This window comes from Rattus norvegicus, chromosome 9 (assembly GCF_036323735.1).
Source record: "Rattus norvegicus strain BN/NHsdMcwi chromosome 9, GRCr8, whole genome shotgun sequence".
Lineage (NCBI taxonomy): Eukaryota > Metazoa > Chordata > Mammalia > Rodentia > Muridae > Rattus > Rattus norvegicus.
In genome coordinates, this window is record NC_086027.1 from 9,495,499 (window position 1) to 9,639,677 (window position 144,179).

Genomic DNA, 144,179 nt, shown 5'->3' on the forward strand with positions numbered 1-144,179 from the left:
TTCACAAAAGGATGAGTACATGTTATGTACTCACTGATAAGTAGATATTAGGAAAAAAGCTTAAAATGCCCATGATACAACTCACAGACCATATGAAGGTCAAGAAAATGGAAGACCAAAGTATGGGTTCCTCAGTCCTCCTTACAAGGAGGAATAATGTAATCATGGAAGGTTGAGGGTGGGGAGGACATGGGAGGAGGAGGAAGGGGAGAGGAAGAACAGGGGCAGGATTAGGTGTAGAAGGAAATGGGTGAAATGTACAGAGAGTCAGGAAATTGAACAATGGTGTGTAGCAATGGGGGATGGGGAACTAGGAGTAGCCACCAGAAAGTCCCAGATGCCAGAAATGCAAGAGGCTCCCAGGATCCACCTAGGATGACATTACCTGAAATACCCAACAAAGGGGAGAGAGAACATGTAGAAACCATATCCAGAAGTTAGACCTGGCCCCCAGCTGAGGGATAGGGCCACCCAAACTTCACAAAATTCTAACCCAGAATTGCTTCTATCTAAAGGAAATACAGGGACAAAGAATGAAGCAGAGACTGACGGAAAGGCCATCCAAAGACTGCCCCACCTGGGGATACATCCCATATGCAGCCACCCAACCCAGACACTTGTTGATGCCAAGAAGAGTTTGCTGACAGGATCATAATATGGATGTATCCTGAGAGGTTTTGTCAAGGCCTTACTGATACAGATATGGACTTGCAGCTAACTATCAGACTGAGTACTGGGACCACAATGGAGGAGTTAGGGTAAGAAATGAAGGAACTGAAGGGGTTTCCAACCCCATAGAAAGAACAACAATGTCAACCAACCAGATCCTCTTGAGCTCCCAGGGACTAAACCACCAACCAGAGAATACACATGGAGGGACCCATGGTTCCAGCTGCATATGTAGCAGAGAATGGCCTTGTCTGACATCAATGGGAGGGGAAGCCCTTTGTCCTGTGAAAGTTTGATGCCTCAGTGAGGGGGAATGCTAGGGCAGTGGGGCAGGAGTGGGTGGGTGGGTGAACATGTTCAAGGAGGCAGGGAAAGGAGGTGGAATGGGGTTTTTTGTAGGGGAAACCAGGAAATTCAATAACATTTGAAATGTAAATAAACAAAATAACCAATAAAAAATGGCATGAACAAAAGCAACTGAATGGACAAAAGACAATGGAGTAAAGTCACAGCAGCCACTCAAGAAGTAACCTCCAGGCAATAGTTGAGACAGAGACTATGGAGGAGTGCTGCTTGCTGGCTTTATTCCTATCCTTTGCTTAGGGACATTCCTTATACAACCTGATACCAATTGCTTAGGGTGGCACCTTCCACAGAGCTAAGCCGTCCTGCATCGTTAACCAATGAAGAAAGTGCCCCCCACCCAGATATGTCCACAGGCCAGTATGGAAGCAGTTCCTCAACTGAAATTCTCTTTTAGCAGTTACCCTAGTTTGGGTCAAGTTGCCAAAAACTACACAACGCAGGCACTGTTTTAAAGTACTTAACTTTTATTTGGAAGGTAACAGGGAGGGGTTTTTTTTCCTTTAAAATATTTTCATGGGTTCTTTAGGAACTTCACCTCATACACTTTTATCACAATCACTTCCTAGTCATTCCTTGTCCTCCCTACACCCTGCCCTTACAACTTTCCCATCCACCAAAAACAGCAACAAAATAACAAAATTCAGTTAGTGTTGTCTATACACTTACTAGAGCATTGTTAAACTCTCCATGGCCTATGCCCGAAAGTCTTTATACACCTGCAGAGCTCCTTACCACTTCTACCCATTGCCAGAAGCTATCTATTGCGGAAAGCTACACTTCAGTAACCTTATCACAATATTTTAAGAATTCTATTTGATGGCTTCCTCTTTAGGTTATTATCACAGAAGCCTTCACAGAGGCCTTCTATGTTCTTTCTCAATTGTGAATCTGCAGTCATCAATACTACTACCAAAGTAGCTCCCTTGCTCTCTACAATGAGCTGGAGCTCAGCTCATGGGCTTCCTCATGGTTTTTGGTCACATCACAGACCTCAATTATCACTGCAAGCTGAAGTAGGGCTATGGACCCAAACAAGGTCAACTGGTCTCAGGTGGCAGCATAGGCCACTCACTTCAACATGACTTCTTGTGGCAGCACAATGTAGTTTTAAGTTAACATGGGCCAGACCCCAGCTGAATCAGTACCACTGACTTACACATGATCCTCAGCAGCATAACATACCACCACCATCCTTAAAGAAAGTCCAATCCAGAAAGTGAACCATTCTTCTTCTCAGCCTCCATAGTTGCTCAGAGACAGGCAATCCTAATGCTGTGGCTGTGAGGCATATTCAAGAGGAAAGTCTGAGGAACTCCACCCCATCAATATCACCAGGCATGACACTTTCTAGTGTTGTTTTCATCCTGTTCTCAAACCTGGTATTGCCATCACCTCTACACAAAGAAAGGACTGCTCTACTTTTCCATTTTTCCCATCTCTTGATTACACATTTGGTCATCGTAGTAGAGCTTCCTGCCTGTAATCTGAAAAAGGCAGGAAGCAGGAGTCACCTCTGGCTAGTCCAGCATTTATTAATTGGACTTTCAAAGAGAAAAATTGGCAATGTGGTATGTTTACACAAGATGTTAAGTATAACTATAAATAGAAACACATAACTAGATCATGTTTGCGCAGGATTATTTTTAGGAGACCAATCTGGTCATCAAGGAGAGTGGAAGGAAAAGTAGTGGTAAGGCGGTAAGGATATACAGCATAAGATAAGAATCTCAAACTAAATCAAAGTAGAAGGAGGAAAGGTGTCTGTTTGTTTGTTTGTTTGTTTTTAGTTGTGTTAATTAAAGGCTTGAGGGCAGAATGGTGTTAGGAAGGAAGGATTGTACCTATTCTTTAGATTTGGTTTCCCAGTTCATATACCTTGATGGAAGCAAAACAGTTTGCCAAGCTCCCATGAGTCACCTGTAGGACCCTTTTCATGCCTACTAGCTAAGAAGGGAAACTTAAACCCCAATTTCTATCTGAGCCAACTACTCTTAAGCATCTCTCCCTTAAACTCTGCTGATGTTCATGTTTGATTTCTGGTTCTGTTCAGTGCTAACCCATATGTGTCACTAATAACTTCTTTCTCTGCTCCTCTTAGAGTGCTAAGGACCCAAGTTTGTCTGTTCTATGCTTTTTGTCAGATCTTTCCATTTAACATTCTTGAAATCAAACACATTGCCTCATGCTAAACATATCTGGCAAAATTTCTAAGGTGACTACACAGAATAATTGTTACAGTGTTTCTTCCCTCAGCATTACAGTACTACCCATTCAAGACACACATAGGAACTCTGCGGAAGCATCAAGTTGGGCCAAGACTTTGATTCCAGTTAAAATTCAAGGATCTTTAAAGTTAACAACAGGCACAAGTCCTCAGGCATGTGGCTTGGGGATAGGTCATCTTAGAAAGTCTTGGTTGGTGTCTTGTTGATGGGTGTTAGGACAAACTCACATTGAGAGGACTTTCCTCTTATATAATGAATTGCCGAAAACATTGCTATAAAGAAAGCAGATGAAGAAAGCTAGCATTTACCAGCAGAGCCAGTTGAAGCAAGCGACTGTGTGCCTGGTTGGAAAGTACATGGTCCATGAGAAGCATAGTACATAGTGATAATTTTGTCACTGGCAGGTAGGCATCTTCACCTCTATTGATGCTAGCAAAAAAAAAAAAAAATAGAGGCCAAAGTCTGTGTGTCCGTATACTTTAGAGATATAGATTTCTAGGCCTGGGAATCTAGAGATGGTTTAGTGGTTAAGAGTGCTGCTGCTCTTGAACAGGACCTGATTTTGCTTCCCAGAACTCACACTGACTGGATCACTCCCTCCTGTTTCTCCAGTTCCAGGAGATTCAAGAGCAATGCACTTGTGTACAAATCCATAGAGATACACATATTTGAACAAAATTAAAAATTAAATCTTTTTAAAAAAGTATTCCTTCCCTTAAAATGCTTAATACCAATGAGAGTCTATTCTCAATGCCTCTTGCAGCTTCCTCCCTTCTGGTGTCCTGTGACCAGCTACAGTGCGTTTTGCTCTATTATCTTCCATCTTCTGTGGTCCATCTTTAAAAGTAAAGCCACATGTCCACTACAAATACTACTAACTCCTCCTAATATGTTTGTTTTTCCTATGGCTGTTATTCCAACTGACTTGCCATATAATTTATGTGTAGTTAATTATTCTATGTCACCCATATCCTCAAACTCACACACACACACACACACACATGCACACACGCACGCACACACACACATACACACACACACACACACACACACACACACACACACACACACACACACACACGACCATTAGATCACCAGGATCTGCAGATTTCTGATTACATTTTCATCATTTTAGATGATTATATATTTTCACCTAGAGCAAGTCCTAGCATAGAAAAACATTCAATTACATATTTAGTTGCACTTACCTAGTATCTGTAAAACCATGAGTATAATCTTCAGTACCATAAAAGATAATACAAATACTATGAGCATTCTATACTAGCTCCAAACATTTTTAAATGAAAATTATATGTTTTAGAACTTTAACCACATGAATTATGCCACTTTATATTTTTGACAGTCATCTTCATAACTATATTTTAGAGTAGACTCTAATGGCTGTTTTTGCAACCAGTGTGCTAAAATATCATATGTCACAAAATATCCTTAAAGTTCCACTGGGCACTCATGAAAAAAATGAAAACATTTAATACCATGTAGTATTACCATTGCATCTTTTACCTTCATAGACCCTTCTCCAAGGTATTGAATACATCCCTAAAACCACACATAGTACCAAACCCTATATATTCAGTTTATTCTAAGCAATACATACCCATGGTAAGTTTGCACAATAAATTCATCACAATAATTAACAATAACCAAAATAAAATAGGACAATTATAATAATACCCTGCACTAAAAGTTAAAAATTACTTATTACTGCAAATATTCAGTTAATATTTTCTGACTTAAGAATGGCTACAGTTCACTGGAAACACAGCATCTGAAGCCCCAGATGAGAGAGTTTTTTATGCGACAAGAATAATACTAGTGCCTTTTGGGACTCTGTAAGTGGAAGCAGAGGACCTGTGGATGCTGAGCCACAGTTCAGGGCAGTGGTTCTTAACCTGTGGGTTGTTACTCCTTTTAAAAGGGTTGCCTAGCACCATAAAAACCCACAGATATTTACATTACAGTTCATAGTAAAATTACTGCCCTGAAGTAGCAAAGATAATGATTTTATGGTGGGGGGGTCACCACAGCATGAGGAACAGTCACAATATTTAGGAAGGTTGCGAACCACTGCCTTAGTGTCTTCTGTTGCATTTGAGAATATGCCTGGAGAAATCCACCTATCTGTGGCAGTAGCACAGGACAACACCATTTCCTTCATGTAAATATGGTCCTGCATGAGGAATTTTTAAAAGGCAAACCATGGGTGTGTCATCCTTTTACTGCTTCTCAGTGATACAGTAGGTAGGAGCATCCTTTACAATCCATTTAAACTAGAAATAGAGACTCAAAATGCTAACCTTTTCAGTATGAATTATACCACGTGCCTTGACAATGTTGCCACCAGAAGCTAGAGTTGAGTCAAAAGTAAGAAACTGATTCTTCTCCAGTTATTCTAATCTTACCTGCCACGTGACAATTCAGTCCCTTTATACAAGTCATTAAAATTTTGCACACTATATCCCATGTGTCATGCAAGTACCATTTAGGGTACTAGCTTTTGTTGATTTGTTTTTGTTTTTACTTTTTGAGACAGGTTGTCACTCTATAGACTAAGCTGTCTGCATTCCTGAAAATTTATATACTTTAGCTGTTCTAATATTGTTATTATGGGTAAGCCACACTGATGACTCTTTATAAAGTTTGTGATATTTGGATGAAGAAAGACATAGACTGAGGTACATTGTCCTGTGTATAACTTACCATAAATCTCAACCATGGAGGAAACCTTTCAGGAACCTGAGTTGATTCTGAAATCCTTAGCTGAGAACTGGAACAGCAGAGGAGAATAACTTGAGCTAAAAGAGGCATATTACGCAGCTCAGTATTTCTCTTTTAAAAGTATGTAAGTTGTTTAAAAATTGGTCCAAAGCTTTCACTTTGTGTTCATGCCTCTGAAGTCTTAAATTAGTGCCATTATTTTCCATTAGTTTCTATAATGAAAGCTATTTTGTATCATTTCTGCCAGTGACTGAACAAAATTTAAATTGCTGTAGAATTTAGACTTCTGAAATGGCATCATGTTTTCAGTTCCATAGTAATCAGGTGTCAGAATAGGTCACTTCAACTCAGAATGATTAGTGTTTTGTAAGGGATGGATGAGAAAATGCTGGGCTAATCAAGGGAAAATTAACCAGCAGTCAAAGTGGGTTTTAATTAATTGCAGTGCTTGCTCATTAAAGAGGGGCCTCTGAGAAAGTAATCAAAGGAGCATCACATATAGAGTGTTTATTCTCTTAAGATAATTTTCAAATGGAAATGTCTCCACTGGCTTTCAGATATCAAGACAGTTTTGAGATGTAATTCCATCAATTTTCTATTTATAACCCATTCTGTTGCATGAGAGTCCCCAAAATCCACCCATCAAAGAACAACTAAAGTCTAGATATACATCTTATGTGTTGCAGAGGCTTAAAACTAAGAGAGAGGTTAGTTCAAAGTGGAAGGCATGGGAGGCATTGATTAGGGGCTGGTGACAGTCTGCTGGCATGGGAACTTCAAAGTTATGGCTAGAAGTGAGTGCCTCATGTAACTGTTGTGGTGCATATATTTGCCTGTCTCTTACCCGGATGAATGAAATAATTGGCCCACTCTTCTACATTTCTAGATATTGCTGTGAGCCCACTACAGCACTGACATCTGACAAGCAGCTGCTAGAGTGGGTTAGGAATAGAAGACCCAGCAAGCATCCTTCTCACCTTCTCACCTTCTCACTGTATTTCTGTATTTGTAGACTAGGCTTCCTCCCAGCCTCCTAACAATTCTTCAGTTTGTTGGATGTTACAAGATTATGCACCGAAGTAGGCACTTCAGCATCATCTTATCAAATCCTCTAAACAGCCTGAAGGTATGATATTATTCTGACTTTACAAATGGGGAAATTGCTTCAGAGTTAGCTGTCATGTCTGAGTTACTTGTATTAAGAGGATATGTGAAGAAGGAAAACTTACTTTCTATGCTCAAGCTGGTTGACAAAGACAAAAATCTTTTTTCCCAGGCATGTTATAAACAGAAAAGAAAAAACCTTTTCTTTTAGGTGGGCTGGAAAGGGAACTAAAATTAGAGAGTGGACTAAAGAGGCAACCTCAAATTCAACCCACATAAAGTACCATTTAACCAGAAAGGAGTGAAGAACGCTTTGTGGCAGCGAGAGGAGATAGAGACTTATCTTATTGACCAAACAGGCAAGTTAACATTATTCAGTGTTGGGGAAAATAAGGACAGGAACATTTTAAGATGTGCTGAGAGGAAGTGATTCTCAGAGTTTATGGCCCTAAAGTAAAAGAAAAAATGCTGTAAATAGATCTGTGCCTAAACTGTGGGGAAAGAAACTCAAACTGGGGGTCACTTAGAAATTGGTTTGAATTTTTTTAATATTTTAAGGTTATGGAACAGGTACACTGACACTTACACGAGAGAGAGGAAAGAGACAGGACACCTAGCTATGAAGATGTCTCCAGTGATAAATTCATGAGAAATGGAAATTCTAATGATCTTGTCTGAACATTGCTCATCACTATTGGATTATCACACCGAGCTTCACACATATTGGCAATGATATAGCTCTTTCTACTTGTGTAGGGAGAAACTCTTAAGAAATTCTAAATAATGTCTTTGAGGCAAAGGGACATGATATATACTTCCAACATTGTAAAGATCAAGGGAAACTTTAAATAGAGGTCTAACTATAATAAACCACATTATGAAAGTATCGATATTTTGGGAAATATGGGATACATTTTTTATTAATGTAGTTTTATTTGAGTAAAAATAATTTGTTTGAACACTCCAGGTCTTCTTAAAAACCCCTTCATTTTTCCCCACAAGTACCATTATTGTTGCCATATAGTTAATAAATGACAGGGCCATCTCTGTTTGTCCATGGAACCTGTCCTTATCCCTAATCCTCTCTATACCTTCACTGCATCTTTCAGAGTTTTTAAAATTCAGTGAGATAATTGATGGGTATGTTTATATGAAGACTGAAATATCAAGCCTTGAATGATAGTAAGCTTGTGATTGATCTCAGCTATTTCTGCAAAACTTGTCAATTTTATGTTCATCCAGACCACTCAGTGAGTTGCTGAAGCTCAGAAAATCATACTCAGATATCAAAGGTCCGAGACAAATTCCACCTTCCAGTCTTCAGCTCTATTTGCTGTCCATGGAGGTGCAGAAGAGTTTGGTCTCTTTCTTTCTGTTATGTTTTTTCATGCCTGTTTCGTGATGATTCTTGTTGAGGTTGAATTGTGACCCTACAATTCTGTTGGTGGTTCCCTTCTGAAGGCAAGAGCTGACTGAATACTGGCAATCCTAAAGACCAGCAATTGCATTTCTGTGTCATCTCTCCCACAACTAATGTTGTAGATGGCAACTCTCTTGTGTCTGATGAGAAATTTTCTTTTAGTTCCTTCCTGAAATACAGAAAGGAAGGAGGGTAAGGGCCTCAGGTAGTCCGGGACATTGGTTCCCATATACACCTATATTCAGCCTCCCAGTCCTCCCAGTCTCTCTATTTGCTTATTAAAATATATAAGGGTTTTGTTTTATTTTTTAAATTAAAATATTTTTACATAATTCCCTCTTCCGTTTCTTCCTCTCCACTGTTCCCATGTAGCTTTTCTCTCAGATTCATGGCCTTTATATTTTTTATTTCTCTCTCTCTCTCTCTCTCTCTCTCTCCCTCTCTCTCTCTCTCTCTCTCTCATACACACACACACACACACACACACACACACACACAGCCCATGTCTGTATAATCTAAAATATATGAATACAACCTACACAGATAATATAATGCTACTTGTATATATACAATAATTTCAGGACTTGTTATTGGATAATCAATTTAGGAGTTCTTTCTTGGGTATGACTGTTTCTCTTGCTCTTGGCATTACTCAGTTGTGTCTTTCTTTCATCAAGGATTGAGGCTTTAAAAGATTTTGTCCTTCTTATTCAACCCTTGTTTAGGTAGCCATGTTGGTAAGACTTCATGGATTCAACTTCTCTAATATTTCTGGAAGAAACAATCTCACAGCAAACTTCTTGTGTCTCTGGTTCTCAAATCTTCTGCCCTCTTCTTCTGCAATGATCCCTGAGTCTTAGGTACAGGAGTTGTGGTGTAGATGTACCAGTTGGTGATTTGTGACATATAGTCTCTACATTTGGATAGGTTCCTGTTTTCTGTAATGGTCTTTTTCTTTGATGAGGGGTTAAAAACTGTACTTCTCTGTTGATATAGGGATAAATATTTGGAACGTAGTTGGAGGTCATGCTGGTTTAGTAAGGAGTAGTTGTAGGTTTACCTCTAAGATTCAGAGCACCACTTGCCCCTTGCAGTCAGTTCTGTTTCCAGTACTAGGCATGGTTTCACTCTAAGTGGCTTTACCTTTTCCCACTTTCCCTTCCTCCTTCCTCTCTCCTTCCTTCCTTCCTTCCCTTCCTTCCTTCCTTCCTTCCTTCCTTCCTTCCTTTTTGTGGAGGCTTACACACTGAGGAAAGACATTTAAAATGCTACTTAAATTGGAAAGATTTCCCATGCTCAGGGATTGTTAGAGTTAATATTATGAAAATGACTCATTTACCAAAATCAATCTTGTTGTAAAAATATAAAAATAATAAAGAGTAATGGTGTCTTTTACCCCTCTGGGTCTATACCTCAGTGCCCCAAGATATCTGCTAGATATCTTGGCAGAAACACATCCCAGCTGCACACTTTCCTACACCAAACCCTCACATAAAAGAACACACAACACAATAATCTTTGACCCAATTGGTAAGATATAATTGCCCACTTAAACATACAAAGCCCGGTACCATCCATTCCTTGAGAACATTAATAACAACCTGTAAATACACAGAGCAGAATCTTAACATCACGTGCCAACTTGTCCTGCCATGGCTTCTCAGCCCCTCTCCTCTGCCCTGTCTCCTCCTCTCTCCCCTAGTCTCCTCCTCTTCCTTCAAACTTCTCTTCTGCCCATCCTTCCTTTTCCTCCAATGACAGGCCTCCTTCTATCCTGTACCTGCCTCACCTGTGACATCATCCTACACAATCTAATAATTCAATACAATTCCTATTAAAACCCCAATGCGGTTCTTCACAGAAATTGAAGATATAATCTTAAACTCAAATGAAATACAAAAGACCCTGAGTAGGCAAACAATCCCAAACACACTGGTGAAAGTATTACCATCCCAAATTCAAAGTTACCATAATGAAAGCAGCATTGTAGAGGCAAAAAACTGACACCTTGATCAAGGAATACAATTAAGGACCTACATATAAGCCTAGACTCACACAACAACCTGGTTTTAAACAAAGAGTCTGTCAATTCACACTAGAAAAAAGGAAGCATCTTCAACAAATGGGACCCATCAAACAAGATGGCTACAGGGAGAAGAAGGAAACAAGATCCTTATTCTTTACCCTCACAGATTTCCACACCTCAGGGATCAATGACCTCAATATCAGAGCAGATATTCTGAATCTAATAGAAGAGAAAGTAGAAAAACTACGTGAAATTATTGGCACAAGAAAGGACTCTCTGAACAGGACCTGAATGAAACTAAAACGCTCTGATCAGCAAAGAATTCCATTTCCCCAGAGAAGCAGGACCCTAAAGAATGTTTACTAACTATGCAATTTATAAGCACTGTCTACAATACACAAAGAACTAAAAAGATTAAATATCAACAAAGCAAACAACCCAATTAAAATTTGGACATGGAACTAAACAGAGTTCGCAGAAGATGGAAAACAAAGGGTAGAAAACAGTTTTTTTTTAAGTGTTCAACATCCCTATCTATCAGAGAACTGCAAGTTAGAAATGCTTTTAAATTTCATTTTATTTCATTTAGAATGGCTAAGGTAAAAAAAATTGATAACAGATGCTGGTGTGTATATGGAAAAAATGGAAACAGTAGTCAGTAGTGGTGGGAGTACAACTCAGTATAACCGCTAAGGAGCTCAGTGTGTAGCTTCATCAAGAAAGTAGCACTCTGCCACATGATCTTGTTACACCACTCTTGGGCACACATTCTAAAGACTGACTATGCTGCTAAGAAGGGAGTTCACTGCTGCTCTATTCACAACAGCCAGGAAATACGAACAGCTTAACTATCCATCAATTGATGAATGGATAATTAGAATATGGTACATTTATACAATAGAATATTATTCAGCTGTTAAGAAAATGAAGTTAAGAAATCACAGGAAAATGGATGGAGCTCACAAAATCTTCTCAGAAGACAAATGTTGCCTGCTTTCCCTCACGTGTGGATGTTAGCTTTAACTCTTTAGATATATGTGCTTTATTTGAATTATCTACAGTATTTGAATTATCCACAGAAGTCAGAGAATTTGTAAAGGGTTCTAAGGCTTGGAGGAAGGTAGTCAACAGAAAGAAGAAAGAACACGTTGATATACATCAGAATAAAGGAACAGGAAGGATTACATGGGGTAGGCATGGGAGGGTAGTTTAGAGGAAGGAACATGGGGAGGGATAATTAACACTATGGGCCTCATTTAATAAAAAACACTTCTTCAATTTAAACATACATGTAGATAAAAGGAGCTTAAGTTGAGTTACACTGTAATGGGGCCACAGTGCTCCTACTACATTTCACCAAATAATAAGTAAAAAGTTTTGTGCCAGGAATGGGTTTCCTTTTTAGGAGTTCTTGGACAGGGGGTTCCCTCAACTCCCCTTGGTTCTACTCCAGAACTTGATGCCAAGACCCTATGGACAAAGGCACCATACACAAAAGTCGCTGAATGTGCACAAATCCAGCTGATATTGAGTGATGCTTTGAGAACACATCAGCAGCATGGCTATGGGTTATTACAAGGATGATGGAGAAAGCCTAACCCTAACCCTAACCCTAAACAGAAGTGCAAGATAATATGAGCACATACAGAAAAATGGATTTGTAAATGCTTCCTGGATTTTTAAAAACGTTCGCTTGAAATTGAAAGGAATATTATAGAGTCAGCAGAGCTCTTCAGTTTTCAGGAAAAACTCTGTCTACTCTTGTTTAGGCTTCCTCCGAGCAGACCAGCTAGAGCATGTGAAAATATCTCATTTACTATTATCTTCTGACAGAAACCAGCAGGACATACAGCTTTCCACATCTAAATTGCCTTTATGATTTGCTTGGGAAGCAACAGATTGCCAGGTTGGCTCCATTTATTTCCTTCCTAGACCATAAATAGTAAATTAAGTTCACTTAAATTTCTATGACAGCAATTTATTTTAAGCTGGGTAAGTTTTTTATAGGAACAAAGTCCATTGTTATGTTGTAACATTTAGTGTTTTTTTCTTTTTCTTTAAGGTAGTTATGAAGGCACTTTGAAGCATTTTTGTTAAAACAGCAAGATGGGGGTTAAAAAAAAACATTCACAGTCTATGAGAAATGTTAGAAATTGAGAATTTTTACTTTCCAGTGAAATAGTGTAATAATGCTACTATGGTTTCTAGTACATGAATGGATTTGTTGTCAAATTTAAGGACTGGAGAGTGTATAATGCACTTTTAGCACATTGTGCAGCATACTTGTTGGTATTTGCAAATGTACCCATTAGACAGGAGATGAAGCCTAGGGCCACAGTTTACATCACCTCAGTGACTGGCAGAGTCTGTTGTTTGAACTGTGGGGAGGGGCAGAGCACAGAATTAGCCATATCATATATATTTCACATATGTAAGAAGCAGTAATTAATGAGTGACAGATACCCTTTCAGGCAGTTCTTAGAAATTCCAAGTGTCAGAAATAGTTTAATAGAACTGGGGAAACCTGAGAAAGCATCTCTCAGGTAGACTTGATCACACAAGCGAATTTTCCTCTGTGGGTTTTAGTTTAATTCCTGATTGTTAAATGTCTGTAAACTTCTGGATTGAGTTTTGCTCATCTATCATGGTGCTCTTGTCCTTTTCTAACTCTGGGAGAAAGCTTGAAGGTAACACTGGCATCCAAGGGTCCAAGGGGGCAAAGTTCAGAGAAGCATGTTTACCCACAACCAGGGACAGCTGCGGATGCCTTTGAAAAATAGGAGGGTTGTGACAAATGGGCATAGCACACTTGAACACGCACACGCACACACACACACACACACACACACACACACACACACACACACACTCAAAATGCGGCTCCTGCAGCACAGCACTTGGTCACCCCTACGCCCAGCGGGTAGTCCCGGGAGTCTCAGAAGGGAGAATTTGATCACCCTTCCTAGGGTTGGATGGACCTATGGAGGTTGGCAAGTGGGGAGCTCCAAAAGCCGCACGTCCCAGAGTGCGTCCCTGCACAGTCGAGCGCTTCTCAGTAGCAGCAGCCAGAGTGAGGATGTAGGCGGCTTGAGTCCGCCAGAGTCTGAACAAAGGGAGCCGTGGCCCAGAGGATGCTGAGCTCCTCACGCTCCACCCAGCTGCCTGGCGCGCAGGTAGCTCTGCTTTTGCTCTGCAGAGGGCTGTGTGTTCGAGGCCAGCACACAAAGACTCACTTCCTCCGGTCCAGCTTCCCAGACCGCCTTGTCCCACTGGCGGCCGGTAGCATTCCAGAGGCCACCACTGGGACCCTCGTGTGCTTGTATGCCAGGTATTTGGGAGCAGAGGCAGTTCAGGGAGCCCTTGGAGCCGCTCAGCTGTGAAGGCGGCGGCTGGGATTAGCTCGCCTTTTTAGGCAGCCGCGCCGCCCCACGCAGCAGAGTCTGCAATCGCTCTACGAGAGGCAGGCTCTGCGTCGCTAAAGCGTCCCCGCCTGCGCTGCCGCGGTGCAAGCTACGGGCCGGGGCGCGCTAGGGAGGCCGATCAACTCTCCAGTGCCTAGCGGCTAGGTAAGCTCGGGTGGAAGATTGATACCGGGAGGGCGGGGGTTTGTAAAGGGCTCTGGGCGGACAGCCTCCGATCGCCTGTCCTCGAGGCCACCCGCAGCTGTGCCACCGCGGATTGGAACAATGAGCCACGCACTGCTAAAAGGCCAAGCTGCAGCCCGCGGTGACACGGTCATGCCTTGTTGGAGAGGAGACCAAGCCAGCACGGGGTCGCCTGAGCCCCTAGCGAGGCCGAGCTTCCCAAGGCATCCGAGTGAGAGTAGGAGCTCTTGGTGAGCACGCACGCCCGCCCGCCCGCCAGCTCGCCCTCCCGCTCACCCTCCCTCCTGCTTGGCTGCCGGGTGAATAAAATGTGACCCTCATGAATCCTACTTGGGCACCGAGCATGGCTTTGGGGCACAGGTGTCGGAACAGGCTGAATGAGTAGTAGCACGCGGGTGTGCGAGGTCTGCGACCCGCTTTATCCTGCAGGAATCTCCTTGGCTAGTTGCACAGAGTTAGATGAGCTCAGCTAACAGAAGCCAGCGCTGTGTGGGGAGAAACAAGACATTTCAAAGAGGGTGAGCCAAAGGAGAGCTTGCACTTGGACAAGTGGATATAGTTAACTCTGGGGATGAGGGACTTTGCTTTTGATTTGACCTGATTGCCTGTGAAAGGAATTGGGGTTTTTTTTTTAAATCAAATTCCCAGACCCATCTTCATGCAAATTAGCGCTTACAGCTTAGAGAGCATCCTGATTTCTCTCTCTCTCTCTCTCTCTCTCTCTCTCTCTCTCTCTCTCTCTCTCTCTCTCTCTCTTTCTTCTCTTTGTTCCTATAATGTTCAGGTGCAGAGGGCTTTTCGGGAGTCTCCTAAAATCAGTGTTTATTTTTATGAACTAATCTGGCGAAAACTCTGTTTGGGTTGTTTTACTTCCCAGCGTTGAGAGTGGTTATGTGATGAATTCTTTTTAATTTGGAATATGGCATCTATCTCCTTTGGACTTGATGTCAATGTGTTGTGGGGCCAGTGGAGTTAAACTCTTGGTTCAATGCAAATTAGGCTTTCCAAAGAGAGATGAATAGTGTGTTTGGAGAAGCTGTGCTTTCCAGGAATTTAAATGAGACTTTTGTGATTGTCTTCTAGCTTCTACTTATGTGTTTCCTGGGACATAACTTATAAGGTAGAGTTATAGAATTCCAAAAGCTCTGTGGGATGGGGAGTTTTGTGTACCTGGATTTTGGTCAACTTTGGGGGACAGTGGGAGGTCCTGCTGAAAATTTGAAGATAATTAAGTCATTTGGGGTGGAAATCATTGTCTCTTGGACTACTGAAAAGTCTGCTATGTAGGAGCATACTGTAGTCCTCCTGTCCACTGCCTTTTTTGGGTCAGAGACACCTCAGCTCACTTAAACACTTTGCTTTTTGCATATTAAAACAAAACAAAACAAGAGCTAACAGGAATGACCTTTTCAATCTTCATTTTTCATGAGTGTTTGGGTGGCAAATTTGGGCTAACTCTTCTTTTCGAAGGAGAAGCAATAACGTGTGATCCTTAGCTGCTTTTTCCATCACTATTTTTTTCTGAAACTGACAACCATTTTTTTTCTCATTTTGGTCTAATGTGTTAAAATAACTGGCAGCAATGGTGGCTGAGCATGGTAACAGAAGAAAAGACAACATTAAAAGATAGGTTCTTAATTTCACAAATCATGAGGATGCTCAGACAAGCAAAGAAACTGTCTGCTTCTTGCTCATGACTGATAGGAATTGGGGCATGCTCCATCCCTTTGTGCTTAGTGAAGATGATGCTTCCTGAGTTGTGAGCTGAGTCCTTTAGGGAATTTTGATGTAAGTCTCCTCTTTTCATAGAGCTAAGAGCTCCACACTTTATGGTGCTGGTGGTATGCACAATTTAGAAAGTGAAGGTGAGGATGACAGCACACATCTGGAAGAGTAAGGCTGAGCCATGTTAATATCTGGAAATGTGTGAATGATGCAGTACCAGAAAAGGGCAGTCATTTGGGCTTAGTCCTGACAATGAGTACCAAGAAGGAACAGATTTGAATATCTGAGTACAGTCAAGCCAGATCTGATCGAGACTGGTAAGGTTAGTGGAAGTTGCAGAGAAATGTTGTCCATATGTCCTGTTTCTAGGGCTTTTATTTTTATCCTCATCTTCCTCTGAGTTTCGTTCTCTTTATGAGCAGATCTCTTGCTAATATTCTAACTGAACTCTTATCCTCTAGTGTAGAAAGTACCCAATCATTTTTTGTAAGTGCTTGTTCTTGGACTGGTGCAGCTCCTGCTTAGATTAATAAACCACAGGAAAGCTTGAAGACCTGCATTGCATGGGAAGCTTAATTAATCTGCAGGTCTGTTGCCTCATTTCTGATAATCTAAATAAAAATATCTCATGCATGATAATAGGATATAGATTTCTCTTAGAGTATACTGTACTATACTATTCCCACTACATTGTGCTTTTCCTTCTTTGGAATATTCTGGAGTCTGACCTTAAAATTTAATTGCTTTAATTAATTAATGTTCAATTCAACTTGCTCTAATGTCTAAGCAAAATAAGAGTTTTGGTCACTACATGTTAAGTTTTAAACATTTTTAAGCCTTAAAAAACTCATTCTTCACCAAAGATGAGAATCATATATAACTATAAAAAAAACAATTTTATGAGACGAGATGGTAGTTTTGTAATCATTTAAGAAGAAGTGCACATTAACACAAATTTTCAGTGTTTTTAGCACCAACTATTGATGACAGTGCCAAAGACTAAATGGGTTGTGGATAATGACCAGATACTATCAGTAGATTAACATTCCTGCAGTTTAATAATGCACCCCCTCTCTTGAAAACCCTCCACTGTACCACTTTTGAGAAATGTGTTTTGTTTGTAAAGGTTAGCATACCTTCAGCACAAAAACTACATAAAACACTGCGGAGAGATGATTTATTAGGTCTCTCTTCAAATATGATGTATGTTATGATTCCAAAATCTCAGCACCTCTTTTAGCAGATAGTGAACAACTGCATTGTAAAGTATATACCTTGTCGGCATGCAGAGTGCATTAAAATAGGGACTAGGCTGTCTTCAAGCTTTGCAGGGGCGGCTGATCTGGTCCAGCACTGCTGTTTATCCTAACCTGGCCACGTAGCAAAAGCTAGGTCTCAGCAGTGTCAGCCACTCCGGTGTCCTGATGCAGGCTTAGTGGGAAAAAATGGATCTGTGATAGGAAGTGACACCTGGAGGCTTGCTGCCACTCTCGAGCATATTGTCTCTGCACAACTTCTATAAGCCTGCTCTGCCTCCTGCTGCCACACAAACGGCAGCTTGTGTTTCTCTTTCATAAAGAATTCCAAATTCAAGGTACAGTTTGGGCCAGGAGAGATGGAATCATGTGAAGATTGAGTTTACAGTTTTGCAGTTACCTTTTTTGAAGAACAAAGTGATCAAGAAAGCTGACAGCCAGTGTCCTTGCAGTGACTTATCCCGGAGGAAGTCTCCCTGCACTAGAAGTTCAGTTTCCAGAGCTGTAAAGAGAAAACAACAGAGACCAAATCTACTCCAAATTGACTTCTGTTGCTGGATTCTTAAGATCAATAATTTAATGCTCTGGTGTACTTAAAATCGATTTTTCCGGCAGCCCCGGGAGATAGTAGCAATCCAAAGAATAATAATAGCAATCGATTTGCAGGTACTGTGTACCACACCCTGCTGTCTGCTTTGCATAGCATGAGAACTCTTTTCCACAAACTGAGGATGTATCATTACCCTGTTTTAACAGTGAGAAGACTGGGCCTCAGAAAAGTGAAATGTCTTGACAGAGCTGGCAGATTTGCCCAAACCTTATGCTTCTAGGCTGTGCTCTGTGCTACGGACGAACACGAATGACCATTGTCAAAATTGTGTCCAGCCAGAGATTGCTGCAACTGTGAGTTATCTCTTCCTTCATCAGGCTTGAGCTGCTGGGTGAGGCAGGTGCACGGGGTGAAGAGGAAGGCAGGAGCCCTCAGAGACCCTGCAAGCAGAAAGACATTTTTGAGTGGAAAGTTTGTAAATAGGTTATGGCATCTTGAGAATTCAGATAAGCAGTGTTAGAATGAAACTCTACCTGATATTAAGGAAGGCATACTGAATGAAATTCTCAGGCAAAGATTGTGTTGAAATTTGAGAAAATTATGCATTTGCTTTGTATTATTAGGTAGTGTAGAGAGGGTGATTCTTTTTTTTTTCCTTTTATTGGACTTTTTTTAAATTTACAACAGAGAGTAGTCTTTTGGGGGCATGTTGTATTTTGGCTAAAGCATCAGTGAGTTCGTGGTGGCAGACCCTACAATGTTGATTATCAGACTGTTTTCAGAACGTTATACTTCACATGCTGAGTTCTGCTCAGTGCTGCTTCTAGTTTGAGCTCAAAAGGAAAATGTTTTATTAAATTTCAAACAATTGGTTTTGCCTGTTTGAATTATACAATTTTTTCAAGTAGAGGTTCTTTTTGTTTCTAGAATGACTTGGCTTTTAATTAAATTCTGGTAACATAAACCTCTTACATAATCCAATTAGTTTATTACTCAGAAATAAATCAAACCAGTAGCTTCCTGGAAAGCCTGCTGGTGAGGATTTTTTGAATTGTTATATATGACTGTGGATGGAAACTTAGATAACATGGAATTTGTTCAGGGTGGCTCACTCAGATGTAAAATGGATCTGTGGTGTATGATTAAATGAATGAACTTAGCTTTGCTATTGAGGAGGGAGCTAATTGTGTGTTTTAAATCTTCTAAAAATTCCTGAAGCTGGGCATGGTAGTAAATACTTGAAATCCCAAACAATCTGAGAAAAGTATCAAAAATCAGTATTTAAATTTGTCCCTTCTCACTGAGAGAACATTCCTTTTATTATATAAATTATCCCTGACAGAATGATATGCTCTAAATTACATATGGTTTACAGAAAGTTAACCAAATGTGTCGGGTTTAGAGAACCTTTAGTTTCTTATCAATAGGACTTGTGTGGAAATGTATGTGTTAACTTATGCATGTGTATATTTATGGGGTGTGGACCTGTGACTATTCTTAATAGCAAGCAGCATCTTCTGTGTGCATTTGCTTCTTTGCATACAGTTTTGGGACTGAGGAGACTGATTCTGGAGAGGAGCATCCAATGGAGTGACCTGATAGACTGAGGACTGGATCACTGGTCCACGTAGGCTATTTTGCCAGGTTCCAGGCTGAGGCACTTATTTCAAATCAACATGAACTTGGTCAAGGAATGTAGGTGATTCATCCTCTCTCCCAGGAACAAAATATTATTTGAGTTGTCCTAAATCTCAGTTTCTTCTAGCTTACTGTAGATAGTATCAGATTAATGAACTTAAACAATAACCCAAAGACTTTTGCTTTTTAAATACTACACTTCCTAATTCTCAAAGGAAATTCTTGAGTACACAAATGTACGAGTAAATGAAAGTGGTTAAGTGTGAAAGTTTTTTTAACTATCTGTAATATGGATGCGATTATATAATTTCCACTTTTGAAAGAGAACCTCTAACTTGACTCACGGTATAGTTAAGAGTTATTCTGTTCTGCATGTAGAAAATTAGTAGAGAGAAGACTTGAATTCATTAAATAATTTGTGTAGTTTACTAAGGTTTTCCCTCTCCATCTGTGAATCTTACACAAACAATTTGACCAACAGCTGTCTGTTTGGAAATAATCTCACAAAATTGTGTTTATCCTGGCCATATGTGGACTTTTTCTTGACACTATTTATAAACAACTCACCAGAACACATGTATCATCTAGAGAAGATTGAATTAAGAGGATGTATGTATTTTTTGTGAATATGCTGTCATTTGACATGAGGGATTTGAGTAGCCAGGTGGTCTAGGAGCAGTGATTCTCAACCTTTCCAATGCTGTGACACTTTAGTACAGCTCCCATGTTGTGGTCATCCCCAGCCACGTAAGTATTTTTGCTTCTACTTCATAACAATATTTTGCTACTATTATGGATTGTAATGTAAATAAATATCTGGATTTCCTCATAGTGTAAGGTAACCCCTGTGACAGAATCATTTGAATCCAAAGCAGTCCTGAACCATAGGCTAAGAAACACTGTCTTAAAGCAAATCTCGTGGTTCATACACCACAATATCAGTCTGGATATCATTAAATAAAGTATTTTATTTATCATTTGAGGTGAGGGAGTTTCAAAAACTGGTTTAACCATGTAGAAAACAGATATCTCTATGTATCCTTTACATAACATCATTTCGCAGAAGGGAAATCCCAGAGTTTTCTTATATACTTCAATCTACTCTCTGAGTCACAAAGTTGAAGTATATTGTACTATATTATAAGCTTATCCTAACAATACACCATCTATTAGAAGAGAAGATTTAGTACATATTACATATTATTTTCCTTATGGAACAGTTAAAGGAATCCTGCACCAAGCTATCTGTGTTGTTTCTAGGGTGTGCTTAACTTAGTTTTCTTGCAGAACTGGCTAAGCTTAATCAGGTGTGTGCTGTACCTATTATATTGGCAAGCATAACTTACCTTACCCTAAATTTCTCTGTATAGACTTCATCATCTGGACTGAATCTACATTGTACTTAGCATGACAGATATTGAATATGGCAGGTGAGTGAATGATATTGAAAGCTATAAAATGAACATGGGACTCACACTATGAGCCCAAAACCTGGCTGTCCAGTGTAGCAGCAGCACAGAGCCAGCACCTCTTGTGTTGATGCCCATCATTACTTAAGAAAATTCACGCACATCTTTTGTTATTTGCTTTCGTTTTCCTAGTATTACAAGTGCACAAGGACTGGCAATTTCAATATGGTATTAAAACACACCTCTTGTTGTAGGAGACCTTACAACAATGAAGGATCAATGAAGACGTTAGTAGGTACATAGTGCTCATATCCTTTCTAAAATACAGCATAATATTAGCAAAACAATCTACATACATTAACCAGGTAGCCTTCACATTGTTTGTGAATGGCAAGCACCTAATAAGATACTTGTAATGCATATTTCGGGAAATAATGTTAGAAAAACAATCTGTTTGGGTTTGATATAGACGCAACATTTTGTGTAGGAAGGGCATGGATATTTTTTATCCATTATTGACTGCGTCTGTAGCTCTAGGACCCTTGATTGTACCTCTATGATCAAGTTCTTATTGAACTGTCTAGTCTTTCTCAGAGTTGTTATTTAGTGACTGATAATGAATGGTATATGCTTGTAGAAAACATGGAGAAACAGACTTTATTGTCCCTGTTTAGTTTCTAATAGGACAGATGCATGTTTCCTTCCAACCTACATCAGGTTTAATCAACATGATCAACAGTTTATCATATTTTCTTATAGAATTAAGGCAAAGTTAAATAGGAATAGAAGTATTGGCTATGCATTAAAAAGTTGAAAACTTCTGTAGTAGTTCATTGTGAAAATTTCATAGTGAGTGTTACCAACTCTAGAATTGTTGTTTTTAATCATAATAACTTAGTTTTGTCACTAAGTAAACACCATAGGCTTTTTCTTTTTGTTGTCTACAACCAGATGTAAATTTTAAAGTGTTTTAAAACTACCATGTTATACTTTAATTATGAAGACAAAGTGCAGAACAAAAATAACCAGTGAAATTTGTATTTCCAACCGAATTTGTCTCATAGGAATTGTTAATTTGACATAATTTAATATTGGCAAATGGACATTAATACACAAATAGTTGTAGGAGGTATTTTGCAGAGTCTAGCTAGAGTCTCCTAGGAAATATGGCAGAGAAGGTAGAAGCTAGCATGGTGTGGATTCAAGTCAGACTGATTCTTTACCACTTGTCTCCTTAGAGAAGTTTTCTCTTATATTGTGGAAATTAGTAGGGTTTCTAAAAACCAATTCAGACTGTTCATGACATTAGCTTACTAGCTTGTGCTAGAGTATGAGGAACAATTTTGAGCGACCTGTCTTTTTTACTGAAAGTGAGAGTGCAAAGGCATTTTTTCCTCAAAGGTAGAAAGATGTCTTAAAATTTAATAGAGTAAGAAAACAAGAAAAGAGGTGCAGGGCTGGAGAGATGGCTCAGTAGTTAAGAGTTCTTGCAGATGACCTGAGTTTGGTTAGGAGCATTTACATAATAAGGCTCGAAACTTCCTGTAACTCCAACCCCAGAGGATCTCATGAAGTCTTCTGGCCCCCTTAGCACTTGCACATATGTAATGCACATGTATACACTCAGGTACACACACACACACACACACACACACACACAGAGGAAAATAGAAAATCATGAAAAAATAAAAAGGAAATGTAATTTAGGTAATAAGGATAATGGTGGATTGCTTAATGAAGGTTAGCTGTAGTCAGATAAAGTTGTATGAATCTGGGATTCCTCTAAAGCCAAAACAGGCTTACATTCCACTATAGCTGCAGATGTCCCTTGTAGAACTTTACTGCAGGCAGAAAAGCCTATATGCAGGAAGGATTTATGTCTGCCTCCTGAAGAGGAATCTGTGTCCGCTACCTGCTCTATGCAAATCTAGCTTCTCCACAGCATGCCCTGGGGCAAGAGCTATTTAAGGGTTTGAAAACAAGTAATTATATGCCCCCCCCCCACACTTGTAGATCCCTTTTCTTCTTCTAGGCATTGACGTTTATGGTTTCTGGAGGGATATTATTTCTTGGACTTCAGTCTCAGGTTCTCATATACTTTTAGAAAAATAGTGTGGAGAAATGGCTCCAATTTATGCCATTTATTTTTATTTCTACATGCTAATGGGGCACAGTGGTGAATGCTGATACATGTATACATGTAATGTTTTCCTCTTTTTTTGGTTTTGTATTCTTTCCCTGTCCCCTTTACATCTATCTATATAGTCTGTTTGACATAGTCCTCTTATAATGTCCACCTTAGATGTCCCAGCCATTCTCAGTAGCATACAAGGCTAAGCCTCTGATATAGAGCATCAGTGGGATGTGTTTCAGTGTTGGACCAGGCCATGGTCTCCACTTCCTTGCTATTCTAGCCCATTCTTCTTTCAGGCTATCTTGTCTCCTTTGTAATTCCAAATAATTCTGGTTATTTCATGCTTCCTCTCCCTAACACCAACCACCAATTCTTACTAATTTTTCCAACAGGTCTTAACACACACACACACACACACACACACACACACACACACACACACAGAGAGAGAGAGAGAGAGAGAGAGAGAGAGAGAGAGAGAGAGAAACACACACACAGAGCGAGAGAGATAAACACAGAGAGAGAGATATCCAGACAGAGACAGAGAGAGACAGAGAGACAGAGAGATAGAGAGACATAGATAGAGACAGAGAGATAGAAACACAGATAGAGATATACAGAGAAAGACAAAGACAGTGAGATAGAGAGATGTAGACAGAAACAGAGAGATAGAGAGAGACACAGACAGATATAGAGAAAGACAAAGAGAGACAGACATGGTAGGGGGCTAGCTAATGGTCTTTCTGTTGATGCATTAACCACTACCTTCTTTCAAGGACCTTTACCCCTTTCTCCCTGTCTTGGCTATAAGGATCTGTGTTCTAGCTACACAGCTCATGATACTCAAGTCAGTAGGTGCTTCAAAAAGGATTTTAGTATACTGAAATGAGGGCTGTCCATTCCTTAAATGTGAGCTTTAAAAATGGAAGAGAGTGGGCAAGATATAGGCCCCTTATTTCTAGTCAAATCTCCATGGAGACAGCTCCCCACTTAGAACCAGAGTAAAGACAATGGGCTTAAGACAAGGTAGATCCTTTGGAATGTATATTAATTTGTGCTTAAGAGTTTCTATTAATCATTTTGAAGAAACACCTTTATTAGCAGTATTGTGAAAACATTAAACCACTCAACTTTAAAAATTTTGGGGCAATGTAAACCTCAAAGAGGACCCTGAAATGCACATTTATTTCCATAACTGTTACAGATAAGATTGGATGACTTTGTTTCATTCTTCAGCAACTCATTCAGAACTAAAGGATATGAGAAACTGGTAAATAATTAGAGCATAAATTGGGTAAAGTCGGTCCATGGAGGACTTATAAAGGCACATCTTGTATTCATGAATACTGTATTAAAACCTAACAATTAGAACTGCACACAGTATCAGCACTTGACAAAGATAATAAGGCAACATTAGTGTGAATGAGTTCAGCAGTGCTTTGCTATTCGATTGCATATTTAATTCTCCATGGCCCTATTAGAATATGGGAAATTACCTTAAAGGCCCTGAAAAATTCTAGAGAGAGGGCCTTGACCCTCAGTTCAGTCTAAGCCCAGATCAGAAATATGACACCTTTAGTCTTCAGCCTGAGGATATGCTGTGATGTCCCCTGAACCACATCCCCTGCACACCGTGTGTTCAATGCACAGTTCTGACCTTATTCTGCCAGTGCTCCCTGTGAGAGTCAGATACATTGATGAGAGACTGAGTCAAGGGTCAGTGTGCATTAGAAGGGGTCAGTCTTCACCACCACAGCGTGTCAGAGTGTGTCAGGAGCTCTCTGTCCAATTATCTTCCTGGACTCCTACATCTCTGAGTCCTAAGCAGTCTGCATTTCCCTCCTTAGTATCTGTGTAGTTCAAAAGGTCAAGTTTCAACTGAGAGACTGCCTGAGACTTTCGAGTTCATTAAAAGGGATATGTTGGTCACTCTCAGTCTACAGTGTTGAAAATTGGAGACACTGAATGACCGTGAGTGGGAAATGATACATTTACTAAATCACACAGGTGGGATTAGAAACAAAGAAAAATGTATAGAGCTTTTCTATAAACTCTTTCACTATTTATGATGGACTAGATAGGTTTACTAGGAATGAAGAGGAGAACTGAGGTGGACTCATCCAACTGTGGAAATCATTTCAGTGGCATTCATAGTCACATGAAGTGCTAATGGCATTGTGTGATTTAGCTATTAACTGTTATCCTGCAGGATGTCACAGTATGGCAGTGCTGTTGTTGTCTGATGGCCCTACCAGCACCTGGGCTGTACCCTATGTACCCTATGTTCACATCATAAAACAATCTCAACTGGCTTTGAATTAACACAGAAAAAAAACCCCGATGTTTTAAAGTTAAGAAAAGCAGTTCTTCTATGAGGAGTTTGGGTGGGTCCCAGAGCATCTTTGTGTTGCTGTTATTCACAATAATGTGTGAAATGTGAAACTCTGGAAAAATTATTTCCTGTTTCGTAATAATCTTAGATCTCTGTGTATCCCAAACACTTTTCTTTTTCCTTCTGAGTCATGCTATGCCAGCTTAATAGAGCTTGCATGGCCAGCTGGTTTCTGTGTACTTTTAATTATGTTGTTGTCGTTAACAAGGATTTGATAAGAAGATGTGGTTAGAAAAGTCTGATACTTTTGTTCTGCAATATTGGTGCCAGCTAATAAAGCCTCATCCTACACTAAAGCCAACTCATCAACCAGAGAACAGTATAGGAAAGCAATGAGCATAGACACTGACAGAGCCTTTGAAACGATGCCAGGCATGGGGGAAAGAGGATGACTTGCCTTGACAGCTCCCGACTGACAGGTTGGTGGGTGCTTTGCCCATCTATTTGCTGGATTTTCTTTTTCTTCTTTTCAACTGTATTGCAGTCCTGGGGGCAGTGAAACCATTAATTTCACATACTATAAAAGTGGCCTTTGTTTGGGGGAAATAAAAGTCTTTTCTTTGAAAGCTTAGAATGATGTGTATTGTGGAGTTAGTTTCCTCTCTGTCTGTCTGTCTGTCTGTCTGTCTGTCTCTGTCTCTCTGTCTCTCTGTCTCTGTCTCTGTCTCTGTCTCTCTCTCTCTCTCTCTCTCTGTGTGTGTGTGTGTGTGTGTGTGTGTGTGTGTGTGTGTGTGTGTGTGTGTTATCCTACCACTATCTCCTCCCACTTTTACCCAGAGGAATATCTATATAGAAGAGTTCTGGGCAAAGTGCAAGGACTCCTAGGTGACAGTTGTGTAGACCTGGCCTGGCATCTTTTGCCAGTGTTCTGTAGAGGAACCAGAAGTAAGCTGTGTCCTTCAGCCACCTCAGGAGCAGTGCCAAAATGTTACCATTCTTCACAAATAGAGGATTGCGTGTACTGGCCCTGAGGTTAGGGATCTCTGGTGTTCTGTTCCATGCTTCTTCCAACCTGTGATGGAGGATATCATAAGCCCCAAATCTACTGACAGATTAAATCTTAGTTGGGCCCTGCTGGGTCAAGTACAGAGCTTAGCTGTAGAGTTGATGAGAAAGCTCTAAAAGCAAGCAAATGCCCTGTTTTTCCCAGGCTCTTTGATGTTCAGGAAAGACTTAACTGGTAGCTTTGAGGACCATATGCCTATTGCCTAGAGGCTAGATAATGGGAGGGGGGTTTAGAAACATTTTAAATCATCAGTAGGTTTTCTTAGTATCAAGAATGTACTGGAAATCATGGAGCTCCTCTTCTCCCACCTCAGTTTGGAAGCTTTCTAGGGCAGGAAGCTTACACACAATTTAAGAAGCCAAGGGAGTGATATTTCCTCCTGGGAGGAAATGGTGAGACAAAGTGTAGTTTCTGCCTATTGTGAAAAAGTTGTCACTTTGGCATCAACTTGGTTTTCTCAGTGTACCTCAATGATAAGCCCTGCACATAGAAGCTACCTGGTCCAGCTGTTACCCTTCGTGGTGGGTTACAGATTTGAAAGGTACCGTTGCCTTCCATATGTGGAATTCTAGGGCTCTTCAGCTTCTTCCTGTCCTCCCTGTTCGTATTTCATGGATGTTACCACCTCCTAAATCCCTGCAATATATCTCCATTCAAAGCCCTTCAATCATGAGAACTTGTTTAACTAGCTCTTTTTATTAGTACCTATTCAGTGTTCTTCACAGATATGTGTCATGTGCTGATTGGAATTTTGGTTTGTTTGTTTGCTTAATTGCTTGTTTGTTTTTCCCCAACTAGGCACAAGCTGAGCTAATGTGGTTAGTGGGGGTAACCTCAATTGAGGATACGTTTTGATCCAATTTGTTCTGTAAGTAAGTCTATGGGACAATCTTTTTGATTAATGATTGATATGGAAAAGCTTGACCTATTTGGAGATGTGCTACCCTTGGGCAGGTGACTCTGGTGTGTGTAAAAAAGCAAACTGAACAATCCAGGAGGAACCAGCCAGTAAGCAGCATTCCTCTGTTGGCTCTGCTTCAGTTTAGAACCCTGCCTTTGGCTTTCTACTTTGAGTTCCTGCCTGACTTCCCTTCAAGACAGTCTATAAAATGTAACCTGAAACCAACCCCTTCCTCCCCAATTTCTTTGGTTATCATGCTTTATCACAGAAAATGTCATAGTCACAGTGGGTTCCTTAACACCTACACTCTTTTACATGTATTATTGTTTTGCCACATCTATGCCTGGTGCCTGTGAAGGTCAGAAGAGGCCATTAGATCTCTTGGGACTCATGTTACAGATAGTTCTCAGCTTCCATTTGGATGCTTGAAACCAAGCTTGGGTTCTGTGTAAGAGCAGCCAGTGTTCTTACATGCTGACCCATCTCTCTCTAGCCCCTACGTTCTTTAAACTTACTACCAGTAAGTAGAAAGCACAACAGAAGGTAATGCCCTCCATTACTTTGTTTTTCTTCTTGAAATATCATCCACCAATTCATACTTTTCAGCCATAAGTAATGCATTTGGGAGCAAGAAGGTTGGAAATTTCTCTCCTAAGAGCAGAGATAAGTTGTGTCTTCAGCCAACTCTTTGTGGATGGGAGGATGGCGTTTCCTTATATTAGGTTTCTTCCCACAAGTTTAAAGTCACCCTTCTCCCTCCCCTGGAAATTTTTGCTGCTCTACCGTTTTTCTCCAATCCACCACAGGAGTACTTCAGGCATGGCAGTACTAACCTCCTGGAAAGTCAGCAACTAGGGGTACTATTGCTTTGGGACCTGCACATAGATATTTAGTTTCTTATGACCAGTTTTAAACAAAAAACCTATGAAGTTTTATTTTCAGTGTAGCTGAGGTCAGAATGAAACATTTCATCAGAAACCTTTGTCTCTGAGTTCTCCCACCTGTGAAAGTGCTTTGAAAGCTCTAGAGAGAAGCCATGAAAGAGGTCCAGGCTCTACTTAGCAGGTTTGGGTTCAAGTCCTAGGGCACTGCCTTGAAGAAATTTGTGAATCCCCCTCCCCTAATGTGGTATATTGTTGTTGCTTCTCTTCATCATTTTTCTCCTATTTTTCCTCTTCTTTCTTCTTTTAAAGTAAATGAAAACAAAGCCAACAAAGCAAAATAGAATAAGTACCTCTGTAACATAAGACTTTTGTGACATGCAGTATTTGGAGGGGTTAGCCATAATACCTACACAGGATTCAAGATCAGCATCCTTGATCCCATTTGGAATACAGCAAAATAGTCCATATAGCTTCAGCAGGCTTGGTTACGCCACATGTAATTTTTGTTCCCCATTAATTCTTTGGATAATGCCTTGTTTTGTGAAGGTACTTGCGGTTGATGTAACTTAAAAGCCAGATGGTGGTTTTGAGGGGGAAATAGAAGGAAAGATTTGTGGTGGAAATCCTCAATTTTGCTTCTCCTTTGGAACTGCAGTGCACAGATTTAATCCCTTACCTCCAGTGCACATCTGGTCCTCAGTGCAAACAACCCTTTGAAACTTAATGCCTCTTAGCAGCCAAGGGCACTTTCCTAGCTCCTCTTTCCTGTTTGTACAGTGCTCTAAAAGATCAAACCTGCCAGGATGTACAGCTTCTGGGCAGAGAGGTCATTCAATACAAGATGAGCCAGAGAAAGGCTTTGAGGTTCTGTGAAACTTGCCATGTAAATGAAAACCTTTTGTTTTCATTGAAGTTATCAGAGGTGACTTTACCATACTTCTGTCTGAAGTTGCAGGTTAGGCTGATGTCCCCTGTTTGGCAGTTAGGTGTGTCTAGCATGCAATGAGTGGATGACAAGAGCTCAGATGAAAGATACACAGAAAATCAGGGCAGGTCAAGGGGATGGGTTGTTTGTTTTGAGGAGTCCAGATTCATCTCCAAGTTTGGAACAGTAGTGGGCAATCAATCTGCTTGAGAAACCATGCTGCCATGTGCAAGAGATGTATGTGGGATGCTGGTCAAAATTAGTTCTTTTTAAATTTTAGGTTTATTCTAAAAGCAGGAAAAAAAGGTCCTGAAAGCAAGGTACCACTCTATGGTTTACTCTTTAGTGCAAGTAGTTGACTGAGAAAAACAAGGAAGAAAGGACAGGAGGGTCCTGGTTCCTTTACAGTGTATCTGTTTCCTTTTGCTGTGGAAGCAACACATGGTTCTAGCAGATAGCATGGCCTCTTTGGCAGTTGGATCCCCTCTTGCCATAAGGTAGCCTGTTTACCTTGTATTCTTCTTCATGCTTGCAGAGTCTGTATATGTGGCTGGCCAAGTCCTGTGCCACCAGGATGTTGATAAGTGAATAGGGGCAACATTTGTGTGGGTGCACAATTCTCATATTTCTAGGATCTACTCTGCTCAGATGCCTTATTTCTTTCTCTTCCAATTCACATTATTTGCAGAATAAAATATTCAGACAGTAGCAGGAAGCATTAGCTAGTAGGAGCCTGCTAAGCCTATGGTTCCAGGTGACTACACAAATGACAAATCAAGTCTATCAGCCCTACTGACATCTCATATAATCTTAGACAATGTTATTTCTTCTTCATGTATCTTATATGTGCTATCTACAGCAATATGCATCTATAGATTTCTTTCTATGTTCTGCTCAGTGACATCACATTGTTAGTTTGAAATAGTAAGCAAACTAACAAATGCTAACAGCCAGGCGTTGTTCTCTGCCTCTGTCTCTGTAAGAGTCTAATAACACCCTGCATGGGCGGGGGGAGGGGGGAAAGCATCAGCAAGCAGCAGAATTGGAATATAAATTACGTTTGGACAATTTGTTACAAGTTGTAGCTACTGTGGCCATTACAGAAACCATTAGAGAACATGAAAAGAAAAAGTAAATGGAATGGTCATTCCCTGAACATTGGCAAAACTTTAATTGCCTTTTGTCTGAAGTCTGATTAAAAATCCTCTTCTAGATGTGCTAAACTGTTTGAGAGACTACATTGCTCTTGCAGTTGGAGAAGCTGCTCTATGGCTTAATAATCTTCTCAATTTGATAAACTTAATAAATGAAAATGTCCACACAAAACAAAGTCCTAGGTTAGAAGTAGGTTTGAATCCAGATATTCTTGACTCAAATGTCATTATCTTTGCTTTAGGCAATGAGAATATGAACATATTTAGTGTTGTGGTTGTGTGATATAGGAGATGGAACTCAGGGCCACACATGTACTAGGCACATGTTTTATCTTTATTCTACAGTTTTATCACAGGAGGTAGTTGCTCGTGCAGTGCTGTGAGTGTAGGAAGGGATCTAGGAAGGCCAGGGAAGGTCTTAGGAAAACAGCACATGCAAAAGCAGTAAGTATGTGCCTGGAATCCTGTGTGGTCTCTTGGGTTGAAGGGAGATACTGGTTTTGGTAGGGATACTGGAAGTTCACAGATTGTGGTCAGACTGGCATCTGTGGGTACTTTGTTAATTTCAGTCATTGTATGGAAGTTTTTCTGTTCAGCATACTGTGGGAAACTTTCCAGTGTGCTAAACCAACTGAAGCACACCTGAAGTGCATCTTCCTCCAATTTCTCTCACGTCTCTGCTCAAGTATGAGGATTTCCTAAGGAGACTCCTGGACCATGGTCCTAATCTGGTGAGTCTTGAGTAGAGCATGGGATAGTGCATTTTAAACAGCTCTGCTTAAAGATTCCGAGGCAGCATCAGGAACCACACACTGGGAAGGCGCTGTTTTACAGCTTCTTGGATGTCCATGTGAAAAGAAATGACAGGCACTCAATGGCAATCATCTTCTCTGCTCCTTTTCACTTTACACCCAGTCTTAATGGAGCTCTACAGTTGCTGTGAAAAGCTATGAGCCATCAATTATTCTTCTTTCTTATTCATCTTATTTATTTATTTATTTATTTGCCCAGCAAAAGGATGACATGCAAATTCGTGAAGTATATATGTATTTTATATTTTATTTTGTTATCTTTTTAAAAATGAGTGAATGGATGAATCAATGAATAAATGAAAACCTAGCCCCTAAGGTAAAGGGTAACAACTGAACTGGTACTTCTACCTGCTGGGAAAGGAGAAGTCAGTTTTCTCTAATAGAATGACACTGGATGTGTCAACCACTCCAGAAAAGGCCTCATGGAAACTTACCTTCTGATAGATCAGGTTAATCCAGCAGCACCAGTTTTTCCCATTAGCCCACACTAGACCCAGACTTCTAGCTATTTTGCTAATATGCTTCTCTTGGGTGCAGACAGCCTGGGAGTGGCTATTGTCAAACTGTTGTAAGGATGTTACCACCTGGTGGTCTTCAGGAACAGCCTCAGAAACATGCTGCTTTCAAGTCTGGTGGGGGCACCCCCTGTGCTTGCCAAATAACTGTGAGGTTTTTTTTGTTGGAATAATTCCTCTCTGCTCACAATGAGTAGCCACATTTTTGAGATTTCTTGGTTTCAATTCATAGGGCAATAGTTCATAAGCTGCAGTTACTTTGTAACCTTTCCACCCCCAGGGAGCTGCATTATATGACAGTGAACACTTTGAAGTTAGAGCACCTAGGGGCAGTCATAGCCATCTCAGTTAGAGTAAGTACACACTAAGGTTTTTGCACAGCCCTGAACATAACTAGTGGTACTTTTCGAAGAGTGTATCTCTATCATTAAGTGACATATGACTGTGTCCTGGAACACCACTGATGGTCTCATCTACCCATTGGATCATGGGTTCATATACACAGAAGCCTTGAGTACTTCTGTCATTTTGTCCATTGCTTGCTGCCAGAACAAAACTGAGGATAAGAGAATGAACATGATTTCAGATCCCTGTGCTTTCTTTTTATCTGTATCCAGCTAGCTGAGTTACCGTGTGTAATTTTGTCCTTCTCCCACAAAGATGAGAATATCAGAGCTTTGTAATATCTGCTCCAAAAGCTATGACTCTACTGATAGCTTGTTCTTTGGTCTAAGACAAAATATTTTCATGTAAGTCACATTTCCATGGTTCTGCCCTTATATTCATTTATTGGGGACCTTGGGACAACAGGAATGCATTTTGCAAGTCAAATCCTTTAGATTTAAATACTCAGTAATTTGGTTAGCCCAACATTTGCTCACATTTTTTGTTTGCATGGCTGTCTGTATTTGGGGATGTTTGCCCCACATACTGCTTCATATTTGTCCCTCGGTTCGAATGCAGCTTCTATTCTTCTCAGCCTGCTTCCCTGTTGATTCTATTTAGATCTGAGACTTGATCTTATTAAAGAACTGAAACTAAAATTTCATTCTAACAAAAGAGGAAATTGAACCAGAAAGCATATAATGTGGTGTAAACTCAAAGTAGCCATATATGACTTGAACATTGCATTCTGAAAGAGTCAGATCATTTTGGGGAGTATACTTTTCCCTTGGAAGAAAAAAAGAGTCTTGCATTGTTTGGAAATGAATTGTAGAAACAGGTTTTTATCCAACTCCTCTGACGTTTTAAATGAAACTTGACTGATGAATTCTGTGTTTCTTCGATAGACATCATAAACATTTTCCTTTTTCAAAAAGCAATCTAGGGCATGTGTATTTTTTGTGTAGTGAAAGCTGTGTTAAAGTCGAAGTAAAATAGATTCTGCAAACATTTGCAGAGGAGGAAAAAAGGCTTTTATTTAAATAGTTCCAAGAGCAGAAATAAAATGAGCAAAGGCAACTCATGAAAATCACGGTTGCTCATTGGTGCATGGCAGTGGCTTTAGCACGTCACTTAAGCTGTGTGTCACCTATGGAATGATATCTACTATTTTATGTCTGAATATAAGTGGATTGCAAAGGATATTTATTGAGTGAATAAATAAATTCTGCTGCAAAAATATGAAGCATATTCACAATGGATATTTGATTCAGATACATACATTAATTGGTTGTCATCTATATACTTAGTTAAGAGTATGGCACAATTGGGGTTGGGGATTTAGCTCAGTGGTAGAGCGCTTGCCTAGAAAGTGCAAGGCCCTGGGTTCGGTCCCCAGCTCCGAAAAAAAGAACCAAAAAAAAAAAAAGAGTATGGCACAATAAGCATAAACTGTTTCAATTATTTATAGAATGTGTTCAAGTGAATCAAATGTCATGAAGACCATGTTGCTGATTATCATCATCAGTCTTTCAACTGATGAAGATATTCTATGTTGTCTATTTAATTCCCAAACCTTTGCATAGTATCTGGGCATTTAGCAAATTCCCAAGGTGTACGTGTTTGTGTGTGCATGTGTATGGTGTGAAAAAATTTGTTTGAAATGATTGAGACCAAACATACTTCAGATTTCAGATGGTTTTGACTTTGGATTTTTAAAATATGCAAATAGGGCTCTTGGGAAAAGAGACCCATGTCTAAACATGGAATTGTTTTATGACTTGTGTGTATCTTATAGACAGAATGAAGGCAATTATGTGCCAGATATTTTGTGCCTTTTCATTTTTACCACAAAGCATTTACAGAAGTCAAGGTTGAAAATTTATGCTTGGGAGGTGGGGCAGTCCCTTGAAGTTTCAGCCGTTGGCACATTCTGAATTTTAGATACTTAACCAAATTTTCTCTCTGTAAATCAACATTTTCTTGTATTTGCGAATGAGCTTTCTCCTCACTGCACAAGTGGGCGATTTCTATGAACATGCCAGAGAGCTTTACAATAAAGAAAAAGGGTAGGCTTCAGAAAAACCTGTTTTCACCACTGGTGGATAGGAAATCTTGGATTCTGTGGTTTGAAGAGAACCTCCTTCTCCTTTGCTGTGCTATATCTGTGTTATCGTGAGGAGTTTCAAGTGCAAAGTTTAGTTATTTAACCAGGATTATTACTTTATCTTTATGTTACTCTTCTACTTCTACTACTAATGTATCAAAAGCAGATTAACCCCCCCCCCCCAGCCTATTCTGTGTGATTGGTCAAAGTTGTGGCTGTACATTATTTTTCTCTTTTTTGCTGATTCTATGTATCGCAATTTAGACTTCTGAAAGTCATAGGTGCAGTGTTTCAAAGGTGTTTTCATAAAATCATGTATAGAGAAGGGTCTCTACTGAGATCCAGGGAGAGCACTGCAATCTTCTGTGTTCAGTACACCCACAATACAAGTGTCGTGACAGTCTTGACATAATGATATGCTTTACAGACAGCAGCATGTCCAATTCATTTTATGTTTGTGAGTTTGGTAACAGGTGACTGCGTCTTTGAAAGGGGATGTTAAATAAACCAGAACTTTACCAAATTACAGTGCATGATGTCTAGTTCTTAGCTGTCTTAGCTCTTCATTGTTGAAGTTTCCCCACTTGAAATCCATTCATGAATCTAACTTTTCAACATCCATTCCTTCCCAAGTTAAATTCTTCAATCTTCTTATGACCTTCCCTAGATAGAATTATGTCCATCAGTCTTATCAAAAGCCACTTCTTTCATTTCCAACTTCCTACCCTGGTGAACTGTCCTAGGCACTGGGGATGAGTCTACAAGGGAGTCTATACTCACTCTAGAAGAAAAGTGGACAACAAATGTAATTTCACGGACAGTGTCAAAAATTAAAACAAAGCCTGGGCAGACAGTACAAAAGAGAATTGGCAAAACACTTCTATTTCGGTAAAACCAAAAGACAACCATGTCAGCCTAGAGAAGGAAGGTATCAGGTAGAAGAAAAGGCCTCTGCAAACTCTATATGGGCAACAGGAGCTTAGCAAAGGACCAGAACAGCACAGTAGTGCTACTGTGTGGGAGTTACTTAAGCATGGGGTGTTCTTTCCAGACCTTTCACTGCACCTGACTCTTCTGTTCCAATTTCTATTCTCTCTTTCCAACAATAAGGGATCACTGAAGCATGTGCATGGTATGAAGCGTGTGTCATTAGGGTCTAATTTTCCCACATCATTGTTCCATTAGAAAAAGTTACTCAGTCCTTCCCTGGTCACTGCACAAGAGTATTATAGGATGTTCATGCTTGCTAATATCTGTGGATGCATAAGTACCTTATATAAAATGACACAGCATCTACAGAGAATACACCTTCTTACATACTTTAATCATCTAGGTGATTTACAATGCCAAATTTAGTGTAGGTGAATAGTTGTTATTCTGTATTGATTAGGGCATAATGACAGGGGAATAATAGGCTTCTATGTGGTCAGTTAAGTTACAATTATGTTCCTAAATTATTTTCAATCTACAGTTGATTTTCTTCATAAATGCTAAGCTCATGGATATGGAGGGCCAGATGTTCTTTATCTGTTCAGCATTCTGCAGTAGGTGCTTAGTTTTCTGAAGAAGAATGAGTGAAAAAAGCAGTAGGTGAGAATGTGATCTATATCTAGGCTTCCTGTACACCTGTGCACAAAATCACCCGGTGCAAATTGGAAGAGAATACTGAAAAAGAAAAACCTGGCCTACCCTAACGGGCTTCTCCACCCATAGTAGGGTTGACTCTTACTGGCACCCACTCAGCCAGTGCTACTCAAAGTTTGCCTGAGGACAAAGAAGAGCCTCAGAGTTCAGAACTTAAAATTTAACTGCGAAGTATCCTCAAAGCCCTATTTTACATACTAAATATATTTCTGTATATGTGCCTTAATATAAATGTAATGTTTCTTTTTCATGGTCTTTACCTGGGAAGACAAGACTGACTCACCCTTTACTTTTATGGATGAGTCATCATTAAGGACAAGGTGTTAGTGCTTTCATAACATCATAGTGTACCACTGTAATATAATTACTGGATCTAAATATTGACAGTGGATTATATAATGAAAACTGAATGAATTTGGTAAAATACCCTAATTTAAAGTATTTTCCCCAATATCACTTCTTTCTCTTGACTACTTAACATCACTGTGAACCAGACCTTACCTATTCTCTGGTAAGTCATGCCATGCAGCACTTTTTGTTTTTTTTTGTTTGTTTGTTTTGTTTTTTGTTATTGTTTTTTGTTTTTTTGTTGTTGTTTCTTTGTTTTTGTTTTTGTTTTGTTTCTTTGTTTTTGTTTTGTTTTGTTTTGTTTTTCTGCACACCTGAAACAACCATATGCACAACAGTTTGGGATGCACACCCTGTGGCAAACTATCACACCAGCATCATGTTGTCTCAGTGGGTTGAGGACTTCTTTTGTTTAGGAAGAACTGAGGAGTGGAAAAAGGAAAAACAGTTGCAACAGGAAAGGTTTCATTGTCCCTGGAGTTCAGAATGTACTACAATTTCTGTATCCATTCCTCTGTTGAAGAGCATCTGGGTCCTTTCAAGCTTCTGTCTACTATAAGTAAGGCTGCTATGAACATAGTGGAACATGTGTCCACATATGTTGGAGCATCATTTGGGTATATGTCCAGGAGTAGTATAGCTGGGTCCTCAGGTACTACAATGTCCAATTTTCTGAGGAAATTCCAGACTGATTTCCAATGTGGTTGTACCAGTTTGCAATCCCACCAACAATGGAAGAGTGTTCCTCTTTCTCCACTTCCTAGCCAGCATCTGTTCTCACCTGAGTTTTTGATCTTAGTCATTCTGACTGGTGTGAGGTAGAATCTCAGGGTTCTTTTGATGTGCATTTCCCTGATGACTAAGGATGTCGAACATTTCTTTAGGTGCTTCTCAGCCATTCAATATTCCTCATTTGAGTATTCTTTGTTTAGCTCTACACCCCAATTTTAATGGGGTTATTTGATATCTGGAGTCTAACTTCTTGATCTTTTTCTATATATTGGCTATTAGGCCTGTATCAGATATAGGAATGGTAAGGATCTTTTCCAAATCTGTTGGCTGGCTGCAATTTTGTCCTAATGATAGTTTTTGTTGTTGTTGTTGTTTTTTTTTTTATTAACTTGAGTATTTCTTATTTACATTTCGAATGTTATTCCCTTTCCCGGTTTCCGGGCAAACATCCCCCTAAACCCTCCCCCTCCCCTTATTTATGGGCGTTTCCCTCCCCACCCTCCCCCCATTGCCGCCCTCCCCCAAACAATCATGTTCATTGGGGGTTCAGTCTTAGCAGGACCAAGGGCTTCCCCTTCCACTGGTGATCTTACTAGGATATTCATTGCTACCTATGAGGTCAGAGTCCAGGGCCAGTCCATGTATACTCTTTAGGTAGTGGCTTAGTCCCTGGAAGCTCTAGTTGCTTGGCATTGTTGTTCATAAGGGGTCTCGAGCCCCTTCAAGCTCTTCCAGTTCTTTCTCTGATTCCTTAAACAGGGGCATTGTTCTCTGTTCAGTGGTTTGCTGTTGGCATTCGCCTCTGTATTTCCTGTACTCTGGCTGTATCTCTCAGGAGAGATCTACATCTGGCCCCTGTCTGCCTGCACTTCTTTGCTTCATCCATCTTGTCTAATTGGGTGGCTGTATATGTATGGGCCACATGTGGGGCAGGCTCTGAATGGGTGTTCCTCCTGTCTCTGTTTTAATCTTTGCTTCTCTATTCCCTGCCAAGGGTATTCTTGTTCCCCCTTTTAAAGAAGGAGTGAAGCATTCACATTTTGATCATCCGTCTTGAGTTTCATGTGTTCTAGGCATCTAGGGTAATTCAAGCATTTGGGCTAATAGCCACTTATCAATGAGTGCATACCATGTGTGTTTTTCTGTGATTGGGTTACCTCACTCAGGATGATATTTTCCAGTTCCAACCATTTGTCTATGAATTTCATAAAGGCATTGTTTTTGATAGCTGAGTAATATTCCATTGTGTAGATGTACCACATTTTCTGTATCCATTCCTCTGTTGAAGGGCATCTGGGTTCTTTCCAGCTTCTGGCTATTATAAATAAGGCTGCTATGAACATAGTGGAGCACGTGTCTTTTTTATATGTTGGGGCATCTTTTGGGTATATGCTGGGTCCTCAGGTAGTTCAATGTCCAATTTTCTGAGGAACCTCCAGACTGATTTCCAGAATGGTTGTACCAGTCTGCAATCCCACCAACAATGGAGGAGTGTCCCTCTTTCTCCACATCCTCGCCAGCATTTGTTGTCACCTGAGTTTTTGAACTTAGCCATTCTCACTGGTGTAAGGTGAAATCTCAGGGTCGTTTTGATTTGCACTAAAGATGTTGAACATTTCTTTAGGTGTATCAGCCATTCGGCAGTCCTCAGCTGTGAATTCTTTGTGTAGTTCTGAACCCCATTTTTAATAGGGTTATTTGTCTCCCTGCGGTCTAACTTCTTGAGTTCTTTGTATATTTTGGATATAAGCCCTCTGTCTGTTGTAGGATTGGTAAAGATCTTTTCCCAATCTGTTGGTTGCCGTTTTGTCCTAACCACAGTGTCCTTTGCCTTACAGAAGCTTTGCAGTTTTATGAGATCCCATTTGTTGATTCTTGATCTTAGAGCATAAGCCATTGGTGTTTTGTTCAGGAAATTTTTTCTAGTGCCCATGTGTCCGAGATGCTGCCCTAGTTTTTCTTCTATTAGTTTGAGTGTATCTGGTTTGATGTGGAGGTCCTTGATCCACTTGGACTTAAGCTTTGTACAGGGTGATAAGCATGGATCGATCTGCATTCTTCTACATGTTTAGGTATGGGTCTGTGTCCAGAGGGCTCTAGGTGGGTTCCTCTTGGGTCAGGAATGTGAGCAGATGTCATGGTCTCACATGTACTCTCAGGAATGTCAGCACTCCTGGAGACCAGCTTTCTCTCAATGAGATCTGGGTACAGAGAGCTGTGGCAACGGGTGATCTGTGGGTGCAGGTAGAAACCTGAAGGATCCTGTTCCAGACTAATCCTTGATTCCTGTGTCCTGAGGGCTCTCTTCGGGTCCCTCAGAGCAGATGTGGTGGTCTCACCTGCACTCTCCGGAATGTCAGCACTCCTGGAGACCATCTTTGTCTCAGTGGGATCTAGGTTTAGAGAGCCATGGCACAGGGTCACAAGAGGAAAACAGGAGGATTACCATAAGCTTTTAACTGAATGGTCTATTTTCCCATCACCTAATTTTCTTTATGTAGCATGTATTGTATATGTGTGTGTGTGTGTATGTGTGTGTATGTGTGTGTGTGTGTGTGTCCGTATGTATATAGCTAGAAGCCCAGATGGGGCAGACTCTGAATGGCCATTCATTACTTCAGTCTCTGCTCCAAACTTTGTCTCCATATCACCTCCTGTGAATATTTTTTCCCTCTTTTAAGAGGACTGAAGCATCTGCACTTTGGCCCTCCTTCATCTTGAGCTTCATGTGGTCTGTGGATTGTATCTTTGGTAATTCGAGCTTTTGGGATAATATTCACTTATCAGTGAGTGCATACCATATGTGTTTTTTTGTGATTAGGTTACTTCACCCAGGATGATATTTTCTAGTTCCATCCATTTGCCTATAAATTTCATGAAGTCACTGTTTTTGATAGTTGAGTCTGTATCCATCCCTCTGTTGAAAGGCAACTGGGTTCTTTCCAGCTTCTGACTATAGTAAATAAGGCGGTTATGAACATAATGGAGCATGAATCCATTATTTTTGTTGTCTTAGGTGGAATTATGTTTTTGTGGCCATCTTCTTTTGGGTTTGTTGTAAGTTTACTTTCTTACGTTTTCTAGGGTGTAGTTTCCCTCTTTGTATTGAAGCTTTCTATCTATTATTCTTTGTCAGGCTGCATTTGTGGAAATATTTTGTGTAAATTTGGTTTTTTCATGGAATATCTTGGTTTCTCCATCTATGTTAAATGAGAGTTTTGCTGGATATACTAGCCTGGGCTGGCATTATATCTGTTCTGTATTATATCTGCCCAGGATCTTCTGGCTTACATAGTGTCTGGTGAGAAGTCCACTGTAATTCTGATAGGTCTGCCTTTATATGTTACTTTACCTTTTTCTCTTCCTGCTTTTAATATTTTCTTTGTTTTGTGCGTTTGGTGGTTTTTTTATTATTATTATTTGTCAGGAGGAATTTCTTTTCTGGTCTAATCTGTTTGGAGTTCTGAGGGCCTCTTGTATGTTTGTGGATATCTCTTTAGGTTAGGGAAGTTTTCTTTTATAATTTTTTTAAGAGATTTACTGGCCTTTTAAGTTTGGAGTCTTCACTGTCTTCTATGCCTATTATCCTTAGTTTTGATCTTCTCATTATGTGGAGAGTTTCCTGGATGTTTTGGGTTAGGAAAATTTTTGTGTTTTACATTATCTTTGATGGTTGTGTCAATGCTTTCTATGCTATCTTCTCTCCCTGAGATTCTGTCTTCTATCTCTTTTATTCTGTTGCTGATGCTTGTGCCTATGACTCCTGATCTCTTTTCTAGGTTTTCTATCCCCAGGGTTGTCTCCTTTTGTGATTTCTTTATTGTTTATATTTTCAGTTTTAAATCGTGAATGGTTTTGTTCAATTCCTTCATCTGGTTGTGCTTCCCTGTAATTTTTTAAGGAATTTTTGTGCTTCCTCCTTAAAGGCTTCTACTTGTTTACCTGTGTTGTCGTGCATTTCTTTAAGGGAGTTATTTATGGTCTCCTTAAATTCCTCTATTATCACCATGCAATGTGATTTTAAATTCAAATCTTGCTTTTCTTGTGTGTTTGGATATCTAGCATTTGCTTTCCTGTAAGAAGTGGGCTCTGATAATGCCAAGTAGTCTTGTTTTTTTGTTGCTTAGATTCCTGTGCTTACCTCTCAATGTCAAGTTGCTTTTGGTGTTAGCTTGTCTTGCTTTCTCTGACACTGGCTTGACCCTCCTGCAAGCCTGTTTGTCAGCACTCCTGTACACCTGTTTTCTTTCAGCAGGATTTGGGAACAGAGTGCTGCTCCTGTGTTTGTGTGTCTTGAAGCCTCCAGCATGGTCGCTTGGAGCAGAAGAGTTGGTATTCCTTTTCTTTCCAAGTGTGTCAGTACTTCTGGTGACTGGTTTTCAGCTCTGGGCTCAGGCAGAAATCAGAAGGTTCCTGCAGCTGATTACTCCTATGTTCCTGCATGCAGAAGTCACTAGGCAAGAATGGGCCAAGAATGTTAGAAGACATGGAGGTCTCCCCTGAGCTCTCAGGATTGTCTGCACTTATGAGAGTCCACTTCTCTCCCCCACAGGATTTGGGTACAGAAAGCTATGGAGTGGGTTATGTTCTGGGATCAGGCAGAAACTGGAAGGTTCTGCTGCTCTGGCTGTTTCTTCTCTACTAGGTAGTGTCACTACTGGTGATTCCTGTTTGATATCCCAACTCTGCTGACCTGGACTAGTGATGTATCAGTGAAGTATTTGCAAATGGTTAAGGCTGCTTTTACTAACCTGTGATGTGAACTGCCAATTTCCAGATAACACTGACAGAGTTGCTCCAAAGAACCTTTCTAAATAGGTCCACTTTCCCTGTATTCTTTCTTTTCTACCACCTCTGGTGGGTGATGTGCTAAAAGGGAGGTTAACACATTTAAGAACCATCTTTAAAAGGAGACTTTGAAAATTTAAAGTTACATCATTGCCTTTTAAAAAAAGTTGGAGTCCATGCTCGTACAGAACTCACTTTTAAGAGCCAACTTTGGCCATCTCTATGTTACATCCAAACCTAATTCTATTTTAAGAGTCCATGTAAATCTTTCAAGTCTCAAGAGCAGGTTTACAATTTCATATTTTCTGTACAGTTAAACATCAGTGCTGCCAACCACTGACACGACTTATGATACTCTGTTATGCTTACAGACAGGAATCTAATATGGCTGTCCTTTGAGACGCTCCATCAAGCAGTTGACTTGGACAGATACAGACACAGACACCCACAACTGAACAGTGGATGGAGCTTGGGGACTCTTGTGGAAGAATAGGAGGAAGGGTTGCAGGCTCTAACAAAGATAGGAACTCCACAGAACAGCAACAGAGTCAACCAGCCTGTATTCTTGGGGCTATCTGAGAATGAACCACCAAACAAAGAGAATATACAGGCTGGACCTAAGCCTCCCATCACATATGTATTAGATGTGCATCGTGTTCTTCATGTGGCTCCCAAATAACTCTAGCAGGGGCTATCCCAAAAGTTATAAATGGCATACATTCTTGTAGCTGGCTGCCTTTTCTGGCCTCAGTGGGAAAGGATGTGCCTAGCCTGGAAGACTTGATGTGCCAGGGTGTGAGGATACCCAGGGCATCCCACATTGTAGAGGAGAAGGGGAGTGGTTAGGGGAAGAGGAAGGACTGTGGGAGGGAGTGACTGGGAGAGCATCAGTGAATGGAATGTAAAGTGAATATGTAAAATAAATAAACATATAGTCCTGAATCAAATTGACAGCTACAGCTAAAAGCCTTGGAACATTATTGGGGTAAACTGTAAATATTTGAATGCTAATGATTGTAAAACAAAGAGACATTGTACTCAAAGCCTGAATGCTGTTTCTGGAAGAGAATAGACCCTTACACTAGGTGGCTTATTTTGTTTTCATACAATATAACCAATGACAGCTTTCTGAAATCATTTATTCTTCCCCTGCTCCCGCCCCAGTGAAAGCTGCCTGAGAGACTCACATATGCAAATCTCCCTTTAATACCATTTCCTATCTGCCTGATTCTTCAGCAAAAACACAGTCCAACACCTAACCATATGTATTCCTGGAGCCATCCAGACCCTCCTTGTAGGGAAACATATACCAACAAAGCCATCCTATTAAACAGTTAGGAACATAGGCTTTCCTATGTTTGCTATATTTTCCTAGTTCCAATCATTTTATTTGATAAACACAGGTGATGAATGTTCCATAGGCCTTCCCACTCTCCCTGAGTGTTTAAAATGGAGTAAAATGTGGCTGCCACATATAGCAGGCTTGCAGTTATCTCCACTGTAGCTTGTCTGAGTAGTAGCACACATTATGAAAACTTACACCTTTGCCAAATCCTTTGAGTATATCATCCCTTTCTGACATCTCTACTCTCTCACACTCCTACCGTGTCACAGAGAAGAGATCTCTTTATCAAGGGGGACAGCCCTTCCAGAGACAAAGTTTTGATGTACTCCTTAAAAGGGAGCTAGTGCCCCATCACCACAATGCTCTTTGACCTGGTTGACCTTTCCCTTCTATTTTCTTGAATATGGCTTAAAATTAGGCTGGGACTTCTATCCTTCTCGATTTAGTAGTCTAGACACTTTCTTACCTTTAATAAAGTGAAGTAAGGAAAAGGGCTATTTGTAAAAGGGGCTGTGAGTTTGAGAGGGCATAGATGAATTCTAGCTGGAGCACTTTATCTTCTTTGTGAGTGTTTGGAGTCTCTTCTCAGGGATAACAAGAGCTAATTTTAAGGACTAAGGTCATGGAGACCATTCAGACATGGACGTCCTTCTGTAGCTCACAAATTAAATCTTAGATTTGAAATTGGTTCAGACAACTCTTTGGTACACACATAAAAAAAATGAGTGTTTTTGAGACTTGCAAAAAACCTGGTTATTGGGGTTACAACAAATATATTAAAAGTATATTAACCTCCAATAGCACCAACAACAAACCTGAATCAAAACAAAAACAAAACCCGTTGATAATGTTTGTCAATCTCGGGGCTCAGGGGTGACTTCATTAAAGAAGCAAAAATGTTAACTGTAACTAAACAATTTTTCCTTAAACAAAACAGGAATTTATCTGGGTTAACACCATGCTTCAGTGTAGTGTTTGCCGAGTCGTTTACATTTCATAATTTTATCTAACAACATGGTAAATTTTGTCCTTGGCACAGTATGTTTTCTTTTAGAATGCTTTGAAGAATTTAAGCATTCCTCGGTCTAATTATGATTATCCTGAACACAGCTGAGTTCTTTTTATTTTCTCCGTCTGCAAAGGGAATCCATATCTTAGTTAAGGGAACCCACTGAGCTTTCTAGATGAGCAAAGTAATCAGAATAATTTCTAGGGGTTATGGATAGATTCTCTACATAAAAATAGAAATTTCTTACATGTTTGTCCAGACAAGACACAGAAGTGGAAACAAGGGTGGGAAGAGGACAAAGGTAGTGCCAATAACAGAGAAAGTCCCCTGGGTATCAAAACCTTGCTACTAGGTAATAATTGAGAGTGGCTGTGGAGGGCAGAGTAAGCTGCACTGGCCCAGTGTGCTGACAATCTTGCCACAGATATCCTCAGGGAGAACGCGGCAGGCGCTTGACAGTTCCAGTGATTTAACCCTCATTGACAGTATACACATGAAGGTCTGATTAGGGAGCAGCTTCCACTGGCATCTGGGGTCAGGTGCTTTGCCAATGGGCCTTTCATCCGTCTCTGATGCCATTTATGTTGTACCAGCTAATGTTAACTTAGAGCAGTGAGTGCAACAGATGACTCTGCATAAATGATGCCATTATAACATTTTGGATGTAATATAGTAGGGAAAATATGCTCTCTGATGCATCATAAAAGTTTCCCTTGCACATGAAGAGGGACGTGTGCTTTAACTTTGATGGCCCTCACCTTTATGACCTAGATCTGTTATAAATGTGTCTAGTGGAGGTCAGGAATAAACAGGGAGTTCTGAGTGTTTTGCTGGCAGAAGATCTGCCACTGGCTTTGAGATGTGATCATTTTAGTGAATGGTCTCTTAATTAGCAACAGAAGGTTGGCAGACATCAAAGCTGCAGGAAAGACTTGAATTATTAAAAGTTGAAGCCTGATCATGAGTGGAGGCAGCAAACTTCCACCTCTGCATAATTACTTTGTGTCAGAAGGAATGTGCATCTTATCCAATGCAGAACTGCTGTTTTTGCCTTGGGATCTTTAATTCTTTTGTGAGCTCTGAGGATCATGGGAATGCTTCAGTTTTCTCCAGTAGAGCACATCAGGAAGGAAAGAACAAACGGGGACAGGGTCTTAGGTACTCTGCAGGACCTTCTCTTCTGAGCAGACCCAAACATCTTCTCATTATTTTACCTCCCTACTGTGCCAGCTGCTATTCCCCTTTACAGAAAAGGATTCCCATCTCATTTTCAAGAAACGAGGCATTTTCATGTAATGAAACCAGGCTGTGATCTTGGGAATCATTCTGTGTAATTCAGCAGGTTCACCTTCGGACGTCTTTCACCTCAGCTTCCTGCAGCCACTAAATTATAAGGCAACAGGAATTCATGTAGCATATGGGGCATGGCATCTGGGGCCAGAGGTGTCTGGCTTCTTCCCAAGAGCTCAAAGCTGTTTTTTCTATCTTATTATACCCCTGATTCTCACACCTCACCTACCTCACCTTTATCTGTAGGTTATAAAAATGTTCTCACAGGCTAATGCTGAAATGATGTTATCTTTCTCCTGTTACCTACTCAAACTGCTGCCCAGAGCAGTGAAACCATTCCCATTTGGAAACAGCAAGGCAGGCTTTCAAATCAATCCTTTCAGTAGTGGTTCACCTGTGAACACTGAAGGACTCCTTTAGTCTTTGCCATAGGATCCTTTCTGAAATTCTGTTTCAAGCATTCAGATTCCCTGTGATAGGACTATGCTCACTATCACAACCTTCTACAAAGCTCTAGGTTGGGGACTTCAGAAAGACTAACAACATGACATTTCTGGCTGAGAATTCAGCGTTATCTTCCAACAAGGAAAGGAAAACTGTGGGTTGAGTTTATTCTCGAGGATGGTGATTCACTCAATAATATCTGTATGACACAACTTCATTATAATGCTGACAGTGAAGCTCAATATAGCTCTATGATTACTGAGGTTTTTGGATACCAGAAGTGATATCACTCCTTTTATCACCTTGTGTGTATTGTATATATAAAACTAAAATAATTAAGTATACCATTTTGCTTGGTTTTGTTAGTCATTAAAGCGAATTATCAAATCTAATGGATATTGTGGGAACTTTCTGCTTGATAACTGAACTGTCAGAAACATGGCCTGGTGATACCTCCTAAGCCTGGTATCTGAAGTGAGGGAAATCTCATGGGTATAGACCCCACTTGCACCACCTACAGGTAGCAAGTGATCAAATGAAATAGAAATGTCCACAATTTCAGTGGATATAGAATAATTGTTATAGAGGGTAATGTTATGGTTTCCAGTTGATTCTCAAAATACTAGAAAGGGCTCCTAGGGCTTTGTGTTGGACATTATAACCTGAAGCAGTGATGGATTGTGTCCTTAATATATTCAGGTTAGTTGAGTAACATAGAAAATGGCACTCAAATCATGTTCCCAGGTTGCACTGCAGGAAACTGTCCATTATCACTTTCTAGTGAGATGCGTGGACACAAAGAGTAAGCACTGAGAAGTTTTGACAGTAATTGGTATGGCCATGTCATTCTGGTACAGAAGGAAACAGAAAAGTATAGCAGTGAGTGGTAATTTGGGTGAAAATGCTCCTTTACCACAGACAGACAAGCTACACCTAGAAAATATAACTTTTCTTGAGTAGATATGAGCAGGTATGAACAGATGCTTTCAAAGTTTAGTGAGCCCCAGAGTCACAATGGGTTTGAACATAATATTGCTTGCTATACATGTTTGTGGGCTTATTGGTTTACCTCTGTAGACCTGCTTATTCCTTAGGAAATGGATATAATAGTGCTCTCTGTCTTATTCAGAGAACAAAAGATCAAGAGATAACTTGGGACAAATGCTAAGTGCAGGGACTGGAGCACAGCAAGATAACTGCTGATATTTCTTCTTGGTTTACTTTGTTGCTGTGGTGGTTGCAGTCTTGCTTGCAGAAAGGTAGGACTATCCTTGAGGTCACCGAAGTCAGCAAGGACCCTGCATTATTTGCCTGTAGCCACAGTCACCCAATATTGCTTTATTCAGTACTAACAGTGGTGGACTTCTGATATGTTCCACGTAGATCATGAAGAATTTAGAAGTGCCTACCATTGATGCCTATAAAATGTATGAGCTGAGACTTTGATGGACTGCTAGCAGATATGAGCAGGCAAACTGCTTTATTTTCCAACTTTGCCTTGCCTAAATAGAATTCTGTTAGGTGCAAAGGGAAGGTACAGCAATAGATCCTCACAAGAGTGCTCAAGATAGAAATGGCAGGCATGTCCAGAGTCTCTTGGGAAATATTTCTCTCAAGATTTTGCTGAGGTGGTGTGACACTTTACCTGTCAGAAGTCAAGAGTGAAGGTATGAAGGTGGGGAGAAGAAAATTCTGATTTTCTCACGCATCCTTCAGTCTACTTTGGATTAAATGCTGCCCCAGCAGTGTCTGAGCAAATTTCTTATGCTAATCAGACTCCTGTCTTTTTTCAGGTTTTGAGACCCCAAGGTGAAGTGCTGGCCCCAAAGATCTGCAATGAAACCACACTTGAAGCAATGGCGACAACGAATGCTCTTTGCAATATTTGTTTGGGGGCTCCTCTTTTTGGCAATTTTCATCTATTTCACCAACAGCAATCCTGCTGCACCTATGCCCAGCTCCTTTTCCTTCCTGGAGAGCCGCGGGCTCCTGCCTGTGCAGGGCAAGCAGAGGGTCATCATGGGTGCATTGCAGGAGCCCTCTTTGCCCAGAAGTTTGGAGCCAAGCAAAGTACTGATGGACGGCCACTCTGCGAGCCCTTTCAACAGCTGGCCTGGGGACCCACAGAAAGGGGACCAGGCCCAAGATGGCTTTGACAATGGGGATGAGTTTTTTACATCCCAGGTCGGGAGGAAATCACAAAGTGCTTTCTATCCTGAGGAAGACAACTACTTTTTTGTTGCGGGTCAGCCTGGGTTGTACCACCACCGGCAGGGTGCCCTGGGGCTGCCATCTCCGGGGGAGTCCTCATGGCAATCAGGACCTGGTCAGCCCAAGCAGGAGAAGCTGCGTCACCCAAGGAGAGGCAGTTTGCCTGAGGAAGCCTATGATAGTGACATGCTGTCGACCTCCATGTCCAGAGCCTTCCTGTACCGGCTCTGGAAGGGAACCGTGTCCTCTAAGATGTTGAACCCGCGCCTGCAGAAAGCCATGCGCTACTACATGTCCTTTAACAAGCACGGTGTGCGCTTCAGCAGGCGGGGGCGGCGTGAGGCACGACGTACAGGGCCAGAGCTGCTGTGCGAGATGCGCAAGCGTGTGCGTGTGCGCACCTTGGACGGCAAAGAGGCGCCCTTCTCAGGGCTGGGCTGGCGGCCTCTGGTACCTGGGGTCCCTCTGAGCCAGTTGCACCCCCGCGGTTTGCGCAGCTGCGCAGTTGTAATGTCTGCCGGAGCCATCCTGAACTCCTCCTTGGGGGAGGAAATCGGTGGGTCCCGTGGGGCAGTGGTCCCTTTCTGAGCTCTCTGAATTTCTACTTCCAGTCTGGGGCTGTGCCTTTGATGCTGGGCCAGTTTCATCCATCTTAACAAACATAGTCATCGTGGCTGAGAAAAAGCAATCAGGGTCGGGGCAATGAAAGAATATGGGGGAGGAGGCGAAGGTCAATGATGCTGGAGATTGCTTTTAGGGTTGCCACTCATAAAGAATGATAATGATGGTACTTAACTCCCAAGGCCTAAGCTTTCAGGGTGTGGAGGAGAGCTTGGCTGTTACTGAATACCGTTCCTAGGCAAGCCTTAGCTGTAGTCCTGGACAGTTTTATTAGCTTAACCCTTTGTTTGGGTCACAGCCCATGTGTACAGTGGGGACCTTCTCTAGGATGGTGAGCAACATGACCATACTGAGGCTGATATCTACTCTGCCACACTGTCCTCAAAACCTTATGTGTTTGGAGAGAACGGCTCAATAATATACAGAGAGAGAGAGGGAAGAGATTTAAAGGACTTGGCTGAGCTTGCATGTGGGAAATGTCAGAATGATGCGTTTTTAAAAAAATATCCTCTAGAGATTTATTATTCTTTAATGTGTTTGAGCATCTTACCTATATACCAATAAGTGTTTAGTGTGTTGTGTGTACTCCTGGAGTCAGTGGGGGCTAGAATGGAGCTGGGTTTGGTTAAGGTTGTAGGCAGTCATGTGGGTTCTGGGAACCAAGCCCTGGTCTTTTGCTTTTCTCTTCAGCCCCTCTATGATACATTCTTGATGTAGAGCCTTTTGGGGTACCTATGTGTGTGTTCTTAACGCCTTCAACTGGTTGGACAAGGTCCAGTACAATGTGGAGGATAGTCTGTTTTCCATTGGCGGCGGGGCATTCCTTCAGCGTGACAACCTGATCTCCTCATAGGATAGCCAGATTGATGTACAGTGTAAACTGCCAACATTCTCTGCTACCTTCAAGTAGGATGTTAGGACTAGAATCTCTTCGTTGAAGGGCATGGAGTAGGGTTGAAGTATATTTCCCACAGTGAAGCTTATATCCTGTTACAGATGGGCTGACCTGGGCTCACCAACAGAATTCCCAGTTCTTGGTTGACAGCATTCATTTTCTCACCCCTTTTTTGCCAGAGAGGATGTGTACTGTTCTTCCCTGTCCCTCCTCTAGCTCTTGTCTTTCTGGTTGTTTTAGATCCTGTGTTCTAGGAAACTCCTGATTATGTTGATTCCATTGCTGTGTCCATAGGCAGTCATTTTGGCCCTTAAAAATCATTAATTTATTTGACAAGCCTGCATTTATCTCCTAACCGGCTCTTTGGTGAGCACAGACTACAAATGTCATTGAAATGTAGCCTCAGCTTCAAGCCTGGATACAAAAGACCAGTTACTACAGTCCTCCTGCAGATGGTGGTAGATCCTAAGTCACTAGTCAGAAAGTGACATTCACAGGACATTCATCATAGATGGATAATCCACTGTTTCTTGTATTTTTCTAAACAGATTCTTTAGTTCTATGTCCTTGAAGAGTGGTGGTGTCTGGCAGACAACCCAGACCTCAGCCTCAGCTCCTCTGTTTCTGGGGAATGAGATTAATTGGGAATATTTTTAAAGTTAAAAACCCAAGGCAATAAAAACAAATCTGGACTTATAGTGTGAGGTCTCTATGTCTCCATGCTGACATTATATCAAGCTCATAATAACACTATCCATGTGTCACATAAGCTTGTAGCAAAACCCAGAGCTGAACAGCCTGCAATTTATTAAGAAAGAGCAGTGGTTTAGAGGTCCCCAGGGTGAAATAACACCGCAGCTCTTTCTCATTTCTGAGGACCATTATTAAAATTCAGAAGAGGAATTTAAGTATTATGCTTTGAAGCAGGCAGTAACTTTCTTCTGGTTTTGTTTAGCTTTAAACACCTCTGCATTGTAAATATACAATACTCAAATGGCTCTTGCATATAAAAGAGAATTCTCTTGTCCTTTATTTCTTCATAAATGCTCATGACTAGAGCTCTTTAAACTCTGTTCAAAATTTGGAAAAGGTTGTGAAAGTCACCAAGAGCCATGTTTCTGAGGAACATGAAAGGCCACCTATATTTGTTAATTTCTAGTACCGAAATTTAATTTCAACTGTGCAGTTTCATGAGTAGAATTGAAATGTCCTGGATGACAAACAGGCTTGAGGATTTGGTTATCTATATGCTAACTTGGTTGGTTTGTTCTGTTTTATTTAGTATGTGTCCAGATTTTATACCTACAATTTTTAAGTCATAGAACTATAACAGTGCTCAGTTTGTTTAAGGCAAAAGCTGTTCATCTCTGTAAGCTGATGTGGCAAGACCATTACTGTACACATCAAGGGCTGGCCTCCTTCCTGCTTACTTTAAGTTGCCATTGCAAACCTATGTGGACATTAATAGCTCTTAGAAAACAACAAAAAAACAAGAACAACAAAACCCTTAGAATGACGGGCATATTTGAGCTAACCTCAAACTACCCTCTCTATATTAGCTAAATGAAGACCCAAGGGACTATCAAGATTCACATGGTGAAAAAATTTAAATCCAAGGTAGTCCTATATCATAGTCCACCCTCAGTTTTGCCAGGGAGCCTCTTTAACTAAAATTACCTACTTCTTTGTTTTTCCAGAAAAAATCCAGCCTTCTGGCTTTCTCACAGGTTTGCTTTGTGAGCATTGAGTCCTTTCTGAAGGCCTCATTCTGTTAGACCAAGACCTGTGGAACAGTTTTTGGGATTGGAGAGTATGATGATAGCATTGCCTTTACTCAGCGTGTGTAGCCTGAGCTGTTCTGGGAACATGCAACATTCTTTCCTGGAGTTCTGAGACAGCTTTTTCTCATCCCAATAACAAATGAAGACAATTCCTCAGCAGTGCCAGCTGAGATTGTTTGCTGTAGACAGAGCCCTATTTTAGTGGTTTCGCTGTTGTAAAATCAGCATCGCCAAGGACAAACGCATCTAAAGTCCCATGGGCAGGGTATGGATTCTGCAGATGTGACTCTAGGAACTGATAGCACCATAGAAAATAGCAATGTCCTGAGAGACATCACAGTCCTGATGTGGAAGATTAGGGTTCATGATATTGGTTAACTGAGTACTGTCATGTATGTGGAAAATGGGAGGTAGCAGGCAGAGTAAAGGGCAACAACCCAAAGTAATTTCAGAAGCAAGTCTTGGATTTGGCAAGTGCTGTAACTTTACATTTAAAAAGCCAAGATCACTCACCTATCACTAGATACTTGCCGATCACAGCCCTAACCACACAGAGGGTTACTTATTGGTGAGCCTAGAGGAGGTCAAGATAGACTACTCTGCAGTAGCTGGTCCAGGTCAAGGCTCCAGCAGAGTATAAGACTAGCACATCTTTAGTGAGTATAGGAGCCAGGAGAAAGAAGAGGAGAAAGATGAGGAAGAGGAGGAGGAGGAGGAGGAGGAGGAGGAGGAGGAGGAGGAGGAGGAGGAGGAGGAGGAGGAGTCGTCAGTGGTCATGGCAGAAAAGAAGCTGGCTGGGAAGGGAGGAGGGCAGTGCATAGAGAGTCCTGTTCTTTCAAAACCAGACTTCAATTACTAATTGCAGTAGCAGTGCCAGCTGAGATTATTTGCTGTAGACAGAGCCCTATTTTAGTGTTTTAGCTGTTGTAAAATCAGCATCGCCAAGGACAAATGCATCTAAAGTCCCATGGGCAGGGTATGGATTCTGCAGATGGGACTCTAGGAACTGATAGCAATGATGTCTGAGGCAAGGAAAGAAAGGGTGGAAGTTAGATTTTAGATACATCACATATGTACCTGGGTTTGGAGCATGAGACAAATCAAGAAGCATAGGCAAGCCAGAGAGGAGAGGGAGAATGCAGTGAGATAGAAATAGAGATAATTCATGTTTTGTCCTATCCCTGCAGGCCATTCACTGGTGTCTGGAAACTGCATGCTATGACTGTTTTATTTTATTTTTTGATCAGTACAAGTCAGGAGGAAGAAGAGGGAAGGAAGCAAGGACTGAGTCAGGGCTAGATGGAGACTTGATGCCAGGACTTCTAGCATGCCTGGCTGCTCCTTGATGGGTTCGGTTGTAAAGTCAGCATAGTTCTACTCTGGCCCAGAAATGCCTTCTCTAGAAGTGGAGCTTGTCATCATTCACCTTGTACTTACTGTCTGATATGCTTCTTTCCCTCTAAGTATGAATGAATGGCTTAACTTTTGAACATGCGTTACTATGAAGTCAAGTGTATATTTACCAAGTGCATATGGCTAGGGTAGATGGTTTCAGCTTGCCCTTTGTCTCTGTTTACTGACTGCCTTCACACATAAGCAGCCTCCACAAGTGCCTCCTTTGCACAAGTGACCATGTGACTTTTGAGACCAGCACACTTTCCAAGGTATTTACTGTCTTCTGCCTTGTAATATTTTAAGATACTAAGTACTGGTCTATCTAGGGCACCTGTGAGTCATGACTTCTGTGAAAGTTAATGACTCTTTCATAGGTATCACCTAAATAATATCAGAAAACACAGATATGATTCATAACAGAGGCAAAATTACAGTTGTGAAATAGCAATGAAAATAATTCTGTGGCTGGGGTTCACCATAACATGACCAACAGCATTACGAAGGTTGTGAACCACTCACCTGAGGCAATAGGCATTTAAGTGCCTGGAGATTTATGAGGGTCATTTTATTAATTGGAATTACAGCCAACTTAATTGAAATATATCCATTGCTTAGGACATGGGTTATGTTCATTAGACCATAACACAGAGACTGTGTCACAGTGGTGGGTAATATGGCTTTGGGCAATATGTCTACCTAGGAGAACTGGTTGGGGCGTTGGTGTCACATTTGTTGACCAGCCTTGTGCCCAAGTCATTCTGCACCCTTAGTCCCTCAAGTGCTTGGTGTCTCTTTCTTCCCTCTTGATTTCTCAATGGGTTTCTCTGTATCCTTTGAATCTGTGATTCATTTATGGTTTCTAGGGCCCATTCTTTACATGGTAAAAGTCAATTTTTATTTATATCTTAAAATCTTTTCCTTTTCTATTTTGACATATATACTTGGAAAAAGAAAGCAGTGAAGGATAAAACTGCTGGCTTCTGAGCACACATCTGGAAAGGGGTGCCTGTAACACTGGTCACCATTGTTTCTTTACCACTAAACACTAAAATGAATGAGTGCTTTGTTTGCTCTAAATGGCTGTGATACAACAGTCAAAATGAGTAGTTTCTGCGGCCCTCTCCATGCAGGTTTTTTCAGATCCTGTGTGACAAAGAAAGAAATGGGAAAAGGCACCTATGCATGGGAAAACCATATGGGATAGAGTTGGAGGATGAACTAGCCACTCAGGCCATGAAATAGAGTTTCTATTTAAAAAATTGAATGAATGACAGACAGACTTTAATTATTTTAAGCTTGACACTTCAGAGCTTCCTTCGCAGAAAAGGAGTTAAATGAGACTGTCACTCTTAGAAAATATAACTGACAGTATTTGCTACAATGATAAAAATGAAGCTTCTAACTAGGAACTTGGAAGATTCCCACACTTGAGAACTGATGAGATCCATGGTTTGTTAACCAATATGGTCTTTTGATGATTTATACTGGAATATAACAGTATTTAGGGTCATTGCCCAACTTGTTTCCTGAGTATTCAAATTGACATTGAACAACATTGCAAAATGTTTACTAGATAAAGACTCATTTTAAGAACAATACAGAACTGGTTATAAAGGGGCAAGCTAGTTGGATTGTTGGATTTATACCCATTCATTTTAATTTCTATAAAAACATTAATATTGAGAGATATAACTTCAGTCATAAATATAGTACTTTTTACAAGAAAGATAGACTGAATGGTAGGCATAGACACCAGCCTGCTAAAAGAACCCTGCTTTTCATTTCTTTTATTTTTAATGGATTTTTTTTATTTACATTTCAAATGCTATTCCCTGGACATAAGCCCCCTATCCTATCACCTACCCTTCTTTTATAAGGGTGTTCCCTTTCCCAAACACCCACCCTTACCCCCAAAAAATTCCCCTACACTGGGGGCCAGTACAGCCTTCACAGGACCAAGGGCTTCTCCTTCCATTGATACCCAAAAAGGTCATCCTCTGCTGCATAGGCAGCTGGCGCCAGGGATTGGTCCATGTATATACAGTCTTTGGGTAGGGGTTTAGTCCCTGAGAGCTCTGGTACTTTGGTATTGTTCTTTGTATGGGGTTGCATGTCCCTTCAGTTCTTTCAATTCTTTCTCAAACTTCTCCAACAGGGATACTGTTCTCAGTTAAATGGTTTGCTGCTGGCATGGGCCTCTGTAATTGGCATGCTCTGGCTGTGCATCTCTGGAGACAGCTATATCAGGCTCCTGTCAGCATCCACTTCTTAGCTTCATCAGTATTATCTAGATTTGGTGGCTGTGTACACGCACACGTGCACATACATGTATATATAATAGGCTAGATCCCCAGATGGGGCAGTCTCTTAATGGCCATTCCTTCAATCTCTGCTCCAAACTTTTTCTCCTTATCCCCTGCTATGAATATTTTTCTTCCCCCTTTTAAGAAAAAGTGAAGCATCCACACTTTGGTTGTCCTTCTTCTTGAGCTTTGTGTGGTCTCCAGATTGTATCTTGGGTGATTAGAACTGTTGGGCTAATATCCACTTATCAGTGAGTGCATACCATGTGTGGTTTTTTGTGATTGGGTTACTTACTCAGGATGATATTTTCTAGTTCATTCCATTTGCCTATGAATTTCATGGTCATTGTTTTTGATAGCTGAGTAGTACTCCATTGTGTAGATGCACCACATTTTCTGTATCCATTCCTCTGTTGAAGGGTGTCTAGGTTCTTTCCAACTTCTAGCTATTATAAATATGGCTGCTATGAACATAGTGGAGCATGTGACTTTGTTGTGTGTTGGAGCATCTTTTGGGTATATGCCCAGGAGAGGTATACTTGGGTCCTCAGGCAGTACAACGTCCAATTTTCTGAGGAAATTTCAGACTGATTTCAAGAGTGGTTGTACCAACTTGCAATTCCACCAAAAATGTAGTATTGTTCCTCTTTCTCCACATCCACACCAGCATCAGTTGTCACCTAAGTTTTTGATCTTAGCCTTTCTGACTGGTGTGAGGTGGAATCTCAGGGTCGTTTTGATTTGATTTCCCTGATGACTAAGTATGTTGAATATTTATTAAGGTATTTCTCAGCCATTCAGTATTCCCCAGCTGAAAATTCTTTGTTTACCTCTGTACCCATTTTTAATAGGGTTTTTGGCTCTCTGGAGTCTAACTTTTTGAGTTCTTCGTATATATTGGATATTAGCCCTCTATCAAATGTAGTATTGGTAAAGATCTTTTACCAAACTCTTGGTTGCCATTTTGCCCTAGTGACAGTGTCCTTTGACTTACAGAAGATTTACAGTTTTATGAGGTTCAATTTGTGGATTCTTGATCTTAGAGCATAAACCACCTGTGCTTTGTTCACGATATTATCCTTAGTGCTGGTTTTATCAAGGCTCTTCCTCACTTTTTCTTCCTTTAGTTTGAGTGTATCTGGTTTGATGTGGAGGTTATTGATCCCCTTGTCCTTAAGCTTTGAACAGGGTGATAAGAATGGGTCAATTTGCATTATTTTGCATGCTGACCCCCAGTTGAACCAGCACCATTTGTTGAAAATGCTATCTCTTTTCCATTGGACGGTTTTAGCTCCTTTGTCAAAGATCAAGTGACCATAGGTGTATGGGTTTATTTCTGAGTCTTCAATTCTATTCCATGGATCTACCTGCCTGTCTCTGTACCAATATCATACAGTTTTTATTAGTATTTCTCTGTAAGGGCTGGTCAGGGATGATGCTTGAGGTCAGGGACGGTGATTACCCCAGAAGGTTTTTAATTCTTGAGAATAGTCTTCGCTATCCTGGGTTTTTCGTTATTACAAATCAATTTGCAATTCGCTCTTTCTAACTCTATGAAGAATTGAGTTGGAATTTTGATGGGGATTGCATTGAATCTATAGATTGCTTTTGGTAAAATGGCCATTTTTACTCTATTAATCCTGCCAATCCATGAGCATGGAGGTCTTTCCATTTTCTGAGATCTTCTTCATTGTCTTTCTTTAGAGACTTGAAGTTCTTGTCATACAGATTTTTCACTTACTTGGTTAGAGTCACCCCTAAGTATTTTTTATTATTTGTGACTATTGTGAATGGTGTCCTTTCCCTAATTTCTTTCTCAGCCTGTTTATCCTTTCAGTAGAAGAAGGCTACTGATTTGTTTGAGTTAATGTTATACCCAGACACTTTACTGAAGTTGGTTATCATGCTTAGTAGTTCTCTGGTGGAAATTTTGGGGTCAATTAAGTATACTATCATAACATCTCCAAATAGTGCTATTTTGACTCCTTCCTTTCCAATTCATATCCCTTTGACCTCCTTTCATTGTCTGATTGCTCTGCCTAGGACTATGCAAACTCTATTGAATAAGTAAGGGAGAGAGTGTCTAGTCCTTGGTTTTAGTGGGATTGCTTCAAGTTTCTCCCCATTTAGTTTAATGTTGGCTATTGGTTTCATGTATATTGCTTTTACTATGTTTAGGTATAGACTTTGAATTCCTGATCATTCCAGGACTTTTATCATGAAGGAATGTTGAATTTTGTCAAATGCTTTCTCAATATCTAATGAAATGATCATATGTTTTTTTCTTTGAATTAGTTTACATAGTGGATTATGTTGATGGATTTCCTTATATTGGACCATCCCTGCATCCCTGGAATGAAGCCTACTTGATCATGATTAATAATCATTTTGATGTGTTCTTGGATTCAGTTTGCAAAAATATTATTGAGTATTTCTGTGTAAATATTCATAAGGGAAATTGGTCTGACATTTTCTTTCTTTGTTTGGTCTTTGTGTGATTTCTTTATAAGCATAATTGTGGTTTCAGAGAATGAAGTGGATAGTGTTCGTTGTTTCTATTTTATGGAATGGTTTATATTGTATTGGTAGGAGATCTTCTATGAAGGTCTGATTGAATTCTGCACTGAAACCATGTGGTCCTGAGATCTTTATGATTGGGAGAGTTTTAATAACTGCTTCTGTTTCTTTAGGAGTTATGGGATGGTTTAGATGATTTATCTGATCCTGATTTAACTTTCATACCTGGTATTTGTCTAGAAAATTGTCCCTTTTCTCCAGATTTTCCAGTTTTGTTGAATATAGGCTTTTGTAATAGGATTTGGTGATTCTTTTGAATTTCTTCAGATTCTGTTGTTATATCTCCCTTTTCATTTCTGATTTTGTTAATTTGGATACACTTTCTGTGCCCTCTGGTTAGTCTGGCTAAGGGTTTATCTATCTTGTTGTTTTTCTCAAAGAACCAGCTCCTGGATTTTTGATTCTTTGTATAGCCCTTTTTGTTTCTACTTGGTTGATTTCAGCCCTGATTTATTATTTCCTGTTCTCTACTTCTCTTGGGTGTGTTTGCTTCTTTTTGTTCTAGAGCTTTTAGGTGTTCTGTCAAGCTGCTAATGATTGCTTTCTCCTGTTTTTTTTTTTTTTTTTTTTTTTTTTGAGGCTCTCAGACATATGGGTTTTCCACTTAGCATGGCTTTCATTGTGTTCCAAAAGTTTGGGTATGTTGTGTCTTCATTTTCATTAAATTCTAAAAAGTCTGTAATTTCTTTCTTTCTTCCTTGACCAAATTATCATTGAGTAGAGCTTTGTTCAACTTTCATGTATATGTGGGCTTTCTGTCATTAATATTTTCATTGAAAACCAGCCTTAGTCCATGGTGGTCTGATAGGATCCATGGGATTATTTCAATCTTCTTGTATCTGTTGAGGCCTGTTTTGTAACTGGTTATATGGTCAATTTTGGAGTGGGTAACATGCTAAGAAGAAGGTATATTCTTTTGTTTTTGGGATGAAATGTTCTATAAATATCTATTAGATCCTTTGGTTCATAACTGCTGTTAGTTTCTCTATCTCTGTTTAGTTTCTGTGTCCATGATCTGTCCATTGATGACATTTGGGTGTTGAAATCTCCTACTATAATTGTTTGAGGTGTAATGTCTGCTTTGAGCTCTAGTACGGTTTCTGTTATGAATGTAGTTGCCCTTGCAATTGTAACATAGATATTTAGGATTGAGAGTTCACCTTGGTGGATTCTTTTTTCTTTGATGAATATGAAGTGTTTTTCCTTATCTTTTTTGATAATGTTTTTTGTTGATAGTTAATTTTATTTTATATTACAATGACTACTTCAATTTGTTTCTTTGGACCATTCCCTTGAAAATTTGCTTTCCAGCCTTCTACTCCAAAGTAGTTTCTGTCTTTGTCACTGAGTTGTGGTTCCTGTATGCAGCAAAACACGGAGTCCTCTTTCTGCATCCAGTGTGATAGTGTATGTCTTTTTACTGGGAAATTGAGTCCATTGATGTTAAGACATATTAAGGAATAGTGATTTTTTTCCTGTTATTTTTGTTATTAGAGGTGGAATTATGTTTGTGTGTCTCTCTTCTTATGGTTTTCTAGCAAGGAGATTATTTTCTTGCTTTTTCTAAGGTATAGTTTCCCTCCTTGTGTTGGAGTTTTCCATCTATTATCCTTTGTCAGACTGTATTTGTGGAATGATATTATGTAAATTTGGTTGTATCATGAAATATGTTTGTTTCTCCATCTGTTTTAATTGAGAGTTTTAATGAGTATAGTAGCCTGTGCTGGCATTTGTGAATTACATCTGCCCATGATCTTCTGGCTTTCATAGTCTCTGGTGAGAAGTCTGGTGTAATTCTGATAGGTCTGCTTTTATATGTTACTTAAACTTTTCCCCTTACTGCTTTTAATATTCTTTCTTTGTTTCACTCATTTGGGATTATTATGTGAAAGTAGGAATTTCTTTTTTTGTCCAATCAATTTGTAGTTCTGTAGGCTTCTTGTATGTTTATGGGCATCACTTTCTTCAGGTTAGAGAAATCTCTTCTATAATTTTGTTGAAGATATTTACTGGCCCTTTAAGTAGGGGGTCTTCATTTTTTTTTCCAATAATTTCTTTCTTTATTTTTCATTGGATGTTTTCTTTTTTTTTCAAAAGGGAGAAGTATTTATTACAGATTGTTTTTTTTTTGAAATTTTTTTTAACTTGAATATTTCTTATATACATTTCGAGTGTTATTCCCTTGCCCAGTTTCCAGGCAACGTCCCCCTCCCCCCCCCCTTCTTTATGGGCGTTCCCCTCCCCATCCTCCCCCCCTTGCCACCCTCCCCCGAAAAATCTAGTTCACTGGGGGTTCAGTCTTAGCAAGACCTAGGACTTACCCTTTCACTAGTGCTCTTACTAGGATATTTATTGTTACCGATGAGGTCAGAGTCCAGGGTCAGTCCATGTATAGTCTTTAGGTAGTGGCTTAGTCCCTGGAAGCTCTGGTTGGTTGGCATTGTTGTACCTATGGGGTCTCGAGCCCCTTCAAGCTCTTCCAGTACTTTCTCTGATTCCTTCAACGGGGGTCCTATTCTCAATTCACTGGTTTGCTGCTGGCATACGCCTCTGTGTTTGCTGTATTCTGGCTGTGTCTCTCGGGAGAGATCTACATCCGGCTCCTGTTGGCCTGCACTTCTTTGCTTCATCCATCTTGTCTAACTGGATGACTGTATATGCATGGGCCACATGTGGGACAGGCTCTGAATGGATGTTCCTTCTGTGTCTGTTTTAATCTTTGCCCCTCTATTCCCTGCCAAGGGTATTCTTGTTACCCTTTTAAGAAGGAGTGAAGCATTCACATTTTGATCATCCGTCTTGAGTTTCATGTGTTCTAGGCATCTAGGGTAATTCAAGCATTTGGACTAATAGCCACTTATCAATGAGTGCATACCATGTGTGTTTTTCTGTGATTGGGTTAGCTCACTCAGGATGATATTTTCCAGTTCCAACCATTTGCCTACGAATTTCATAAAGTCATTGTTTTTGATAGCTGAGTAATAATCCATTGTGTAGATGTACCACATTTTCTGTATCCATTCCTCTGTTGAAGGGCATCTGGGTTCTTTCCAGCTTCTGGCTATTATAAATAAGGCTGCTATGAACATACTGGAGCACGTGTCTTTTTTATATGTTGGGGCATCTTTTGGGTATATGCCCAAGAGTGGTATAGCTGGATCCTTAGGCAGTTCAATGTCCAATTTTCTGAGGAACTTCCAGACTGATTTCCAGAATGGTTGTACCAGTCTGCAATCCCACCAACAATGGAGGAGTGTTCCTCTTTCTCCACAACATCGCCAGCATCTGCTGTCACCTGAGTTTTTGATCTTAGCCATTCTCACTGGTGTGAGGTGAAATCTCAGTGTTGTTTTGATTTGCATTTCCCTTATGACTAAAGATGTTGAACATTTCTTTAGGTGTTTCTCAGCCATTCGGCATTCCTCAGCTGTGAATTCTTTGTTTAGCTGTGAACCCCATTTTTTAATAGGGTTATTTGTCTCCCTGCGGTCTAACTTCTTGAGTTCTTTGTATATTTTGGATATAAGGCCTCCATCTGTTGTAGGATTGGTAAAGATCTTTTCCCAATCTGTTGGTTGCCGTTTTGTCCTAACCACAGTGTCCTTTGCCTTAAAGAAGCTTTGCAGTTTTATGAGATCCCATTTGTCGATTCTTGATCTTAGAGCATAAGCCATTGGTGTATTGTTCAGGAAATTTTTTCCAGTGCCCATATGCCCCAGATGCTTCCCTAGTTTTTCTTCTATTAGTTTGAGTGTATCTGATTTGATGTGGAGGCCTTGATCCACTTGGACTTAAGCTTTGTACAGGGTGATAAGCATGGATCGATCTGGATTCTTCTACATGTTGACCTCCAGTTGAACCAGCACCATTTGCTGAAAATGCTATCTTTTTTCCATTTGATGGTTTTGGCTACTTTGTCAAAAATCAAGTGCCCATAGGTGTGTGGGTTCATTTCTGGGTCTTCATTTCTGTTCCATTGGTCTATCTGTCTGTCTCTGTACCAATACCATACAGTTTTTATCACTATTGCTCTGTAATACTGCTTGACTTCAGGGATAGTGATTCCCCCTGAAGTCCTTTTATTCTTGAGGATAGTTTTAGCTATCCTGGGTTTTTTGATATTCCAGATGAATTTGCAAATTGTTGCCTAACTCTTTGAAGAAATGGATTGGTATTTTGATGGGGATTGCATTGAATCTGTAGATCGCTTTTGGTAAAATGGCCACTTATACTATATTAATCCTGCCAATCCATGAGCATGGGACTTTTTTCCATCTTCTGAGGACTTCTTCAATTTCTTTCTTCAGAGTCTTGAAGTTCTTATTGTACAAATCTTTTACTTGCTTGGTTAAAGTCACACCGAGGTACTTTATATTATTTGGGTCTATTATGAAGGGTGTCGTTTCCCTAATTTCTTTCTCGACTTGTTTCTCTTTTGTGTAGAGGAAGGCTACTGATTTATTCGAGTTAATTTTATACTCAGCCACTTTGCTAAAGTTGTTTATCAGCTTTAGTAGTTCTCTGGTGGAACTTTTGGGATCACTTAAATATACTATCATATCATCTGCAAATAGTGATATTTTGACTTCTTCTTTTCCGATCTGCATCCCCTTGACCTCCTTTTGTTGTCTGATTGCTCTGGCTAGAACTTCAAGAACTATATTGAATAAGTAGGGAGAGAGTGGGCAGCCTTGTCTAGTCCCTGATTTCAGTGGGATTGCTTCAAGTTTGTCTCCATTTAGTTTAATGTTAGCAACTGGTTTGCTGTATATGGCTTTTACTATGTTTAGGTATGGGCCTTGACTTCCTATTCTTTCCAGGACTTTTATCATGAAGGGGTGTTGAATTTTGTCAAATGCTTTCTCAGCATCTAATGAAATGATCATGTGTTTTGTTCTTTCAGTTTGTTTATATAATGGATCACGTTGATGGTTTTCCGTATATTAAACCATACCTGCATGCCTGGGATGAAGCCTACTTGATCATGGTGGATGATTGTTTTGATGTGCTCTTGGATTCCGTTTGCTAGAATTTTATTGAGTATTTTTGCATTGATATTCATAAGGAAAATTGGTCTGAAGTTCTCTTTCTTTGTTGTGTCTTTGTGTGGTTTAGGTATAAGAGTAATTGTGGCTTCATAGAAGGAATTCGGTAGTGATCCATCTGTTTCAATTTTGTGGAATAGTTTGGATAATATTGGTAAGAGGTCTTCTATGAAGGTCTGATAGAATTCTGTACTAAACCCGTCTGGACCTGGGCTCTTTTTGGTTGGGAGACCTTTAATGACTGCTTCTATTTCCTTAGGAGTTATGGGGTTGTTTAACTGGTTTGTCTGTTCCTGATTTAACTTCGGTACCTGGTATCTGTCTAGGAAATTGTCCATTTCCTGCAGATTTTCAAGTTTTGTTGAATATAGGCTTTTGTAGTAAGATCTGATAATTTTTTTAATTTCCTCTGAATCTGTAGTTATGTCTCCCTTTTCATTTCTGATTTTGTTAATTTGGATACACTCTCTTTGTCCTCTCGTTAGTCTGGCTAAGGGTTTATCTATCTTGTTGATTTTCTCAAAGAACCAACTTTTGGTTCTGTTGATTCTTTCTATGGTCCTTTTTGATTCTACTTGGTGGATTTCAGCTATGAGTTTGAATATTTCCTGCCTTCTACTCCTCCTAGTTGTGTTTGCTTCTTTTTGTTCTAGAGATTTTAGGTGTGCTGTCTAGCTGCTGACATATGCTCTTTCCTGTTTCTTTCTGCAGGCACTCAGCCGTATGAGTTTTCCTCTTAGCACAGCTTTCATTGTGTCCCATAAGTTTGGGTATGTTGTACCTTCATTTTCATTAAATTCTAAAAAGTCTTTAATTTCTTTCCTTATTTCTTCCTTGACCAGGTTATCATTGAGTAGAGCATTGTTCAATTTCCACATATATGTGGGCATTCTTCCCGTATTCTTATTGAAGACCAGTTTTAGGCCGTGGTGGTCCGATAGCACGCATGGGATTATTTCTATCTTTCTGTACCTGTTGAGGCCCGTTTTTTGACCAATTATATGGTCAATTTTGGAGAAACTACCATGAGGAGCTGAGAAGAAGGTATATCTTTTTGCTTTAGGGTATAATGTTCTATAAATATCTGTTAAGTCCATTTGGCTCATGACTTATCTTAGTCTGTCTACGTCTCTGTTTAATTTCTGTTTCCATGATCTGTCCATTGATGAGAGTGGGGTGTTGAAGTCTCCTACTATTATTGTGTGAGGTGCAATGTGTGTTTTGAGCTTTAGTAAGGTTTCTTTTACGTATGTAGGTGCCCTTGTATTTGGGGCATAGATATTTAGGTTTGAGAGTTCATCTTGGTGGATTTTTCCTTTGATGAATATGAAGTGCCCTTCCTTATCTTTTTTGATGAATTTTAGTTGAAAACTGATTTTATTTGATATTAGAATGGCTACCCTAGCTTGCTTCTTCTGGCCATTTGCTTGGAAAGTTGTTTTCCAGCCTTTCACTCTGAGGTAGTATCTGTCTTTGTCTCTGAGGTGTGTTTCCTGTAGGCAGCAGAATGCAGGGTCCTCATTGTGTATCCAGTTTGTTAATCTATGTCTTTCTATTGGGGAGTTGAGGCCATTGATATTGAGAGATATTAAGGAATAGTGATTATTGCTTCCTGTTATATTCATATTTGGATGTGAGGTTATGTTTGTGTGCTTTTCTTCTCTGTTTTGTTGCCAAGACGATTAGTTTCTTGCTTCTTCTAGGGTATAGCTTGCCTCCTTATGTTGGGCTTTACCATTTATTATCCTTTGTAGTGCTGGATTTGTAGAAAGATATTGTGTAAATTTGGTTTTGTCATGGAATATCTTGGTTTCTCCATCTATGTTAATTGAGAGTTTTGCAGGTTACAGTAACCTGGGCTTCCATTTGTGTTCTCTTAGGGTATGTATGACATCTGTCCATGATCTTCTGGCTTTCATAGTTTCTGGCAAAAAGTCTGGTGTAATTCTGATAGGTCTGCCTTTATATGTTACTTGACGTTTTTCCCTTACTGCTTTTAATATTCTTTCTTTATTTTGTGTATTTGGTGTTTTGACTATTATGTGACGGGAGGTGTTTCTTTCCTGGTCCAATCTATTTGGAGTTCTGTAGGCTTCTTGTATGCCAATGGGTATCTCTTTTTTTAGGTTAGGGAAGTTTTCTTCTATGATTTTGTTGAAGACATTTACTGGTCCTTTGAGCTGGGAGTCTTCACTCTCTTCTATACCTATTATCCTTATGTTTGATCTTCTCATTGAGTCCTGGATTTCCTGTATGTTTTGGACCAGTAGCTTTTTCCGCTTTACATTATCTTTGACAGTTGAGTCAATGATTTCTATGGAATCTTTTGCTCCTGAGATTCTCTCTTCCATTTCTTGTATTTTGTTGGTGAAGCTCGTAACCACAGCTCCTTGTCTCCTCTTTTGGTTTTCTGTATCCAGGGTTGTTTCCATGTGTTCTTTCTTGATTGCTTCTATTTCCATTTTTCATTCCTTCAACTGTTTGATTGTGTTTTCCTGGAATTCTTTCAGGGATTTTTGTAACTCCTGTCTATGGTCTTCTACTTGTTTATTTATGATTTCCTGGAATTCTTTCAGGGATTTTTGTGATTCCTCTCTGTAAGCTTCTACTTCTTCTCTAAGGGAGTTCTTCACGTCTTTCTTGAAGTCCTCCAGCATCCTGATCAAATATGATTTTGAAACTAGATCTTGCTTTTCTGGTGTGTTTGGATATCCATGTTTGCTTTGGTGGGAGAATTGGGCTCCGATGATGCCATGTCGTCTTGGTTTCTGTTGCTTGTGTTCCTGCGCTTGCCTCTCGCCATCAGATTATCTCTAGTGTTACTTTGTTCTGCTATTTCTTACTGTGGCTAGACTGTCCTATAAGCCTGTGTGTCAGGAGTACTTTAGACCTGTTTTCCTGTTTTCTTTCAACCAGTTATGGGGACAGAGTGTTCTGCTTTCGGGCGTGTAGTTTTTCCTATCTACAGGTCTTCAGCTTTTCCTGTAGGCCTGTGTCTGGTGTTCACCAGGCAGGTCACTTGCAGCAGAGAAGTTGGTCTTACCTGTGGTCCCGAAGCTCAAGTTTGCTCGTGGGGTGCTGCCTAAGAGCTCTGCGCGGCGGCAGCAACCAGGAAGATCTGCACCGCTGTTTCCGTGAAACATCTGAACCTCCGTGCACCAGGGTTCCAGATGGCATTTGGTGTTTTCCTCCGGCTTCAGAGATGGGTGCAGAGTGCAGTCTCATCTGGTTTCCCAGGTGTGTCTGCTTCTCTGTAGGTTTAGCTCTCCCTCCCACGGGATTTGGGTGCAGAGAACTGTTTATATGGTCTGTCCCTTCAGGTTCCAGCGGTGTCTCAGGTGCAGAGGTCCTGCTGCTCCTGGGCCTTCCCCTACGGGAACCCAGAGGCCGTATGCAGTTTCCTCTTGGGCCAGGGATGTGGGCAGGGGTGGGCAGTGTTGGTGGCCTCTTCCACTCTGCAGCCTCAGGAGTGCCCACCTGACCAGGCGGTGAGGTCTCTCTCCCACAGGGTTTGGGAGCAGAGAGCTGCTGCGGGCCTGGATCTGCGGGTTTGGGATTCCTGGTAAACATAGGAAGTGCCCTGTCCTAGAGGAATTTTGCCTCTGTGTGTCCTGAGTTCACCAGGTAGGTCTCTTGCAGCAGAAAAGTTGGTCTTACCTGTGGTCCCGAGGCTCAAGTTTGCTTGTGTGGTGCTGCCTACGAGCTCTGCGCGGCGGCAGCAACCAGGAAGATCTGCGCTGCCCTCTTCATTCTCTTCTATGCCTTAGGTTTGATTTTCTCATTGTGTCCTGGATTTCCTGGATGATTGGGTTAGGAGTTTTTGTTTTGTTTTGTTTTTTTCATTTTACATTATCTTTGATGATTATGTGGATGTTTTCTATGGTACCTTCTCCCCCTGAGAGTCTCTTTCCTATCTCTTGTATTCTGTTGGTGATGCTTACATCTATGACTCCTGATCTCTTTCCTAGGTTTTCTATCTCCAAGGTTGTCTCCCTTTGTGCTTTCTTTATTGTTTCTCTTTCCATTTTTAAATCCTGGATAGTTTTGTTCAATTCCTTTTACCTGATTGGCTGTGTTTTCCTGCAATTCTTTAAGGGATTTTTGTGTTTCCTCTTTTTAAGGGCTTCTACTTGTTTACTTTTCTTGTCCTGTATTTCTTTAAAGGTGTTATTTATGTCCTTCTTAAATTCCTCTATGATCATGATGAGATGTGATTTTAAATCCACATCTTGCTTTTCCAGTGTGTTTGGATATTCAGTATTTGCTTTGGTGGATGAACTGGGCTCTGATGATGGCAAGTAGTGTTGGTTTCTGTTCCTTACATTCCTGTGCTTACCTTTCATCATCAGGTTGTCTCTATTGTTAGTTGGTTTTGCTGTCTCTGACTGTGTCTTAACTCTCCTGTAGGCCTGTATGTCAGCATTCCTGTATACCTGTTTTCTTTCAGACAGATCTGGGTACTGAGATCTGCTCTTGGGTTTCTGCTTTCTGAAGCTTCCAGGTGTGTTGCTTAGTGCAGAAGAGTTGGTCTTACCTCTGCTCTCAGGATTGTACGTAGTCCTGGAGACTGGCTTTTAGCTCTAGGTGCAGGCAGAAGCCTGAAGGGTCCTGCTTCTAATTTCTCCTAGGTCCCTGTACCCAGAGTACACCAAGGGCACTCCACAGGTTCCTCTTGGGTCAGGAATGTGAGCAGAAGTAGTGTCTACACTTCTGAGAGTTCAGCTCTCTTCCACGGGGGATTTGATTGCAGGCAGCTGTAGGACCAGTTTAGTAAGTTAAGCAAGTTCCTGCTGCTGTCCTATATCCCAGTATCCACAGGTCACTCTGCAGGTTCCTATTGGGCCAGGAATGGAATGTGAGCAGAAGTGGTGGTCTCCCCTGAGCTCTCAGGGTTGTCTGCACTTCTGAAAGTCCATCTCTCTCTCCCCCACGTGATTTGGATTTTTTTTGTTTTTTCATTTCATAATAAAAATTGATTTTCAGTAATTTTTTGGGACCAAAACATTTTTTTAAAAAAAATCACTGATATGTTTCTGAGATGCCACAATGCATCCAGCTTTTAACAAACTATGACTTACCAAATATCAAATAATAGTCACAATTTTCTACAAGAGCTTATAAGCTGACAGTATAAAAAATGACAAGCATCTAAATGTAACAAGCAAAATAGCTCACTTGTAATCCTTTGGTTTTATATATGTGCATATGCTCAGATATACACTCATAGAATGTTATCAAGAAACAAGGGGATACATCTGAAAAAATGCATCATTAAGTGACTTTGCCAGTAGTGGGCCTCATATACTTGGTAAGAGAAAATATCACTCTTACTAGGAAGTATAACTTGGGAGTACATTTTTATCTGTGAGCTGGTATTGACTGGTGTCCCTTAGTGTTGTTTGACTCTTGAGTATCCATACTAGTCTCTCTATTTAAGCTGACATCCAAAATCAGTGTCAAATTATTTAAAAATGTGTGTACGTTATCTCTATTAGTGGTTTCTAAGTTTCAAATATTGCAAGATTTGTTTTAATGCTTTTTTCCCCAGATTATGTGATTTCACAGAGAAAAAAATGTCACTTATATGCCCTTAGATTCTCATGATGCAGTTTTGAGATTTAACTCTGCCCCTACACGTGGCTATGAGAAAGATGTCGGAAATAAAACCACAGTACGCATCATTAATTCTCAGGTAAGATGGATGAAGAGTTTTCACTGGAACATTTTGTGGGCTAATCTTTTAACTTGATGAGTGAATAGAAATATGGTTAGCATAACCACAATACCGTTATTTCAATACATCTTGTAATCACAAAGAATTGGTGAAGAAAAATGCAGAGAGGAAATTTAAATGAGATTTGGATAGGAAAGATGAGTAAGACCAAAGCAAACTCAGATTAAGCATTAAAAAATTATTTTTACTTTTGTGTAGATTTTTTGTTATTATAGATCAGTGGTTTTGAACTTTCCTAACTCTGTGACCCTTTATTATAGTTCCTCATGTTGTCCTGACTCCCAACCATAAAGTTATTTTTATTGCTATTTTATCCTGTAATTTTGATATTGTTAGGAATAGTTAATGTAAATATTGTTAAGGATAGATGTTTGCCAAAGGTTTTCCTACCCACAGTTGCTGTCATAGATTATCATGATATTAGTTTATGAACTGTGAAATGCTATTTATTACAGAAGATATTATAGAAATAAGGAATGCAGCATGAAGGGAACAAAAGCACATGAATCATGAGAGCTTTTAGCTTATCTTTGCAACTTCAGTTTGTGATTTAGAAATTTGAAAAATGGAAAGAAGTTGCTTAGTGGGAAGCAGAAATACCTCTTTTTTCTATGTCATGTCTTTTGAATTTATACAAAATATTTCCAGAATAAACCACAATTTCTAATTTCCAAAGTTAGAAATGTAGAAATGTAGAAAAATGAGATGACAAGTGATTTATGGTAAATTGCTTGCAGAGCAAGCTCTTCTCACTCTGTACTCTTCACTGCCCTGGGCAGCCCGCAGCAAATCAAAAACAATTGCCATATTTTTTTAACCTTTCCCCCACCTTTCCCCATATTTTCTTAATTCATAGTCAATGGGGTAAGATCTACATTTCATTAAGTAGTTTCTCAGAAAGTGATAAACATCACCAAATTAAAATACATGTGTCCTGTATAGTACATCCTGATTTCAGAACTATTATGTTGTGATAAAATTAAAAATGCATCTTCATAATGGTATAATTTTTAACTTAGTTTTAGGTCAAGTCCACCCTGATTCCTTCCCCTCTGAACTCCTACTACTGTTCCCTCTCAATTTCATATATTATATTCTTTTGGCTTGGGTTGTTATTATTTGTTTTGCTCTGGTTTGTATTATATACCACAACGTGCACTTAGTGCAGCCTATATATGCAAAGACATTACACAGGCCATCTTCTGTAGCTCTGGTACCTGCTCAGAAGATACATCCCTGAAATAAAGTGTGTCTCTCTTCTCAGAAATTATCAATTGCAAATAGCTCTTTGGCTATGGGTCGCACTTCATGTCTACCCCCTCCTTATGATAGAAATTTTTCCTGACTTAATCTTCTGCAGGTCTTGTGCTGTTATACCTGCAAAACATTGTTTAGATGTAGACATACACTGTATATGTCTCTTAAATTCTCTCTATCCCATTTCACAGTGATCTCTGAACTCTGGGGAGGTGGGATGTGATAGATATATATCTCATTTATTGATGGGCATTCTGAAATTTTGCATTCTGTGCCTGTTCACCAGTTATAGTCTCTATGCAAATCACCGTCTATTGTAAAAAGAAACTTCTCTGATAACGATTATTGAAAGATGCATCAATCTATGTGTATAAAAGAATGTCATTAAATGTTAGATGCTAAATAGTTCTCTCCTAACGCCTACCCATGATATGATCATGATCCTGTTCATTGTACCAGGCATGAGTTCCATTTTACAGAGGGGACTACTGGCTTGTTATTTTCATAACTTCTGTCCTATTATTGCACTAGTAGGTACATTCCACTGGACCAGTCATTGCTATAGCTCTCAGGGTTTACAGCTATATGATAACTTTTCACCTTCATAGCACTCTGAAAGCTAGTCGGTAGGGAATGACACCTCCAGTTTCATTCTCGTTCATTTCTCCATGTCTTATGATTGAAGTGTGTGGTGTCTTTAGCAGTAGGGTTCTAACATTAGGTTCTAGAGAGTAAACAAGTGCAATAGCTATGAATTGCAATGTGTTAGAGTCTAAGAAGCTACATATGGGACAAAAAATTCTCAAAGATGTAATCTATTCAGGGCACTGGGCTTCTTTGTTAATAACATAGGTGTCAGGGAGAAGCAGTGCCACCTAACTGTAGGGTACCTCTATTTATATACAGCCTCTATCTATCTATCTATCTATCTATCTATCTATCTATCTATCTATCTATCTAAAATGTGTGTGTGTGTGCGTGCGTGCGTGCGTGCGTGCGTGCGTGTGTGTGTGTGTGTGTGTGTGTGTGTGTATGTGTGTGTGTGTGTGTGTGTGTGTTAGGAAGCTTCTGTAGCAGTAGGATTCCATAAGACTTTTTCAAATGGGTTTCATCTTGTTACACACACACACACAATCACACACACACACACACACACACACACAGAGTTCTACAGTTCTATACCTTGCCTTCCTATTCTCTACCCTACTTAACTCTATTTCACATCATTTATGTTCTTTGTTCTTCTATCCATCATCTCTTACTGTGTTCCTCACTTCTTTTGGCATTCCACTTTAAACATCCGTATCTGAAGAAAGAACCAATAATGTTTGTCTTTATGAGTCTCAGTTACCTCATTCTAGAATGGTTATTTGCAGCTCTAGGCATTTTCCCAAACCTTTCATTTTTTTCTTAACACATGAATTGTAAATCACTTTGTATATGTGCTGTATTTTCCTTATCTACTCATCAGTTGATAGACAATTAGGTTGTTTCCTTTTCCTGGCTTTTCTGACTATAGCAGTCATGACATAACTGACCATGTATGTGTCTCTATAGTAGTATATAGGGTATAAGGGTGTTTGCCCAACTACATTACATGGGTCAGAGACTAGATCTAAATCTAGACTTTTGTGTAACTTCCACACTAGTTCTATGGTGGGTATGTTTGTAATCTCATCAGCACCTAGTAAGAATTTCTATCTGCCCATATCCATACCTGCACTTTTTTTCTTTCTAAAAATCAATTCTAATTTTGCTATTCTGACTGGCATAAGGTGAAATGTCAAAATAATTTAAACTTGCATTTCTCTTGGCTAGATAATGAACATTTATCTAGCTAAGGGTATTGAACTTTAAAAAAATCTTTTCATAACTGGGTTTGGTTCTATGCTCCCAATTTTTAAATTGATTATTTTTGTAGTGTTTAATTTGTTGAGTTCTTTGTATATTCTAGACATGAACACTATGTCAGATGTATAACTGGTAAAGATACCTTTCCCATTCTTTGGGTTGCTGCTTCATTCAAGTGATGGTGTCATCTGCAGTACATAAACTTTATAGCTTTATACGGTCACATTTGTCAATGGTTGGTCTTAATGCCTGTACTTGGTAGTTTTTAAAAAAGATGGATGGCAGATGAAATTAATGGACCCATCAAGAATCAGATTGGACCTCAGAGGAAGGACTAAAACTGACACCTCCTAACTCAATTTTAGCTGTTCTTTACTGATTTCTGTCTCATGTGACATATCAAAGGTAATGAGGAAACCAAGAAACTCAATTAGCTGGTAGTTTTATCTTGTAAGGGATGATATCCTTGATGCAGTTCTGATAAAAATGAAGGACTTTGTGGGTTTGGTTTTATTTTATGTTAAAAAATAATCAATAAACTTTAAACATACTTTGAGTGCCTTTGTCCATCTCACAACAGAAGTATAACATCTGAGTGTTACTCTCATTCTTATTTTTAATTGTGACTTGCTTTAAAATTATACTTTTGAAGAAGCAAACACTAGTTATAAAGATCTTCATTTTTCTCCCACACACAGATTCTGGCCAACCCCAGCCATCACTTCATTGACAGTTCTTTATATAAAGATGTTATTCTGGTAGCCTGGGATCCAGCTCCTTATTCTGCCAATCTTAACCTGGTAAGTGTTTCTCTTGATGCTCTAGACCATGTCCACAAGAACAGGTCACTGATAGGCACTAACACGCCTGTGTTTCATGCACCTTTTTGCAATCACGTAGACTAACAAGCCACCTTCTGCTAAGACGCTTTTCCTCTGAGGAATAGAGAAACTACAGCATGTGTAAAGGTTTAGAAAGTTGTAGTTACACTTAAGTAAGACTGATCAAACTGGCAGTTGTCCAAGGTGATAGAATGGTAAAAAGGGCTTCTGAAATAAACTATGTGTAGTTGTCAAGAAAAATATAAACTCTTCATTGTTATTTAAATAAGTGTCTCTGACTTTCTTAAGGATGATTCTCATTGGCTCTTTCTGAATGTGTTAAATTTTATGAAATAACCATCCCTTTCAAGTTAGTTGTATTTTACTTACAGCTCATGGCAGCTCATGGTATTTTACTTACCTTCCCAAGCAAGAAACTGGCCACATTGGACAGGACTTCATATGAAAAGCCCGTGGGATTCTTCTCTTATTTTTTTAATGGACTCAGAAAATTTTATGTTCACCTTCACCATAGTGAATGAGTGTTCTTGATTTGATTTGCTAAAACCAGGAGCATACATATTTCTTACAACAAATGTGAGTGATAGATCTTTGCACCTTCAGGGGTCAATCACTTTTAGAACTCCCCAGGATAGAATTGGCCATTAAGAGGAATGTATGTGTTACTACTGCCCATCTTGAGCCTCAGGCTGGACATTTACTTGACATTATTTGGTTTGTGATTCTGTTGGTGTTTTTTTGTATGTTTACTTGCTTATTTTTACCAGTGGTACAAATTAGAATCACTGGCTCATTCCTTTTTTAAAATCTGACTGTCAATTTTCCATTTCCTGAAGTGGAGAACATAGTCTCAACAGGATTATGGTAAAAACTCAATTCTTTTATAACCCCTAAACTAAGCATCAAACATCAAATAGAGGCAGGATATTTCTAGATTTCAGTTCTTGCAGGATTTTAATTGACTGACCACTAGGTCTGCTGACCCTTTTCTTCATCTGTTGGGAGCATCCCTGCACTGGTCAGAGTTTTCCCACCTTATAGATAGAGACAAACAGAGATAAAGTACAAACAACATGGCCACTATGGTGGGAGCTGAGCTACAAATGATGACAGAGAAGGAGGCTAGAATATATTTTATTCTTTCTTGGATCCCATTTTTCCCATTTTTCAGGCTTCTTTGCCATCTAGCTCTAAGAAGAAACCAAATATGTATTTTAAAGAAACAGACCAGGTTTATCACCCAACATTATGTGGTATCTTAATATGTATTGATTGTATACCCATGCTATTTATTTGAGGATACAGAACTTAATGAGCTAAGCCTGCTCCTACATGCTCCCCAAATCTCATTATGGCACTTGCCACATTTTTGAAGACTTTTGTTTTAAACCAATTTTGTCTGCTTTTTTATATAATACATATAATATAATACATATAATATCTTACACAATAAATGTAGCTCCCCATTCTGGTGCTTATAAATTTATTATTAATCTGGTGATTAATAAATTTATCCATCATTACTAAGGCAGAAAAGTTTTCACCAACCCATGTCAGTCCACCCAGTAAGTGGTGCTGCTTCCTCCCAAAATACAGGAAAATGATGTATTTTCTCCCCCTGTTGTACAACTTGGAAAATCTACCTTCAAAGCCAGGAGTACCAGGAGACCAACATACATAAGTATAAGCCAAATCTGACCATAATTCTCTTTATAAAACAGGAGTAGAACACAGTATGCACATTGGCATTAACTGCTGTGACTGTTTCCTGGCTGTCAAGTTCTGTTCATGGCAGTCCTCTGGACCAGACCTCTCACGTGTTTATTCTTTGATTTTTGCAGAAAATGCTTGCCACCTCTTATCTAGACCTACGTCTTATTTACCATGATTAAAACATCATTAGGAGATATTGGTGGGAGGAAAATGAAAGGAAAATTGTATAATTATTAATTATAGAGTCAAATAAAACAATTAATTAAAAGATACAGCTTTATTCCTCCTAGGAGCGGAACTATGATCTCTCTTTGAACTTTCCCAAGTGACTGATCCTTGCCTATCTTCCAGCTATTGACTGTCCCTAGACATATTCAGTTCTGTTTCCTTCTCAAAAGGATTTTTCCTCAATTTGAATTGTTTTTATTTTGTTTCAGTGGTATAAGAAGCCAGATTACAACCTTTTCACTCCATATATCCAGCATCGCCTGAAATACCCAACTCAGCCATTTTACATTCTTCACCCCAAATTCATATGGCAGCTTTGGGACATTATCCAGGAAAACACAAGGGAGAAGATACAGCCCAACCCACCATCTTCTGGTTTTATTGGTAGGTGTGTCTAATAGTTGGAATGGTAGGGTGCACAAGTAGGGTCAGAACTCGTTTTACATAGAAAGAATCAATAACAGGTAGTTTGAAATACTAACCAATAAAAGAGACATTTTTCAGTTATGCATTACCAAATTTCCAACTGATACACAGAACTCTCTCATTCTCGTTCCTGACTTGAAGGTAGGAACTTGTGTGACTGGGAAATTATTCTGTCCTACAGTGCACTGATGGGCTGTCTGTACTTTCTTATCTAGTGTTTTGGCTAGGATGGCCAAGGGAAGATTCAACTAGAATTGCAAACTATGTATCCACCTGTCTTCTCTTTCATAGTGGCCTCAAAATAGGCTTCTCACATGGCAACCTAAGCAGGCTGATGAAAGTATCTTAAAGGACAGGAACTTTCAGGCCTAGGCACGATGACCTTCACATGTGCTGTCTAACCCTTGATAGGAAGCACATTGAAGAATCAGTGGATTTTACTCACTGTCAAATCCATTCACATGGCTAGTGAGTGAGGTACCAGACTGAAGGAGAACATAATGGTGCACGATTGCTGGTGCACAGGGTAATGTTGAGGCTAGCTGAAATATTTCATTGCAGTGTCTGTGTGAAAGTGTACTAGCTCCAGTTCAGCAGTAGATTTTCACATTTGATAATCATATATGGTTTGTACTATGTTTTTCAGTCAGGTTTTGCTATGCAAAGTCTATGATTTTAACCCATTTCTTCATGCCTATTGAGGCTTTTCACCCCCATTTCTATGATGTTACCTGTGTAAGGTATAGGACATGAGACTATGAGAGGGTGAAATGGAACCAAAGGTGGGGTGTTTGTTGCCATCCTTAGTAAGTTTACAGTATTCCTTGGGTTGTACAGAGGGCCTTCATCAACAGAGGAGAGTTTGGAGAGACAATTCTAGCTTCATTTAAGTTAAGGACATAGTATTCTGGAGTGAGGCTTGCAGTTTTTATAGTGAGTTTATAGCATCATGATGATATGAAATCCCAAGAAGACCTTAGTGTACCTACTATTAAAGTCATGCCTTTGAAAGTTTCATTTGAAATCCCCAATTCTTCATCTTTGTAGTTTCCTACAGTTTTGTTGACTTAGGAAAGAAAATGTAATTCAGTTTTGAGCAAAGAGTAAATGTGCTAGAATAGGGATTATATACCATAAGAGGACATGACCCAAATTATCATATGTTATGGTTTTTATATCCTCAGTTCAGGAGTGGCATTATTAGAAAGTGTGGCCTTGTTGGAGTATATATGGACTTGTTGGAGTAGTTGTGTCACTTTGAGTGTGGGCTGTAAAATTTTCATGCTAGTTACCTGGAAGTCAGTATTCTAACAGCCTTCAGATGAAATGTAGAACTCTCAACTTCTGTATTATGCCTGCCTGAATGCTACCATGTTCCCATCTTGATGATAATGGACTGAACCTCTGAACCTGTAAGCCAGCCCCAATTAAATCTTGTTCTTATGAGAGTTGCCTTGGTCATGGTGTCTGTTCACAGCAATAAAACCCTAACAAAGACATAGTATCATCATCATATTTGATCAAGGCAAAAGTTTAAAACACAATTAGAGTGGTTCAACATTGTAAAGATTCAGCCAGATGGTCATAGCCAATGGAAGTAATCCCAGATTGAAGAAGAGCTCAGGCATGTGGGTCAGCTCACTTCAGTCTGTTAATTGTGGACATGGAGTTCTCAAAGGCTCACTGTTGACTCACTTTTAACTTTTTGTTCAGGAAGTGAACTACAGTTCATTACCATTGCAACAAAGTAATCTGGGAATGCCTAGTTTTGGGTTTGAGTTCTTTTCTGCAATGTGCAGGTATTTGACTTAACAAGTAACTTAATCTCTTGGTCATCAGTATCCTCCAATAAGACAAAGCAATACAACCTTTTTAAGGGTGAAGTATGTGTAGTAGCTGTACATCTTACAACTGCTATTTTCTATCACTGTCTTGTACAGTGTATCATCTGTTAGCCTTTTTACATTAATTATAAGTTAATAGCAAATCACATCTGTTTCTAAGACCTTATGTTTCATGTGCTCAGTTGTGGCATCCTCCTGGTGGGTGCTATATTACACAGTCCTGATTGGTGTGTTTTTATTGTCACAGAGCATTGCTAAGTTTTGCAATATAAAATGCAGCAAATTGATAAAGAAACATTGGGTTCCCAGGGGGCAAACTGTGCTATGTGCATGGAGATAAGGCTGCCCTAGAGGACATCTGTTGCATTAGACACACTTGCTGCCTCTAAACCTCACCATATTGAAAAATGTGAGATTCTCACCACTATAAGCAATAATAGCAACCTGGTTACTTTAGCAGTGCCCTCTGGGCACTCACATCCTGTGGTTGACTTTGTACTTCCTCTTTAAGATGGATGAAATGGAGTTATTCTGTTCAGTTATTTGATGTTTTCAAATAGCTGTAGAACGATGTTAACCACATCTCACTTCGTTTTTCATTAGAACTTTCTGTGAAATCAATGAGTTAGGTATTTTGTTTTATGGCTGTGGGAAATCTCTTCTAATTAAGATTGACGTCTACTATGACCAGAAACTTCTAGGCTCGGGACAATATGGGAGACTGCCTTCATTAGTGGGGCTTCTCTTTCTCTGATCTTGTCTGGAGAATTCTATGCAACCCCACATGCTTCTAATTGAAAATGTCAGATAGTCTTAGTAAGATTACAGGATTAGTTTCCTTTTCCCTAATGGGAACCTGTTCAGCTAGCACCTGAGTTTACTGAAATGTTTCTCCATGCTAATTTCCAAACTGTAAACCCTCAGTCAATGAGGGCTTTACTGATCCTGGAGTTGCCTACCCTTTCCCCCACAATTTTATAAGCCTTGAATTACTCTAAGTAAAGTTGATCTGCCTTCAGATAGCCTGTCCTGGTGTGGTCCTTCACTATACATACCCACATGGCTTCTGAACCATCCCCCTATTCCTAGTCATGCTCCCTTTGCCCTCATGGATTATATTAACCAATGCTCCATGAAAGCAGGGAGAAATACAGTTGCTGTGAAGAAAAGTATACTCCAAATGCCCTTTTCCTGCTCTAAAGTCTTGCTGAAGTGTCAGCTTGATTTATCAACATCTGTCATCTCTAAGGCTATAAGCATCAACTCCTGAACAAAACACATTTCACAAGCACAAAGTGGGTTAGAATGTTTTAGTATGTACTTATCACTGTGCTTGGGAGCTGGTCAGCAAGGAGGTCCTCATGCAGAGGTAACCCAAGGCAAGCCCTCTTTACCTTGCACTATATTCCTGTCTAGTACTCTGCTGGGTGAAGCAGAAGGAAACACTTCCTGGTGTTTGTAGTACAGTGAAATGGGGAGCAATATCATCTAGGTTAGTGTGTAGAGATGAACATAACTATAACTTGAGATGAAAGAGGAGGAGCAGGTTGCTTCAAGAAGGTTACAAGGTACTATAGAGGGTCTTGTAACCATTTAGGCTTTTTCTATGTTCACCTAAGTTCCCAAAAAAATGACAATGAGGCTCCACAATTAGCTCTTAACTGAATATTAACCAATTTATACTAATCCAAGTTCTGCAGCCTGCCTAGTTACCTCTCATTAGTTTTGTAAGTCTGACTTTCTCTGAGTCCTGGTGCCAAATCCTCCTGACATTTCCCCAGGGTTCCCCTCTCTATGCCAGATGTCCCACCCTCTAATCCTGCTCCAACTTACTGTCTACCTCCAGAGGCTCCTGAAGGCAGTTCACATAAACTCACACAGGCAAACACACATATAAATAAAAATAATGAATCTTTAAATGATAAGAAGAAATGAATTAGAGGACATGTGTAAAGATTTATAATTTTAATGTAAATGCATATTCATATAGAATGAATTAAGTTATATTTTATTCATTAATATTAATAAAATACTTATTAAAGTTTTTATATCTATAATGTTGTTAGCCCTCTGACATTTTGGAGAGTACTTTAATATTATGTTTCTTGCATTTTAAACATCAGAGCCATGTTAGAAATTGGCAACCCTGCCTGCCAAAATATTTTGAAGAGTCGTTATTTAAAATATGAATATTTATTACAGTTAATCATTAAAAATTAAATCAAATTACATACTAATACCTGAAAATTACCTTTGAAAACATTTTTAAATAACTCCATCCATTTGGACTTGATTGCATAGTTATTATTTAAAAGTAAGTGAAAGGCTTAACTTTTAAAATTGTGTGCGTGCGTGTGTGTGTGTGTGTGTGTGTGTGTGTGTGTGTGTGTTTGAGTGTCTGTGTGTGTCTGTGTGTTTGCATGTATATCCCACACCACATATGTACAAGACAAAGGACAATTTGCAGGAGTTGATTCTATCTTTCCACCATGTGTATCCTGGGAATCAATCTTATCAGCCTTGGTGCCAGCAAACACTAAATTGCCTCGCTGATGCCAAAACAAACACATTTATTGTCCCAAAATTCCATTTCATGAGTATGTAAGTCAAAAGAATTCTGGAGATATTATTTGTTCTCACATAGCTATAAGCTGAACACTTTCATTAAACTTAAAGAAATTGGTGTAAGGTGTGTTAATTAGCTTTGCTGGGCAAAGGTTTTGGATTGAGGTCTTGATAAGAGGTCTGCTTCAGAATCCTGAGTGCTCAAAGTACAGATGTTAGGCAGCTTTTTATAGTTGTAAAGAATCTCCTATAAATTTTTTAATTCTATAAAAGGTGGTAAATAACATCAACTAATGTTTAAACATTTCGAAAAATACCAATTAATTCTCCTCATTCTTCCTAGCACCACCTTCCTGATTTTTTTTTATATATTATAGTTCATGCCTGTACCACATCCAAATATGACGAATGTGTCCCCATTGAGCTCTCACGTGCCAGCACACATTCACGATTTCCTGAGAAAATGAGTGGGTGGGGCATAGATCTCTTAACTTCTGGACCATCATCATTGTAATGTATATCTCCTGCAGGATGCTCACCTCCTCCTGTGTTGCTTTGCAATTATAATCTTGAAATCTACAAAGACCAGAATAAAATCAGGGACCTAATTTGCTAATTCTTAACCCCATTTTTTAATCCATTAACAAGCCTTTGTAATAACGTTTTCATGTGGCTAAGAACTTCTTAATGGTAGTAATACTTAGCTGTAACTTGGCTGTTCATGTGAAGATTTGTTAGAGGTGAAATAATGCCATACTCCCTAACAGAAATAGACTACTTCCTTGTTAAATGCCAAGGTAAAAGTAACCTTTCACTTCCTTTGATGTTTCATAGGGCTTAGAGTTAGTTACATACCATAATTTTTGCCTGATTTTTTGTTTGTTTTTGTTTTTTTTTTTTTGGAGGTTTATTCTTTTTTTATACAATGCATTGTAATTGCAGCTTCTGTTCTCTCCCCTTCTCCAAAACATCTCTCTCCTCTCCTCCAGATCCTTGCTTCTCTTTCTCTTCAAAAAAAAAGCAGTCTCCCCAGTGATCTCGAACAAACTCCGCATTACTAGATTTGATAAGACCTAGCATAGGAGAGAAAGAATTGTAGGAGCCAGAAGTACTGGAGACACCAGGTGAACGTGGACTGCAGAATCAATTAACTAAGTAGGGCTCATAGGAGTTTACAGAGACCACTGAGCCTGCCTGGTGCACACCAGACCCTTTGCATACATGCAATGGCTCTTTAGCTTGGGTTTTTTGTTACACTCCAAACAGTGGGAGTGTGGGTGACTCTGATTCTTTTGCCTGATCATGGGCCCTTTTTTGTCCTACTAGCTTTTTATTTTTTATTCAGTCTTGATTTGAGGATTCATGCCTTCTCTTATTGTTGATTATTTTTGTTGTTTCAGAGTCCTTGATATCATGGAGCAATTATGTCAATGAAACATTGTCCTAATTATCTAGCAATATATATTTAAAATATTTCTATATGTGACTTTTTTTTCTTTCCTTTAAGCTATTTTCTTAAACCCCATACCTTTTGGTTAGGTGACCACTGTGAGCTACTCATTTCCAAAAGTCACCAAGTTGCATTTTTGATCAGTCTGCATCTGCCACAGGGTACACCAGAATGTACTCTGGAGATATAGTGTGAGTACTGATCCCCAGAGAAGCTGTAAAAATACTTTTACATCTGCTTAGCTACACAATGCTATTAATTAGGTAATGCAAGCAGGACCATTTAGAACCCAAAAGAAACCATTTCTTCAGATAGTATTTTAGTCAGCATTTCTCTATTTCATTCTGACTTAGATACTAGTAATTGCATCTTGTAATTGGACATGAAGTCATTAATTTTTCTGGAGCCTATTTGAGTAGAGAATGCTTTATTGGGCTCCTACAGCATCTGCTTGACCACATGAGGTTAATTATTTCTATAAAGAGTGGATGAACTCACTGAAAGTCATAAGGCCTGGCTCACTGCTGGTGGTATACGTATAGTATACGTATAGCAATTCAGGAAATGCCACCCTCCTTCATCTTAGCAGGTACTACATGGCCAGGAGTCTAACATGCCAGACACTGAGATGGTTTGAAATATATTGCTGCAAATTTTCTTATATAAATCACTAACATTCCATCCATTTTTTTTCAAAGGCAGCCTCTACTGATGTTATTGTAAGTGATACTTAGAAAATTCAAAGTAATATCTTATTGCCAATATTTTATTGTATAAACCATCATCATTCCATTTCCAATGGCAACTTCTACTGATAATATTGTAAGTAATACTTCTAAAATTTATAGAGGCAACCATTATAATTTCAGGCTATTTAGAACATACATAAGAATTGCATGCTGAAAATAATTCATAATTTTCTTTCTTATTTTATATTTAATTTTAGGATCTAGTTTTCAGATATTCTGTTCAAACTGAGAGTACTGATGCAAAAATAACAAGCCAATTAAGTCCTTTTGCATTCTATGAATCAAATGACATAAATGAACTAAAAATTGGCCTTCAAATGTTCTTGCATGTATTATATTTTTGATGTTGTAGATGCATTTTAAATTACTCTCTTATTATACACATCATGTTTCTAATGACTTTTAATTGTAACTATATCCTGTATATTAGCTTTTAAAATCATTTATTTTCTTGAAGGAATCAGAAATATGCCTGTTAAGTTCTCTCTTTCACGACTGAATATATGGACAGACTCACAAAACAGGTTCAAGATTTCCTTTAGCCTGTCATATTTTGGTACACTGTGTATCCCTTGTCCTGTTGGGCATAAATAGAAATTCCTAATGACGTTCATGGAGAAGTGTTAACTAAAAGTGACTTAAGTTGTTTGCTGTTACTTATTTTGCCACTTTACACCAATAGCTCATTTTACTATTTGAAAAGATGTTTATAACAAGAGTTCGCCAATATTAAATATTCTGCCAAGTGAATGAAGCATAATTTTTGTCAAATCACATTCTGCTTTCTGTTAAGTGGTTACCTGAGTTCCCCTTATGTACTACACATGCATTCATGTACGCATGCCCATTGTGCTGACCAACTCTTCTAGTGTTTGTCTTGCATTTATGCATGGCTATCACACGTTTTAACTCCCATAGTGTGTCAAATGTATTTATGCATGCCCATGAGGCTGCCTCATTTTTTAGTGAATCATGTGGAATGTATCATGCCCATTAGGCTTCATAGATAGTACCTTATTATTTCAGAGCTTGATATGATATGAATATAGTGTCTACTTTGCCTTTGGTTCAGCTTTCAAAGCAAATAAATGTTCATCTGCTTATCATGCTAAGTCACATAACATGCCATTTTATTAAGAGTGATTACAATGCTTTTTCAGTTGTTTGATAATTTCATTGCTATATGCAATATTAAAAACCGTACAGTTTGGCAAATGAATGCTGCTTTAGTCATAACTTCCTAGATACTAATATTATTGGCTCAGATGAATCCCTTATAAGGAGTTGTCTGAAAAATAAACTTGGCTGTATTAAAAAAGAACATTAGCTGAATTTTTTAAGATTTCAAGCAGCTGGCCACATGCTCATTTGATTAGCTTTGGAAAATTCATAAAAAAAAATAACATTTAGATACTTGTCTTTGTCTAGTTCCAAGTTGAAACCAGTAGGACTTCTGTGAGTTATAAAGAAAGCTAAAGTTTGGTTGTTGGTAAACAACATTATTTAATAGAAATAGTCTTTAAGTAATTAGCCTCAGAATTATGTGTACAGAATTATGTAATACTAGCCAAACTAGAGAACTTGGGTTCTGTTTTGTTGTTTTGTTGTTGTTTTGTTTTGCTCTGCAGTTATTTTTACATTTATCTAATTATCAGAAAAATGCAAGGACAAGAAAATGAATAACATTTTTAGCATAAACAAATAGGAAATTCTGATGTAGGTCTGGTGTAGGGAAATAGTTACAAAGTTATAGTTGAATTTAGTATTTATGTTATCTGTACTCAAAAACTGGTCCAACAAGGTGTGCCTGTTTATTTTTGCCTTCAACCTAGGACTTGAGTTTAGGGTAGTGAACTACCTACTGATCTTGTGACCCTGAGCTGGTTATGGGTAACTCTTCCTTTCCTTCGGTAAGTTTGTAATTTTGGAACAAATCAAGCAAAGACCTGTGGTGACCCACTCCAGCAAATCTCTGAATGCCAAGCATCTAACATGCTTTCCCTAGTTAGCATTCTAGATGCATTGCTACCTCTGTCAAATCATCTTGTTGTAACAGAAAAAAAGTGTCTGTTCCCTAGGCAACAGGAAGTGTCTCTGTCATAGTTCTGAAAGATAAGAAGTTCAGGATCAAGGGTCTGGATGGTTAATTTCCAAGGGACAGCTCCCTTTCTGCCTAGATCCTCACATGATAATAGGAATAGATCTTCTTTTATGCTGCATATTAAAAGACACTGTTACCATTAATGAAGACTCAACCTTTATAATTTGCTAATTCTGTCACCATCAAACAAAGAATGAGTTTCTAAATAGAGAAATTTCAGGAGGATGCTTTCAGTCCTCAGCTGTCACACTTGTTGCTGGGAGAGTGAAGAGTATCCTGTGTAACTTCCTGGAGGAAGGTGACAGAAGCTTGTGCCTCAATTTCAATGAGCTTTTCTTTTGTTGATTTTGTTTGTATATTTTGTGTGTTCCCTTTTGAATCATTAGCTGTAGAGTTGTGTGAGTGACAACGTAACTTACTCTAGTAAATCAGAAGTCAAAGGAGCCCAGGGCTGTTGCTATGATATCATTTGCAGATGCTTAAGTCATCACAGTACTAACTACCAAGAGGTTCTCCAAGGAAAATCAAATATTTTTCTCAGTGTAATATTGAAACACTTTTCTTTTCTTTTTTATTAACTTGAGTATTTCTTATTTACATTTCGAGTGTTATTCCCTTTCCCAGTTTCCCGGCCAACATCTCCCTAGCCCCTCCCCCTCACCTTCTTTTTGGGTGTTCCCCACCTCATCCTCCCCCCATTGCCGCCCTCCCCCCAACAACCACGTTCACTGGGGGTTCAGTCTTAGCAGGAACAAGGGATTCCCCTTCCACTGGTGATCTTACTAGGATATTCATTGCTACCTATAAGGTTGGAGCCCACGGTCAGTCCATGTATAGTCTTTAGGTAGTGGCCTAGTCCCTGGAAGCTCCGGGGGCATTGTTGTTCATATGGGGTCTTGAGCCCCTTCCAGCCCTTCTAGTCCTTTCTCTGATTCCTTAAACAGGAGCATTTTCTCCGTTCAGTGGTTTGCTGTTGGCATTCACCTCTGTATTTCCTGTACTCTGGCTGTATCTCTCAGGAGAGATCTACATCTGGCCCCTGTCTGCCTGCACTTCTTTGCTTCATCCATCTTGTCTAATTGGGTGGCTGTATATGTATGGGCCACATGTGTCACAGGCTCTGAATGGGTGTTCCTTCTGTCTCTGTTTTAATCTTTGCCTCTCTATTCCCTGCCAAGGGTATTCTTGTTCCGTTTTTTTTTTTTTTTTTTTTTTATTTTTTTTTATTAACTTGAGTATTTCTTATATACATTTCGAGTGTTATTCCCTTTCCCGGTTTCCGGGCAAACATCCCCCTCCCCCCTCCCCTTCCTTATGGGTGTTCCCCTCCCAACCCTCCCACCATTGCCGCCCTCCCCCCATAGACTAGTTCACTGGGGGTTCAGTCTTAGCAGGACCCAGGGCTTCCCCTTCCACTGGTGCTCTTACTAGTATATTCATTGCTACCTATGGGGTCAGAGTCCAGGGTCAGTCCATGTATAGTCTTTAGGTAGTGGCTTAGTCCCTGGAGGCTCTGGTTGCTTGGCATTGTTGTACTTTTGGGGTCTCGAGCCCCTTCAAGCTCTTCCAGTTCTTTCTCTGATTCCTTCAATAGGGGACCTATTCTCAGTTCAGTGGTTTGCTGCTGGCATTCGCCTCTGTATTTGCTGTATTCTGGCTGTGTCTCTCAGGAGCAATCTACATCCGGCTCCTGTCGGTCTGCACTTCTTTGCTTCATCCATCTAGTCCAATTGGGTGGCTGTATATGTATGGGCCAAATGTGGGACAGGCTCTGAATGGGTGTTCCTTCAGTCTCTGTTTTAATCTTTGCCTCTCCCTTCCCTGCCAAGGGTATTCTTTTTCCTCATTTAAAGAAGGAGTGAAGCATTCACATTTTGATCATCCGTCTTGAGTTTCCTTTGTTCTAGGGATCTAGGGTAATTCAAGCATTTGGGCTAATAGCCACTTATCAATGAGTGCATACCATGTATGTCTTTCTGTGATTGGGTTAGTTCACTCAGGATGATATTTTCCAGTTCCAACCATTTGCCTACGAATTTCATAAACTCGTTGTTTTTGATAGCTGAGTAATATTCCATTGTGTAGATGTACCACATTTTCTGTATCCATTCCTCTGTTGAAGGGCATCTGGGTTCTTTCCATTTTCTGGCTATTATAAATAAGGCTGCGATGAACATAGTGGAGCACGTGTCTCTTTTATATGTAGAGGCATCTTTTGGGTATATGCCCAAGAGAGGTATAGCTGGATCCTCAGGCAGTTCAATGTCCAATTTTCTGAGGAACCTCCAGACTGATTTCCAGAATGGTTTTACCAGTCTGCAATCCCACCAACAATGGAGGAGTGTTCCTCTTTCTCCACATCCTCGCCAGCATCTGCTGTCACCTGAGTTTTTGATCTTAGCCAATCGCACTGGTGTGAGGTGAAATCTCAGGGTTGTTTTGATTTGCATTTCCCTTATGACTAAAGATGTTGAACATTTCTTTAGGTGTTTCTCAGCCATTCGGCATTCCTCAGCTGTGAATTCTTTGTTTAGCTCTGAACCCCATTTTTTAATAGGGTTATTTGTTTCCCTGCGGTCTAACTTCTTGAGTTCTTTGTATATTTTGGATATAAGGCCTCTATCTGTTGTAGGGTTGGTAAAGATCTTTTCCCAATCTGTTGGTTGCCGTTTTGTCCTAACCACAGTGTCCTTTGCCTTACAGAAGCTTTGCAGTTTTATGAGATCCCATTTGTCAATTCTTGATCTTAGAGCATAAGCCATTGGTGTTTTGTTCAGGAAATTTTTTCCAGTGCCCATGTGTTCCAGATGCTTCCCTAGTTTTTCTTCTATTAGTTTGAGTGTGTCTGGTTTGATGTGGAGGTCCTTGATCCACTTGGACTTAAGCTTTGTACAGGGTGATAAGCATGGATCGATCTGCATTCTTCTACATGTTGCCCTCCAGTTGAACCAGCACCATTTGCTGAAAATGCTATCTTTTTTCCAATGGATGGTTTTGGCTCCTTTGTCAAAAATCAAGTGACCATAGGTGTGTGGGTTCATTTCTGGGTCTTCAATTCTATTCCATTGGTCTATCTGTCTGTCTCTGTACCAATACCATGCAGTTTTTATCACTATTGCTCTGTAATACTGCTTGAGTTCAGGGATAGTGATTCCCCCTGAAGTCCTTTTATTGTTGAGGATAGTTTTAGCTATCCTGGGTTTTTTGTTATTCCAGATGAATTTGCAGATTGTTCTGTCTAACTCTTTGAAGAATTGGATTGGTATTTTGATGGGGATTGCATTGAATCTGTAGATCGCTTTTGGTAAAATGGCCATTTTTACTATATTAATCCTGCCAATCCATGAGCATGGGAGATCTTTCCATCTTCTGAGGTCTTCTTCAATTTCTTTCTTCAGTGTCTTGAAGTTCTTATTGTACAGATCTTTTACTTGCTTGGTTAAAGTCACACCGAGGTACTTTATATTATTTGGGTCTATTATGAAGGGTGTCGTTTCCCTAATTTCTTTCTCGGCTTGTTTCTCTTTTGTATAGAGGAAGGCAACTGATTTATTTGAGTTAATTTTATACCCAGCCACTTTGCTGAAGTTGTTTATCAGCTTTAGTAGTTCTCTGGTGGAACTTTTGGGATCACTTAAATATACTATCATATCATCTGCAAATAGTGATATTTTGACCTCTTCTTTTCCGATCTGTATCCCTTTGATCTCCTTTTGTTGTCTGATTGCTCTGGCTAGAACTTCAAGAACTATATTGAATAAGTAGGGAGAGAGTGGGCAGCCTTGTCTAGTCCCTGATTTTAGTGGGATTGCTTCAAGTTTCTCTCCATTTAGTTTAATGTTAGCAACTGGTTTGCTGTATATGGCTTTTACTATGTTTAGGTATGGGCCTTGAATTCCTATTCTTTCCAGGACTTTTATCATGAAGGGGTGTTGAATTTTGTCAAATGCTTTCTCAGCATCTAATGAAATGATCATGTGGTTCTGTTCTTTCAGTTTGTTTATATAATGGATCACGTTGATGGTTTTCCGTATATTAAACCATCCCTGCATGCCTGGGATGAAGCCTACTTGATCATGGTGGATGATTGTTTTGATGTGCTCTTGAATTCGGTTTGCCAGAATTTTATTGAGTATTTTTGCATCGATATTCATAAGGGAAATTGGTCTGAAGTTCTCTTTCTTTGTTGTGTCTTTGTGTGGTTTAGGTATAAGAGTAATTGTAGCTTCGTAGAAGGAATTTGGTAGGGCTCCATCTGTTTCAATTTTGTGGAATAGTTTGGATAATATTGGTATGAGGTCTTCTATGAAGGTTTGATAGAATTCTGCACTAAACCCATCTGGACCTGGGCTCTTTTTGGTTGGGAGACCTTTAATGACTGCTTCTATTTCCTTAGGAGTTATGGGGTTGTTTAACTGGTTTATCTGTTCCTGATTTAACTTTGATACCTGGTATCTGTCTAGGAAATTGTCCATTTCCTGAAGATTTTCAAATTTTGTTGAATATAGGTTTTTATAGTAAGATCTGATGATTTTTTGAATTTCCTCTGAATCTGTAGTTATGTCTCCCTTTTCATTTCTGATTTTGTTAATTTGGACGCACTCTCTGTGTCCTCTCGTTAGTCTGGCTAAGGGTTTATCTATCTTGTTGATTTTCTCAAAGAACCAACTTTTGGTCCTGTTGATTCTTTCTATGGCCCTTTTTGTTTCTACTTGGTTGATTTCAGCTCTGAGTTTGATTATTTCCTGCCTTCTACTCCTCCTGGGTGTATTTGTTTCTTTTTGTTCTAGAGCTTTTAGGTGTGCTGTCAAGCTGCTGACATATGCTCTTTCCTGTTTCTTTCTGCAGGCACTCAGCGGTATGAGTTTTCCTCTTAGCACAGCTTTCATTGTGTCCCATAAGTTTGAGTATGTTGTATCCTCATTTTCATTAAATTCTAAAAAGTTTTTAATTTCTTTCTTTATTTCTTCCTTGACCAGGTTATCATTGAGTAGAGCATTGTTCAATTTCCACGTATATGTGGGCATTCTTCCCTTATTGTTATTGAAGACCAGTTTTAGGCCGTGGTGGTCTGATAGCACGCATGGGATTATTTCTATCTTTTTGTACCTGTTGAGGCCCGTTTTTTGACCAATTATATGGTCAATTTTGGAGAAAGTACCATGAGGAGCTGAGAAGAAGGTATATCCTTTTGCTTTAGGATAGAATGTTCTATAAATATCCGTTAAGTCCATTTGGCTCATGACTTCTCTTAGTCTGTCGACATCACTGTTTAATTTCTGTTTCCATGATCTGTCCATTGATGAGAGTGGGGTGTTAAAATCTCCCACTATTATTGTGTGAGGTGCAATGTGTGTTTTGAGCTTTAGTAAGGTTTCTTTTATGTATGTAGGTGCCCTTGTATTTGGGGCATAGATATTTAGGATTGAGAGTTCATCTTGGTGGATCTTTCCTTTGATGAATATGAAGTGTCCTTCCTTATCTTTTTTGATGACTTTTAGTTGGAAATTGATTTTATTTGATATTAGAATGGCTACTCCAGCTTGCTTCTTCTGACCATTTGCTTGGAAAGTTGTTTTCCAGCCTTTCACTCTGAGGTAGTGTCTGTCTTTGTCTCTGAGGTGTGTTTCCTGTAGGCAGCAGAATGCAGGGTCCTCGTTGCGTATCCAGTTTGTTAATCTATGTCTTTTTATTGGGGAGTTGAGGCCATTGATATTGAGAGATATTAAGGAATAGTGATTATTGCTTCCCGTTATATTCATATTTGGATGTAAGGTTATGTTTGTGTGCTTTCATTCTCTTTGTTTTGTTGCCAAGACGATTAGTTTCTTGCTTCTTCTAGGGTATAGCTTGCCTCCTTATGTTGGGCTTTACCATTTATTATCCTTTGTAGTGCTGGATTTGTAGAAAGATATTGTGTAAATTTGGTTTTGTCATGGAATATCTTGGTTTCTCCATCAATGTTAATTGAGAGTTTTGCTGGATACAGTAACCTGCGCTGGCATTTGTGTTCTCTTAGGGTCTGTATGACATCAGTCCAGGATCTTCTGGCCTTCATATTTTCTGGCGAGAAGTCTGGTGTGATTCTGATAGGTCTCCCTTTATATGTTACTTGACCTTTTTCCCTTACTGCTTTTAATATTCTTTCTTTATTTTGTGCGTTTGGTGTTTTGACAATTATGTGACGGGAGGTGTTTCTTTTCTGGTCCAATCTATTTGGAGTTCTGTAGGCTTCTTGTATGCCTATGGGTATCTCTTTTTTTAGGTTAGGGAAGTTTTCTTCTATGATTTTGTTGAAGATATTTACTGGTCCTTTGAGCTGGGAGTCTTCACTCTCTTCTATACCTATTATCCTTAGGTTTGATCTTCTCATTGAGTCCTGGATTTCCTGTATGTTTTGGACCAGTAGCTTTTTCCGCTTTACATTATCTTTGACAGTTGAGTCAATGATTTGTATGGAATCTTCTGCTCCTGAGATTCTCTCTTCCATCTCTTGTATTCTGTTGGTGAAGCTTGTATCTACAGCTCCTTGTCTCTTCTTTTGGTTTTCTATATCCAGGGTTGTTTCCATGTGTTCTTTCTTGATTGCTTCTATTTCCATTTTTAATTCCTTCATCTGTTTGATTGTGTTTTCCTGGAATTCTTTCAGGGATTTTTGCCATTCCTCTTTGTAGGCTTCTACTTGTTTATTAATGATTTCCTGTGTTTCCCTAAGTGTGTTCATGTCTTTCTTGAAGTCCTCCAGCATCATGATCAAATATGATTTTGAAACTAGATCTTGCTTTTCTGGTGTGTTTGGATATTCCATGTTTGTTTTGGTGGGAGAATTGGGCTCCGATGATGGCATGCAGTCTTGGTTTCTGTTGCTTGGGTTCCTGCGCTTGCCTCTCGCCATCAGATTATCTCTAGTGTTACTTTGTTCTGCTATTTCTGACAGTGGGTAGACTGACCTATAAGCCTGTGTGTCCGGAGTGCTGTAGACCTGTTTTCCTCTCTTTCCGTCAGTTATGGGGACAGTGTGTTCTGCTTTCGGGCGTGTAGTTTTTCCTCTCTACAGGTCTTCAGCTGTTCCTGTGGGCCTGTGTCTTGAGTTCACCAGGCAGCTTTCTTGCAGCAGAAAATTTGGTCTTACCTGTGGTCCCGAGGCTCAGGTTCGCTCGTGGGGTGCTGCCCAGGGGCTCTCTGCAGCGGCAGCAACCAGGAAGACCTGTGCCGCCCCTTCCGGGAGCTTCAGTGCACCAGGGTTCCAGATGGTCTTTGGCTTTTTCCTCTGGCGTCCGAGATGTGTGTGCAGGGAGCAGTCTCTTCTGGTTTCCCAGGCTTGTCTGCCTCTCTGAAGGTTTAGCTCTCCCTCTCACGGGATTTGGGTGCAGAGAACTGTTTATCCGGTCTGTTTCTTTCAGGATCCGGTGGTGTCTCAGGCGCAGAAGTCCTGCCGCTCCTGGGCCCACCCCCACGGGAGCCCAGAGGCCTTATACAGTTTCCTCTTGGGCCAGGGATGTGGGCAGGGGTGAGCAGTGTTGGTGGTCTCTTCTGCTCTGCAGCCTCAGGAGTGCCCACCTGACCAGGCGGTTGGGTCTCTCACTCACCGGGTCTGGGAGCAGAGAGCTGCTGCGGGCCGGGATCCGCGGGTCTCTTGTTCCGTTTTTAAGGAAGGAGTGAAGCATTCACATTTTGATCATCCGTCTTGAGTTTCAGGTGTTCTATGTATCTGGGGTAATCCAAGCATTTGGGCTAATAGCCACTTATCAATGAGTACATACCATGTTTGTTTTTCTGTGATTGGGTTACCTCACTCAGGATGATATTTTCCAGTTCCAACCATTTGCCTATGAATTTCATAAACTCGTTGTTTTTGATAGCTGAGTAATATTCCATTGTGTAGATGTACCACATTTTCTGTATCCATTCCTCTGTTGAAGGGCATCTGGGTTCTTTCCAGCTTCTGGCTATTATAAATAAGGCTACTAGGAACATATTGGAGCACGTGTCTTTTTTATATGTTGGGGCATCTTTTGGGTATATGCCCAAGAGAGGTATAGCTGGGTCCTCGGGTATTCTATGTCCAATTTTCTGAGGAACCTCCAGACTGATTTCCAGAATGGTTGTATCAGTCTGCAATCCCACCAGCAATGGAGGAGTATTCCTCTTTCTCCACATCCTCCCCAGCATTTGCTGTCACCTGAGTTTTTGATCTTAGTGGTTCTCACTGGTATGAGGTGAAATCTCAGGGTTGTTTTGATTTGCATTTCCCTTATGACTAAAGATGTTGAACATTTCTTTAGGTGTTTCTCAGCCATTCGGCATTCCTCAGCTGTGAATTCTATGTTTAGCTCCGAACCCCATTTTTAATAGGGTTATTTGTCTCCCTGCAGTCTAACTTCTCGAGTTCTTTGTATATTTTGGATATAAGCCCTCTATCTGTTGTAGGATTGGTAAAGATCTTTTCCCAATCTGTTGGTTGCCGTTTTGTCCTAACCACAGTGTCCTTTTCCTTACAGAAGCTTTGCAGTTTTATGAGGTCCCATTTTTTGATTCTTGATCTTAGAGCATAATCCATTGGTGTTTTGTTCAGGAAATTTTCTCCATTGCCCATGTGTTCAAGATGCTTCCCCACTTTTTCTTCTATTGGTTTGAGTGTATCTGGTTTGATGTGGAGGTCTTGATCCACTTGGACTTAAGCTTTGTACAGGGTGATAAGCATGGATCGATCTGCATTCTTCTACATGTTGACCTCCAGTTGAACCAGCACCATTTGCTAAAAATGCTATCTTTTTTTCCATTGGATAATTTTGGCTCCTTGGTCAAAAATCAAGTGACCATAGGTGTGTGGGTTCATTTCTGGGTTTTCAATTCAATTCCATTGGTCTATCTGTCTGTCTCTGTACCAATACCATACAGTTTTTATCACTATTGCTCTGTAATACTGCTTGAGTTCAGGGATAGTGATTCCCCCAAAGTCCTTTTATTGTTGAGGATAGCTTTACCTAAACTGGGTGTTTTGTTACTCCAGATGAATTTGCAAATTGTTCTGTCTAACTCTTTGAAGAATTGGATTGGTATTTTGATGGGGATTGCATTGAATCTGTAGATCGCTTTTGGTAAAATGGCCATTTTTACTATATTAATCCTGCCAATCCATGAGCATGGGAGATCTTTCCATCTTCTGAGGTCTTCTTCAATTTCTTTCTTCAGAGTCTTGAAGTTCTTATTGTACAGATCTTTTACTTGCTCGGTTAAAGTCACACCAAGGTACTTTATATTATTTGGGACTATTATGAAGGGTGTCGTTTCCCTAATTTCTTTCTTGTCTTGTTTCTCTTTTGTGTAGAGGAAGGCTACTGATTTATTTGAGTTAATTTTATACCCACCCACTTTGCTGAAGTTGTTTATCAGCTTTAGTAGTTCTCTGGCAGAACTTTTGGGATCACTTAAATATACTATCATATCATCTGCAAAAGAGTGATATATTGACTTCTTTTCCAATCTGTATCCCCTTGATCTCCTTTTGTTGTCTGATTGCTCTGGGTAGAACTTCAAGAACTATATTGAAAAAGTAGGGAGAGAGTGGGCAGTCTTGTCTAGTCCCTGATTTTAGTGGGATTGCTTCAAGTTTCTCTCCATTTAGTTTAATGTTAGCAACTGGTTTGCTGTATATGGCTTTTACTATGTTTAGGTATGGGCCTTGAATTCCTACTCTTTCCAGGACTTTTATCATGAAAGGGTGTTGAATTTTGTCAAATGCTTTCTCAGCATCTAATGAAATGATCATGTGGTTTTGTTCTTTCAGTGTGTTTATATAATGGATCAGGTTGATAGTTTTCTGTATATTAAAACATCCCTGCATGCCTGGGATGAAGCCTACTTGATCATGGTGGATGATTGTTTTGATGTGCTCTTGGATTCCGTTTGCTAGAATTTTATTGAGTATTTTTGCATCGATATTCATAAGGGAAATTGGTCTGAAGTTCTCTTTCTTTGTTGGGTCTTTGTGTGGTTTAGGTATAAGAGTAATTGTGGCTTCATAGAAGGAATTCGGTAGTGCTTCATCTGTTTCAATTTTGTGGAATAGTTTGGATAGTATTGGTATGAGGTCTTCTATGAAGGTCTGATAGAATTCTGCACTAAACCCATCTGGACCTGGGCTCTTTTTGGTTGGGAGACCTTTAATCACTGCTTCTATTTTGTTAGGAGTTATGGGGTTGTTTAAATGATTTATCTGTTCCTGATTTAACTTCGGTACCTGGTATCTGTCTAGGAAATTTTCCATTTCCTGCAGATTTTCAAGTTTTGTTGAATATAGGCTTTTATAGTAAGATCTGATGATTTTTTGAATTTCCTCTGATTCTGTAGTTATGTCTCCCTTTTCATTTCTGATATTTTTAATTTGGACACACTCTCTGTGTCCTCTCGTTAGTCTGGCTAAGGGTTTATCTATCTTGTTGATTTTCTCAAAGAACCAACTTTTGGTTTTGTTGATTCTTTCTATGGTCCTTTTTGATTCTACTTGGTTGATTTCAGCTCTGAGTTTGATTATTTCCTGCCTTCTACTCCTCCTGGGTGTATCTGCTTCTTTTTGTTCTAGAGCTTTTAGGTGTGCTGTCAAGCTGCTGACATATGCTCTCTCCTGTTTCTTTCTGCAGGCTCAGAGCTTTGAGTTTTCCTCTTAGCACAGCTTTCATTGTGTTCCCTAAGTTTGGGTATGTTGTACCTTCATTTTCATTAGATTCTAAGAAGTCGTTAATTTCTTTCTTTATTTCTTCCTTGACCAGGTTATCGTTGAGTAGAGCATTGTTCAACTTCCACGTATATGTGGGCGTTCTTCCCTTATTGTTATTGAAAACCAGCTTTAAGCCATGATGGTCTGATAGCACGCATGGGATTATTTCTATCTTTCTGTACTTGTTCAGGCCCGTTTTTTGACCAATTTTATGGTCAATTTTGGAGAACGTACCATGAGGAGCTGAGAAGAATGTATATCCTTTTGCTTTAGGATAGAATGTTCTATAAATATCTGTTAAGTCCATTTGGTTCATGACTTTTCTTAGTCTGTCTAAGTCTCTGTTTAATTTCTGTTTCTATGACCTGTCCATTGATGAGAGTGGGGTGTTGAAATCTCCTACTATTATTGTGTGAGGTGCAATGTGTGTTTTGAGCTTTAGTAATGTTTCTAAACACTTTTCTAAGCCATTCTACAAATGACCTTAGCCCTAACTTTGCGTGTAAATTTGAGCCTTTTAGTTTGTTTAAAGGCATTTCTCTGAAGTTTTAATGATTTGCATGGTACCTGCCCTTATGCATTTGGGTATTAATTGATGGGGTCTCCAACTGTATTCAAAAGACTTTGTCCTTTGTTTCTGCCCTACTTCTCTTCCGCGCTTATCACAATGCCCTGTCCCAACACACATTCTTTCATCCACGTAGAGCTATCTTCCATCATTGATATCTTACTCATTCTGTCTGCAAACTGGAAAGAAGTATATTCTTCAGGCTTCTGATTTTTGTTGTGTACTAGTAATTTTGGGAGATGAGGTATGAATTTAAACATGTTATGATTATTTTCAGTATTTATCTTATGACTGATTCTGGAATCTAAGTTTAGCTATTAACAATGGCCTTAAAATGTTAAAAGTCTGAAAGAAAGGAAAGAAGGAAAAGAAAAAGAAAATCTGTGATGACTAAATTATTAAGGTGTTAAGAAATAATCTTTTTTTTTGGACATTAAGTCTTTCAGCCCTCCTTTCACATGTATCTGGTGCACTGTTGGTTATACCTTTCTCCTTGAAAATATTTCCACAGTAGTTACAATATCCATAGTTTGGCTGACTCCTACACACACACACACACACACACACACACACACACACACACACACAAACACACACACACACACACAAACACACAATGGGAAGACTGGTAATTACTTTAACTGTAGGATACTCTGGGCTATGTTCATAGTTCCAGGAAGCCACAAGTTCACATTAGAATGCAGAATGAAATGGAAAAGCTTTTTGTTAAATTTCTTAATTGGCAGAATTCAGAAGAGATTGTGCAGGTAACTCAGGGCAGATACCCACACTGGCATAACCTCCATCTACCTTTAGTTTGGCAGTTTTGAAAAAATTGACTGGTTTTTCTGTTTCTGGGGGATCTTGAAGGTATTTTCAGACATAATGAGAATATATGAGAATGTACTAAAACTGTACAACAATATTATTAAAAATATAAGTTTTTGCTTAGGCTAAGAACAAAATATTTACTCCATGTTTAATATAGATAAGAATTAAAATGTAGCAGCCAGGTAGCAAAAAGAATGATGTTTTCTTTAGAATACTCTCTAGTAAAAGTTGTCTGTTTAATCTCTTCCTGACCAAAGCAACAGAAGGAATGTCTATAGAAAGCACCTGTAGTCATTTCTACTTGGGTGGGGTACCTGTTCAATTCTCACCTAGCTGCCAACACAAAGTATTCCCTTTTTACATGCAGAACTCAGAGACCCTTAACAGCCATTTTTTCACAGATTTGTATCTTAAAGCACCTTGATCTTTTTTTTATTATTATTATTAACTTGAGTATTTCTTATATACATTTCGAGTGTTATTCCCTTTCCCAGGTTTCCGGGCAAACATCCCCCTAATCCCTCCCCCTCCCCTTCATTATGGGTGTTCCCCTCCCCATCCTTCCCCCATTGCCATCCTCCCCCCAACAATCTAGTTCACTGGGGTTTCAGTCTTAGCAGGACCAAGGGCTTCCCCTTCCACTGAGCACCTTGATCTTTAAAGCACAATCTACAGATCACTCTGCCAGATGTATCTGTTACTTACGCTATATTAGTATACATGGGCTCAGCATCCCATGTGTATTAATCCATCATAATATTATTTTACAAGAGCTATCCTGTTTAAGAATAAAAGACATGGAGCTAGAGAGATAGCTTAGTGGTTAAGAACATGAACTGCTTTTCTAAAGGACCCAACTTTAATTCTTAGCACTCACAACTGGAAGCTCCCTACCACACGTAACGTCAACTCTAGGGAATTCAATACCCATAACCTGTGAAAGCACCTGGAGTCACATGAACATACATACACACACACACACACACACACACACACACACACACACACATGCAAATTTAAAGACCAATGGTATGGTGACTAGCTGCTGGATTATAAGGTGCCCTCATACGAATGAAACTATGAAAGTGTCAGCAAGAATGTCCCTCAATATCTGTTCAAGAGTTTACAGGATACCCTGGACACCAAAACATAGGAACGCAAGTCCTGGATATAAAATGGTATATTATTTGCATGAAATCTGTAATTCTCCCCATATATTTTAATCATCTCTAGATTTCTCTTAACTACTAATATAATATATGCTATATAGATAGCCCTTATACTGCATCTTGTAGGAAATGTTAAGAAAATAGGTCTATATGTTTTCAATACAGACATTTCTTTCTGAAGATTTCTAAGCAAATCCATAAATAAATTCTAAAATATGAAGTGCTGTTTGGGTGTTAATCACTAATGAGAAGACATTCTAGTACAACATGCAAATGCTTGGATAACAAGTAGAAAGTAACTGATGCAGAAGTAAGATCACAGCTAGACTAGAGAACCCCCACGTCTCCAGTGCTATAGACTTGGAAGATGGGAAGAATTCACCTGCAGAGATTGGAAAAAGCAGAGAGGTGCCAATTTGACAAGGAACAAAGGACTCAATTATTTGTAAGTGGATAGCTTTCTTGTCCCCATACATCTTGTCTACTAGAAAACCATGTCAGCATGAGCTTCTAGATCCCTCTTGACAGAAGCAGATTCCTTCATTACTTTCTTTAGCCATTCTCATAAAGATTTTTTTTATATTTGGGATTACTTTTATTTCTGGTGGTGAGGACAAACCCAGACTCTTTCAGAGGCTACTTCTAGCCTTGGTTTTAAATTTCTGTGGCCTGTATTTGATTAACTTTTGGAAAATATGACAGTCCGAAGAACAAATTAGATGTAACAGAAGCAGCATGACTTTATATTTTGTTCATAGTAAGTAAGACTATCATTTTCTGATAATAGATTAAGTACACTTTCATTAAAATTTCAAGTTGACAGGACTCAGATTCACATACTTTTAACTCCAGAATTTCAGCAGCTGGGGCAGGAGGTTCTCAAGTTCAAGGTCAATCTTCAACACATATTGATATCCTATCTCAAAAACCTTATGATGGTCATGGGAAAGAAAGAAAGACAGAAAGACAGAAAGGAAGGAAGGAAGGAAGGAGGGAAGGAAGGAAGGAAGAAAGAAAGAAAGAAACTAGCCAAAATGAGGAGCAACAACATCATTTAGGATCAGTTATGACAGCTTTCATGAGATTTATATCTTATTCATCATTGTTTTAAGCCAGCCTGTTTTGTCTCTTACTATACTCCTGTATTATACAAGGTTGTCTCAAAATCCTGTGCTCAAGCAGTCTTCTTGCTCAAAACTAGCCCAGACTGTAAGTGTATAACATCAGATCCAACTGGAAAACATAACTTGGTTAAAATTAATCTTAAAGTCTACATCTTAATACCATTGCATAGAGCTGTTTCATTGTAGGGCTATCTGAAGAATAGTTCATGTTCAATTTCTAATAAGCTTTCATAATCATATTTTATGCCTTTTGTTATGTGCCATCACAGTCCATAGGGGATACATTTGTTGACTTTAAATCAAGAGAGCAATCTGGATGCTATGAGTCACACATTGGAGCAAGTCCCCCTCTATTCAGTTTGATTTTTGTGTGTCAGTTTTAGGTCTGCAGCAATAACTGAATAAGTGAATGGGTACATGCAGTATTGTATCTTTATATAGTCATTTGCCCATCAGCCATTATTCATAACGGAAGCTGTAGCACTGCAAATGTAAACTATGTGTATCTCACCACAGCCATTCCTGTCCGTCACAACCACATCAGGCCCAAAATAAATAAGTAAGTAAATAAAAATGAATAAAAAAATCTACCCTTTCTTGGAGTTACTTACTGTATGTTCATTTCTTTCCTTCTCAGGAATCCTCGTCATGATGTCCATGTGCCAAGAGGTGCACGTGTATGAGTACATCCCATCTGTCAGACAGACAGAACTTTGCCACTACCATGAGCTGTACTACGACGCAGCCTGCACCTTGGGAGCCTACCACCCATTGCTTTATGAAAAGCTACTGGTGCAGCGCCTTAACACAGGCACCCAGGCAGATTTGCACCACAAGGGAAAGGTGGTCCTGCCAGGCTTCCAGACTCTGCGGTGCCCAGTAACCAGGCCCAACAATACAAACACTTAAAATGGAACTCTTGGGAACTGATGTGCAATAAGGTACTACTGTTGTCCTCAAAGTCACAAAAAAAATACTTGAAGATAGATTTAGACAATGTGTTGTCTTTAATGGTAACTTAGTGGCCATGAGAACTCCTTCTAGTCTAAGCCATTGGGTAATTATTACTGCTATGAATATAGAAATGGAACTTTAAAACCAGCCAAGAAAGAAGCCAAAACAAGATACATAGAAAACAGAGTTTTACTCATGGACATAATACCTCTAAACATGTTAATCTCTACAACAGGGACACTTTCTCACAGTTGGTTCCAGACACAAGTTGGGATGATACTACTGATGATATGGTTTCCGTCTAGAAATATCCAAATTGAGGTCCTGTAAGCTAGCAATCACTTATACGTTAATTTCTCATTAAGCATCTTGTAATCTATGGTGAATGTCTGAATTCTCACTCAGCTGTCTTTTACATTTCTACATAGATCCTGTCAGGGATGTGATTTTCAACAACAGCTTCACTGTATTGCTTCCCAGTGCTCTCTGAATGTTACAAATGAGAACCAAGCCACACTTAGAAAAGTACAAATCATCCATACCAAGCAATCTAAGAAGCCAAATGAAATTTCTGCTTGCAGCAAAGAACAGGAACGTTGTCTGCCCGCAACATACTATACCTGACCATCAACACTTAGCACACACAGGTCATAGTATAGTTGGTCGGAACAGGGTCATGAGTGATCAGCTGTCACTACCCTGGATTTTCAACTTTATATTTCTGGCCTTCAGATCACTCTTCAGCTCTTACATAGCCAGTGACCTGCTGCGCAGTTACTGCATCCCTGCAGGTCAGCCAGGGCCACAGTTGTTCCTTTCAAACTCTAAAGAATGGCTTTGAAGCATGCCCTCTGAGCTGCTTGGGATGCACACTTCTCTGTGAGTTCTATAGGAAGCTCTTGTAGGCTTTTCTCAATTATTAGAAACTTGACTCTCATGTTCTGAGTGTTGCCCGTTCTAAGCATAAACAGCTAGGAATCCATCTTTGTTTTTGCAGGTAAGTTTTATGTTAAGACTGTGATGGAACCACAGAATTGTTTTTAACAAGGTGAATCTATGTTTGACAGATGCAGAGTCAGGAGAAAATATTCTTGCCAGTGTGTACCTGTGTTCAGTTTTTTAAACGAGTTTCCTGTCATTAACACATCTTTTTGTGGGGGTTTTTTGTTTGTGTTTCTAAGAGAATAGTGGAAGATAAGCACTTTAGAATTCCATAATTAAACAGGCTAGATTGTTATTTAAATATCAAATCAAAGCAACTCACAGTTAAGTCATTTTGGAAATGATAATATCAGTTTAATTAAATGTACCAGCCTACCCCCCCCTGCAAAATGTGTGGCTATCAAAGTATTGTAGGAAAAAAAAATGTTTAACTGTAACTTTGTTCCAGAATGTGCTAATGATTACTTCCTGAGGAAGCAAGGTTTTCAGAGATCACCAGTTTCTGTTGGGGTATTGCCCCCTGCAGAGCTGAAGCAGAACTGCAAAAGACATAGTGGCTTGCTACAGCAGAGAAGATAGGTGGAGATTTCAGTTATGAGCTATCTGCTGACAGCCCATTCTGAGTGTCATCTTCTACTCAGCCTGGTCAAACTATGTAATTTCATGAAAGCTCAGCCTTGTCACCATACCGACATGCTTAATCATCTTTGTAACTCGAGGAGGCATTGCTCCTGTGAGATGAGCATTTTCTCCTGGAGTCTTTGGAGCTTTCTAGATCTCTCATCTTTTGCTGTTTTAAATGATCATAACCAGCAAGATTTTTTATAGTTTTGAAGGGGATTCACTTACAAGACATACTTATTACCCATGACAGTGTCTTTCGGTGGCCTGAGAATTTGGTTAGAGAATAACTTATTGAGGTCAGTATAAATATTCAAATTCAAAAGCTCCACAAAACACATTAAAGGTTATTAAAAAACATTCTGTTGCCACAAATGTACTTTTAAAAGGCTTCTCTCAGTTTTACATGGGTTACAAGAAGATTGAAGAGCATAAAAGAGATTTAATTATTTTTTTAATTTATTATGGCCCTAAAGACTTGTGGAAATCAGACTCTTTTAAATATTCAGTAAATATGGTGCACATATTAATATGCTGTTGGCTAGGCACTCTTGTTTAAATAGCTTAGCAGATGCTTGCACAATGATGGCTAATATGGTACTTGCTTCTTGTGTTAACAAAATGGGTTCCAACTGGCAATATTTGCCAGACATTGATTAAAAAGTTCAACACCACATTTACTATCCTCAAATGAACCCATAGTACCCGTGGAATAGCAATACTAACCATCCTCCCACCTCATTTCTTCCTGACTCTGGCTCTGGCTCGTCCAGAACTGTCTGACCTCTTCTGTGAAAGGACTCTGATAAGATCCTCACGGTGCCACCAGTAGTACCCAGTGCTGCTTGCTCCACCCTGAGGACTGACAGATATCACAGTCCTTTGTGTTTTGAAAAAATATCACATTATTGTTGTTCCTATTACAAAGACACTAGAGTTATAATGACAATTCAGCCACTCCAAGATTCTTTCTAACTTGTATCTCTAGCTGTTCACACAAGGCAGGAGATAATGTGTAATGAACATGCTTAACTACAGACAACTCCATGGAATAATAAGCCCATGTGCTTGACTATGCCAACCACATCCTGTGTTGCAGATTCTGGAAAGACATGTGGTGGTCAAACACAAGTTGCATGTAAGCATACAAGATGTGCTTTAATGGGCAAATTTGGGGCTTGAGTACAACTGAATTACTGTGTCTCTGTCTACCTTGTTCTGTGTTGGCATCCAGCCTTGACACAGGATCAGAATTCTCAGCTGGAAGCAGGGATGTCTAGAAGGTGAATAATAAATAAAAACAGACGACTTTTCAGATACAAACTGATAGACAATTTTTCACGGCTTAAAGTCTCTCTTTCTCTCTCCCTCCTTCCCTCCCTCCCTCCCTCCTTCCCCCACCTCTCTCTCTCTCTCTCTCACACACACACACACACACACACACACACACACATACATATGCACGCATGCACACACACACACACACACATCTCATGCATACTTTACTCTCTCTTCATTCACTCTCCATTTGCTCTTCACATGCTCACACATACTCACCTCCCATACTCTCTAGCCTTTCTCTTGCCCTAGTCTTTTATTGATTCTCCAAAAGCAGGTAGAAAAAAGACATTATATAGTCATTGCCAAATCAAATTCAAAAGAATAACCACATCCCACAAGGAATTAAGAATTACAATTTTTCCCCAAAGTTTCAAGCTTCCCCTAATCCGAGGCCTATGGCCGAAATAATAATCATTATTATCATTTTTAAACTTTAACTTTTGACTTATTATACTTCAAAGTCCAGAGCTCCGAGGTTAGCTGCTTGCATTTTTCTGTGAAACTCTATTGATAAATGACATAGGCAAAGCTGCCAGGCAGTGGCCAGAAAGAATCAAGTTAACCCTTAACTTAGCAGTTCTGCTAGCTTTCTGCTTCTGCACATTGCACACAATGACTCTTCTCAGAGTCCCAGTGTTTTGAATCAGTTTTACTAATATATAATTTTATGTATTCTATACTCACTTGTTCAGGAACCACTCTCAAATGTTGTGCAAAACTTTATCTCATAATTCAATAACTTTTACCTTTCTCAGGGTCCCAATGTTGGCTCTATTTCATTTTCTAATAATTTCTTCAAATTTTCTTTGCAAGTTAAGAATTGTGTAGTTATTACACTGCTTCGAAGATGAGAACACACAGCATGCACTTGGGTCTCCTGCTTCCCAGGGTCCCAGATGTCATTTTTTTTACAAGGAGCTGTCGTGGGCTTCTGAGATATCTCCATCCCAGCCCATTTCTGACAGTCCCTGTCATGGTTTGCTGTCCAGCAGTTCTGAGCTCAAGGTGCTTTGATTTAAAATGGCACTTTGCTGTGTCTTGACCTCTTGGCTTTTTAGCCAATCTCACTTCCCAGTAGTCTTCTGTCACTAGAGCCATATATCTGAACAAAAGTAGTGCTGCAGTGGTCTTTAATTTTTTTCAAAGAGCCTGGCTTACTCTGTTGTCTGTGAACCAGTACGTATGCTGGAACAGAGTTCAGACTGTGTTTCTAGCTGGCCATACTCATATAGTCTGGATTGATTGGGCACTATTCAGGTGCATCAAGTGGAATCAGTCTTCTACAAGTTATGATATGACAAAAGACTTTGGTATGCATCAGCAACTTGATTAAGTTTCACCACATTTTCTTAGGATACAGGTAGAGTAGTCTCCAGACCTGTCCCATCACACTATTTCTATTTGACTTCTGATAGTCATATATTACTCCATGGCTACATGACTGATCAAGGCAGCTCTGTTTAGACGTAAATAAGTTAGGTAAACAAGGCCTGCATTTCAGCACACTTTTTATATCAGGACATTCCATTGTGAGATTTTTCCACCTTTCTGTCACTTGGTACGTTTAGATACTTGGTGAGTGGGAAACCTTTCTCTAGCAGCTCAAGAAAATAAAATGCAAGCCCAAGTTCTAGTTTTGTTAAATGAATGGAGCCTTGAATAAGAAAAGAAACAGCATATTCTCTACAAGATTAGGGTAGTGACATTTAAGAATTAATATTGCTGTTAGAATTATTATTAACATAAAAGTGTGCATGTAGATAGTTATATAATTGTATATATATATACTTATCTACATACATGGTTGATTTTATTATCTTTTCATTCATCTTTATAATTAGAGCCTTACAATAAATTTTATTTTAGTTATTAAAACACTAAGTTTTTTTAAGAGAAGGAAGCAAATGTTTTATGTCCTTCTGTTAAAAATTAGTATTTCTCCCGCCCTCACTACAGAAACACTCATATTCTATATATCTTGGCCACATTAACAAAAAAACAACCAGAATAATGAAAGGTACCATTCACAGAACCATTACTCTAGTGTAGTGTTTAGTCAGAAGCATGATATAGCTCTGAATTTTGAAGAGTTTGTTGATTGCCCATGGCTTTTATAAGATTAAGGGAAGAAATCTTTGTTGATTCTCTGGAAAATAAATTTCAACAAAATAAGTACAACAGTAGCATTAAAACTTAAGTTTACAACACACACCCTGTTATACTCTAGATAAATACATATAGAATCTTTCCACTGGAAACCAGTGAAATTTTTTAAAAGCTTTGGGAATTTTTTTGTATGATAATTTTTAAAACTATATGTGTTCTCTTTAAACTGATTGATGGCTTGAGGTTTTCCAAGAAGCACATTTTAAAAGTGTTTGTAAACATTTTAACACTTGAATATTTTGTATTTTGTTTTTGTATATTTTTATGTGTACACAGTGTACAGATTTGTAAATAAAACATGTTTTCATTTATCTAGAAGTGTCTCTGTCTTAATCTGGAAAAATTGAACATGTAAATAATTGAGCAGCCATGCAACCCTTCTGGAGACATTTCAGGCACTGAAGAACACTGAGCCTTAAAGAGGATGAGAAACATGAGTGACCACAGGCATCCAGAGAGTTCCCAAGGATCGAGCTTAGTCAGAAATCAGAGGCAGCTTAGGTGTAGATCATATTTTCTTCCTGGTTAAGTGTCACATGGAGACAAATGACATGGTTGAAAATCAAGTAGAAAGAACACAATTTTGGCTAATATTGCCTTTAGAACCAAATGCTATCTTGTGATTAATTTTGTTACTCTTCTTACTTACCAGGCTTCAACCATCAGAGGTCTTCACACCTACCGTGGAAAGGAAAAAAATCAACAAACTAGGTCCTGAAAGGCCATTCTGGGTCATTTGTAGTTTTCTGACTTGAATGTAAAGGAATCCTCAAATCAGATCAGGTGTAAGGGTTGGATGTGAAGACAGATGTGGACAGTTTGGGGAGCTTAGGAAGCATAGATCCTTCTATGATAGCTTGGAGAAGACCTCTCTTTTTGCACCATTGGCCATTTGTGATTTGAGGATCACAAAATTGCAGTTTACTTCTAGATACTTAAAACTGGTGTTCTATGTTGTGAAGAATAAGATTGGGTAGAAGGTCACTGCTACATGCCCAGAATGCATGCTGAGATCTATGATATGAGACTTTTAAGGCAGTGCCTCCCCCAGCAGCTGCCATTATTCTTGAAAGTCCCACTGCCCAGCAAAACAAAGATATATTTTTACATAGATTCTACTAACTCTGCACAATGCCATTTCAATTAATTGAAAGACTGTATAGTCAGCTCTTTATACTATATAGTCATGGTAGTGGGGTATACTTTCTAGGTTTTCTTACTTGTGAAACTAGTGTTCAGAAGATGTGGAAACTGCCTAGTCATGTGTTTCTGAGAACATATCTCCATCATTAAGCAAATATACTTATTATATTAGGAGAAGTCGTGATTTGAAATTTATAGATAGACTTTCCCAGACCTCTGAGTTTCCAGAGCTCTGGTATGGAACTGAACTACATATACCAGGCAAGTACACTTCTTACTTTGTTCTAAAAAGGTGATATCTCATTGCTATAGCTGAATGATGACATGAAGTGTAGCTGACAGAAGGCCACATTGAATGATATTCCGTAACTCTTTCCTCCTAGTCTAACTGAACTCTAGTCAGGAAACAAGTCAGGCTAACTTAAAGATTGATATTCCAGCATACACAGATTTACAGATCAGTAAAGTCAAGGTATAGCAGGAATCAATGATACTGAAAAATGCAGTACTGTTTTTTTCTTCACTGACTTCATTATCATTCCGAGGGTAGAGGAAAACATAGTAACCAATGATTAAATAACCCATTTTGCAGTTGTATGTTAAAAATATAATTGTGAGAATACAAAGCCTGGAAGGGAGAGCCATGGTGCTCTGAAAGAACGTGGAGAATTTTACCCTGATGATATCCACATGTCTGGGCTCAGTACAGGAAGAGAGAATGGTAGTTGATGAGGTAGTTGAGAAGCACTACCAAGTGGAAGTAAACCACTAAAGAAGGTCCTGCAGGTATCATACTTGCTGTGTTTTCAACAATGAATTCATATATAGATTCATATTTTACATACCCCTGGTGATAAAACAACAGCCCAGTTCACCTAGAGACAAGTGAGGCTTGCCTCCTGTGCATAGAACTTACGTGATAGCCAAAAGTGACCTACAGTTGCTTACATTTAACTCCGCACATTGGCCAATCAGAACTATAAGTCTCTAAATATGAATACATGAGAAAACTTGGATCAGAATTGTCAGCAGTTTGTGTGTGTGTGTGTGTGTGTGTGTGTGTGTGTGTGTGTGTGTGTGTGTGAGAGAGAGAGAGAGAGAGAGAGAGAGAGAGAGAGAGAGAATAACAGCATCCCATTACCTTTGATGATGATCCGCTTTTTGTCTGAGCTTTGAGTCCGTGTTCTAATAAATAAGGTTTACCTGTGTTTTTCTTCGTCCAGATTATTCCATATTGTTTTCTGGACCTAAGAATCAGTCTATTATAAGTACTTTAAAATGACTTCAAGAAGTTGGTTAACTTTATTCTTATTTTTCTAAATTACACTGATATTCTCTCTTGGATCTACTTTTCAAGGCAAGGCAAAACTTACCTTGTTTTCCAATAAAATGTTAAAGAGTACTATAATCCAAGCTTACTTTTGCAATGTTTCCATGGATCTTGGAACAACACTGTGATTAATATGGTCTCTGCAAGTGATAGCATTCAAATTACAGTAGGAGCCCATTTTCTGTAACAAATAATGTTAACTGACATATGCCAGGCACAGAAAGAGATGTCACTTGCTTCTCTTATATGTGGAAGCAAAAATAGTTGATCTAGGTTAGGAGTAAAAGAGTAAGTAGAAAAGACTGGAAAGGGGTAAGTCATGGCTACCACAGTAGATAGAATAACATTGTATTTGCTATGCACTCACTGTAAAGAGACTAGAGCTCACAACTTATTATAGTTGCTTGAAAGATACCAATATATATACATAAAGAATGAAGGAGATGAAAGTAGAAAGGACACTGATCTTGTAATACAAAGGCTCATTCTACCTGCGGCACACATTAGTCCAGAGGCAGGCAGTAAAAAGAAAGAACTTTACTACATGATTCATTAACTGATCAGAAAGCAGAATTCATCATAAAGGACCACCATTCTATAACCTGATTCAGGAACTACAGGCTGGTGACCTTCCCCAACATGGGGTGTTCAGTCAGATGATATAGCTAAATAACATAACAATACTACTGCTGCTGCTGCTGCTGCTGCTGCTGCTGCTGCTGCTGCTGCTGCTGCTGCTACTACTACTACTACTACTACTACTACTACTACTACTACTACTGCTACTACTATATCCAGACATCAGTTTCGTATCCTTCCAGACCTCTCTTCAACTCCCTTCTCCCCCAGATCCACCCCTGCCTCTACCTTCTATCAGAAAAGTGGACACCTTAGAGGGACATCCACCAAATAGCATAACAGCCTACAATATGTTTAGGTACATGCTATTGCTTCAAAGCTGAACCAAGAAACCCAGTAGGAAAAAAAAGGGTCCCACAAGCAGGCAAAAAAATCAGAGACAGCCCCAGCTCCCACAGTTAGGAATCCCACGAGAACACCATGCTACTCAGTTATAACATATACACAGAAGAACAAGATCAGATCCCTGCATGCATTCTGATCTCTTTAAGCCCCCATGAGTCCCAGGCAGTTGATTCTGTTGGCTTTGTTCTTATGGTATCCCTGACCCTTTTAATTCCTCTTATCCTTTCTTCTCCTATGCAAGACTCCCCTAACTTTGCCTAATGTTTAGCTGTGGGGTCCTGCATCTACTCTCATTAGTTACTGAATGAAGTATGTTTGTTTTCTCTAAATGAATGTTGCTCCAGGCTCTAGTCTTAGAACTCCCTGCAGGCAGTACAAACTGTAGGTTGAAGGTTTGTTAAATTGGTTTTAATTGCCTCATTGTCCAGATGATTTTCTGTGCTTCCAATCTCAGGAAAGAAATTATGATTCTTTTTCTGAGAAATAGCACAATTTCTCCAGGGTTTCTTCTCAGTATTCAATTCCTGAGACAGTACATCATCAGCAGACTAGAGGAAGTAGCTATGCAGAGACCAAGGACAAGCAGATAAATTAAGACAGAGTCGAGAAGGCTGAGGAGAAAGATGTTCCTATTATTTGTGGTGGGAGCAGGGTTCCTAGTTTCTCTCAAAAATTATTTCTTTAAAGTTGTTTTTGGTTATGTTAATATGTATGTATATGTATGTATTATAGATATACAAATATATACTTATCTATAAGTAAATACATATGTATACTTCTATATCCATGGTATATTCTATTTACTCTCCTCTCTCACTTTTTTTCTAAACTTGTCATCTCCTCTTTCTTTCAATTCTGCTTTCTGAATTCATGCCCTTAGAAAAATAAAATAAATCTTGGGACCCAATGATTTTTTTCCCCAGGACTGTTTGTGTGGCCATGGTTTGGATGTTTTTGATGCCTTACTTTATTTTGATGTTTACACAAAGGGTGCTTGTCCTGAGCTACCAAGCACCCTTTAAAAATGTGCCAATATGAAATATCCATCAAAATATAAGCAAATACACTTAGTAAGCCAACAATGTCAGTGTAGCTCACTAGTCTGCTCTTTGCCTAGCATGTAGAAGACCAGAAATTTGTTACCAGCATAGCAATAAGATATAAATGAATTAACAAAAACATCAAAATTGTCATATTTGTTATGGAACTAGGTAGAGCTGTTACTAGACTTCAGGGTCCTTGGCATGGATACCCAACCCTTATAATTAACAGCCTATAAAAACCAAGAACCTGAAGTAGTAGGATTCTGGTTACGGCTAAAATTAATGAGATCTAAGTTGTCTGATCTGGGTGGAGATGAAACATACTGAATTTCCCAGAAAATCATTAATTGATAGTTAACTAAACCTTATAAACTTTTAATTATCCAGAGGCTTTCTGTAAATTACATAGATAGCATTTTCTCCTCCTACAGGAATCAATTCAAGGCCAATAAGATTGTTCAGTGGGAAAGGCATCTGTTGCCAAGCCATATGATTTGAGTTCAGTACCTAGAATGTTAAGAGAGAACTGATTCCTATAACTTTTCCTCTGACCTCCACATATACATATGACATGCACCATGCAAACGTGCATGCACATGCACACACACACACACACACACACACACACACAAAATGTAATTTTAAAATTTTTCAAATGGAATCAAACCTAATAGGCCTGTCTAAAATCCTTATTAAATGACCTAAAATGAAACCTTCCCAGTAGAACAAATGGCCAACAAAAAGACTGAAAATATGTATTGGGAATAGTCTCTGTAGCCAATAGTGTCATAGAAGTTCGACAGCCATATACAAAGGGAAGAAGCTAGACTTCTATTTCTCAACATACATAAAGATGGATTTCAGGAGTGATGTGAGAACCTAAACTCTGAATTGATTAGGATAAAGTACAGAAAAAATGTGTGTAAAAACATTAGCCTGAGTACAGAAGACAAAAGCAAAATCAGATAGAACAATATCTAAATAAAATCAAGCAGAGAAATAAGAGTGAGGCTCACTACAAAATGGGAGAGACTATCAGGTGACTACATCCCCCAAGTGGTATGTATCCAAAATATAAGAGAAACTTCAATGACCCAAATGGCCAGAAAGAAAAGCAAAAATAATTAGACTTTTTAAACTGGTAATAGACATAATAGGTATTTTTGAAAAAAGACATCCCAGTAACCAATAGGTATGTGTAAGTAAGATATAACCAAGCACTGTTAGAATGAAACAATGCACATCCAAAGCACAGTGAGATGAGACTTCATTAGAGTGGAATGGCTAGTATGGAAAAGAAAATCACTACTGACAGGAGTGAGGCAAAAAAGAGGCCTGTACACTATTGCTGGGAAGGCAAGTCAATGTATCCATTAACAGAATGTGACTTTGTAAACTAATTATACACAGAATGGCCAGATGGTCAGATTTATATACAAGGGGCATAAAACCAATATATCAAAGGGACCTCTGCACACTCTGATGCTTACCATAACACTATTCACAGTAGCCAGGGAATAACAAGCCAACCAAAATATGGATGAAGAAAATATAAGATCTATAATATATGTATACAGTATACATTTACACATACACATGTAGATTCATTGTAATTACCATTCAACCACTAGAAGCTCTGTCATGTGGAACAATATGACTAAAACTATAAATGTGATGGTTTGAATTTGCTTGGCCCAAGGAGTGTCACTAATTGAAGGTGTGGCAATATTCAAGTTGGTGTGGCCTTGTTGGGGGATGTGTGTCTTCTGACTGCCTTATGATCAAGATCAACTCTTGGCTCCTCCAGAACCAAGTCTGCCGGCATGGTGTCATGCTTCCCGTCATGATGAAAATTGAAACTCTGAAACTGTAAGGCAGCCCCCAAATAGGTGTTGTCAATTATAAGACTTCCCTAAGTGATGGTGTTTTTTCACAGCAATGAAACCCTAACTAAGATAATAAGACATCATATTGATTGTTGTAGAACTGTTTCCTCCCACATTATTCCTTCCATCTTGGAGGAAACTTAAGAAACAGCATGTTAAAAAGGATGTAAAATGACTAAGCCCATCCCTTCCCAAGCTTAAGTTTCATGTCTGGTGAGGTGTGGGTTTAGTCCCTTTCTTAAAAGAACCGTTTGATTTCCAGGCTGCAAATATATTCCTGGCCTAGAAGCATGAGACCCTCCCAATACTCTATATAAAGTGAAAATACCAACAACACTTTCCTCCCAAAAAATGTTTATGTCTGTGAAAATTAACTAATAACTTTCAGTTTAGGAAAAACTGCCCAATATCAATAAGAACAAGACATGTTGTAGAATTTTGTATTGCCTTGTATGCATCCTTACTATTTTATTTCATGATTTTCTTCAGCAATGATAGCTTCACACTGTAGGAGCTGGGAAACAAGAAGGCCAGAAGCCACCAGAAGGGTAAGAAGCGCTAAGACACTTCTCAAAACACCCAGGAAACTGTGTCTGTGCTTCTTGAAGTTTCCTGAGAAGTCCTGTTCTCTGCAGTTTCGATGCTTGACTCACCTCTTGGGAAGCAATTTCATCCATGGGTTGTTTGGTCAAACTATGTAGCAGCAATTGTGAAACTCCAAAGCTATGACATCCCTTGGTTCATCAAGATGAGAATTTATAAAAATCCATTGAGAAACGAGATGCCTATAGTCATCTTGAAATTTTATATATATAACTGTGAATCTCACAGCTACATGTATGCTTTTGTGAAAGTCTCATATTGACCTGAATGCTGTAGACATGCCAACACACACAGACACCCTCCCACACACACATACTGTTTTTATTTTTATTTAACTCTTTATTTTTAAATGTTATTCTTTTTATGGTTCTTTAGCCCAAAATATTTTGCTAACAAATTTTGAAATTATGATATAATTACATCATTTTTCACATTCTCTTTCGACCCTCCTTACCATGCACTGCTCCCTCTTGCTGTCTCTAAAATTCAGGCATCTTTTTTTTAAAAAAAGTTGTTTTTACAAATATATGTAGGAGTGTATATGTCATGTATGTTTGTGTTTGTGTGTTTGCAGCCTGATCAGTCTGTATACACACATACTGTTTTATAAGAAGTTATGAAAAGAAGTGAATCAAGAGAAAGCCCAACTTTTTCTATTTTCTCACACTATACACACAATTTAGTTCAGAACAGATTACAGACAATAATAAAACACATTGTTTTGGAAAATCATGATGAAATCTTTATTATTTACAAAATATATTGCAAATATATATATATATATATATATATATATATATATATATATATATATACATATACACACATAAGCAAAATGTGTGATTGGGCTGGTTGTCTCAGAGACCCAGATATCCCTAACAACCCATACTGCCAGTACTTCTGTGCCTAGTGTCATCACTATATCAGTGGGTGAACAATCATGGTACATTCTGGGAATCACACTGTTGAAAAGTAAGCCGGAGTTCAGTTCCTGTATCCCAAACTACTACATGAACTTTGAATCTGATAAAGCTTAAGGTTTATTTTCTTCATGTGCCACATAGGCATAATAACAGTTCCCACCAAGTGTGTTATTATGATTATGGATTTAAACAGTACTGGTAAATTATTTAACATTGGGTGAAACCAGGTGAATATGAATATGTCTCTATTTTAATTTGATCTTTCTCTTCATTCTATTATATCTAATTAATTAAATAATTGAAAGAAAGCCTAATAAATGCTAGATGGTTGTGTCCCCAGGGACATTCATCTCATAAACATTTAAAAGCAACTAAAGTTGTCCAGTAATGGTTTCTTTTTCAGGTTCTTTAAACAAGTCTCGGGAATCTTCTTTTGCAACTAGAAAAGGAAACAAAACAATGGAGCAAAGAAGAACAACAATACCACAGGTCAATATGTTCCCAAAATATCTTCTTTGTTCCCTTACGTTTAACACCTACTTCCAAGAGATCTGTTACTAACTGCTTCCAATGAAGGAGTTAAGAATATTTCAGCGATTCTTGTCAAAATCTGTACTAACACCCCAGGGAAAGTATAACCCAAAACAAGTGGTGTAACAGCATGCTGTTATTTGCTTTGCAGTCTCTTTGTGCTTCCCTACTCTATCAGAACTGTTGATTGCTTCAAAGCAAACTGTCATGGACAAAACAGAAAACAGTGGTGATAGGCTCTTTCTCACACTGGTGCTGTTTGTTGGGTATCCTAACTGCTGAGAGGCACTGGCACAATAGATTTCAAGTCACTGGGCCAGGAGATTTAAAGGCACTTGCACAGCAGATTTAAACTGGTCTCATTCACACTTCTAGCAGGTAGTGCAACCTGCTGAATGGCTTCTCTCACTTCACTGTGGGGCTGTCTAGATGTCTATGAGGTGGGAAGCTTCCTCATAAGGGATGTCTGGACAGTGTTATGAGCAGACAAAAACTGAACTCCAGACCTCACATCTTACACATTCAAAGTGAAGGAGGGAAAAAAAATGGTACCTCACAGGTGAGTGAGGACAAAATGATACTTGCCAAAGGACATGCATCAAGAAAGGGAATAATGTGGCAATTGAACTGTTGACTCGTGGCTCTCACTTATGCTACTACAAGGCTGTATCCATACCTAAACCACTGTGTTTTCCCATAAAATTGCCATAACAGAAAGTCATTAGAACTTTCTGTTTTCTGGTGCTATGATACAGTGTCACAAATAAATACAGGTATTTATTTCCAGAGTTGCAGAGGCTGAACAATTTAAGCTTAACATACTAGTATTTGACAAGGCCTTCTAGTGGTATCATAATGTGAAAGAATGCAATATTTAGTGAGTGAGCATGCAAGAGAGGAGTGAAGTCAACAAGAACTCACTTTTATAGCAGGCATATAACTCCTGTGAAAATCGTATGCATCTATTCAGGAATATAGAATAGTCATCTCTGAAAGAACCCACATGAGCTAAATTTCAACATGAGATTTGGAGAGGTACTCCAAACAGCAGCTTACTGCTGTGGAGATGGTGAAGCTCATATTCTGCTTTTGGGAGTCAATCCAAAGAAAGAGTGAGGTCCAAACCCCAAAAGTCTTGTCCTAAGGCTAGCAGGAGTAGGACTGCTTTTTCCCCTTGCTCTAGGCCTAATTAAGTCTTACAACTCACACCTCTGCAGTCCTTGAAGTAGACATATAGCCTGGTGGTCAAACTACGGGTTAAGCTTCCTCTGTCCCTAAGAGGACAAGTCTAGCAATGACCTGGAACTCTTTTCATGCAAATAAAGCTTTCTCAACTCCTCTTCACAAGGTTATAATGTATACTCACCTCCCAGCAAACTTCTACCTACTCCCTAATGTTTATATAACTCTCTTTACCCCATGTACAGACGAGCTGTTTTGTTGAAAACTTTCTCAGAGAAGGCTATTTCTCTCGCACTCCTGCAACCCTGTGGAACCCAGCCACCTGGATGAGCTCTGTTTCTTCCATATCGGCCCAGTATGCAATACTAGCTGTGTACATCAAGCACAGAAGCAGAACTGACATAGAAAAGGCACAGAACCCTCATAGAAGCAAAGGGAGATAGTGGGTTTCTGGAGGGGAAACCTAGAAAGGGGATAACATTTGTACTGTAAATTAAAAAATAAAAAAAAACCCTAATGAATAAAGTCTAGGCATATCAACCTTTTCCCAAAACACCTAGACATTTAGACATTAACTATGTGTTTGAAAGAAGGAGAGCACCTTCATTTGATAATTTCTCTCTACCTTACAAGGCATCCTTCTTACTACCTTCTAAACCATAATTAATAGAGTTTCTGAATACATGAAAGAATGGGATATGTAGTTGGAAGATAGCTCAGTGAGTATGAGGATACACCATTTCATCCAGAGTTTAATTCCCAATACTCATCTCATGGGGCTCACAATGACTTCTATTTCCACAGGAAACCGACAACTTACTTGACCATTCCCACACATATGCATAATTTAAAATAATAAAAAGGAACTTTTAGAGTAATTATGTAATGTGCACTATAAAAATACAGGGACAAAGAATGGAGCAGGGACTGAAGAAAAGATCATCCAGAGACTGCCCTACCTCTGGATCCATCCCACATACAGTCACCAAACCCAGACACTACTGTGGATGCCAAGAGGAGCTGGCCGACAGGAGCCTATTATAACCATTTCCTGAGAGGCTTTTCCAGAGCCTCACAACCATTAGACTGAGCACGGGATCCACAATAGAGGAGTTAGAGAAAGGACTGAAGGAGCTAAAGGGTTTTACAAACTCCATAAGAACAACAATATCAACTAACCAGACCCCCCCCCCCAGAGCTCCCAGGGACTAAACCACCAACCATTGAGCACACATGGAGGAACCCATGACTCCTGCAGTATATGTAGCACAGGATGGCATTGTCTGGCATCAATAGGAGAAGCCCTTGGTCCTGTGAAGGCTTGTTTCCCTGTTGTAGGGGAATGCCAGGATGGTGAGGTGGGAGTAGGTGGGTGGGAGTGGGAGCATCTTCAAAGAAGCAGGGGGAGGAGGAGGGAGAAGGGGGATGAAAATGTAGGAAAGGGGATAACATTTGAAATGTAAATACATAAATATCCAATAAAAATTAAAAAAAAAAAAGAAAAGGCACAGAGAAGTCTCCAAAGAGCTTGCTGTCATCAGCACTTCTTGCTCATTTCTTGGTGCCACAGAAGTGAAGCCTTTTGTTTAACTTCTCCAACATCCTCGCCCAAACAGTGTGACTTTCTGAATGTAGTTGGGAGGAGCTGGGTAAACCTACAATCAAATGTGTCGTTCTATGCAGCTTCCCAGTAAGCCCCTCAAAGTCTACTTGCTCCACTGCCTCAGGAGAGAGGGCTGATGGAACTTTGTTAGAGAACCTAATAAGCATAATGGTTATAGGCTTATGCTTTTTGATCTGTGCCAGCATGCAATTACTGGGACGCAGTGTCCTCAACTTTACTCACCAGCACTTGTAGTATGTGAAAGCTAGTGTTCCTTATACTAAAGCTCCTGGACTAACTGTTTCTTGTTTGAATACTGATGAATAAAATTTGAGCAATGTAATATTATTCCTCATAGAGAACCAAATTTTAAGGGAAATGAGATGTTAACCATGCATGAAATGTGGTGCAGAGCTGTAAATTCTTAACTGCAGTTGTTTAAACCTACATGCTATGTAAAGCAAGCTTCAGAATTACTGGATGCTCCATAAAAGGCACCAGTGAAACAGAGAACTTGGAGTCTAATGGCCATTTATTACTCCTGCAGAATCCAGTGGAGCAAAAGCAATTCGGCTCTCACCTTCCTGCATTGCAGGGAAGACAAAGCTGCTAGAGATACCGTGAAGAAATGCTTTTTCTTCCTCACTAAACAGTAAAGGCTTAGGAGAACTAACCGGGTGTTGAGTTCTGAAAGTGACTGAATCATAACACAGATGAATGTCATAGTCTTGCCAGGTATCTTAGATAACATGAGGGGAAGTGGATAGCTGCTGCACTTAGAGTAAGATTGTTGGATCTCTGTGTTGTTGAGTTACGTAATCTGGCACTCATCTCTTGTTCTAAGTATCTTCTTCAGGGCATCTGAGTCTACCCTTACTTAAGAACACATGTTAGCTACACATATATAGATACCTTGCACGGATGTTCTGCATCACTTCAGCCCAACAACTTTCCTTGCTTTCTATATCAATGATTAGAATATAGTATCTATGGTTTCACTGTGGATTCCACGGTCTAAGCATAATATTTTCTGAAACTCTCTTATATAATAATAAAAAACAAAATTTAACCAATGTTCATTCAAGGAAAGAAAATACACAGAAATACATTCTGGAGGTAACTCATTTGACCAAAATATTCTAACATTTGACTCTAGCTACATTTCAGGCTTCCTAAACTGTGTGAGTCCTTAGAGAAGGCTCTATAGTCAATTCATCCCACTGGGCAAGATGCTACACTCTTCAGAGGTACATATTTCAGCATGTACAATGTAGTCTTTAGTATTTTCTTTTCTTTTTATTTAATTTACTTTTTAATTGGACTGTTTTAAATTCACATTCAAATGTTACCCCCTATCCCAGTTTTCCATCCATAAGCTCCCAATCCCATCGCCCTCCACCTTCTTCTACGAGGGTGTTCCCCCTCCCCAACCATACCCCTTTCCTACCTCCCTGCCCTGATATTCCCCTACACCTGGTGGAGTGGCATCTACCCTTGGCAGGAACAAGTGCTTCTCCTCCCATTGGTGCCCAACAAGGTCATCTTCTGCTACATATGCAACTGGGACAATGGGTCTGTCCATGTTTACTCTATGGATAGTGGTTTAGACCCTGTGAGTTCTGGTTGGTTGGTATGGTTGTTCTTATTGGGTTGCAAGCTCCTTCAGCTCCTTCAATTCTTTCTCTAACTCCTCCAGTGGAGACCCCATTCTCAGTTCAATGGTTTGCTACTAGCATTCACCCCTGTATTTGTCATGCTCTGGCTGAGCCTCTCAGGAGAGTGCTATATCAGGCTCCTGTGAGATTGCACTTCCTGGCTTCATCAATGTTATCTAGTTTTGGTGGCTGTGTATGTATATAAATATATATGGGCTGGATCCCCAGGTGGTGCAGGCTCTGATTGGCCATTCCTTCATTCTCTTCTCCAAATGTTGTCTTGTTACATGCTTCTATGAATATTTTGTTCCCCCCTTTAAAAAAGACAAGCATCCACACTTTCAGTCCCTTTTCTTGAACTTCATGTGGTGTGTGGATTGTATCATGGGTAATCCTAGCTTTTGGGTTATTATCCACTTATCAGTGAGTGCATACTGTGTGTGTGTGTGTGTGTGTGTGTGTGTGTGTGAGAGAGAGAGAGAGAGAGAGAGAGAGAGAGAGAGAGAGAGAGAGAGAGAGAGAGAGAGAGAGATTGGGTTACCTCACTCAGGGTGATATTATCGAGTTCCTTCCATTTGTCTATGAATTTCATCAAGTCATTGTTTTTGATAGCTTAGTAGTACTCCATTGTGTAGATGTACCACATTTTTCTATATCCATTCCTCTGTTGAAGGGCATCTGAGTTGTTTCCACCATCTGGTTATTATAAATAAGACTGCTATGAACTTGGTAGAGCACGTGCCCTTGTTATATGTTGCAGCATCATTTGTGTATATGCCCAGGAGTGATATAGCTGGGTCCTCAAGTAGTATAATATCCAATTTTCTGAGGACCTTCCAGACTGATTTGCAGAGTGGTTGTACCAATTTGCAATCCCAAAAACAATGGAGGAGTGTTCCTCTTTCTCTACATCCTCACTAGCATCTGTGGTCAACTGAGTTTTGAAACTTTGCCATTCTGATTAGTGTAAGGTAGAATCTCAGGGTTGTTTTGCTTTGCACTTCCCTGATGACTAAGAATGTTGAACATTTCCTTAGGTACTTCTCAGGCATTCAATATTCCTCAGCTTATAATTCTTTGTATACCTTTGTACCCTATTATTAATAGGAGTATTTCTTTGTATATATTGGATATTAGCCCTCTATCAGATATAGGATTGTTAAAAAATTTTTTCCAATCTGTCGATTGCCATTTTGCACTATTGACAGTCTACCTTGCCTCACAGAAGCTTGCAGTTTCATGGGGTTGTTGATTCTTGACCTTAGAGTATAAGGCATTGGTGTTTTATTCAGGAAATTTCCCACAGTACCCATTTGTTGAAGCTGTTCCCCATTTTTCTTATATTAGTTTGAGTCTATATGGTTTTATGGGAAGGTCCTTGATCCACTTGGACTTGGGCTTTGTACGTGGGCAATAAGAATGGATGGATTTTCATTCTTTTACATGCTGATCTGCAGTGAAACACCACCATTTATTGAAAATGCTATCTAATTTCAACTGAATGGTTTTAGTTCCTTTGTCAAAGATTAAGTGACCATAGATATGTGGGTTCATTTCTGGTTCTTCAATCTTATTTTATTGCTCTTCCTGCCTGTCTCTGTACCAATACCATACCATTTTAAACCTATTGCTCTATAATACAGCTTGAGTTCAGGGATGGTGATTCCCCCAGAAGTTCTTTATTGTTGAGGATAGGTTTCACTATCCTGGGTTTTTTGTTACTTCAAATGATATGCAAATTGCTCTTTCTAACCCTATGAAAAGTTGAGTTGGAAATTTAATGGGTATTGCATTGAATCTGTAGATAGCTTTTGGTAAAATGGCCATTTTTATGAGCACACCAATCCATGAGCATGGGAGATCTTTCCTTATTCTGAGATCTTCAATTTCTTTTTTTAGAGACATGAAGTTCTTGTCATACAGATCTTTCACTTGTCTGGTTAGAATCACACTGAAGTATTTTATATTATTTGAGACTATTGTGAATGGTGTCATTCACCAAATTTCTTTCTCAGCCTGTTGAGTAGAGGAAGGCTACAGATTTGTTTGAGTTTTTTTTTTTTTTTTTTTTTTTGGTTCTTTTTTTCGGAGCTGGGGACCGAACCCAGGGCCTTGTGCTTCCTAGGTAAGCGCTCTACCACTGAGCTAAATCCCCAGCCCCTTGAGTTAATTTTTTACCCAGCCACTTTGCTGAAGTTGTATATCAGGCTTAGTAGTTCTCTGGAAGATCTTTTTTGGTCACTTAAGTATACTGTCATATCATCAGAAAATAGTTATATTTTTACTTCTTCCTTTCCTTTTAACCTTTTGTTGTCTGATTGCTCTGCTAGGACTTCCAGAACTATATTCAATAACTAGGAAGAGAGTGGACAGCCTTGTCTAGTCCCTGATTTTAGTGAGATTCAAGTTTCTCTCCATTTAGCTTGATGTTGGCTACTGGTTTGCTTTATATTGCTTTTACTAAGTTTAGCTATGAGCCTTTACTTCCTGATCTTTTCAAGCGTTTTAACATGAAGGAGTGTTGAATTTTTTTAAATGCTTTCTCAGCATCTAATGAGATGATCATATGTTTTTTTTTTCTTTCAGTTTGTTTACGCTATTGGTATTATGTATTCTATGAAGGTCTGATAGAATTCTGCATTAAACCCATCTATCTGGTCCTGGACTTTTTTGGTTGGGAGATTTTTAATAACTGCTTCTATTTCTTTAGGAGTTATGGGGTTGTTTATATGGTTTATCTTATCCTGATTTAACTTTGGTGCCTGGTATCTGTCTAGAAAATGGTCCATTTCCTCCAGATTTTCTAATTTTGTTGAATATAGGCTTTTATAGTAGGATTTGATGATTTTTTTAATTTCCTCAGTTTCTTTTGTTATGACTCCTCTTTCATTTCTGATTTTGTTAATTTGGATACTATCTCTGTGCCCTCTGTTTAATCTGGCTCAGGGTTTATCTATCTTGTTGATTTTCTCAAAGAACAAGCTCCTTGTTTTGTTGATTCTTTGTTTAGTTCTTTTGGTTTCTATTTGGTTGTTTTCAGTCCTAAGTTTGATTGCTTCCTGCAGTCTACTCCTCTTTGGTGAACTTACTTATTTTTCTTCTAGAGCTTTTAGGTGTGCTGTCAAGCTGCTACTGTATGCTCTCTCCAGTTTTGTTTTGTTTTGTTTTGGTTTTTTTTTTTTTGAGGCACTTAGAGCTATGAATTTTACTATTAGCATTGATTTCATTGTGTCCCATAAGTTTGGTAATGTACTTTCATTTTCATTAAATTCTAAAAAGTCTTTAATTCCTTTATTTCTTCCTTCACCAAGGTATCATTTAGTAGAGTGTTGTTCAACTGCCATGTATATGTGGTCTTTCTGGTGGTTTTGTTGTTATTGAAGACAGCCTTAGTCCATGGTGATCTAATAGAATTCATGGGATTGTTTCAATCTTCTTGTATGTGCTGAGGCCTACTTTTTAGCTGATTATATGGTCAATTTTGAAGTAGGTAGCAGGAGGTGCTGAAAAGAAGATATATTCTTTTGTTTTAGGATGAAATATTCTATAAATAACTGTTAAATCCATCTGGTTCATAACTTCTGAAGTTTCTCTATGTTTCTGTTTAGTTTTCATTTCCATGATCTGTTCATTAATGAGAATGGGATGTTGAAATCTCCCACTATTATTGTGTGAGGTGAAATGTGGACATTGAGCTTTAGTAATGTTTCTTTTATGAAAGTAGGTTCCCTTGAATTTGGAACATAGATATTCAGGATTGAGAGTTCATCTTGGTTGGTTTTTCTTTCATGAATATGAAGCGTCCTCCCTAATCTTTTTGATAACTTTTGGTCAAAAGTTGATTTTATTGTATTATTAGAATGGCTACTCCAGCTTATTTCTGTGACCACTTTCTTGGAAAATTGTTTTCCAGCCTTTTACTCTGAAGTAGTGCCTGTGTTTATCACTGAGGTGTGTTTCCTGTATACAGCAAAATGTTGGGTCCTCTTTCTGCATCCAGTCTGTTTGTGTATGTCCTTTTATTGGGAAATTGGGTCCATCGATGTTAGGAGATATTAAGGAATAATGATTGTTGTTTCCTGTTATTTCTATTGTTAGAGGTGGAATTATGTTTGAGCGTCTGTCTACTTTTGGTTTCCTTGCAAGGAGATTAGTTTCTTGTTTTTCTAGGGTGTAGTTTCCCTCCTTGTGTTGGAGTTTCTGTCCTTTGTCAGGCTGGATTTGTGGAAAGATATTATGTAAATTTGGTTGTGTTATGGGATATCTTCGTTTCTTCTTCTATTTTAATTGAGAATTTAGCTGGATATAGTAGCCTGCGCTGGCATTTGTGTTCTCTTAGGATTTGTATGACATCTTCCCAGAAACTTCTGGCTTTCATAGTCTCTGGTGAGAAGTCTGGTGTAATTCTGATTGGTCTAATTTATATGTTACTTGACTTTTCCCCTTACCACTTTTAATATTCTTTCTTTCTTTCGTGTGTTTTGTGTTTTGACTATTTTGTGACAGGAAGAATTTCTTTTCTGGTCCAATCTATTTTGACTTCTGTATGCTTCTTGTATGTTTATGGGTATCTCTTTCTTTAGGTTAGGAAAGTTTTCTTTATAATTTTGTTGAAGCTATTTACTGACTCTTTAATTTGTGAGTCTTTACTCTCTTCTGTACCTATTATCCTTAGGTTTGATCTTCTCATTGTGTGCTGGATTTCCTAGATGTTTTGGGGTAGGAGTTTTTTTGCTTTTTACATTATCTTTGATGGTTGTGTTGATGTTTTCTACAGTATCTTCTGCCCCTGAGTTTCTTTTTTTATCTCTTATATTCTGTTGGTGATGCTTGCATCTATGACTCCTGATCTCTTTTCTAGGTGTTCTATCTCCAGGGTTGTCTTTTTTGTGATTTCTTTATTGTTTCTCTTTCTTTTTTTTAAATTTATTAACCTGAGTATTTCTTATTTACATTGCGATTGTTATTCCCCTTCCCAGTTTCTCGGCCAACATCCTCCCAACCCCTCCCCTTCTATATGGTTGTTCCCCTCCCAATCCCCCCCATTACCACCCTCCCCCCAACAATCACGTTCACTGGGGGTTCAGTCTTGGCAGGATCAAGGGCTTCCCCTTCCACTGGTGTTCTTACTAGGCTATTCATTGCTAATTATGAGGTTGGAGCCCAGGGTTAGTCTGTGTATAGTCTTTGGGTAGTGGCTTATTCCCTGGAAGCTCTGGTTGGTTGGCATTGTGGTTCATATGGGGTCTCGAACCCCTTCAAGCTCTTCCAGTTCTTTCTCTGATTCCTTCAACGGGGGTCCTGTTCTTAGTTGAGTGGTTTCCTGCTGGCATTCGCCTATGTATTTGCTGTATTCTGGCTGTGTCTCTCAAGAGAGATCTACATCTAGTTCCTGTCAGCCTGCACTTCTTTACTTCATCCATCTTATCTAATTGGGTGGCTGTATATGTATGGGCCACATGTGGGGCAGGCTCTGAATGTGTGTTCCTTCTGCCTCTGTTCTAAACTTTGCCTTCCTATTCCCTGCCAAGGGTATTCTTGTCCCCCCTTTTAAAGAAGGAGTGAAGCATAAGCTTTTTGGTCATCCCTCTTGAGTTTCATCTGTTCTGTGCATCTAGGGTAATTCAAGCATTTGGGCTAATAGCCACTTATCAATGAGTGCATACTGTGTATGTTTTTCTGTGATTGGGTTACCTCACTCAAGATGATATTTTCGAGTTCCATCCATTTGCCTATGAATTTCATAAAGTCATTGTTTTTGATAGCTGAGTAATATCCATTGTGTAGATGAACCATATTTTCTGTATCCATTCCTCTGTTGAAAAGCATTTGGGTTCTTTCCAGCTTCTGGCTATTATAAATAAGGCTGCTATGAACATAGTGGCGCATGTGTCTTTGTTATTTGTTAGAGCATCTTTTGGGTATGTGGTAGTTCAATGTCCAATTTTCTGAGGAACCTCCAGACTGATTTCCAGAATGGTTGTACCAGTCTGCAATCCCAGCAACAATGGAGGAGTGTTCCTCTTTCTCCGCATCCTCGCCAGCATTTGCTGTCCCCTGAGTTTTTGATCTTAGCCATTCTCACTGGTGTGAGGTGAAATCTCAGGGTTGTTTTGATTTGCATTTCCCTTATGACTAAAGATGTTGAACATTTCTTTAGGTGTTTCTCAGCCATTCTGCATTCCTCAGCTGTGAATTCTTTGTTTAGCTCTGAACCCATTTTTAATAGGGTTATTTGTCTCCCTGCAGTCTAACTTCTTGAGTTCTTTGTATATTTTGGATATAAGCCCTGTGTCTGTTGTAGGACTGGTAAAGATCTTTTCCCAATCTGTTGGTTGCTGTTTTGTCCTAACCACAGTGTCCTTTGCCTTACAGAAGCTTTGCAGTTTTATGAGATCCCATTTGTCGATTCTTGATCTTAGAGCATAGGCCATTGGTGTTTTATTTAGGAAATTTTCTCCAGTGCCTATGTGTTCGAGATGCTTCCCCACTTTTTCTTCTATTAGTGTGGAGTGTATCTGATTTGATGTGGAGATCCTTGATCCACTTGGACTTAAGCTTTGTACAGGGTGATAAGCATGGATCAATCTGCATTCTTCTACATGTTGACCTCCAGTTGAACCAGCACCATTTGCTGAAAATGCTTTCTTTTTTCCATTGGATGTTTTGTCTCCTTTGTCAAAAATCAAGTGACCATAGGTGTGTGGGTTCATTTCTGGGTCTTCAATTCTATTCCATTGGTCTATCTGTTTGTCTCTGTACCAATATCATGCAGTTTTTATTACTATTGCTCTGTAATACTGCTTGAGTTCAGGGATAGTGATTCTCCCAGAAATCCTTTTATTGTTGAGGATAGTTTTAGCTATCCTGGGGTTCTCTTTCCATTTTTAAATCCAGAATGGTTTTGTTCAATTCCTTCACCTGTTTGATTGTGCTTTCCTGTAATTCTTTAAGGGATTTGTGCTTCCTCCTTAAGGGCTTCTACTTTTTTCCTGTGTTGTCCTCTTTTTCTTTAAAAAAGTTACTTTTGTCCTTCTTAAATGCCTCTATCATCACCACAAGATGTGAATTTTAAACCCACATCTTACATTTCCAGTGTGTTTGGATATCTAGTATTTGCTTTGGTGGGAGAACTGGGCTCTGATGATGCCAAATAGTCTTGGTTCCTATTGCTTAGTTTCCTGTGCTTTCTTCTTGCTGTCAGGTTGTCTCTCGTGTTAAGCTTGTCTTGCTATCTCTGATTATTGCTTGACCCTCGTGTAAGCTTGTGTGTCAGCACTCCTGTAGACCTGTTTCCTTTCAGCCTTATCTAGGTTCAGAGAGCTGTGAGACTGGGTCATCTCTGGGTGCAGGCAGAAACTGGAAGGCCCTTGTCCCTGACTGTTCCTGGATTTGTGTGTCCTGAGACCACAAGGCAGATCACTTGGAGTGGAAGAGTTGGTCTTTTCTCTGCTCTCAGTTGTTTTTCTGCTTCTGGTGACTGACTTTCAGCTCTGGGTGCAGGCAGAAACAGGAAGGGTCATGCCTCTGACTTTTTCCTGTGCCCAGATGGCACAGAGGGCACTAGGTGGGTCCTCCTCTTGGGCCAGAAATGTGAATAGAAATAGTCATCTCCCCTGATCTCTCAGAATTATCTACACTTTTGCGAGTCCTGCTCTCTCTACCATGGAATTTGGGTTCAAAATGCTGTGGGACTGGTTCAGCTTCAGGCACAGGAAGAATCCCTAGTATTTTCATAGAGAAGGTCACATTCAAGTTTTTGAAACAAATTCAACCTTTATCTGCAGAACCAAAGCCTTCCTGGATCGTATAGACTCCTTGTAATTTCTCTGGGATCCCAAATGTTCATTAAGAAATCACATGTTCTTTCAGTCACTCAGCTACAAAGGTTGGTGTGGGCAACTACTGCTAAGCCTCAAATTGAACTGTCATGTGGTAAAACATGATCCAAGCAAGACTTAAAAGTACAGAATTTTTGACTAAGTACTCAAACTTCTGTGTTACTGTTTCTCCTGCCTACTATCTTTCCTTCAATATATATTGGTCTCCTGATAGGTATCACGAAGGGCCAAGTGACCGAGGATTAAACAAAGTCATGAGCCTTTTTTCAGATATATACAGTTGTATGTGAAAGGAACATCTATAATTACAGTCCAACAGGTGAGTAGCTTCTTGGGCAGAGGTAAGGCTGGGTTCCCAGGATTGCTTACTGTAATTGTAGGAACAAACACTATAAATACACAAGTAGCTCTGGGAATCCACCCTCAGTGGAACTAAAGTCAGAAAGTGAGAGCATTGGTTTCTTGAGACTTTAATAAAACCTCATAAATAAAGTGTTTCTGAAATGGCAGCATTACATACTTGGACCATTCATTTCCACTTCTAATAGTTTGCCCATTAGATCTATGAGCAAATAACGGAAGGTTTGATAGTTATATCCCAGCAACAAATACCTTGTTGCTAATCAAGGAGCCCATCATAGTGCAGGACAACACTCCTGACTATGTCCTTAACTAGAGCCTATTTGACCCTAGTTTGGTATTGTGCAGGTAGAAGATGACATGATTTTACTGAACTGTTAAATCAAGTATGGCTTTGCACTACTGGCTGAGGTGAATCAGTCTCTCCTTTTGGAAGTATATTCTAGAACCTCAGTGGACTCCTAATATGACAAAATCTCCCAACAATCTTTGTTCTATTTTTCCTATATATACACAAACAAAATGTTCACTTGTCCAACTTCACTAATCACTAGACAAGTACCATGACTTTAACTTTTTCATAGAAGTGAAAATACCATGAATTTCTTTTTCCCCACAGATTTACAGAAATCAAATTGATCCTTTGTTGGGAGTGATGCCCTTGAAACCCTCTGTTGTTGATGTTATTATTATGGCTAGAATTAAATATGGCTGGGTTCATGGAAAATCCCCAGCCAGCTGCAGAAGACTAATACAAACTTGTGGTCAAGATGAATAATAATATGATAAAGTTCTGTTGCTGAGAATTACATCTGACGTCAAGACACCCAATGTGATGACCTGTAACCTTTCTGAAAAACCAACATCCTGCTGACTAATAGATATGACAAACCTGTCACCTTTCTGACATCCAGTTGACATCAGTTGACCACAGGAATACTGTGTCCTTGGCCTGTGTAAATGTTTCATACTTCTCCCCTCCCTCTGTTATGGAATAAATTCAGCCTTGGGGGAAAACAAAATTGTTGCCTTGATCAGACTCTAGTCTTGGTGTCCTTCTTCGTGTCTCTTGTCCCCCATTCTCTTCCAGGTACCCTCAGCACCCTCGTTGACAATCCTTCTTGTAGTTCTCAGGAATCCCAGCATTTCACCTTTTTGCTTTCCATAGTTGAAACTTGTAAGAAACATATTATCATTTCTTCATATAAAGAGCTTGCCAGTAGCTGCCTATTGTGCAAATGCTGTGGCGCCATTTATAATGCAGCAAGTTGTTAGGAGTTGGCTTAATACGTTTATTTAGCAGAATAATCATAGTACAGGATATGACCTATTCACAGATCTTGTAGTACTTTTTCTGTCAAATATTATTTCACTCTGGGCATCAGGGGCATAAAGGATTTTTCTTATAGAAATATGTCTCTACCTCATGATAAAGGCAGGTCTCCCATAACTAGGTGAAACAATTGTGGGTAGAAATTAGAAGTCTTTTTCTGATGTTGTCTCTGGAATGAATGACTTTATTTAGCTGAAAATACTTCTTAGATCTATCGTCATTGCTCTAAGTACTTTTTACTGGTTTTGATATAAAATTTTGGTCTGGGTATTTTAAAATTTCTAAGACATTTATATATACGCAATTCTTTACTAATGCTTGCAAGCTAACCAGACATACCTAAATTTGTCTTACTTGTAAGTTTTTAAATATAATAACAAGCCATGCACAAAATATCCTATCCTATACCCAGTACTTCTTCGAGGGCCAACTGATCCTTAAAATAAATACTTGCCTCACCTTTGCAATAATGTTAGTAATTACTTTGTCAAAAGTTTTGTCTCTTCCCATTAGGGATCGGGATCACAATGAGCTCATTCTCATATGTGCCTTTTCACAATCTCTGCCTGCCCTCTGGCTGAACAGAGGAAAAGAATGCAGAGATGTTCTCATGGTGGTTGGCACAGCACTCCTTGTTCCATTGGCTATATTTTGTCATGTGGCCATATACAATTGCTAAGAAGACTAGGACATGAATTCTATTTTGTGCCTTGAAAGTACTCATTCAGGTGGCATCACATTCTTTCCATAACAACCAGGGTTTGTTTACTTGCCTATTAAAGCAGACAAATTGTCTCTGACCTTGATGACCCCATCCAAGTGTCTGCATTTAGAAGACTTTGTAGATATACAGTCCTTGGTGGGATGACCTCCAGTCATGAGGTGTTATACTTTTTCAATGATTAATCTTCCTTGTAATATAATGATATTTATATCACCTATGAATGCCTAAGCATGATTATGTTCATTGGGTGGCCCCATTCTCTAGGCTGGGATCCTGGACTGTATAAAAGAAGACTGGAAAGTGCAGTAGCAATGTGCTAATTGCTATCTTCTTTCCAATTGTGAATTAGATGTGACCAGCTACTTCAACTTCTTGCTACTTCCATAATATGATGTACTCAAACTTTAAGCCTAAAATAAACCCATTCTTTCTTAATCTGCTTTTTCCAGTGTATTTTATTAGAGCAACATAGAAACTGACTAGTACAACTTCTTCCTAGGACACAATGTCACTGATTTCTTTGCTTAGAAGAAAAATCATGCCTGGAAAAGAGAATTCTGGATTTAAAAAGCATTTATGAGAATCAAGTTCAGCCAAGGAAGAAATACTTGATCTCATGCCCTGAGCTAAGAGTGAGTATTTTGGTGGTGTTAGAGTCTTGAGCTTTTGTTAGTCTTATTTTCTTTGTGGAGGAAAGAAAGGAAAAGGGAGTTTAACTCAATTTAACAATTCAAATACTTATATGTGTTGTTATAGTACTATGTACAGGCAAGCTTGGAGGACTCAAGTATCATTCTCTTCCTAGGAAAAGGAACCAAAATAACCTAGAATTTGTGGTTTTGTGTTCTTCAGACCCATAGGCTGTTTGTGCAAGCTGCAGAGTCCACTAATAGTGTTATTTCCCCTGATACTGTGTCAGATGCTTACTTTTTCAATTCCTTTCCTGCTTCTTAACACTGCCCAAAACTAGCAGATATAAATCAACATGTCAAGGCTTGATTTGGTGTGCATACTTCATTAACACCTAAATCATTCTTGATAAGAATTTAATCGAACAAAATTAATGTTTTACTATGAAATGATTGCAGATTTTACACTTGGAGCTTCTTTAAAAGAGGTAAAAAAATAAGGAAGAAATGGATTGCATTCTTGTGTGAAAGATTTGTAGTCTTTCCACCATGCTATATTAGAATTTAAAGGGAATATGTAATACAAATGCATATTTGGACAGATTATCCTTGTTTCCTTATACTAAAAACATCACAATCAACATGAAGAAGGAATGTGTTGTGTTCTAGTATGAAAGATTTGTAGTCCTTCCACAATGCTATATTAGAATTTTAAAGGAACATGCAAGCCAAATGCATATTTTGGCAAATTTTTCTTGTTTCCATATATTAAAAATACCATAATCAAGTTAAATACCAGCCTAATCAACTCAGAGACTCTATGTCAAATTAGAAAGTAAACAAAGGTATGAAAATATGGTCCAGTGATAGAATGCTTGTCTAATTTGTGTGAAACCCTAGATCCAGTTCCGTAAATCCTAAACCCCTCAAAAAAGAAGAAAAATAATGATATATTCAAGAAGGTTGAGACAGAGGGACATTTCTGACGGCTAAAGGAAAAATTCACATAAGCTATTTGGAGATCTGTTTCATTGGGCATGGAGTATTAAAATGAAGTGGCTGACTGGGTAAGAATTCTACTATCAGAGCATTTTGTCTGAATTATTGTAATCTTTAGGAATGTTAAACCTTTTCCCACAAGTCTGTGTATGCATATGATGTTTTCATACTATAGAGTATGTGTAAATTAAGAAGAAATTTCCTCTAGGCTTTTTGAAAATCTTTGAGGAAATACTTATCTCAATGTGGCAGGTCCTTTTCAGTTTTACTTCCAAGCTCCAGTGTTGTGTAGGTCAGGAATGATTTCATTGCACTATGTTAGTTTTTATGTACAAAGGAGAGTTATATCAAAAATGTTCCTGAATGCTAAGGGCATCTATTACTTGCCTGAAATATACCATTATTGCCATGTAGCCATTCAAAGAGATACCCCATCCCATATATGCATGTGAGGGGTAGTAAGGAATTGATGAAAAAACCATTGGATCAGTGTGGTATGTTCTAGAAATGGGACAACCCAATACTCCATGTTTTCAGCACATGAAAATGGTACTGGAATATGCAGGGAAATTATAGTGAGACAGTAAGAAGAAAAAGACCTTTACTAAAACAACCTTTTAGTGAATTATTCTTGTTTTTACTTTGCTTTCTATGATTAAAAACTCTGGGTAACAGCAGCTTTGTAAGTCAGGGTTTATTTGGCTTATATTTCTGTGTCACAGTTCATTATTAAAGGGCACCAGGGAAGGAACTCATGGTAGGGACCTGTAGGCAAGAACTGATAGAATGATCATGGTGGAATGGTTTCAAGGTGTCACTAAGATGACAAAGATAGTATAGGCTCAATCCTTAGAATTTGACTCTGATGATTTTCCAAACAGTTCATCTCCAAATACACCATTAAGACAATACATATTAAGGTAGCATATAACTAATCTATACTTAACATAATCAACTTCTTTTCCAGAAGTCCATTTCAGAATGGTGCAAAAAGCAAGCTATAAGACAGGTGCCCAGTTAATGTAATAGACTTAGCCTTGGCAGCACAGAAAGCAATATATTTAATTAGATATAATGATCACTTATTCCTAATTCTTAATGAAGGAGATGAACATTACTCGGAAAACAGGGCTTCAAGCCAGATCCAGCAGATGGATATTTTTAAACTGTCCCCACCTGGACACAATCTGTATGCTCTATGTAGAGTAAGGAAATGAATCAGCATTTATTGAGTAGAAATATGAGCTGGCACAAAGACTACCAGCTTCACAAGAAGTATCCTCTTTTGCATTGCATGGTTAATAATGCTATTTGGCTTTAAAACTAGAAGAGACAAAGTGATGTGACTTGTCAGGAACTGACTTCTGGACTGGTTCATTTGTTCTCCTGTGTGATGTTCTGGGTCCATTTCTCTTCTCTGATTGCATTAGGATGATCAGGGAAGCTTAGAACTATAGATGACAAAGCCCAAGTTCATTGAGTCCATGAATGTGTGCAGGAGGCCAAGTCCCACTCCCTTAATACTGAACTTCACTGTGTTATACCATGAGAAAGTAATAAAATGAGACTGTGTTGTTATTTCGTATTTGGGATACATGCTGGCTACTTGTTGTTACCCTGACACAGCTCTAATCATCTGGAAAGAAAAATTGAGGAAATATCTATCAAATTGCCCATCAGGTGACTTGTGGGGCATTTTCTTGATTAGTGATTGATGTGGGAGGGCTCACTTTACTGTTGGTGCTATTATTGAGCAAAGGATCTTTGGTGATATAAGAAAGCAAATTAAATAACCTGTGGAGAATAAACCAGGAAACAGTATTGCTTCATGATCTTTCTATCAATTCTTGCCTCCAGGTTCCTACCTTGAGTTACTGTCCTAACTTCTCTAAATGGTGAACTATGACATGAAAATATTAACCAAATAAGCCCTTGATTTCCTACATTGTTTTTGGCTAGAGTTTTTTCACAGCAATAGAAGGCAAGTAAAACAGAGAGTAATTTGTTAACTCAACTACTATTACACTAAATAATATAGTTTCCTATTTTTTCCTCATGCCCTAAACTAGTAACCGACATTAAACTTATGAATAGGCAATCAATTTTGGCAACACTTACAATGCTCTCCCCACACCCCTGCAATGCACTTCTATGTTCCACTGCCTCCAGTGCTATTTTGGAGACACACCTAAAGCTGTAAATTCTAAGCCTTTATGTTAATTCTAAGCCTGAATGTTAATTCAGAGGTAATGTGAAGTTAATGAGAAAATACCATAAAAGATTTTCTGAAGAATTAATAAGAATGCTCATATTGATTATAATACCTGGCACATATATATATAAGAAAAACATCATCTTAGTTTAAGTCAATAACTTATGTCTAAGAGTTTCCTTTACAAAAGATAGACTACCATTAAAAGAAGATACAATTGATATTTCTCATTGATAATTCCATGTTCGCAGGAGAAGTAACACACCACTTTACCAAAAGGCTGTGCGTGGTGAAGAACCAGTTTGAGCTTTTAGAAATATCTAGTGTAAAGCAACTAATAACCTGGGGAAAACTAGTGATGGCAAGGCTGTTTGGATATGATTCATCTGTGAACTGCTCTTTTGCTGATTCTTTCCCTCTGCCACAAATGGGATGTTCTCCTCATCCAGCTGTAGACCAGATTATGATTTATACAACCTTCACAAGAGAAAATTCATGCCCTGCCTTTATCAGAAAAAAAAGAAAAAAATATAGAACCTCCCTTGCATTTGCTGATTTAGATAGTCAGTAAATGCTCACATTAATATTGTTTGTGTTATCTAAAAGAGGCCTCCATTGGTATGAAAAGTCCCAGAAACAGAATTTTGGTAACATAAATACTTGCAAAAGGAAAATAAGAGGTGGCAATATTTGAGTTGTTAAGATGCTGGATGGGAGAGTTTGGGACTGAGAACAAGGTATGAGATGGTGTCTGTAGTTTTCAAGCATCTGTATCAGGATTCAGCCCATGCAATCCAGTACACAGTAGTGACAATGCTTGAAACATTCACATATAGCAGGAAATATGACACAAGCTGGTGACTAGTAAGAGGCTAACAAAGGTGGATGTAGAATCTTCCAAAGGAGGAGTCAGTTTCAAATGCTAATAGAACTTAGAAATCAGAAGCCAGTGTTTGGGAGTGAAACTATGCAGACCAATGTTCTTGGTTGGATGTCTGAATGAAGCCAAAGCAGGTCCCACATGGTGGTGAGGTGAAGTTGTAAGTATGACCCAAACTGGCCCAAGTCTGTCTTCACATAAACTGAGCATGACACCATGTACAGCTTCAGGGTCTCTGAAACTATACATAGGATATCTAAGTAAGTAGAACTTAGAGGTAATGATCAGGTTGAAAATTTGACTGACCTGATCCAACATAAAGGAGACTTTGACAGTCTTCATAAAAAAAGAGGGATATGGGGAGATTTTTGACCAGTAGTTATCAGCATTGCCTTCTGTTGGACTTCAGATATCTAGCCCTATTCCCAATATTGCCAGGTACAGAAGAACTCTGAGAGAAATACCACTTTATAATAAAATTATGTTCTGTCCTTCTTGGCAACATTTTCAAGAGCTCAGAAAGAAGCAGTCTTTGCTTCACGCTGTCCTGTTAGACCTTCTTGCATCTGCCACAACACTGGAAACACACCTAAACTAAAGTATTTTTGTACAGGTAGCTTGCCAGCCACCTCTATTACAGTTTAGGTATATAGATCACTTTCCTAAATCTCATGAATTCAAACTCTAATGGCAGAATCCCCAAATCTACACTGCATGTGACCATTATCACTACATTTCAAAACTCTTGGCTGCCCAACTATATATTTAATAGATATAATTTTTCTATGATTTTAAATCAAATTTGAAAAAAAATTGTTCCTGGAGAATTAGCACTCAAATCCTACAAAAATGTATATTAAAAGTTTTGTCACTCCCAGAATTCATAAATTAAAATTCTAATCCTTTCTCTGACAATATTAAAAGGAGGAACCATAGGAGTAATTGATCCATCAGGGAGCAGGCCTCATAGATGGAACTGATCCATGTCAACTGCTCACAAGCTAGAAACACTTTTCTACTGAAAAATTATTTAGCTGAAATTGGCCTAATCAGCCTGCCTGTTGGGGATTATTTCAATTATTACTTGATATAGAAAGATTCAGTGCACTGTGCATAGCACAATTCCATAGGCATTTGATTCTCTATGCACCTAACTGTGGATGTAATATACCTAGTCATATCAAGTTCCTGTCTCTCCGTTTTTGCATTTGCTAAAATGATGGGTTGTAACCTGGAATTACAAATAAACCTTTACATCTCATCTGTGGCTTTTGACAGACTGTTTTATTACAGCAAGAAAAATAAAATTAGGGGAGCCATCAAAGACATATCAGTGATGAACTTCTTCCTTGTTTCTACCTTGAATAGGCCAGTTGTCCCGTGCTATCGTCTCGCCAGCAAGAACGCATGCAGACACCAGGATCCTTTTGCAGCAAAGCATTTACTGTACAGCTCTCTTGAACAGGGACAGGGGGACCTCAAGCGCTCGCCTTATATAGACAGCAGGCTGAGGCTATGCTAATTGTCCTTCAGGGATTGGCGGAGCATGAGTTATCTTATTAGCATGGTGCTGCTCCTTCATTAGCATATTACCAGCCAACTGATGCCAGGTGCAAAGCCTGCTCATGCGCAGAACCGTTGTTCACCACAGGAGGCGCCCTACATTCTCCCCCTTTTTTGTTTAATAAAATGACTGGTCTAGATCTGGGTGTCATGTCAATCTTGTCATTGCTCCTGTCTTAGGTCGTTCTCATCCAAACTCGGCCTTATCCATCATAGAGTTACCCTATCACCACTGGGCCCCATGTCTTAGGTTGGTCCGAGCTCGAGGAAAGTTGCCCGTCTCTGGACACAATGACTCCACATGACAGTGACAAAAATGATCTAGGGTGAACTCTTAATCTTTCAAAGAGGCCTGCCATATGTTGGGAGAAGCACCCTTTTTAATGGTGGTCATAGCCTGGTAAACAACCACTTTGTGTCTGGCATGTTCTCTTTTTTAAATGGCCAATAAGCCAGAGACCTACTCCACATCCGAGGAGGACAATAGCTTCCCAGGCAAACGTGCCCATTCACTCCTTAAAAGGGGAGAAAGTATTGGTGATCCATGAGGTCAAATCTTCAACTGTGATGGGATCCAACCTAGTGCTGTTGAGGACAGCAATCTGCATCAGCAAGTGTCTTGATAGTTGCTCTGCTTTCATGGACCAGTTTCCCTTCAGATAATTCAAGATTTCTTTGCTCTTTTGCAAATGCTGAGAAAAGTTAGCTCGCAAAGGAATAATGCATAAATTCTAAAGGAGGAAACACAAGACAGCTGCGTCAAATGACACAGTACTTCAATTTGTTCCTGAACTAAATCTATCCTTTGATTATCTAATAGAAAGCCAGGTGCCAAATGGGTACATTGCTCACATTAGAGCTTATATTATATTGAATATTGAAATGTGGCTCTACGCAACCAAACGCAGGGCAGGGAAGAGTTCCCAACAGCAAAACATAAGGTATGCGACAGAGAAAAGCTAATGGCGGCATACCGTTGGGGCACCTCTCCATCCGGCACCATACAGGGAACATCACACAAACAGGAGGTAGAGAAAAAGTTTGGCAAAACAGTAGAATTGCTATGAACTGGCATGGGTACTGGCCAGGATCTGGCAATAGCCCACCAGATGAGTGAATCAACCTGGATTACCATTCCCAGTAATGGTAGGGTTTGTAGTCTCATCTTCAGGAAGAGCAGAAGGCAATCTTCGAGTCAAGTGCTCAGGTACCCAAATTGGATTTTCCTGATTCTGTGGAAAAACACAAACAGCTCCCCTGGATCTTATTAATATAGGATCTGGGCCTTTCCATAGACCAGTCAAAACATCTTTCCATTTTACCATCTCTTTTGGTCTATCAGGCTCTGAACAGTGACGTTTGGCTGCAGTATGGCCTTGGGCATCAAGATTTAAAAAATTAAGGGTGAAGAGTGCCATGGAAACAGCCACTCTTGGTACTGAGGGTAGAGCCTCCTCGACTCCCCCTTTTTGTTTAATTAAATAGAATTTGAGAGTGCGATGGGCACGTTCTACAATGCCCTGCCCTTGAGGATTATATGGGAGACCAGTCAAGTGAGTCACATCCATCTGGTGGCAGAATTGTTGAAATTTTTGAGAAATATAGGCTGGTCCATTGTCTGTCTTAAGGAGTTTGGGTTTACCCCAAGCACTCCACACCTCGAGGCAATGTTGAATTACATGTGAGGCCTTTTCCCCTGTTAGAGGTGTAGCAAACATGATGCCAGAGCATGTATCAATAGAAACATGCAGATACTGAAGTCTTCCAAAAGAAGGGATATGAGTAACATCCATTTGCCAGACCTGCAGCGGTCAGATTCCTCGTGGATTAACTCCCACATGGGGTACTGGCAGGAATTGACAACAATTTTGACATTGGGTAACTATCTCCCTAGCTTCTTTTCTAGTCAAAGCAAATCAGCGGCGTAAAGTTTCAGCTGTCACATGAAATTGTCTGTGAAATTCTCTTGCTACCTCTAATCAGGGGGACAAGGCGACTGCAATCACTCTTGTAGCTTGGTCTGCTAGGTCATTTCCGCGGGACATTGGACCAGGAAGGCCTGAGTGAGCTCTAATATGTGTTATAAATACAGGGAATCTCCTGCCAAGAAGGGTAGATTGAATTTGTTGAAAAATTTGAGCAAGTTTGCTGGAAGGCCTAATTACTCCAGCCACCTCAAGAATCTTAACTGCATTAACCACATAGGAGGAATCTGACACAACGTTAAGCGGGCCCGGGAAGGCCTCAAGGACTTCTAGCACCACTAAACATCTGTCTTGTGGGCATAAGGGGATGGAAAAAAAAGCAATCCTTAATATCTATAATTATTATCTTCCATTGTTTAGGTAAGGCGGAGAGCAAGGGTAGACCCCGTTGGATCGAGCCAAATAAACGCATCTGTGCATTAATGGCCCTCAAATCATGGAGAAGTCTCCACTTTCCTGATTTTTTCTTAATTACAAAAATAGGAGTATTCCATGGTGAAATAGAGGGTTCTAAATGACCAAGCTGTAATTGTTCATTAACCAGCTTAGTGGCAGCTTCCAATTTTTCAGAGGATAGAGGCCATTGAGGAACCCATATGTCTTTCTCCGTGAGACAGGGTATGGGCATAGAACCCTCAATGGCCCCTAGGAAAAACCCAGGCCCTGTCTTCCTATATTACCTTCTTGTGGGACTGGTTCTAATTTTCCTTGTTCTTTTCTTCCTAGTCCCCTCCCTTCCTTGTAACCTATTCTCTTCATAATCCCAACAGCTTGTTGAGAATACTCATTGGTCAATGTTAGTCCTAGACCCTGTAAGATATCCCTCCCCCAAAGGTTAACAGGAAGAGGGAGGACATAAGGAATGAACCTTCCTGATTGGCCCTCTGGAGCATGCCAGATCAAGGAACCTGAACTGATAGTGGGGCTGGCCTCATACCCTAGTCCTTGTAAGGAATGGGATGATTGAATGACAGGCCATGTCTTAGGCCACCAGGTGGAGGAGATAATACTCTTATCAGCCCCTGTATCTAAAATTCCCGTAAAAGTCTTTCCTTCTATATTCAACTCTAAAGAGGGTCTGGAACTAAGGTCCATTATTAAATAGGCAGAATCAGTCCCGGAGGAGCCAAGCCTCCCGGTGTCTCTAGGAACTCCAGGAGAAAGAAAATGACCATGTGAACTTGGAAGGATAATCAACTGAGCCAATCCTGTCACCTGAGGAGATGGAAAAAATGCCTTGAGGGCAAGAGCAGAGAACTTGAAGCTCTCCCAAGTAATCTTGATCTATTATTCCAGGGTGAACAATAAGTCCCTTTAAGGTTAAGGAGGATCGACCCAAAATAAGGCCGACACTTCCCATGGGTAGGGGGCCTTTGTAGTCGGTGGGGACAGGTTGCACACCCATCTGTGGCATTAGCATGAATTGGGTGGTGGAAGGGAGGTCCACTCCTGCTGAGCCTTCTGTAGCTCTGTGGACAGTGGTGTCTGCTTGTTGTGAGCTGGGGTCCCATATGTTTTGGGGCCCTGAGACTTGGGGCCCCGATACCCGTTTTTTGGAGCATTTTTGCTTTCTGCCTGGGGATGTCCGGGCTGAATAAGCCTGCCTCTGATATCTCTAACTGAGCGACATTCACTGGCCCAATGATAGCCTTTCCCACACTTAGTACACAGTCCTGGTGCTCTCCTCTTTGTGAGGGCCTGGCACTCCCTTTTTAAATGTCCTGGTTTGCCACAGTTATAGCAGACCTTGCGATCACCTGTACTTGAGTGTTTTTGGCCCTGTAGGATAGCAGCCGCGAGGCCGGCATTAGTAAGTGGGCCTCCAAGTTCCCGGCAAACTCTCAGCCAGTCCTGTAACCTTTTGCTCTTTCTAGGTGTAATAGCTGCTCTGCATTCTAGTGTGGCTTGCTCATAGACCAACTGTTCCACTAAAGGCATTGCTTGTTCAGGGTCTCCAAAGATCCTGCCTGCTGCCTCTGTCATTCTAGCCACGAAGTCTGAGAATGGCTCCTGAGGGCCTTGTATAATTTTTGTTAGGTGTCCCCCAAACTCTCCCTTCCTGGAAAGTGCCTTACACGCCTTAATGGCGGCAGCAGAGATTTGAGCGTATGCTTCCCAACTGTAATTTGTTTGATTATTGGCATACTGCCCTTGTGCTGTTAGCAGATCGAGTGTCCAATTTCTTTGATCACCTTCAGCAGTGGCATTGACTTTGGCCTGCGCTTGAGAGGCGTCATACCACAAGGCCTTCCATTCCATATATTGCCCCATATTAGGGAGCGCAGCCTTCACTCTTGTCTGCCAGTCTCCTGGAGTCATGGCCAGAGTGGCAAGCCTCTCAACTTGAGAAATAGTGAAATTGGCACTAACTCCGTAGTTACGGACCGACTCGGCAAGTTCTTTAATTTGGATATATTCTACTGGTGTGTGAACACGGCCTCCATCGACAGCCTCAAACACCAGAAATACCTGCCGTATCTTTTTTTGTTCATCTTTAGTGAGGAAGGAATCTGAGTGAAATCTTTCTATATAAGGTGGAGGGGTGCTGGGGCTTATAGACCAGGAAACCACATGCTTTCCACCTCCCACTTTCTTCTGTTTTTTTACCCAAGCTGTTAGCTCGTCGTTCATCTGGGTGGTATCTTTCTTCTTCATAGCGAGCTGCCTCATCTTCTAAATCCTCTTCCTCAGAGAGGCTAAGCTCGTCCGTTTCTGAACTATCAAGCCCCAAAGCCTCTAACTCCTCTACCAGATAAAGGCTTTTTTTCGGGGTTTTCTTCTCCTTCCCCTGTTTCTCTCCCAGGGCGTCCTTTCCCCTATCTCTCGCTTCCTCGGATCCAAGGTCCTTGGAAGGGCCTCTTTTCTTAGGTGCACCTTTCCTTCTTAAAGCTTCTAATCTTTCACCTCACTCTGTTTCTGACATGCTGTCCTGTAACTCCTCTAACGCCCCTTGTCCTGCTATTACTATTGGGCGGCATTTCTCATCTTCTAGGCATGATTTCTGACTGTGCCTAGCGGCAGCCGCAAAATCGAAAACCAAAAGAAAAAGAATGAGCGCTGCCAAAACAATAACAAAAGCACCTTCTAATGGGGGAGAGAGATGAGAGAGATCAAGACCAAACATGCCTCTCAGAACTTACCTTCGTCCTGCAATTCTGAATCCTCTCCACGAGTGGAGGGTCTCCTCGGCGCCGGCGATGGTGAGGCGTTTTTTCCTGGGTTTCAGCACCAAATGTCCCATGCTATCGTCTCGCCAGCAAGAACGCATGCAGACACCAGGATCCTTTTGCAGCAAAGCATTTACTGTACAGCTCTCTTGAACAGGGACAGGGGGACCTCAAGCGCTCGCCTTATATAGACAGCAGGCTGAGGCTATGCTAATTGTCCTTCAGGGATTGGCGGAGCATGAGTTATCTTATTAGCATGGTGCTGCTCCCTCATTAGCATATTACTGGCCAACTGATGCCAGGTAAAAAGCCTGCGCATGCGCAGTACCGTTGTTCACCACAGGAGGGCGCCCTACAGCCAGTCAAGTTGTACTCATCAATGGACATTGATGGCATTGTTGCTTTTATCATCCAGTCACATCTCAAAAACATCATGCCTAAACCTTTAGGAATATTTTTTTATTAAGCCATCCTAACCAGACACTGAATCATCAGCCTCTGATGATTAAGAGCTCATCATACAAGCAGCACACACTGAGTGCTTATTGACTTCTACTAAGTTGCAAGGGAAACTCAAATGGGAATCTCAGGGACTTTGTATAATTACTCAGAACTGTTCTGGAGAAAAAGCAGAACAAACTTATTCTCTATTGCAAATTAACACTGTTGTTTTGTGCTTTTGCTTTTTGTGTGTTTTTGTTATATGTGCCATTAATCACTATGACATGGTAAGTAATCATTGCATTTAGAAGTGGGCTGCATATATATAGATCTATAAAAATGTTACAATAAACAGCAATAGGAATACATTATTAAAGATCAATTGGATTTTCTTTGTACTTATGAAATGTATCCCAACTAAGACCATTGGATGACCTATCTTTTTTTTCCTTAGAAAGGATCAAACTGTGTTATTTCAGTCGACTTCAAACATTAAGTTTCATATTGTTCTTATTTCTATTTTTAGGTGTTCTAGAGGTTACTATATATGTTTGAATCGTTTGACTTAGTGACTGACAGTGGCCTCCTCTCTGAGATCAGTGGCAGAGCAACAGCAAATGTCATGGTGGTCACTGTGCTTTGTGTTGTAGAAAGATTTCTAATTCCTTCCCTTGGAAAGAAACATAGTTGACTAGCAATGTAGCTGCATTCAAAGCATCTTAGGGCTTCAAGTAAAGAGAATAATGTTTGCCTTGGGAATTAACCACATGGAGAAACAGGACATCCTAGTGAAGCCGTTCATATTATCCCAATTATGAAGTTAATAGGAATGCTGTTTTGCTTCCCTCATTAGTAGACTTGAGGAATGTTGGCATGTTCTGGAGAGATCTGTCTTAATTCTGTTCATTGTGTATAAAAAGATTTTAGAGGGAAGTACACAGATGTGTGCAAATTACTCTGAAATGGATTTTTAAAATAAGGTGGTTTAGTAAACAGATAGCTATTTGATGAATAATACATGACATAAGAAAACTATAATGAAATGTTAATGGCACTATCTAGGTAATGGTTATGGATTTTTTTTCGGAGCTGAGGACTGAACCCAGGGCCTTGTGCTTGCTAGGCAAGTGCTCTACCACTGAGCTAAACCCCCAACCCCGGTTATGGATATTTAATGTAAAACTATGTCATGTTTGTTGAGTATTTGAAAGTTTATGTAATAGAAGTCTTAGAGACATGCTATGCTTCTGGCAAATCTTGATGGGTTTTTAGGTTGTCCCATTTCTAGGACACACTACACAAATCCTATGAATTCTCTATCAGCTGTTCTTATACCCTTCCCCCCTCAAATTCTGCCTTTTGCTGGAGGTAAAAGGGTCTTCTTGAACTTCTACCTGGGCTGTACCTGAAATTCTGTGAATCCCTGTTTGCATTATTAACCTGTGGCACTGTGAATCCGGTATAGAGAGCCTGGAACCAGGTTTTCCTTTTCCCTGGAAGTCTCTGAGAAATTTACTGGGGATAAAGGAGAATATAGTTCAGTGGCAAATGTTTGAATAACATGTGGAAGACTCTGGGTTCAGTCTCCTGCACTGTGAATGGTAATAGGAAATGAAAAAGCTTTGATCAGGAACATGACTGAACACTGTCCTTCATTCCTGATCATAATATACATCCTGTACTATTTTTCTTAATTTAGGCTTGCCTCCAGCCTACTGCTTACTTCTTTTTGTTCTTTCTCCACAATCAGAGCTTCAATGCTATTGTAATGTTTATGTTTTATACACAATATAACTGTGCACTGCCCCTACTTTCTCTTAATTGCCACCTTACCACACTTATTGTCTTCCAACTGTACCCATTGTGCTTTTATGTAACACATTTACATATTGTTCATACATATAAGTATATATTTAAACATACTCTAAATCTGGGTTAAGCCACAAAAATGTTTTGTTGTCCTCACTTTACACTCTTTTGTCTTCACTAACTTTTAGACTCTGACCACACAGTACTCTTTTACTTTTCTTACACATGAACACACACACATACACACACACACACACACACACACACACACACACACACACCTATAGTGCATAAGAGGAAACAAGGAATTTTTTTTCTGAATCTGGTTAATTATTTATTTTTTCTTTTTTATTGGATATTTTTTAATTTACATTTCAAATGTTATTTATCACCTCTCTAGTTTCCCCTCCAAAATCTCCCTCTCCCACCCTCCTCCTGCTTCTATGAGGGTGTTCCACCATCCACCCACCTACATGTCCTAACATTTACCAGGGCAACAAGACTTGGCAGGACATAGGGCAGGACAAGGCCATCTTCTGTTACATATGCAGCTTGGGCCATGGAACTGTCCATTTGTCCTCTTTGGATCATGGGTTAGTCCCTGGAAGCTATGATTGGTTGGCATTGTTGTTCTTATAGAGTTGCAAACCCATTCAGATACATCAATCCTTTCTCTAACTGCTCCATTGGGGACACCATTCTTAGTTAAATGGTTGACTGTAAGCATCCGCCTCTGTATTTGTCATGCTCTGGCAGATCCTCTCAGGAGACAGTTATATCAGGTTCCTGTCAGCAAGCAATTCTTGATATCACAATTGTTGTCTGGGTTTGGTGGCTGTGTATGTGCTGGACCCTCAGGTGGGGCAGTCCCTGAATGGCCTTTCCTTAAGTATTTGCTACAAATATTTTCTATGAATTTCCTCTCATGAATATTTTTGTTCCACCTTCTAAGAAGGACTGAAGAATCCACACTTTGGTTGTCCTTCTTGAGCTTCATGTGGTCTGTGGATTGCATCTGAACTTTTGGGGTAGTATCTACTTATCAGTGAGTACATACAATATGTGTTTTTTGTTATTGAGTTACCTCACTCAGAATGATTTCTAGTTCCATCCATTTGCCTATGAATTTCATGAAGTCATTGCTTTTAATAGCTGAGTAGTACTCCATTGTGCAAATGAACCGTATTTTCTGTATCCATTCCTCTGTTGAGGGACATCTGGGTTGTTTCCAGCTTATGGCTATGATAAATAAGGCTGCTATGAACATAGTGGAGCATGTGTCTTTATTATAGGTTAGAGCATGATTTGGGTGTATGTCTAGGAGTGGTATAGCTGTGTCCTCAGGCAGTAATATGTTTAAATTTCTGAGGAACCTCCAGACTGATTTCCAGAGTGGTTGTACCAGCTTGAAATCCTACCAATAATGATGGGATGTTCCTCTTTCTACACATTCTCTTGAGTATCTGTTGTCACCTGAGTTTTTGATATTAGCCATTCTGACTGGTGTGAGGTAGAATCACCAGTTGGTTGGTTTGATTTGAATTTCCCTAATGACTAAGCATGTTGGCCATATCTTTTGGTGCTTCTAAGCCATTCAATATCACAAAGTTATTGAGAATCCTTTGTTTAGCTCTGTACCCCATTTTGTAATAGGGTTATTTCATTCTCTGTAGTCTGACTTCTTGAGTTCTTTGTATATATTGGCTATTAGCACTCTATCAGATATAAAGATCTTTTCCCAATCTCTTGGTTGTTGTTTTGTCCTAATGACTGTGTTCTTTGCCTTAAAGAAGCCTTACAATTTTATGAGATCCAATTATCTTAGAGCGTAAGTTGTTGGTGTTCTGTTTAGGAAAATTTCCCCAGTGCTCATGTGTTCAAGGCTCTTCCCCATTTTTCTTCTATCAGTCTGAATGTATCTGGTTTTATGTTGGTGCCTTTGGAATTGACTTTTGTACTGTTTTTCTACATGAATTTGCAAATTACTCTTTCTAACTCTATGAAGAATTAAGTTGGAATTTTTATGGTAATTACATTGAATCTGTAGACTGCTTTTTGCAAGATGGCCATTTTTACAATATTATTCCTGCCAATCCATGAGCGTGGGAGATCTTTCCATCTTCTGATATCTGCTCTGGTTTCTTTCTTAGAGACTTGAAATTCTTGTCATATAGGTCTTTCACTTTCTTGGTTAGAGTCACAACAAGGTATTTTGTATTATTTGTGACTATTGTGAAGTGTGTCATTTCCCTAATTTCTTTCTCAGCCTGTTTATTGTTTGGGTAGAAGAAGGCTACTGATTTGTTTGAGTTAATTTGATACACAACCACTTTGCTGAAGTTGTTTATCAGGCTTAGCAGTTCTCTAGTATAATTTTTGGGGTCACTTAATATATTATCATATTATTTGAAAATAGTGATATTTTGACTTCTTCCTTTCCAATTTGTATCCCTTTGACATTCTTTTTTTGTCTTATTGCTCTGGTTAGGACTGTGAGTACTATATTAAATAGGGAGAGACAGAGAGGGAGAGTGGGCAGCCTTGTCTTGTCCATAATTTTAGTGGGATTACTTCAAGTTTCTATTTAGTTTGGTGTTGGCTACTGCTATATATTGCATTTACTATGTTTAGGTATGGGTCTTGAATTCCTGATCTTTCCAGGGTTTTTATCATGGAGGAGAGTTGAATTTTGTCAAATGCTTTCTTAGCATCTAATGAGATGATCATGTTTTGTTTTGTTTCTTCTTGAGTTTGTTTACATACCGGATTACATTGATAGATTTCTGTATCTTGAACCATCCCTGTGTCCCTGGAATGAAGTCTATTTGATCATGATTGATGATGGTTTTGATGTGTTCTTGGATTCTGTTTGTGAGAGTTTCATGGAGTAGTTTTTGTGTCGATATTGATAAGGGAAATTGATCTGAAGTTCTCTTTCTTTGTTGGTTCTTTATGTGGTTTATTTATAAAGATAATTATTGCTTCAGAGAAGGAACTGGGTAGTGTTCGTTCAGTTTGTACTTTGTAGAATAATTTAGAGAGTATTGGTATTAGGTCTGTATGAAGGTCTAATAAAATTCTGTACTAAAACCATCTGGTCCTGAGCCTTTTTTGTTAGTAGACTTTTATTGACTGCTTCTATTTCCTTAGGAGTTATGGGGCTGTTTAGATGGTTTATCTGATCCTGATTTAACTTTGGTACGTGGTATTTGTCTAGAAAATTGTCCTTATCAGCCAAAATTTTAAGTTTTGTTGAATATAGGCCTTTGTAGTAGGATCTGATGATTTTTTGAATTTCCTGTTTCTGTTGTTATGACTCCCTTTTCATTACTGATATTTTTAATTTGGATACACTCTATGTGTCCTCTGGCTAGTCTGGCTAGGGGTTTGCCTGTCTTGTTGATTTTCTCAAAGAACCAGTTCCAAATTTTGTTGATTCTTTCTATAGTTTGTTTGTTTGTTTGTTTGTTTGTTTCTACTTGGTTGATTTCAGCTCTGAATTTCATTATTTCCTGTTATCTACTTCATTTGGGTGTATTTTCTCATTCTTTTTAGACTTTTTAAGTGTGTTGTCAAGCTGCTAGTCTATGCTCTGATTGCTCCGGTTTTTTTGTTCGTTTGTTTGTTTTGGGTTTTTGGTTTTTTGGTGTTTTTTTGTTGTTGTTTTTTGTTTGTTTGTTTTTTGGTTTGGTTTTTTTTTTTTTTTTTTTTGAGTCACTCAGAGCTATGAGTTTTCATCTTAGCACTGATTTCATTGAGTCTCATAAGTTTTGGTAGGCTGTATTT

At 39.4% G+C, this 144,179-nt stretch overlaps 1 protein-coding gene across 6 annotated transcripts; it reads left to right on the forward strand.

Moving 5' to 3' along the window:
• The first annotated feature begins 13,429 nt into the window (after positions 1 to 13,429).
• Positions 13,430 to 111,402, forward strand: St6gal2 (ST6 beta-galactoside alpha-2,6-sialyltransferase 2). Of its 6 annotated transcripts, XM_063266832.1 has the most exons (8): positions 13,438 to 14,115; positions 17,892 to 18,038; positions 47,337 to 48,310; positions 67,966 to 68,063; positions 71,912 to 72,013; positions 74,206 to 74,380; positions 98,181 to 98,484; positions 110,443 to 111,402. In XM_063266832.1, exons 3-7 carry the CDS (start codon positions 47,380 to 47,382, stop codon positions 98,450 to 98,452), a joined length of 1,578 nt encoding a protein of 525 aa, XP_063122902.1. In that variant the 5' UTR covers positions 13,438 to 14,115; positions 17,892 to 18,038; positions 47,337 to 47,379; the 3' UTR covers positions 98,453 to 98,484; positions 110,443 to 111,402. The 6 variants fall into 6 exon arrangements, 5 of the variants coding, with proteins under 5 accessions (XP_063122902.1, XP_038939078.1, XP_006244322.1 ...); XM_039083150.2 differs by lacking the exons at positions 17,892 to 18,038; positions 110,443 to 111,402 and adding an exon at positions 104,220 to 105,839; NM_001100888.1 differs by lacking the exon at positions 110,443 to 111,402 and having other exon boundaries at positions 14,084 to 14,115; positions 98,181 to 98,452.
• The last annotated feature ends 32,777 nt before the right edge of the window (positions 111,403 to 144,179 follow it).

Excerpts from the sequence above, each read along its gene's own strand:
- St6gal2 (XM_063266832.1), top strand. The coding sequence starts at position 47,380 with ATGAAACCACACTTGAAGCAATGGCGACAACGAATGCTCTTTGCAATA. Across the intron at positions 48,311-67,965 it reads CTCCTTGGGGGAGGAAATCG|ATTCTCATGATGCAGTTTTG; the intron begins GTGGGTCCCGTG and ends ATATGCCCTTAG. Across the intron at positions 68,064-71,911 it reads TACGCATCATTAATTCTCAG|ATTCTGGCCAACCCCAGCCA; the intron begins GTAAGATGGATG and ends TCCCACACACAG.